Genomic DNA, 122,055 nt, shown 5'->3' on the forward strand with positions numbered 1-122,055 from the left:
CCAAGGAGGGAGGATCTCCACCAGTCCAGGTCTGCACCCAAGTTTAGAGGGCTGAATAACGTGAGGGTTGTTATGGATACGAGCATCTCTTGTCAACACTGTTTGATAATACAGGCAAGGATAGAAAAGCAGCTGTAGGATGCCCTGAATTGTCTTACATATCAGCAGCATGTTCACAGGTGTTTTTATTGACCCTCTGGATGGAAACTCCACCTCAAAGTAGCAGCTCCCTGGTGCCTCTGGCCAGCGCACCATGTTAACAAGGCTTCCCTCTTATAGCTGTTTTTCTAAGTACACAATTTCTTTTAATACCCACTCCACAAGTTGTGCACCGACTGTGCTGTTGCTATAGAGACAGGGGAAAGGACAAACACTTTGCCGCATCTCATTATTTCTCTGAAAGGGAAGGGAAGTTGCCATTAGCAGTGAAGCACTTCAGATGGAGTAATAGGTTCTCCAAGCATCTCAAAGCATACTTTGAAAGGAAGGTTTATGTTCCGTTTTGTAGTGGAATAAATGCTTACACCCTGGCTTTCTATTGTACTCTTGCTATTAGCCCTGCTTCTACCCAGCAACAGTTCCCAATTTCTTGACAACAAACAGGATTTTCAAACGGTGAGCTGTGCATGAATAGCCAGCAGCCTGAATAAATAGCTGTATCAGAGCCTGAGTCTTTAAACTGCGTAGGAAGCTGTCAGTGTCTGGAAAAGTTGCTCCAGTAAAAGATATAACCTCACCCAGCTTGTCTCTGGAAAAAAGAATCCGTTCAGGAGATGTCTGTCCATCTGTCTGTCTTTGCAGACATGAGGCAGAGGCTGTTCCAAGGAAATAAGATAAGGGCAACTCCATCCACCTCTGCCAGGGACTCCAAACACCCCTAAAATCCTCATGGTCAATGGCATCAAAAGCTGCTGTCAGATGTAAAAGCATCAACATGGGCTGTCTCCATCCCCCATTAGCAAGAGATCAGCAACCAAAGCAGGCAGTGATGTCTCAGATCACTCAATACCCAGGCCTGAAAACCTGATTGACTGAAGTCAAGGAACTTTAGCTGAGGTGCAGCCAGGCTCTCGGGAACGGTATCGCCACTGGGCATAGAGGAGGAGGGGGAAGGGGAAGAGAAGTGATTGGGATTCTAGGCCTAGACCAACCTCAGGGTTCAGTGGATGCGAGGATGTGGGACACCCAGCAAGGCAAACACTCGCCGACTGATACCATCCGTTATTTAAAATAAAAAGTGTTTATCTCAGACAGGCAGTGGCAGGGATTTGCTACACTTCTCAGACACAGAAATAGATCGAATTCAGACAGCTGCTCTCCGTGCCAAGCCCCTTCTGAATGCCTCATAAGTTCTAGCCTGCAGCTAGTCCTTAGTCTATCAAAGGAATTAATTTGTCAGCCCTGGGCATCTGTGAGGGGTTTTGCTCACGCTGGAATGCACATATTTGCACGTCACCCATGGCTGCTGTTTGTAGTGCAGAGATGAGATGGGGGCGGGGGCTGTCAAACTGAAGGAGGTTCGCTCTTTAACCAGCCAGAGCAAGGCAGCAGGTATCACCACAAAGAGCACCCCCCTTCCCCCCACCACATGGGCCCCGGAGGATAAGCCTGAAAGAGCAAAGCAATCCATCCATTTCATATTTACTTTTATTCTTTGTGTTATGGTGGCATTGAAAGGTCCCAGCTGAGATGGAGGCCCCTCTGTGCTAAGCACTGTATATACACATGGTAAGAAACAGTCCCTGCTCCAGAGGTTACAAACCCACCAGGCCTGATGCTGCATTTCTCTGCAAGGGAAAGCTAACAAGGGAATAAACTGTACCTAGATTTGAATGTATGGCTCTGTGGAGCCTGGGTTTTCTGAAACTGATACATAGGCCACAAAGCTATCCCCTCTGCAACCTGGCTCTCCAGCTGGCTGCCTGATTCTAGCAGGCCTGACCGTATCACTGCACACTGGCCCTCTCTGATCTTGCTGCAGGCACAATCGTTCCCCTGCAGATGGACTGCTAGCATGCTGGCAGCCCTGCACTGGTGACTGGAGGGTTGGCACCTCCAGAGTAAGTTGATGTCAAGCCAGGACTCCCTTGGTGGCTGATTATTGTGTTGTAGCATCCATGGGATCATCTGTTCCCAACCTCAGTCCGCAGCAGAGGGTGTGAGAAGCAACGTTTGCTATTTCTCTCTTCTCCTTGTGGCTGCAATCCTCACCCCTCCCACCCCGTTGCATTTGCAGGAATTTGATGCATGCTCCAGTTGGCTCCTCTTGCTTCTCCCGCTCCCTACTCCCTCACACAGCAGCGGGAGTTCTGTTGTTCCAGCTAGTTGCTCTTGCTGTGGATCTCTGGGCATATGCTTGACGCCAGGCTGTCAGCTCTGAAGGTCTCCAAGAGCTCCTTATAAAGTCATTATATGGGGCCAGAAATAGCTTATTCTGTTTATAAGTTAAATCCCGGAGAAGAAAACCCTTAGATAAACGTGCACTGAGTTGCCAAATGGAACAAGGACCATGATGGACTCTCAGGGCTGAATCGTGCTCTGTGCTGGGCAGGTGGGAGAGGTGGGAGCCCTCTTCCCTTTTCCCCCTCCACTCTAGTGAAGCAGCAGGGCAGGTGCCATACCTCATCCACAAGAGAGTGCTAGGAAGGGAAGCTGGCTCTCTGGCCCCCTGAAGCACCATGGCCTTGTGAGGGAAGGGGTGGCCTGTTGGCATGGCCAGGCCCTTGGCTGGCCAATGCTCATATTGTAGCTGGCAGCACATTAGCAAGGGAGGCATCCTGCTCCTTTACAAAACAAGTGCAACATGCACTTCTCCTACTCCCTTGCTAGCCTGCCCTGGGCCAGCAGGCTGCATGGGCAGGGCCATTCAGTTATTTTGTGAAAGGCAATGCTGCTGGTCAGGGTAATAAGGCACAGCTAGCCTGCACTGTTCTCTCCTCCCCGTCTCTCATGGTAATCACCTCCCTGAACAAAAGTATGTCCCTGGGAACATTCAAAGACAAAGAAACAAAAACACGCTCCATCTCCTGCCTTATTTTCATTCCATCCCTCCATCCCCCTGGCCTGTCCTCATCCTCTTGCATGAGATTTCTCTGGACACAGTGAGCTGAGCTGTGTGCTGACTCCCTATCTCTGAGCAAGTGGTTCCCTGGCGCCTAGCAGAGATGGGTGAAATGCTTCAGTTTCCCTTACATGGATTTGTACAAATTATTCTCTGTGAGTTTGTTCCACCTGGGTTTGCAGCGGGATTCTCTTTTCCTCCCCCTATGGTCTCATCACCCATCCATGGCTCATGTCCTCTGGAGTTTTACGCTGTGTCACAGACCCAAAAAAATCAATCAAAACTGCCAAGATTCCCCAGGATTCATGTAGCAGCCAGAAATGGGTAGGATGAAGAATTCCACCAGGTTTGGTGGGGATGTGAAACTAGCAATCAACCCCAAACACCAATCTTTGACGAACCCTGCCTGGTCTGTATTAAAATTTATAACCGGACAGGAAATCAGGTGGGGTTCACATAGTTTTATTATAAACATTCCACAGAAACAAAGAGACAATCGGCCCAATAGGCCATCTAGTCAGTAACCTCTCTCTGACAGGGGCCAATGCCAGATGCTTCAGAGGAGGATACAAGAAGCCCCGATAGGGATGTTTATGGAATAACTTGCCCATGTGGGTGAACAGCTCCAGGGCTTAAGCTAAAGAGAAAGGACTGTACACCTGTGACTGAACGACGCTCAGTTCAGTTTGTTTGCAGAGGTCGGTGTTCCAAGAGCTGCTCAGTGTGTGGAAGGAGCCCTGGCTTCCATGTGCTGGCTGATCCCTAGGTTGCTGCTGTGATTGAAAATTCAGGGCACGTCTGCACTACAAAATTAAACAGACCTAAGTTACATCGACGTCCAGCCACTGCAGTAATTACATCACTTTTGCATGTCCACACTGCACTCCTTGTGTCAGCGGTGCACGGCCTCACCGGGAGCGCCTGCATGGATGCAACTGTCAGGGTGGCGCATGGTGGGATGGCCTCTGAAAGGCAGCGACAGTTGATGTAAGCAGCACAGTGTCTGCATTGGCACTGCGTCGACCTAGCTACACCGACCTAAGCGCTGCGCCTCTCGCTGAGGTGCAGTTAGTAAGTCGGTGTCGTGGGCGAGTTACATCGGTGGGAGCGACATTTTAGGGTTGACGCTTACCGAGTTAGGTTGACACAGGCTACCTTATGTCGACCTAACTCTGTAGCATAGACCAGGCCTGAGAAATCAAGATGGCAAATCTCTCTCTCTCCACAGTCTATCTCCTTAGTAAGGATTTTAAACGTTTTAAACAGTGGAGCTCATCACTTGTGCCCAGTTATATAGCTCTGCTGCACTGAGCTGTCTGGCTGGCACAATCAACCCTATTTCCATGCCTACAGGCTCTGCAGCTGGCAGCTTCTTTACCTGCAGCATTTCAGGTGGAACTAGGCGAGGGTCACTTTACAGCTTCAGAGCCCTTCGTTATCTGTCAGGCACTTCTCACCATCACCTTGACTTTGCAAGCCAGAAGGCGTTTCAGAGGCTCTTGGGAACATCCTCACTGGAAGGGCAGGGCATCGGGATACCTCCTCTGTGCAGTGCAGCCTTAAAGCTTTGATTTTTAGCTGAAAGAAAATCAGTACAGTGGCTCAGCTAGTACCTACAGAGAATATGACAGCTGGGCCCAATCCTGCCCTACTCAGACAAAACAGCCCAGTGACTTCAATGAATCAGCACAGTTTAGTGGAGAGAATTTGGCCTCTTGTAAATGGAGGTGTTTGTCCGCAAGGAGCAGCCCTTGCTGTTTTGCTGGCCAGGGCAGAAAATGTTTCTGGCACCCCCCAGTTTCAAAAGTGGCCAAAAACCCCAAAACAAACAAACAAACAAAAAGACTGGGTGGTACAGTGCCCCCTGCCCCTGGAAGTTTCTGTGTGGTACAGTGGCCCCCCTGTTCACCTGCCCCTAGGACCTGTTTGTATGCAAGGTTGCATGTGTTACTGTCGGGGGTAGTGGTGTTTGTGCTTGAATCTGTGTGTGCACCAAGAGCATTGCAGAATAGGGGATTGATTCTCCACTGTCTGGCGCCTTGGGTAAAAAAATCAGAAGCATCTAAGTGACTTAGGTGCCAAAGTCCAACGTTTAAAGGTCACTCAGGCACTGAGCAGCAGATTTTTAAAGGGATTTAGGCACCCAAAGAGGCAGATAGGTGGGGAGTGAGCTTTTCAAAAGCAACCTGAGCAAGTTATGCACCTAACATGTACCTCTCTCTAAGCAGCCGCTATGTGAGTTTTGTTGATACCAGGGCTGGGTAAGTACTGAACAAAGTGTTTCACCTGAAATATGTCAATACCCTTTTTTAGCTTTCTTTCTTTCCTGGGTGTTCTGTTGAGGTTGAGGTTGTTGACAGGCACATGCATGGAAGTAGCAACTCTTATGTGAATACCACAGAACATTCATAGAATACAAATTCCTACTTGCAAGTGTTCCAACTGGAAACCGGATTCTATGAATTATATTAATCAAGTCAGGGAGCAGAGACAGGTCATGTGACCTACTTGTCCAATCATAACATTAATCTGCCAGTGGTAAACAACTACTGGCTGTTAGTCTATTGGTGAATAAATGAAGTACTAGAGCGTGTCAAAAAATGGAATTTTTTGTCCTGTGGGAAATTCCAAGATTTTAAAATTTGGTTTCATCCCAAATTGGGACAAATATCAAAATCTGGAAAAGTTTTGCTAAACAAAATATTCTAAACTGTTTTGGTTCAACCTTATCAAAATGTTTCATTTTGACGTTATCATCTAGAATATTATACTATATTATATTATAGGTGTTTTGATAACTTCCTACCCAAAGTTTCAATGAAATCAATACATTCCCACTAAATGTTTCAGTTTCATCAAATCAGCATTTTCCGACAGGGGGTTGATTTCGGCCAGCTCAATAAAGTATTATACCTTGCTCTGATTTTCTATATTGTCTGCTGCCTATGGAGGGCATTAACTCCATGTTTATTCCCTCATTCCCTTTATTGTCCCCCCTGAGTAAAGAGCTCATTTGCAGAATAAGAATTGTTTGCATTTCAGGTAGACAGAAGAAGTTGGTTGATTTAGACATGCATGTTGGAGGAGAAGGCACTGGCCTGTGGCTGCTGAAGCTCAAATGCAGCTAGAAATTCCGCTAAAGAACTGATTCAATAAAACAAGTAGAGATGGAAACATGGCAGGGAAAAGGCCTTTTCTGTGAGCTTTAGGCATGTTCAGAATCTCTTGCCATGCAGCCCCAAGCCATACAAAGCTCAGAGCCAGAGGCGGGCATTGCCAAAGTTCCCTTGACTCTGCAGGAAGTTGCTGAAAGCCCTGCTTAATGAAGCCATCAGCACCAAACGACACCACCACTGTTCCCAACACTGTCACCTCAAGCCTGGGTGGAACTGTGAGGCTGGGAAGTGACTTTTCCCAAGAAGTTCCAGTCATGGTGATCAGAAGACAAATTCCCAGCCAATTACAGCATCACTAGCCTCGTCAGCTAGGGCAGCCACCAACCAGTTGATCAGACTTTTGGTCTCAAGCAGCTCAAGGTGAAAGGCAAAGTCCCAAGGGTTGTGGCCCATCACTTAGTCCTGCAGGGTCACTGCTCCCTGAAGGATAAGGCTGAGTAAAAGCAAAGGTGAGGAGAGTTGCCCCTGAGATGGCTGGCAACTTAAACCACTTCCTGGCAGAGAGACCTTTCCAAACAGGGACGGGTGGGAGAGGAGGGGCTGGGAGGTGTAGCTGGTTTGGGATAGAGAATTAGTAGCATTTGGGATAAAAGGACTGAAGGCAAGCAAGAAAAAGAAAAAAAGAAAAACCTGCCAGAGGCAATATTGCCACAGGAAATAAGAAGCCCCACGGTAATGTGTACATGGGGTGTGTGCCTCTAGCCAGGGACTAAGTGCTGGATGGAATTGGGTGTGTGGAATAGAAGGTGGCTTCCTCTGGCTATACCTACACGTGGAGGCATGCCCCAGCTAGCTTTGCTCAAGCTAGTTCAGGTGCTGGAGTAGTGAAGCCGTGGCAGTGCATGTTTCAGGCCTTGTCTACGTTACAGGGAAAAGTCGATCTAAGCTACCCAGTTTGAGTTATGTGAGTTATGTGAATAGCATAACTCAAGCCAACGATGGTCACATAAACACCACCCTATACCGGAAGCCTACTGACCACTATGCCTACCTACATGCTTCCAGCTTTCATCCAGACCACACCACACGATCCATTGTCTCCAGCCAAGCTCTACGATACAACCGCATTTGCTCCAACCCCTCAGACAGAGACAAACACCTACAAGATCTCTATCAAGCATTCTTACAACTACAATACCCACCTGCTGAAGTGAAGAAACAGATTGACAGAGCCAGAAAAGTACCCAGAAGTCACCTACTACAGGACAGGCTCAACAAAGAAAATAACAGAACACCACTAGCCATCACCTTCAGCCCCCAACTAAAACCTCTCCAACGCATCATCAAGGATCTACAATCTATCCTGAAGGACGACCCATCATTCTCACAGATCTTGGGAGACAGGCCAGTCCTTGCTTACAGACAGCCCCCCAACCTGAGGCAAATACTCACCAGCAACCACACACCACACAACAGAACCACTAACCCAGGAACCTATCCTTGCAACAAAGCCCGTTGCCAACTGTGTCCACATATCTATTCGGGGACACCATCATAGGGCCTAATAACATCAGCTACACTATCAGAGGCTCGTTCACCTGCACATCTACCAGTGTGATATATGCCATCATGTGCCAGCAATGCCCCTCTGCCATGTACATTGGCCAAACTGGACAGTCTCTACGTAAAAGAATAAATGGACACAAATCAGATGTCAAGAATTATAACATTCAAAAACCAGTCGGAGAACACTTCAATCTCTCTGGTCACTCGATTACAGACCTAAAAGTGGCAATTCTTCAACAAAAAAACTTCAAAGAACAGACTCCAAGGAGAGACTGCTGAATTGGAATGAATTTGCAAACTGAATACAATTAACTTAGGCTTGAATAAAGACTGGGAGTGGATGGGTCATTACACAAAGTAAAACTATTACCCATGTTTATTCCCTCCCCTCCCGGCCCCCACTGTTCCTCAGACCTTCTTGTCAACTGCTGAAATGGCTCACCTTGATTATCACTACAAAAGGCTTTTTTTCTCTCCTGCTAGTAATAGCTCACCTTACCTAATCACTCTCGTTACAGTGTGTATAGTAACACCCATTGTTTCATGTTCTCTGTGTATATAAATCTCCCCACTGTATTTTCCACTGCATGCATCAGATGAAGTGAGCTGTAGCTCACGAAAGCTTCTGCTCAAATAAATTTGTAAGTCTCTAAGGTGCCACAGTACTTCTTTTCTTTTTGTAATATACAAAGTTTTTAAGTTTTCAAGTTTTTAAGCTAATTGTAGTGTAATTTTTGATAAGGGCTGCAGAGTGCTGGGCCCAGGCCAGGAGCAGAGCTCTGGGCTGGCTGCCAGTACTCCAAGCTGGCAGGAGGGGTAAGCAGGGCTGGAGGCCCAGACCACAGCTGGCACGGGGCCGGGCGGCTGGAACCCCAGACCATCAGCGAGGTGAGCGGGGCCAGCGATTGGTATCCCAGGCCGGCAGCAGGCTGAGCGGGGCAGATGGCCGGGACTGAGCTGGGTGGCGGACAGAACCTGGGGGTTCCGCTGGCTCCTGTCAGCCAGGGTCCCGGCCGCTGGCCCCGCTCAGCCCGCTGCCGGCTGGGGGTGCCATTCACTCGGGCTGGCAGCAGGCTGAGCGGGACCAGCGGCCGAGACCCCGGCTGGCAAGGGGCCGGAACTCCAGACCATCAGCGGGCTGAGTGGGGCTGGCGGACAGAACCCCAGACTGGCAGCGGGCTGAGCGGCTCAGCCCCCTGCTGGTCTGGGATTCCGTCTGCCAGCTCCTGCCAGCTGGGGTCCTGACTGCCTGCCCCGCTCAGCCTGCTGCCGGCCCGGGGTTCTGTTCACCCAGGCAGGCAGCAGGCTGAGTGGGGCCAGCGGCCGGGACCCCGGCTGGCAGCAGTGTGCCAGTAAAAATCGGCTCGCATGCCGCAGGTTGCCGACCCCTGAGAGAGGGCCTGAGCCAGCTCCCAGAGAAGTCAATGGGAGTATTTCCATTGGCTTCACTGGGAGCTGGGCCAGGCTCTTCGATAGCCATCTGGACCATATTATCCTGTTCTCCAGAGAACTGGCCTGCAATTCACTGCAGCATGGAAGCCAAGGGGGTTGATTTTTCCCTGCACTAATTCCCGTTTATGCCACTCTAGTGGCAGGCCCGTTCCTTGGAGAAATACCCTCTGCGTAAGGGACCTCTCCCCTGGCACCGAGCTGCCAGAGTAGCCCTACATCAGCCCAGCCCAAGCCCATGGTGTAAGAGGCATTTTGGGGAGGGAGGGGGCAGGTTTAATAAGATAAATAATAAATATTCATTGTTTCCCATGGCCCTTATGCCACAGCTCTACTGACGTGAAGGACCAAGTCTGTCCCAGCTCCATTCCTGTGCTTAGTGGAGGGAGTAAGTGACCGAGACTGAGGGACAAGGAGTGAATATTACTATGTAAGCCGCTCGGTGGATTGGGCCCAAGAGAGACCAGCTGACCTCCGTACGCACTGTCATGACAGCTGAGGTCAGCTGTTGCATTCCCTAGGGTGGCTGCTCAGAGCAGGGCATTCTCAAAGGACAGCAGCTCTGACATTCATCTCACCTGGTCTGAGCCTGAAGCTGTTGACCTTCAGGGGTAATCTGTTTTTCCAGGCTCTCACTTGCTGAACTCCTTGCTCGCCTTCTCTCCGAGGTGGCACAGTGGCACAAAGCAGCATAGGTGAGCTTGCCCTGCAGCCCTCAGCTTCCAGGGCTAGAACCCAGCACTGTTTTCCAGCATGAAAGTCACAATTTTTATTTTTTAATTATGAGTAATTGCATAGCAATTTTTCACTGATTTAGTAGCAAGCCCAGTCCCCGCTCCCCTCCCACCCCCATGCCCTGCCTTGATCATGGGGAACAGGAGCAGCTCCATTCACCAGCATGTGATTTATTAGGTGCCACGCAACTCATATTACTGAGCCCCGCCCCCCAACCCTTCTCACATGGTGTGGATGAATGAGAGGTGCTCTGTTTCTTCAGGGCAAATGCTCCTGAGCAGGAGAGAGAACCAATAGTTTCATGAAGTGTGAATGATTTCCTCTCCTCTCAATCTTAATTAGAACATCCATCCCCCCACCAGACCTCTCCCCCAGTCCCCCCAAGGCTGTCTGAAAGCTGCATGTACACCTCCCTCCCTGCACGAGCTGAGCCTGTGTCCTTAAAGTCACTCTGCATGGTTACTCTGTCTCGACTGGCTGGTATCCGTGTCGAACACTCCAGAAATAGAACATGAATCTGAGGTTCCAGCTACTCTGGATTCCTCCCCTGCTGTTAGCTGATCAGCCCCTGCTGGGCTCAGGAAGGCGGAGCTAAGCATTGCTCTCCTGTCCTCACCCATAAATCTTCCCGCCATCTTCATGTTGATGTCACTGTTGCCTGGAGGGTTAGCAAACAGTTCACAGCCGGGGGGTTGTTTGGCAGATTGGTGTAAAAACCATCTTCCCAAGAGGAACTGATATAGCGGCGGGTGCAGTGCACTGCACGGACTCCCAGATTCATCACTGATTTGGAGATGCCTAGTAAGAGCAACGGTGATATCCTGTTGATTATTAACAGTGCAGATTTGCCACTGGACTGAAGCCAAAACCCCAGGTCCAAATGCTCGGGTCGAGGGTACGAATTCGAGTAGCTCTTCCTGCTGCAGCTCAGTTCCATCTCTGTTTGCGGAGAGAGCCATGTTGGTCCCCTGGGCTCGCAGCACTGCACTCACTCACCCCACCTTTCCCTGCGATTTCACCCAGAGCTTCGTATGCTGCTCCTTGAATCTGTCTGTTCGGTGGCCCCTGGTGTATATGATCAATGTCTGCCAAGCAGGTTGGGGCTGTGTCGAACTGGACTAGGTGGAATACCTTGAGAAGTTGGCATGACCTGGACATACATCACTGAGTTGCATGCCACTGGCTGAGGGTGGAAAAGCAGAAAAAACACTTGGTTGCTAGGACCCAATGCAAGACTGGGCAGGGAAAGGGAAGAAGCAGCTTATCTGCTGCCCCTCCCAGTTGCTGGTAGAATCTAGGCACCGCTACTCAGTGATTAGAGCAGGGACTGGAAATCAGGGTTCCTGGGTTAAATTTCCAGCTTTTCCACTGATTTGGACACCTTACTCTCTCTGTGTCTCAGTTTCCCCATCTGTAAAAGGCCAGGATAAGGCTCAAGGGTGGGCATCTTGCACCCGATGAAACCCCTGTCCTGTGGCTGCTGGGCATGCTATGGCCCTAGGGCAGGTTGTCCTAAATTGAAGACTGTCCTAAATTGTGTCCTGGTTGTCACAGCCTCTGTGGGCCTTAGAGCAGCTCGGGAATTGGTGGGGTGTAGGAATATCCTGCTCAGGCCTCCTCCTGCCCATAATCTGCCCCCAATTCTCCCTCACCCCCAAGCCAGTCCCTGCACAGACATATACCGTGGGACAGAGGTGTGATGCCAGCTCATGCCAAGTCCCCAGGCCTCACTGAACACTGACAAATGCATAGCTGGAACCAGTCTGGCTCACCTGTGGGTTAATATAGTTACAATAGATATTAGTTTTATAAGAATGTGTTCAGACTTTATGAAATGCCTGTAGGTTGCTGCATGTATTAGACCTACTTATAATATTTGTATCCCATGGTACAAGGTAATATTTAAATGTTTGCTCTGTAACTTTAAAAATGTTTGCTAAGACTGTAAATCCCCCACCGTCAGGGGAGAAGCATTTCCAAGCGTGAAATACTAATTTACCACAAGAGGTGTCATCTCCTCCCCAACAAGAGAAGGTCTACAGACATCAGACAAGCCATTGTGGACCTAAGACTTTGTTGATTGCTTCCCCCACATACCTGAAGAGGGTACATGCACAAACCCTCATCCCCTCACAGCCTGAACACTAGGGGGAGAGAATAAAAATGCCTGTTAAGGAGAAATTGTTATTCTTATGCTGCTTGAACTCTCGGGGTGAAGATTTCTAAACGTAAGCAAGGGGTCTCCACCTATTAAGCTTGGGTTAGCCCTGAAGGGCATATATAAAGCTTGCATATTATAGCAGCTACTATCATCTTTTGTTACCTAAGACTATATCTCATTTGAGTGTGTATGTTTACCTGATTTAATCTTGGAGATACCTTATTTCTTTTACCTAGTTAATACATCTTTAGTTAGTTTGTTACAGGACTGGCTGCAAGTGTTGTCTTTGGTTTGAGATCCGCGTACAACTGACCTGGGGTAAGTGACTGGTCACTTGAGACAAGGAGTAACCTGAATATTGTTGTGCTTTTTGGTGTAAGGGACCATCTATCACAGAGACAAGCTTGCCAGGGTGGCAAGATAGACCAAAGTGCCCAAGAACAGTGTCTGTGACTCCATGGTAAGGCTGTTAGCGTGCTTTAGGAGTTCACACTTGATACTTGGTTGGTGAAATCTAATTATAGAACATAAAGCCAGTTTGGGTTTGTGCCCTGTTCCTGGACAGTCTGCCCTGAGGTTGGCACTAGTGCTCCTGAACCACTCCAGACAATGTGACAAGAGGGTGGAGGGGCATCTTACAGCTGCTTTGTGGCTCCTTTGTGCTCACATAGCCTTCACAAAGGTGCCACAGGTCACCAAGGACCCAAGCCGTAGCACTTACTGAGCACTTTACACTTTCTCACAGCACCATACAAATAATCACTAATTCATGTTCACAATCCCCCAGAGAGGTACCACAGTACGATTAATCCCATTTTACAGATGGAAAAACTGATCCTGGAGAGGTGAAGTGACTTGCCCAGGATCACACAGAGAGTCTATGGCTGGGCCAAGAACAGAATTCAGACATTCCCACTACACCTACTGCCTCCCTAGCGTATTTTCAAAGCACGGAGGGATGCTTGCACTACAGACACCCATGCAAAATGGTATTATACATGTGTATTTCTTGGGAAATTTGCTTCACAGCATGTACAGCTAAATGTTCAGGTGGGAACATTTGCTTAATGACTAGAGTGCATGGTGTTTGGGTTGCTAATGCATCCTAAATCCTTGCCGCTAACTTGCTGTTGTTTGTAATTGCCATTGCAGAGGAGGTAATTAAAGCAGTGGGTTCAGATGCTAACGTTTACTCCAATACTTTTAGAATAAATTTGTTGTTTTCTCTCCCTCTCTCTCCTTTGTTCTTTTACATTTCAAAGTCTATCCCCTGCATTTGCTGCTCAGGTTCCCTCTTTCACAAGCTTCCCCAGTGCCCCGCTGTGTGACTACCTGTCTGGGAAAGAGAGAAAGCCAAGCAACCATGAGGAACCCAAACTGCCAGTTTTTTCTTAGTAACAGTTACATGAAACATTCCAACTCTTTCCTCTGCATTTCTGATCTCTTGGATGGTGCCGAGATACCAAGGAGATAGGTACCTTAATACTCTAGACAGAAAGGTTAGGCAGACCATAGATGCAAGTTAATTATCCATGAGAAAGAGGGTGGGTTGGTTTGTACCGGTGCCCTGATTTCCCCTCATTTGAACAATGTCTGTTAAAGCTGAATGAGGAAGAACTTTAGGTACATTTTTAACATAGTGAATAATATTCAAATAATATGCTAACAATATTTTGCCCTTCTACAGCACCTTGATTCAGAGGCTTGCAGACTTAATACTCCCAGCACACGCACTCATTAACTTGAGGCAATTAATGAAATAAATTTCAGAGCTCCCCTGTGAAGTAGGCACGCTTTACACCCATTTTAAAGAGGGGGAAACTGAGTCATGCAGCAGGTAAGGCTCCCATTTTCATAAGTGGCCACTGATTTTGGCACCTCCATTTCTGAGTGGCTAACTTGAGACACCTACAGCCTGATTCTCAGAGGTGCTAAGCACCCGCGGCTGGAATTGGCTTCAATACAAAAATATCATTGCCTGAAATACCTTTCGTGACTAATTGGTGCCTGAAATCTGGCTTTGGTGTCTTTAAGGAAGCACAGCTCCCACCTACTGTGGGGGGCTAATTCCAGGACAGATCATTAGTATGGGAGGGGGCGGGGCCTGTTGTGTGGTGGTAATGTTGACTACCTGAGGAACCAAAAGTAGGTGGCAGTAAAGGGTCGCACTTGGCAAAACAACCTGTTTTCACTTGATGAATACATGCATGGTAAAAATGACCATTTCCCTCCTGGGGAAACTGCCTGCCACTTTCACCAAACCATTCAAAGTAAAAACAAGAAACATTTTGCTTTTATGCAAACGTTTGTCTCACCTAATCAATTCCCTGCCGTTGCAGGAGCACGGTGTTGTTGGCACCTCTGCCTGTGGCACACAACATTTTATTCTCCTCCTGAGGATTAGAAAGCTTTGGTTTAACTGAAGTAATTGGGCCCAACATGGTCTGTGCTCTACAGGTGGTCAGATTAGGTGCTCTAATTGTCCCTTCTGGGGCCTCAAACTCTTGAAACTATGACTCCCCGGAACATTTGATAATAAATGATTATTTCTGTGCAGATCTAGCTAGATGGGCTGGTTGCATGTAATGTGTAATGTACCATCTTACCCTTCAGCCTGGGTGAAAACTCAGAACCTACAGAAAGAACAGCATGAAGGGGAAAGATTATTCAAAAGAATGAGCCTAGAGGGAACCCAAAACACACACACACACAGAGCGTCTTGCATCCCACTAATTTACCACCTGCACACTTGAAAATCTTGCATACAAGAAAAGCAGCAACTAATTGCTGGTCTTAAGTTAGGAGTGTACGTGGTTACTCCTCTTGGTGCACAATGCCTAAGTGCATAACCACGGCACATTCCACTGGCTCCGAACTGCTGTGAAAGTACCAGAGGAGGGGGTGAGAGCATTGGTTTTTTCAGCTGTGCTGGCTGAACACCCCATGCAGAGTGGCAAGAACAGGCCAACATGAACATGAGAGTTTCTGAACAACTGGGGATATCATCCCTCAAAGATTTTTCCAACGGGGTGACTTCTTCATATTGAGCTTGTAAGTCCATCTGCTCATTCCATCGTGTCTGGTATTGATTAATGAAATGCCCTGTGTCACTGCTGGGGTTCTGTCTTGATAAACGTGATTATAGTAGGTTTCAGAGTGGTAGCCATGTTAGTCTGAATCAGCAAAAAGAATGAGGAGTACTTGTGGCACCTTAGAGATTAACAAATTTATTTGAGCATAAGTGGGCTAAAACCCACTTCATCAGATGTATGCAGTGGAAAATACAGTAGGAAGATCTATATATATACAGAGAACACGAAAAAATGGGGGTTGCCATACCAACTCGAATGAGACTTTGTTGCAAGGATAGCTTCCTGGGTTAGTGTTTTTGTTGTGTGGTGTGTGGCTGTCGGTGAGTATTTGCTTCAGGTTGGGGGGCTGTCTGTAAGCAAGGACTGGCCTGTCTCTCAAGATCTCCTGTTGCCAACTTTGTCCACATATCTATTCAAGAGACACCATCATAGGACCTAATCACATCAGCCACACTATCAGGGGCTCGTTCACCTACACATCTACCAATGTAATATATGCCATCATGTGCCAGCAATGCCCCTCTGCCATGTACATTGGCCAAACCGGACAGTCTCTATGCAAAAGAATAAATGGACACAAATCAGACATCAAGAATTATAACATTCAAAAACCAGTCGGAGAACACTTCAACCTCCCTGGACATTCAATTATGGACCTAAAAGTCGCAATTCTTCAACAAAAAAACTTCAAAAACAGACTCCAACTAGAAACTGCAGAACTGGAATTATTTTGCAAACTGGACACCATTAACTTAGGCTTGAATAAAGCCTGGGAGTGGATGGGTCATTACACAAAGTAAAAACTATTTCCCCATGCTAATTTTTTTCTCCCTTACTGTTACTCACACCTTCTTGTCAACTGTTTGAAATGGGCCATCCTGATTATCACTACAAAAGTTTTTTTTCTCCTGCTGATAATAGCCCATCTTTATCGATTAGTCTCGTTTGAGTTGGTATGGCAACCCCCATTTTTTTCATGTTCTCAGTATATATATACATCTTCCTACTGTATTTTCCACTGCATACATCTGATGAAGTGGGTTTTAGCCCAGGAAAGCTTATGCTCAAATAAATTTGTCTCTAAGGTGCCACAAGTACTCCTCATTCTTTTTGATGATTATAATAGAGAAACAAGGTGGGTGAGGGAATATTTTTTATTGAACCAACTTCTGTTGGTGGAAGGCACAAGCTTTTGAGCTTTGCAGAGCTCTCCTTTAGCCCCCCAGACCAGAAGAAGAGCTCCGTGAAGTTTGAAATCTTGTCCCAGCCACCAGTAGAAATTGGTCCAGTAAAAGATATTACCTTGCCTACCTTGTTTCTCTAATAGCCTGGGACCAACATTGAGACAACACCACTGCAAACGGCATGATTATAATAGGTAGATCTGCTTCGATTATACTGATAATTAATTGAGAAGAGTAATAAGCACACAACACTAAATACACCAAGGGCTGGTCTACACTGGAAACTTACACTGACATAGCTACGTCTCTCAGAGGTGTGAAAAATCCACACCCCTGAGAGATGCTATGCCGACATAACCCTCAGTGTAGACAGCATTAAGTCAATGGAATAATTCTTCCATCAACCTGGTTGCCACCCCTTGGGAAGGTGAATTAACTACAGCAATGGGAGACCCCTTCCCATTGCTGTAGTGAGTGTCTTCACTGAAGCTCTACAGTGGTACAGCTGCAGCTGTGCGGTTGTAGCTTTTTCAGTGTAGATGTACCCTGAATTGAACACACCAGCCTTTTGTCTTGTAAAACAGATGACCATGGATTGCAACTTTAGGCCTAGTCAATCTAGCAGATGAGCAGGGGTTTGCCATGAACTGGTCTATTCACCACTGGGAGTGCAGGTGTGGATTCCAATAAGCTCTTTCAGAAAGGCATCTGGATAGTTCATTTTTCTTCTCATTCATTCCCCAGTTGTTTTACGCAATGTTTAATTAGTTCCCTGAGTCATTAGTTTTAAGACAGGGCTATACACCATTTCCAGATGCAATTCAGCAAGGAAGTAGCAGAAAAAATGTTATTAACCCATTGACAGCTCTGGAGTCTCTTCAGTCTGTATGTCACAGAGACTCCCTCCTCTTCCTTTGTAACCTAGGAAACAAAAGGATTCAGTGTATGAATACCCTTTGTGTTGCACACAAGGTCCAGTTTCCCTTTGGTGAACACTCACATTTCCACCAGTACTTTGCAGGTATATAACATATGCTTTTGTGCATTAACATCTGTTTGTGCACCGTAGTCTAATCTTGCAAATGTGCAAGTGTTAGAATTGAAGGGGATGGCTTTGCAGATGCAAGTGCTAATATTTCTGTGTTTGCAGATGCTGGGTTGTAGCTGTTTAGCAACAAGTATGTCTGCATACAAAATTGGGCTGTGATATGGAGTACAGGTAGGGCCCCACTGAAAATCGACCTCTCTGTCTGTCTTTCATATGAGATGCAAGACTGAGGAGCTTTTCATGAAATGAGAGATGTGAGCAAGGCTAAATTCTAACCAGGTAACTACATTCTTTCTTTCTCCCTGATTGAAACTATCAAGGAGATTATTTTCCATTTCCTGTTGTAGCAACAACTGTGTGGTGAATTCTTGCTATATTCCACTCCAGAGGATTGTGAATTTCAATGGTGAGTGAATAGTCCCTATCTATATTTTGTGTAAAGCACGTTGTGATCTTTAGAATGAAAGGTGCTATACAAGAAAATATATAAACTGCTATAATTTTAAATTGCAAGTACTGCAGGTGAAATGCAGCCAGAGCATGTGCTTTCACTAACAAGTCTTGAATTAAATTCTAAACTAATATCAAATCTCTGTTCCTATCTGAGTTTGACCAGTACAGCTGCCTAGTTGGTTGTCAGTACTGTAGGGTATTGACTACATCACAAAGCCCTTAAATCAACCCACAAACTGGCTTTAAGGCAGTTGTTCAGAGAGAGAGAGAAAGAAAATTACTGTGCCACTTTATCTTTTCTCTGTAAATCCAGAGAGATTATAGAGACGAAGGAGTAAGCTGAGAGCCAATGGTAAATTCCAGTGCAATAGAAACCAAAGCACAAAACTGTCTCAGGAAGCCAGGGAGCAAGATACTCAGGAAACTGGTTTATCAGCTTTGGGATTGTTCAGTCCCCGGCTCTGGGGTGCAAAGAGGGATTCCTGCTATATTTAGGGCATTCTTCAGTCACTGTCCCAGAACTATACATACGTGCCTTTGGCCCACATTTATTCCTCCCAATTCAGCAAAGCACTTAAGCATAAGTTTACATCCTATAAAAGCCACTGAGACTTAAGCACATGTATAAGTGGTTTGCTGAATGGAGTCTAGGAGCCCAATAGCGGTGAATATGAGTACCAAGTTTAGATGTCAACTCCCACCCGTTCTGCCAATGGTACCGGCCTTCATTGCCCACTTAAAACATTTTTAAACCGGCTCTTTCATGCTTTCTTGCATGCTTCCCGTCACGTCTCCCTATGAACATGTGCAAAACCACCTCATTGTGCTCACAAAACCCTCCTAAAAGCTCTCCCATGCAGGGATGCCTACAAAAATTTGGTAATGGTTAGACAGCTGGTGTGCGGAGACCACTGCCTTTCTCCTGACCAATATTGTCTGTTTCCTTGTGCTCTCCTGTCTATATGCACCTGATGTCTCTTACTTTATACTTAGACTGTAAGCTCTTTGGGGGCAGGAACCATCATTTTGTTGTGTTTGTACAGTGCCTAGCACAATGGCTCTTTGGTCCATGACTGAGGGTCCTAGGTGCTACCATAATACAAATCCTCTTCTTTCGTCTGTGTCATAAGTCGCTATCTAGACTGATCCAGCAGTCAGATGGCTGAACATCGAGAGTGGCACGAGAGCGCAGTCCACCCGTCTGTCAGGTTCTGCGTGTTCAGAATAGGTACCAACGGTTGAAACTGGATGTAGTATCAGGACTGGGACAAGGGCTGTGCTGAAACTGAGGCCAGGGGACAGGCTGTGGGTCAGAACCAGGGTCACCATCGATAGACAAGCCAAATCAGGATCATAGTTTGGAGTCCAGATGGAGGCCAAAGGTCAAAAACAGGTTGGAGTCAGTCCAAGGGTGTCAGGGTCAAGAGGTGGGTGCCAGGCTGGAGGGGTTCAGGAGCAGGGCTGGAGTGAGTTGGAACAGGGCATGGATAAGGCTGAAGCAGGCTGGAACAAGAGTGAGGCAGGATCAGGGACAGGACTGAGGGCAGGCTGGAAACCTAGGAAGTTTGTAACACCACAAGGCAGCAGGAGGGTTCCTAGCTGAGTGGTGCTGTTGCAGAGACTAACTCATGGCTCTGGTGGTGAGAATGAAACACCTGTGCCTGGGGGGGTCATCTGACCCAGGCCCTGCCCAGGGATAGGCTGCTTCTGCAGCATGTCTGAGGGATGAGCCACTGCAGGCTCTGATGCAGGAGGGGTGAGTCACTGAAGCTGAGTGAGCAGCCCTGGTCTGGCTGCAAGTTTGCCTCACACCTTCCATCTTCTAATCGTACACTTCTCCACCACATGTATGACTGTCTGCATTGCTACCATGCAGTCCACAGGGGTGAATGAGCTTCCGTCGATCAATGTCTGCGCTGTGTCCAGCATTACAAATAATGAATAATAAATTAACAGCTGCAAGTGGCTGCATTAAATAATGAGAGGCTGTGAAGTAACCATCATCTTCTTAGGATGTGGAAAGATCCTAGGGACTGGCAGCACTTGTAATATCCAGATACTTCCAATGAGCCTCTCCCTGGGACACATTCCTCCCAAAGACTCATCAGAGAGACCAAAGAAGGAAGCTAAGGAATGGCCTAATACAGGCACTTCACCAAGCAGGCAGAAGTGACCGAATGGCAACAATTGCAGAATAAAAGGAGACAAACCAACAGGACTCCATCATTACCAAGATTATCTGAACCGTGCCAAAGGCAGTGCATCGGGACTTCACAATATGCAACTGAACGTGTGAGGCCAGTGTGGGAACCTTTTGTAGTGATAATCAAGGTGGGCCATTTCCAGCAGTTGACAAGAAGGTCTGAGGAACAGTGGAGGGTGGGGGAATAAACATGGAGAAATAGTTTTACTTTGTGTAATGACCCATCCACTCCCAGTCTTTATTCAAGCCTAAGTTAATTGTATCCAGTTTGCAAATTAATTCCAATTCTCTCGTTAGAGTCTGTTTTTGAAGTTTTTTTGTTGAAGAATTGCAACTTTTAGGTCCGTAATCAAGTGACCAAAGAGATTGAAGTGTTCTCCGACTGGTTTTTGAATGTTATAATTCTTGACGTTTGATTTATTCTTTTACGTAGAGACTGTCCAGTTTGACCAATGTATTGGGGCATTGCTGGCATGGCTGAAATATTCCTGTTATGATGGAGGAGGGGAAGTGAGAATGACATAGCTGAAGAGAAAGATGTATATGGTAAAGCTGGTGAGAAAAACTTCAAAGGTGCCATCAAAACTAGAATGGTTCATGAAATTGTGTCAATTTAGCTGAAATTTTGTTTTGGAAAAAAAATTGGGGAAAAAAGAGTTCTGAAGGATATTTCAATATTTCATTTTAAAATGACTTTTTGTTTCTTTTTTCATTTTGTACGATACTATATATTATTATAACATTTCAGTTGACCCAAAACAATGTAAAAATAAACCCCTTTTGCTTTGCAGAGAATTTTCAGGTTTTGTTCTGATTTGGAATGAAGCCAAATTTTGAAACGTCAGAATCCTTCATGAGATGGAATTACCATCCTCTGCACAGCTCTAGTACATCTGTATCCAGAATTACAGCAAATGAGTCTGAACCTGGGTGGTTGTGGCTATGCACACACAGCACAATATAATATTTCCACTGTGTATTATTGCTGTCAAATATATATATACACATGTACACAGATTTGTGAGTGTGACACCACACCCCATATTCTTCACAGTGATATTATTATATGATATGATTATGGCATAATTCTGATGTATTTTAAGCAAGATAGGCCATGTGAGATATCATTGGAAAGGTTATGATTTATTGGACATGGATTTGTTTGCATGTATCATTTTTGTATCTGAATTTAGGGAGATTGATTATATAGCTGTATTACAAATGTGTTTACACCTGGGGAATGCCCACTAGGCAAAAGATTCTCTGGTCTTTTCTGCACTGCCACTTACAGCATTGAAACTTTCTTTGCTCAGGGTGTGAAAAACCACCCCCCTGAGCGATGCAAGTTTCAGCGCAGTAAAGTGGCTGTGTAGACAGTGCTACAGCGCTGGTAGCTATTCCCCTCGCGGAGGTGGTTTTATTATAGCTGCAGCAGTGCTTTAACGTCAGCTATGTAGACATACCCTCAATCTAGATGGCTGGCTGGGAAGGGCCCATGCAGGATAATGAGCCATTAGGAAAACAATAGGCCTTAGAAGAAGCTTATCTTTCTGAACCTGGGGAGTCTTCCTGAGGATGCTGCAAACAGCCTCCAACTCATGGCCGCTGTGACACTACCAGATCAACTGGTGCCGGACTCCATCTTGGGACACCAGTGTTTTTCCACTGACTGGCATGGGAACCTAGCTTGAAACAAAAGGTTCTTGCCATATGCAAAAGCTGTATAAGGCAGGGGAGTGACATCATCGAGGTTCTTCACTGACTCCCCACCCAAAGAGACTCTTGAAAACACCTAAGGAACAGAGAGACTGAACTGGGGGAAGTGCTGGACTCAGGCTAAAGGGATTTTTAGCCTGTGAATGGAACACCTGGGGATTTTAAGCTGTAAATTAGTGCAGCTTGCCCCTTAAGAATCAGCAGCCTGCTGCTATCATCACTTAGGGTGAGAATCTGCTATTCATATCCAATCTCTTTAGTATGTTAAACTTAGTTTGCGGGTTTTATTTGCTAGGTAATCTGCGTTGATCAGTTTGCTATCCCTTATAATCACTTAAAATCTATCTTTTGTAGTTAATAAACTTGTTTTTGCTTTGTCTAAAACCAGTGTGTGGGGAAATCATAACTCGGGGCAGAAAGCTGTTGTATATATCCTCTCCACATTGAGGGAGGGGGTGAATTTCATGAGCTCACGCTGTACAGTTCACTGTGCAGTGTAAGATGGTATAATTTTGGGTTTACACTCTAGAGGGGGGTGCGTGCCTGAGTAGCTGGGTGGTTTCTTAGCTGAAGCTTCCCCATGCAGAGCTGATTACAGCATCTATATGTAACTGCAGCTGGGTGTGTCCCTACTTGTATGTGTGCTGGTAAAAGTGCAGGCTGGAGCCTGGGAGAGGGCGTGGCAGGCTGGTCCCAGCAGTACAGTGTAAAGGGAGCCCAGGCTGGTGGGTCAGGGGGGCTAAGTGGTACCCTACTTACGTGTGCAAATCAGCCACATGGGCATGTGGTGGGTGATTAGACCTTTAAACTGTTTGCATTTGCAAGTCGCCTGTGAAAAAAGGCACATGGACCTTGGGTCTCATTTTACATTCATAGTGAAGGAGAGAGAAGGGAAAGAACGGAGGTAAGAGTTAGAATGAGCTTTACAGAAATGCACAGTGGACAAGTAATAAAGTCAATTAACTGTAACAGGGAATGGGATTAATGACCTAATTACAGGCCTGTTTCAGAGCAAAATACCCTGGGTCAAGGGAGAGCTGTAAGTTTACCCAGTCTTGAGGCTATGGTGAGCTCGTCCCAGGGAGGTGTTGCTAAGATTCTGATTCCACCTAGGCATCTGGGTTGGAGAATGTACATACACAGTCACAACTGCTGCTGAGAGCAAGCCACAGGGCAAACATGCTTACTCCTATACGTGAGGGGCTGCTGCCCAGACACCTGTAGGTTAGAATCAGCTGTAAGAAACCGAGGGTCTGTACATTGGAGAGTGCTGTCTGTGCACATCTTGGCTGCAAAACATCCTTTGTGCCACGCTGTGGCAAGGAAGAAGAAGAATCCAGCTTTCAGCCCAACGATTTTAAAAGTCAAGCCGTGAGCCCAGGGTTCGCCCTGAAAGGCTGGAGCCGCCAGCAGCCAGTGTGTGTATGGGACGAAGAGGGGTCACCTTTTCAGGGAGTTAAGGATGGAAGGTCAGCCTCAAAAGTCACCATCCAGTTGCACCGTTAACATTACCCTGTGGTGTCCTGTTTGTGGTTGTATGGGGTGATTTTTCAAAAGGCCTGAAGCCTGACCACCTTCTGTTATGGGGGTGCAATGAATTCACACCCATCTTCTTCTGCCTACAAAATGAATTGTGGGTGCCAATCAGACCACCTGCACTGTACAGTATTTATAGCCTCTTTCGATTTAATTTAAAAGCCTCTAGGCAAGCCCTGGGCATCAGGATAATGCGCAGAATTCCTAGTCCAGTTGGAATGATCACCCAGCAACATAGCAGCCGTCCCACCGAATAAAGCAAATTAATCTCACTGGAAACGATGTTGTGAAAGGAGCAAGTGCCCAGATTTGTTCCTTGACATACAAAAATGTGGGCCCCAATTACACCCACAAGAAGGGAGGCGGGGCATCAGCTCTTCTGAAACTTTGGTCCTACAAATAAGTATCAGAGAAGCTTCTATGTGTGTCTATGTGTGTATGTTAGATATTAAGAGAAACTCCAAGGACAATTCTGCACTGGAATAGGTTACCCAAGGAGGCTGTGGGATCCCTGCCCCTGGAGGATTTTAAGAACAAGTTAGACAAACACCTGTCAGGGATGGACTAGGTTTACTTTATTCTGCCTCAGCATGGCGGGCAGGACTAGAGGACTTCTTGAGATCCCTTCCAGCCCTACAATGCTATGATTCTGTGCAGTGTGTGTGTGTGTGTGACATATTTGCACAATTGTGTGTCTGTACACCCATTGTCTGTATCTCTCAATGCACAGGACAGGTTTGCATGTATGAGTGAATGTCTTGTGCTCACCACTGTAAAGTTGAACTTCATTGCATTTCCACACCACAGTATATGAGTGTTCTAATTATATTTACTGGCTCTATTCTTATTTAGTCACTACTGTATTTCTCATTCTAAATGTAGGAAAATACTGAGCTATATCACATCTCACTGTGTGGCAGTTGTTGGTAAATGCTGACTTCTCAATGGTGACCACTTTATGTGTCACGGCTGTCGAAACATATGCATATGTATGTGGGTGCGTCTCTATGTATGGATGCATAAGACTAGCAACTAGTGGCCAGGATTTGGAGAGCAGATAACTTGTTCTCCCATTGTGCACATTATGTGGATAGCCAGGACTTGTAAGGAATCCAGAAAAGGCAGCAGGAGGGGCTAGTGAAAGCATCTGAGAGAGGCGAGGCACCAGAACCCAGGTATGGAGTCTACCAAGGTGCCAGCTCACAGCCTCTTCCCAGGGCTGCTGCACTATCATCTGTCACCTTGACTAGGCATAGAAGCTGATGGCCAGGTTTTCAAAAGTGTGCAGGTCCCCGTCCCCCATCTGAGAATGGTGGGAGCTGCTGCATACTGAGCGCTGTTCAAAATCTGACTGTAGGGTTTTAATCCCACTCACCCACTCTTTCCAGGATCAGTTCCCATTACTGGTGACCTCACCATTTCCATTAGAATTCTGTATAGCGAAACCACACCCAAAGCCATAGTCACACCCTGCTCTCGTCTCAGTGTACATCCATTGTCTGTGTGTGTTATCGCACTTGAGTCTGTAATGGCATCACTTTTCCAGCAGAGGGTTCTAGAGCCCCAAAAATAAGGGAATAGGGAAGACAACTGCTGCACTTTCTGCCCGGGGGGTTATTTTACAGCCTCTCCATTCTATACTGCAGCTGGTATTTCTGGGCTGGAATCTCTGTGGGGTATTAGGTTTGGAATCTTTCCCTTGCAGTAACATGCATATCGTCTCATAGCTTTCAGATATGCCTTGATGAGGGTGAGAGTCCCCTTTATTTCTCCAAAACTGTCCCCCTCCCAAACCAACAACCCGCGTTAGGCTGAACCAACCCTTCAACTGAGGAAGGCAGCAAGCGTTCTGCAGCCCGGGAATAACACTGCAGGGGAAACTGAGGGGCTTGTGTGGGCCAAAGGGCAGAGTAGGCTGCCTCTGTAGTGCTCCCACGCCATCCACCCCGTCCCCAGCCCTTCGAGTGACATTGCTGTTCTGGACTGTAGTCAAAGTTGCCCACTTTTTGAAACGTTCTTCCTTGAAATTAAAATTGGTTCAGGAAGTAGAATGACTTCGCCTCTACTGTACCTGTAAGTGTTCATAAATTGGTTTCTGTAGGTTGCTCATGAGCACAGATCTGCACACACTAGCTCGTTATTTATTGAAGGGTCTCTTCCCTGAGTGCTGAAATGTTGTACTCTGATTTGTTACAGTGTTGTGGGGTCACTCGTGAACAATGGGCAGCATGCCCTGCTTTGTTATTGTAAGGTCTCCCCCGTAATGCTGAATTGCGTGCACTGATTTGTTACAGTGTTGTAGGATCACTCGTGAGCAGTGGGCAGCATGCATGGTTTTTTATTGTAGGGTTCTAAGAGGGAACTGGGCTGCTGGCATCAAAGTTTTTAAAAACCAGAACTGACACGGGTTTTGAAAAAGCATTCCTTAAAAGAGCTATGAATTTTGCACACAGATGTAAGGGAACAAAGCTAGGTGTTATAAGTCAAATTCTGGGGCACACAATCCTGAGCATTCCTTTAAAAAATGAGGTAAGGATGCCATGTTACCATGTCCTAAACACACCCTCCCCGGCCTTTGACTCTAAAAATACACAATAAATTTGTGAGCAGATAACTGTTTATTATTGCACGTAATCCAGCAGAACTGACTTAAAATTCTGGCCGGTATTACACCGATCATGGACAGTACACATCTTGCAAAACCTGTGAAGAAGGCAGTCCTTGTGAAGAATGAAATGTATCTCTGTCTTTGTAAGACCTGAAAAGTTTATCAAAATATCCTATCCATTTTTGAAGGCATGCAGTTTGAGGTAAATCTGTTACTTTGCATCTAAAGAAACAAAAGCCCTAAGAGGTGATATATATATATATATATATATATATGCATGGAGCCCCTTTAGGGCTTTTGTTTATAAAAGCAAATCTACCGACTTTTCTCAGAACATTACTGGGAACAAAGCACATTACTGAGTGTACATCACATGCATACAAACTGGGAGAGAAATCGCCTTAGCATTTTTTAAAAGATCCGGTTTTGTGCTTAGAGATAAATAAAGATCTCTTCGATCTCTCAATCATATATGTGGTTAAAAAAAGCAACAGGCATATTGAAACTGTACAGCTGGCAACAAAGTGCCAGCAAATGGCTCATAAAATTTCAAAGCAACTGAGCCTGGTGTTTACAATACATTTATATTTAGAAAAAGAAGACAGGTTCAAAAAAGATGAATTGCTAGCACCCTATGCTCTGTGAAAGTTCCTAAGAGATACTTCTCTGCTTTCTCAGGGCTGGAACAGCCACATGGTTTCCAGACAGGGATCAAATTAATTTCTCCTCCCACAATTAATACCATGTAAGTGCTACTGTGGCAACATTCCTGAGCTAAATATAGTCACAAAATAAACCTGGTTGGGGGGGGGGGGGAGAAAAGAACTATCACTCCTGTTTATCTGAATTTTATCTTCAACAACTGATAAATTATACCTAAACTGCACAGAGGATTTACCCCTGTGTTTCAAATCCCTGCACATTTGCCACATTGTATCTGAAATCCTTACAGATTGGCATTTGGAACTGTTTTGTTTTGTTTTTTCCTTTAACCATCAGTTTTCTGCCATTCTTTTCTCTCTCTCATTTTCTCCCAGCTGGTACTGTGCTGTGGGACTTCAGGGTACATGAGGTGCATGATCCACTGTAAATACATTTTTAAAATACCTTAGAAATTGATACAAAATACATATTGATTTTAAAAAGAAAGAACTGTCCAAGCACTCAGTCTCACACTAAACTGTAACTTCATCTGTGCCATCTTTATATACTTGTATTGCTAAGGGTCAGAACATATCGTGAAGGAAGTATCTCATTACAAAAGCACAGCTGGACTGTCAGTTTGAAGTTCTTTGTAAGGATTATTACATATCACTAAGGCCTTTATGTCTAGAACACCAGAACAATGCCTAGAATTATCCCCTCTTTATATTATTGCTGGTTAAAGCCTACGTGCTGTGTCTTTTTCAGCCGAAGGCCCAGGTACACTGGAGTCTGTCTGGATCCCTTATTTTGTTTTCTCACCAAAAAAACCTGACCTCTTTCATTTTAATGCTGCTGCATACGTTTGTTTGAAAAATCCATTCCCTTTTGTTGGACCAACAAGGTCAGAGGGCCATGCCTGCAGCCCAAGGATGAAAGAGAGAAGACACTGGAGATGCGCAATAATGGCGTCTGCCTAGTTTAATAGCAGCTTACATCAGGTTCTGATTGCAACATTTTAACTGTGTGTGTGTGTGTGTGTGTGTGTGTGTTTAAAAAAAAAGGAATTCCGGCCAAATATTTCTTTAAAAATCACAGCTGTGGAGTAATTTGCTGCAAAATGATCCTATCTAACTGCTGGTGACATGGACAACTCTCAGCAACAAGACCCAGTGTGTCGGTGCTGCGTAGTCCTTAAGCGGACATGGTCTCCATCTGCTAGTATTTGCCCATTCAAACGAAACAGCCTCTGATTAGCCATTCTGTCAAGCATATACAATGCAATGCAACCTGCCTACTGGTTCTTCAGCAGCAGCATGTGTGATCCAGCTATCTGGTTTGAGGCTGCTTGCTTGCTTTACACTCTGCCCAATTTCAGTTGCCCCTTAGCAGGAAATTACTACGGGAGCCAGGAGAGGAAATGCTTTTGGTTTCTTCATCTTGGATGATATTAGATTCACTGACTTCCAAGTATGGGTTCCCTCAAGACTATGCCTTGTTAGTAAATAATCTAACTCCATTTCAGTAGTAGCAGGGGAAGCAGCCTAAGGCTTTTGTTAACAGTGGATTGATAATACTCTTGGACTTAGTGGAGTGGTTGAACATCCCCAACTCTGGCTTGGCTAGTATGAGTGTTCCTGGCTAACGTGTGAATTGGATTATCTCATTGTGTTTATTGACATTCTCTGGGAAAATCACTGAAACAGAGTCAGTCAAGGGAGCCAAAGAACACAGGGCACTTAAGTGTACATGCTTCTACAACTACAGATAAATCCCTCTTCCCTGGCACAATCAGTGACTTTGGTGAGAACACTTTAAGGCAACGGCTAGTTCCTACAAAGGAAAGAACGAGGAAGGGTTGCAAAAATCCAGGCTTCTTTTTGTTGGACTGGAGAATCACCCACCGACTGGGAGCAGTGATGCTCACCAGATAATCAGAAAGCTTTATTTTAAGATTCATGTTTGTTGTGCAACTTTAGGTTCTAACATCCTCCTCTTTGATGTTTCCATATGTCCAAGAGTTTAATCCCTGCCAAGGTCCATGGTCTACATCAATGGTAACACCTGTTCTGGGCAAAGATCAATGGAAAGGTTAGTGAAGAGCAATATGTACAACCATTCCTGGGTATGTTGTAGGAGAGCATGAGGAGCTTCTGGTCAGAGGGAGTGTGCAAGGATGGCATCTCCCTTTCTGCCTGGATCCTTTATAATGGAGGAAGCTAGGCTCAGTCCTTGAGACCGAAACACATGCTTCACATTCTGCAAGTTGTCTGTGGGCAGATTTGGAATGAACTTGAATCCCCCACTTTCAAAAACATCTCTCTCCAGTAAACAAAAGGCTCAAGAGCCTTTTACCAAACCTGGCCACTAAGAGCTGCTGTTTATCCTACTGCAAAAGGCAGTAAAGGCTATTAATGTATTTCCCCCCACAGGTTTCATTCACACTGTTGGAATAATGATTAATACATTAAGCTAAATAAAGCAGAGTTTAGCTGAGCTGTTTTAGCTACTGGTCATCCCAACAGAACAGGAGCATGAATCAGGCTTTGAATGGGCATGGGCCTGTGAGCATTAGGTTCAGATTTGAGGCCAAGTCAGGACTAAGGTTAGGATGCAGATTCAATAGTTTTCTTGCACATTTTCAGCCCAAGACGATAGAAAGCTTGTGTGAACTTATGAGAGATTTACTGTTTGGGCCTGTAGCCTCACAGGGACTGTGTGCAAGATTTTAATGCAACCAAGCCTAAGCTAAACCTTCATCCCCATTCAGTGTCCAGACCAGTCTCTGAACCCCAGTTTAACCCTAACCTGAACCAGGCTAGCTCAACTACAGCTGGAAATCTTACTCTGTAAGTCATGCTCATCTAACTGGGGTGGGGGAGGGAGGTTAAAAGTATATCATGTGATTTACTCTTAATCAAAACAGTTCAGATTTGAATGCTGAAAAACGAAGTCCCACCCCCAAGAAAAAACAACTGACCAGGAATTCTTCAACTAATACTTTTGATAATGAATACATTTGAGAATCCCTATCAGTTTGCAAACTAATTGCAAACACAAAAAGAGGCAACACTTACTGAATAAATTATTGGCTGTGAATTATTGGCCCAGCTGGCAAAGTTGGCCATTTAAAAAAAGAAGACGTTGGAGTCTTTCTTTAGGGAAATATTCAAAACAGGAGCAGGGAATTTTCTCCCACTGAACTCATTTCACTGTTTCATTTCCATGCATTTGTCAATCTTACCTTGACTGAGGGGCACATCATGTCAGAAAATGTACAAATAAGATGGCCAGACCAATATTCAATAAGATGACCATGCAGATCATGATTGTGTTAGGTCCCTAAGGGAAAAAAGCCAAAGCAAAGTATTAACCACCATGATTCAAATGCAGACATAGACACAGTTCTCTGAGCTACCACCCAATTCAAAAGACACTTTTAAACCAATTTCTTTCAAAAATGGGTGCTTAAATCTAGACACCTAAATAACTGGCCTGATTTTCAAAAAAGTGCTGAGTATCCAGCAACTCTCACTCTTGTTCTTTGATTAAATCTTCTTCGCTATCTGACCAGGCTGCAAAAACCACGGCAGCCTCTCTGGGCTTGTGCAAACAACTAGTACATTTCATTTCAAGTTGTTCTTAAAATTCCATTGCCTCTGCCAAAAATTGCCCATGTTTGCAATGTTGCTGTTTTTAAGAAGAAAAACTTACTTTATTTTTGTTAGGTTGTCTTAATTTGGGACTAGAAGAGAAAATAGCATGTTGAGAAAAGAAAAGCCATTTTCTTGTGATATTGATTTTTCGACGTTGTTGTTTTATTGTATTATTTGATGTTCCAACACTGCCATGGGGCTGGGAGAAAATTTTAATTTCCTCATAGGTGGAGAGATAGATGAAGCACGGGGTTATTTTACACACCAACATCTGATGTACGAAAACTATTCCAGGAAAAGAGAGCGACAAAGGGACATTTTAAATACAACGTTGGACAAAAATTTTCTGTATGACAATTTATTTTTCATCCAGAGGCAGGACTGGCTGTGAAAGTTACTTTAGGAGAAAAAACAAACAAACCCCTCTTACAAATGGCTATGGGATCCAAAAGGGAACTGGATGCATGTAAATGATTACACTGCACAAAAGCTAGAAGTTGTGGATCAATTTTGGTCCCTTTTGTGTCATGTGTGTGAATTGAATAGCTAGACTGCAGCAGCAGTTGGGGTTACAATGACCGGGGAAAGGAAGGCCATTACCTGAACTGGGGCAGGAGAAATGAGCTGCTAACAAAAGTCTCCAAACTGAATGCATATTACTTTCAGGCTGAAAGTAACTGGATTCCTTCTCAGGGGGCCACTTTTATACAGTAACCTGAGGCTGTAACGATCAGTCACCTTCACATGCTTGTCATCAGGGCTGCCTCAGACTGGATCAGAATAACTTCTAAACAGAATTCTGCTTTCAAGCCATGAGCCCAAACCACAACCCCAGATTCAACTGCCCCCAGGACTTGGGATCCTGATCTGCTGGCCAGCCCCTTCCTCTCTAGTGGGCAAACTTAAACCTGGCATCAGAACACAACCAGGAGCTTCAGGGAACATTCAGATTCCAATTTCAGGGCAGGGGCCTGTCCCACTATCAGGGAGGAATGACAGTCCAGTGGTTAGAGTGGTAGCCTGGGGCACAGGAAACCTGCATTCAATTCCCCACTCTGCCACAGACTTCCTGTGTGACCGTGGCCAAGTCACTTAGGCCAAGATTTTCAAAAGCAACTAATGATGCTGAAAGAAAAGGAGTACTTGTGGCACCTTAGAGACTAACAAATTTATTTGAGCATAAGCTTTCGTGAGCTACAGCTCACTTCATCGGATGCTGAGTGTCTAAAATTTGGGGAGCCTAGCTTGAGAAACCGGAAATAGGCCTGATTTTCAGCTCTTTCTGACAATGAGGGCCCTTTACAGTGTCTCAGGTTGCGGCACCCCAAATTGAAGCACGTGAAATCACCCGTTACTTCTGAAACTCACAATTGGTCTCTCTGTGCCTCAACTCCCCATCTGTAAAAACACAGAGACATTGTGGGGTTCAATATAGTAGAAAGGTTGTGAGGCGCTCAGGTACTATGGCAACGAGGGCCATAAAAGTACCTTAGATAGATTATGTGCACAGGGGCTTTGTGATGTGGGCATCCGTCCACTAGGCCACTATGCTGGCTTTAGACCACTGGTTCGCCTGATACAGGCCACCATCCCTTCTGGTGGTAACAAGGGCTTTTAATTAGGAAGAGGTAAGCCAATGAGGATAAAATAAGAACCCACCTTATCAATCACCCAAACCTTGAGGCAGAAAGTCAAACCCAAACTTCATATGACAGTCAAAACAATTAATATTTGTAACAAAAGATTCCAAGCACCTCTTTCACCTGAGACTGGAAGCAGAACTATCTTTAAATAAGATGAGAAACACCATCTTTGTGGTATTACCGGTCCAGCTTAACCCAGCAGACACTGGGAAAGCCACTTCTTATGAGGATTCCAGCCTAATTTCTTGGCCATAAAGGTTTGAAGAAGCCTCTGAAATTCTAAGTATCTAAACTTTCAGACCCTTTTGAGGTTCACCTATTAATATTTACTGCCCAGTTGTTCCAGATACAAACCAGTGAACTTGAGGTGAAAGGTCAATTCCCAATCTCCTGGAGCTATCCTGTCGCTAGCAGGAAACCCTGCACTAGGCATGGATAAAACTATCCCAGAGATCTTTCATAGTTTCACAGATTTTAAGGCCAGAAGAAACCTTGGAGCATCTGGTCTCACCTAAAGTTATATTAAATTCAAATTACCTTCAATTAACCAAGATACTGGCAAGATGTTTCACTAGAAGCTGAACTCTGAAACAAGCCTTCCAAAGTGCATGTGCAGATTTTGTACCCTTGCACATGCAAATTGGTGAGAGATGTGCAACCACCCCAAGTGAACGCACAATTTCAAAGGCTGCTTTGAAAATGTGGCCACACACACATACAATTCCTATTCTAATAAGGCTATCATGCAACATCACCTCTTCAAATTCATCCACTTCCTGTGTCACTTCTTCAGGCGAAGGCTCCTTCTTAGCTACCACTGTAGGTTCAGGTTTAACCAGAGCCTTGATCTCAGTCTTTTGCTCAGGCTTGGCTTCAGTTGCAGCTTCTGTTTTCACAGCAGCCTTGTGCTCGGCTGTATGGTGTTGCTTCAGCTCTTGTTTATGTTTGGGCTCTGGCGTGGGCTGCTCTGGTTTAGATTCTGTTTTGGGCACTGGTTTCTCTTCAAGTGCTGGTTCCTGCTGAGTGATGGGTGTACCTCCCCTCCTCTGAAGTTCTGCTTTGTGTTCAATAGCCCTCATGTCAGTTTTTGGCTCTGGGGAGACCGACTTGGCAGGTGATTTGGGGACAGGGAATGGTTCTTCCTCGAAGTCCAAGGGGGGAGTTATTGGGGAGGTCCTCACTGCGTAGCTGTGATAGCCTTGGTATAATTCAACATCAGGTTCTTGCACTATCCTCTGAAGGGGCTTGATCTCCATCTGGTCTGCTGAAGTCCTGGTATTGCTGAGCCGAATGGAGTTCTGTGAGGCAGGTCTGCTACTGGCTGCTGCCTTCTCCCCGTGTGCCAACAGTGGATTGGATGGTGTGCTGGGCCTACTTCCTGTGAGGCTCCCGTCTCTGCTGTGATCCCCATTCCAGTTGCCAGGGCTGAGGAAGCCATCCCTCTGTGAACTCTGCTTTGCCCGCTTTGCCTCCGGCGGCGTTCCAGCAGGACTCAGAGATGGCATTCGGGCTGGATTTTCCTTGCAGGGGGCAGAGTCTTTCTCATGGAGCTGAGGGCTTTCTGGAGGGGTTGACGGTGGTGGCGCTTTGGTTGGCGGAGCTACTGCTTCCATGTTCCCCACATTCTCTACATTCTCAATGATCTCCTGGAGCAACTTCCTCTTCTGGTACTCAGGGCCTGGAGGAGAGGAAAGGAAGAGATGTTCAGCATCCTCTGTGAGTAGTTGGTCACCCTCTGCCTGCCTCTTAGTTCTCATGAGCTAAAGGGTCTGAGTGAACACATGCTCAAGGGCCCCTTACGATCCTTGTTACCATGTGAGAACACAGGAACCTACTTTTCTGGTGCCCCATGACCTGACAACTGGTTTTGAGGGTGCAAGTTTGTGGCTGCAAAAAACTGCACCTACATTTTTGTGTCTGCACTTCATTGCAGGTGCAAATACTGCACATCAAATGACTTGATTTGTAGTTACAAGCAGGAAGTTAGACCCTCTCTAGTAATATGCATCCAATGGCGTATTATCGCCTAGGCCGACAAGGCCCTAGGCCTAGGGTGGCAAATTTGCAGGGGCGGCAAATTTATAATAGCAGCGCTTTTGTAATTGCGGCATTTTTGCAGAAGTCCACTGCCTGTCAGATGCCTGTATCATCGTTTATTCCTACTGTAGCTGCGCACCAAACTGCCGTGATTCCACTAACCATAGCACGTACTGAAACCACCAATGACGGCACAACGCCATTTAGTAAACATACTCACGACAATCCTAAACGTTAATAATATGACCGGAAGGAAGAAATTAAGCGGTTCTCAGCTTTAAAAAAATGCTATACAAAAGAAAGAAAGGGGGTGGCAATTATTTCAGGGCCTAAGGGGGGCAAAATCATTAGTCTGCCACCATATGCATCACAGACCCAACTTTGCACCTCCAGAACTAAATATCTGAAAATCAGGAACAAGGTGTTTTCAGAATCATAGACACTATAGATGGGAAAGATCCTGTAGCCTAGTTGGATTGGCCAGGATTGTTCCCTTCAGTTAGAAGCAGGACCTGCTCAGACTGTAATGTCTACATTGTCACTTTGCCAAGATCCTAGCCTAGGATAAGGTAAATGAGAGGGACAAAGTGGGTGAGGTAATATCTTTTATTGGACCAACTGATGTTGGTGGAAGAGACAAGCTTTTGAACTACACAGAGCTCTTCTTCAGGTCAAGGTAACGTAACTCTCTCTGCGTGTGCTTGCTGGTTCCTGTAGGCCTCCTGCCTGAACTCGGTCATGCCAGCTCTGTGCTGTTTCTGACATGGACTCTATATAAAGCACCTGGTTCAAGTAAGTAAGCCTTTACCTTAAAATATACTGAAGCCCACGTATGGGGACTGTCTAATTCCACGGGAGACTGTCTAGGTCAATAGCTTGGATGTGACCCAGCAGGAAGATTGTGTACCACCCATACTATATTTTAAGGACAAGCCCTGATTTTATGGGTTCATCCTGTGCTCTGCAAGGCCAGTCTGATACAAGCACCAGTCGGTGATTCAACACATTCCTATCTGAAACTGGACCCTGCAGAGTTCCACTGAAAAAACAGATAATATGCAGAAAGACAAGAAGGTTCTTCCCACTCCCCGTCACTCCCCACCTCTCTCACTCTCCGGCGTTTGCTCAGCCTGTGCCTTGTCGCCTGCCTCTGAGTGCATTCAAGTTCCTCCCAAACCGGCCTTTTGTTGCATTTCCCAGCAGCTAAACAGTCCTGCTGCATTTCTCTGAGTGACTTAACTAGCTGGGACTTTTGCTGAAGATAACACCCTGGTCCGGGTTAAAGGATACACTGAAAAACCCAAGAGAAGATTCTCTCCCTCTTTGTTAATAAACCTGTCAACTAAAGAAAAATCCTTGCTATTCTAGGGAGCAGGAAATAAAAATTCTCCCATACATCTTTGTAGCTCCTTTCACCCAAGGAGCAGAATATGCTTTACAAACAACCAGTATCACAATCACAGCTCAGTCGAAACACAGCGAGTTAGCTGCTGTTCTCTCCATTACGCAGATGGAGAAGCTGAGGCATAGAGACACAAGGTGGTATTCCCAGGTCACCCAGTCAGTCATGTGAAGAGCTGGAATAGGATCTCGGAGTCCTGACTGTGCAGAGTACATACCCACTGGTTTGTACTTGACACGGCTTAGCTGTGCCTTGACTGCTGTTACTAGCATGATGACAGCAAGTGCGAGTATGTGAACTGGCGCAGGAAAATCAGTGTAGACGTAGCCTCACGCTCACCTTCCTGTCTTTCTCCACATTCCTTCACTCCCCTCCTTCTGAAACAAATGTGAATGTCTCTCACTCTTATATTCTCTGTTCTAGTCACTTGCCCTAGAAATTTGCTTCATGCGTTGATTTCCCTTTGCCTGAAGAAAGGACTTTCTAACCATCTCATGTGAAAAGAGCCAAGTTGGATTTTCCACAGTACATCTAAACTCTTAAAATCACAGTATGTTTTCAGAAGAGATTCACCACACATTGGAAATAGATGCTTATTTCTATCTCTGACACAGCCCTTCAAACAGGCAGCTAAGGGAAAACTGAGACAAGGAGCTATAGGTCAGAATAAAAAGTCACTCCTTGATTGGATTTCCCTGCACCTGTATGGGGAAAGCCAGATGAGTCATCCAGGCAAAAGGGCCTGTTGTGACAGCCAAGTGCGTAGATGAAGCCTGACTATAAGCAGCTCCACAGACCTGTGCAATGTCCAGCTAAGTGACCTCTGGCATGGAGATCCTGTTCAGAACAGCAGAGCAAAGACCCATTCCAATTCCACAAGGTGACTCCAGGATTTAGATTTCACTCTGATGTCTGACCTCATCTGACTTGCTGGTGTCAACACAGCTTAGATTATTGTTTTCCTGTCAGTAAATCTTTGCTTCTCGGTAACCTTGCACAAAGACTGCATGGCAAATCCCCACCAAACAAACCTGCTTACATTTTGAAGTACAGTAGTACAATCTGGCCTCTTTAAAACAATCAACAAAACCCTACCAACCCAACATGCCCTGCACATGCTTCTCCCTGTGGGGAGATGATGAAAAAACAAACAACAAATAGATGTGTGGTCACATCGCTTAAAGTACTGCTGGAAGGAGCAATACCAGGGGGGCGAGTGCAGGAATCAGAACAGAATAGGATAGAGTCATTGGCCTATGCCGGTTGTCAAAGGGCAGTAGGCAAAGGTGAGGATGCAGGGATGGAACTTTGGCCCCTGGTCTATAGAAGGGTGGTTATTGTTATTGATATTACAGTGGTGCCTAGAGGCCACAACTGAGACCAGGGCCACATTGTGCTAGGTGCTGTACATACACATTGTAAGAGATAGCCACTGCCCAAAGCACTTGCAGTCTAAATAGATAAGACAGACAAAGGGTGGGAAAGGTCACAGAGGCACAGAGAGAGGAAGTGATTTGCCCAAGGTCACATAGCATTTTAGTGGCAGAGCCCTAATGCCCTATGTAGAGACCATGTCATGTTCCCACTGGTTGCAGTACAGCTTCCTTCCACTCCACATGGTCCCAAACCAACACCCCTGCTAAGAATCCTTCTGAGAGGTGGTGGAGAAGATGGAGTCTGTTTTGTCTAGTACAATTGCCAAAAAATCCTGCCTACACTAGAGCAAACAACCCAGATTTAAATTAGAGGTGGGTACCTAAGAGAAACATGTCTGTGGCTATTCATTTGAGTAAAAGACTCTATTCAGTCTGAGTTCACGCCCCTTTTGTGGTCACTTTCTGCCAGTATTTCAGCAAACAAGTGTGCTGGCAGAGACAGTGAATTTTTAGGGACTATTCAAGCATATCCTTCACGTAAAGCAAATATTACATTTGTAATCCTGACTATTCAGACCAGAAACCTGATTCCAAAAGCTCTGCTTAGCTGGTCAGGAAACAGAAATACACCAGGTGTCCAGTTTGTGTTTTGAACATTGAATGCAACGTGCTGTCTGTGACTGATCAGCAGAGCAAGAACCACTGGCAGGAGTTACTTGGCGAATCATTTTGAAAAATGAGTTTGTCCAGCAACGAGCACAATGGGGGTCCTAGTCCACAACAGGAGTTCCGCAGGTGCTACAGTAATACAAATGATAAATAATAATTTGAGCCAATCTTAAAGTGCAGTCTGGGAACAGACCGAGGCATCACACATTAAACATTTGCTCTGAATTATGCTTTTGGCTCCTGTTCAAGCCATGCCACCTACAACTGTCTTTGGAAACAGCATCCCCTGTATGGTTCTGCTGAACCTGAGAGCTTCTGGGGAACACAGATGAATGTAGCCGAGTACGTGCTACAAAGGGAACAGGGCCTGTAAGTCTCCCTACAGTGGACTATGTAGCCGTTCAATCTCTTTTTCTCCCCTCCCCCAAGTATTAACTGAGGTTTTGCGCCTGGCCTGGAAGTTGGACTTTGATGATCTACTCCTGCTAAAAAATCAACGGCGTGAGCAGTATGCTGCTAACACTGGCCTGTCTAGGGTGACTCCTACCAAAGGTGGGGGCAGGGGAGAGGTATAGGATTTATTTTAGCCACCCTGCCCTGCCTGCACGCTCCTGTCAATCATGAAGAGACCCATTCAGGGCCATTTATTTCTGGCTGCAACTAGATTATTTGGAGGCCATTTCACCAGTTGTTCAGTCTCCTCAAAATAGCGCCCAGCACCCTCCCCGCCCGCCTTGGGTTCCTTGCCTCTCAGCTGGTGCCGTCTTCTCCCTCTGAATAATTCACACAAGAAAAATCAATCTCACAAACATGCCGTCACTCCCCACCTCTCTCAGTCTCCAGCGTTTGTTCAGCCTGTGCCTTGTCGCCTGCCTCTAAGTGCAACATTTCAGTGAGGCCCTTTCTCTGCAGGATTTTTGCCCCTGTTTGTTACACTGTGATACTGGCTGGGACAGTGTGCAGAATGCTTACTAAAGGGCTGGTGCGATTTGCACTGGCAACGTAGGCACTATTTTTGCACCCGTCTAAATGAACTGCAGGTGCAAATATGAACCCTTGGTATTTCTAACTACTTGAGTGGCAACCACAAAAGAGGGACAGCCCTCCCGGGGTATGTCTTTACTGCACAGTTACCAAGGCCCCTATCTGGGTTTTAGCCCAACCCCCTCCCCTCCAACCGTCCACACAAATAAACCTCTGACCTGCATTTGGAGGTGCTTTAAGTCTGGGCTGGTTGGCCCAGCTGAGCGTGTGGGTTAGAACCTGGGTGCTTCACTCAAACTGGAAACTGCTCACTTTGTAGCGAGGGTGCAGGCAAAACCACCCAAGTAATGACAGTCCTCCAATGCCTTCCCACGATTCCACCCAGGGGATAGACAAGTTCTCACACAGTTGACACAATTAACTGGGAATGACTCCTAGAGCCTCTCAGCACAAAGGAAAAAAGGTTACCTGCCTTTCGTAACAGTTGTTCTTCGAGATGTGTTGCTCATGTCCATTCCATTCTAGGTGTGCGCACCCCCCTACGCATGGGCATCAGAGATTTCTGCCTTAGCGGTACCCGTAAGGCCGGCTGTTGCGCCCTCTAGAGCGCCGCGCTCACGCCGCAGTATATCAGGTGCTGCCGGCCCTGTGCCCTCTCAGTTCCTTCTTGCCGACAACTCCGACCGAGGGGCAGGAGGGCGGGTAATGGAACGGACATGAGCAACACAGCTCAAAGAACAACAGTTACGAAAGGTGGGCGATCGGCTTTTTTCCTTCGAGTGCTTGCTTATGTCAATTCCATGCTAGGTGATTCACAAGCAGGATCAATGGAGGGGGGCTCGGAGTTCACCGTTGTGCAGCTTGCAGTACAGCGCTGCCAAAGCCGGCGGCGTCTTGCGCCTGCTGGGTCAGCGTGTAGTGCGACGCGAACGTATGGACCGACGACCAGGTGGCGGCCCGACAGATCTCCTGGATTGGCACCTGTGCCAGGAAGGCCACCGAAGATGCCTGTGCTCTAGTGGAATGAGCCGTCACAACCGCTGGCGGGGGCACTTTCGCCAGCTCGTAGCACTGGCAGATGCACGCCGTGATCCAAGATTAAATTCTCTGGGCTGACACCAGGCAGCCCTTCATCCTGTCCGCGACAGCAACGAACAACTGCTTTGACTTGTGGAACAGCCGCATTCTATCGATGTAGAAGGCCAGCACCCATCTGACGTCCAGCGTATGCAACCTGCACCCCTCGTCCGACGCGTGAGGCTTTGGACAGAGGACTGGTAAGTAAATGTCCTGGCCCATGTGGATCTGGGAAACAACCTTGGGCAGAAAAGCCGGATGCGGGTGCAGCTGGACCTTGTCCTTGTAGAAGACCGTATAAGGTGGCTCTGATGTGAGCGCCCTGATCTCAGACACCCACCATGCCGACGTTATAGTGACCAAGAAGGACACCTTCCAGGAAAGGAGCAGGAAGCAGCAGGAAGCTCGGGGTTAAAAAGGAGGGCCCATGAGCTTCAAGAGCACCAGATTCAGGTCGCAAGGGGAACCGGGTCTTGGACGTGTGGGTACAGGCGCTCTAGACCTTTCAGGAATTGCGCTGTCATGGGATGGGCGAAGACAGATCTGCCCTGAAGCAGAGGATGGAATGCAGAAATGGCTGTTAGGTGCACCCTGACTGAAGACAGCAACAAGCCCTGGAGCTTTAGATGCAGCAGACAGTCCAGGATGTCCTGCAACAGAGCCTCCTCAGGACAAACGCGCTTGTCCAAGGTCCAACATGCAAAGTGCTTCCACTTGGCCACATAGGCCGCCCTGGTAGAAGGCTTTCTGTTGCCCAGCAGGACCTGTTGGACTGCCACGAAGCACTCTTGCTCGTCCTTGCTTAGCCACAGAGCAGCCACGCCATCAGGTGCAGCCACGCCAGGTTCGGGTGCAGCAGATTGCCGTGGTTCTGGGATCGCAGATCGGACGGAGAGGTAACTGCAGCGGGTTGGCCACCGAAAGACTCAGCAGCATGCTGAACCAGTGCTGGTGAGGCCACTCCGGGGCAATGAGAATGACGCACACTCTGTCTTGCTTCACCTTTAGCAGGACTCTGTGGATAAGCAGCACTGGCAGAAAGGCATACATCCATGCTCCCCACCATGGGATCAGGAAGGTGTCCAACAGGGAACCCTTGTCCCCACCATATAGGAAGCAGAACACATGGCACTTGCTGTTCTGCCTGGACACAAACAGCTCCACCTGGGGAGTACCCCACCATCGGAAGATCAGGTTGACCACCTCCGGATGGGGTGACCACTTGTGGTGAGAGGAGAAGGTCCTGCTGAGGTGATCTGCCAGGATGTTCCTGGTTCCAGATAAGTGAGCGGCCACCAGGTGGATGGCATTCTGCACACAAAGGTCCCAGAGGCTGAGCTCCTCTTGACACAGGGCCGAGGACCTGGCTCCGCCCTGCCTGTTGATGTAATACATCGTGGACGTGTTGTCCGTGAGAACCTGCACCACCTTGCCTTTCAGGTGGGTCAAAAACACCTGAGAGGCCAGGCACACCGCCTTGACCTCCCTGACGTTGATATGAAGAGCTAAGTCATGCTGCATCCAGTGACCCTGGGTGCTGAGCTTGCCCAGGTGGGCTCCCCAGCCCAGATTTGACACGTCTGAGACCAGGATGAGCAACAGTGATGGGGACATAAAGGGAACACCTTCCCCCCCACCCTCCCCCGCAGCACTGATTTGGGGTCTAGCCACCAGTTCAAGAGCGAGAGGGCACAGTCGGGCACAGTGACCGCTCAGTCTAGGGGCTGCCTGCTGGGAACGTAGACCGTTGCTAGCCACGTTTGCAGGGGTCGCGGATGAAGCCAGGCGTGCCTGACCATGTACATGCACACTGCCATGTGGCCCGTCAGACACAGATGTCTCCTCACGTGGGCAATGATATCCACCATGGCCTGAAAGCGTGTTTCCAGAAGGAAGGCCCTGGCTCGCGTGGAATCGAGATCCACTCTGATAAACTCTATGTGCTGGACCAGTGTTAACAAGGACTTTTCTGTTTTTATCAACAGGCCCAGGTTGCTGCAGGTGGAGCGCACCAGATTGAGGCTTCTCTGCACCTGTCCCAGAGACCTGCCCTTGATGAGCCAGTCATCGGGGTACGGAAAGATCTGGTAAGAATGAGGTGACCTGCGACCAGGCCGAGTGGTAGGGAGAAAGGTGGTTGAGGAAAGGATGGGCAGGATCCGGCCAGCTGATTGTGGCGTTGCTCTCGAGCACACCCTCAAAACAATCGCTTTTGGCCCCCCGGGTGCTTAGCAGGTCCGGGCTGGGCTAGCGAGTGAGAGGAGGAAGGGCGGCGATGGCTAAACCCAGTGTCCCTTCTCCTTGCATGCCCAATGAGCGAAGGGTAGCCTTAGTGTCCTTCAACCCATGTAGCCTGGTGTCCATTTGATCAGAGAAGAGCCCAACTCCATCAAAGGGGAGGTCCTGAATTGATGCCTGCATCTCCTGGGAAAGGCCTGCCATTTGGAACCAGGAGCTGCATTGCATACCCACCACCAATGCGACAACCCTTGCTGCCAAGTCTACCGCATCCCATGCCATATGCAGGGAGCATCTGGCTACAGCAGTCCCTTCCTCTACCAGCTACCAAACTCCTGAGCCTGACCCTGAGGAAGGGAGTCCTGGAACTTCTGGAAGCTGTCTCTAATGTTAAAATTGTATCGGCCCGGCAGGCCCTGATGGTTCTCCACCCGGAATTGTAAGCTGTCTGTTGAATAAATTTTTCTGCCAAATAGAAAATCAAGTCTCTTGGCTTCTTTGTTCTTGGGGATAGAGGGGGTGGGGACCTGCTTGTCCTTCTCGTTGGCCACTGACACCACCAGTGAGGCCTGGGGAGGGTGGGTATACAACTACTCTAAATCTTTGGCTGGCACAAAGTACTTTTTCTCAGCCCATTTCGAGGTGGGTGGGATAGAGGATGGGGTCTGCCACAGAGCCTTAGCAAATTCTGTGGCCTGCATTGTGCAGGAGGTCAGACTAGATGATCATAATGGTCCCTTCTGACCTAAATATCTATGAATCTATGAATCTTGAGGACCCCATCATGTACAGATAGGGCAATCCGGGCAGACATAGCAGCTGAGAAGACATTGAAAAGGGTGTCCTCCTGCTCCACCATCTCCTGCACTTCCAGCCCCAAGTTCTCAGCCACCACCTCAGAAAGGCTTGGTGTTGTTTAAAGTCATCTGGGGGCCTGGCCCTGGAAGGTCCCACGACCTCCTCGTCCGGAGAAGACAAGGAGGCCCTGGCCACCGGTGGAGGCACTGAGGGCTCGGCAGCCACTGGAGAGGGAGGTTTGGGGGTGGGTACCGGATCCTCCACCTCCGGCCCCCACCTCCACCAGTGGGCCATCAATCTTTGCTCCACTGATGCGTGCTGTGAAGGGGGCATTGTCATCACCAGAACTCCCCATGCTCCCCAATACGGCCACTATGTTGGCCACTGGCCTTGCTGCCACTGTGGTGCCGGGGATGGCAGAACATTTTCTGGTGCCCAATCCCGTCGCGGAGACCGAGGCAATGGGCTGAACTGGGCCTCCGCACCAGGGGAACCACTCTCCAGTGACCAGGGAGGAGCCGTCAACTCCTGAGTCTGCTTGCTGGTTGTGGCTACCGGTGAGCACTGACCAGGCGTAAGTGACTGATGGCTATACTGGGGAGAACTGGCGTTGGGGAGAACGGTGCTGCGGACACAGGTAACACGAGGGGGAGTGGTCCCATGGTGCCAGTGACCAAGACCAACGTCTAGACACGGATCGGCAAGAGGGTGATCGTGTCAGTCATAATATGGGGAGCCCTGGACTGTGGAAGAATGTCTCGGCACCCGGGGGGGAGAGTTTGGGCGATTGGCGGTGCAGTTACGACCTGCCACGGGATTGCTTGTCCAGTGACCTACGGCGCCTCCCCTGCCCCTGGAGGGGACTTAACAGCTGGCTTGCATTCTCGGGGAGCCTTAGCCTGGTCCTGTGGCACCGGAGATGCCATATGAGCAGGTGGAGACCTGTGCTCTCTCTGTGCCTGGGTTTGGGATGATGACGGTGCCGGCAGGATGGTGGGTCCCATACTGCTCACCAGAGGCAGTGATGGACCCTTAAGAGGGCTAAGAGCCCCAGCCACGGAGGCATGCTTGTGCTGCTCCAGAGAAGGTTGGCAGACAGGCCTGGTCTCTCTACTGGATGACCTCTGGGCCTTCTTGCTTGGCACTGGCGGGCGCTTCCTTGCCTTCTTCTTCGGCACCGGCGACGGTGAACGGTGCTGAGAGGAGCTGGGCGCTGGTGGCGCACTGCACACAGAGGCCAAAGTACTCAGTGTAGCCTGTGCAGAGGGCTCAGAAGCTGGGCAGACAGCGGACTCCATCAGATGAGCGAATGTCCCTCTCCTTCTGGGTGCGAGGTAGAAAGTTCTTACAGATCGGGCAATGCTCCTTGATGTGTGATTCCCCCAAGCACTTAAGGCAGCTGTCGGGGGGCGGGGGGAGGGGAGTCACTCACAGGCATAGGCCTGCCACAGACCGAGCAGGGCTTAAACCTGGGAGCTCAGGGCATGCCCCGCTTGGGGCGAAGTGCCCGCTGGGACCTACTATGCACTTAACAATTACTTAACACTAACTACAATCGAACAAAGACCCGAAGGCATGAAGTCCAATCGGAGAAACCGCTAGCTCTTGACGAGCAAGAGAGGTGCTCCAGCTGACCTCCCTGGGTGGTAAGAAGGAACTGAGAGGGTGCAGGCAGGCAATGCCTGATAACCATGGCATGAGTGTGGCATTCTAGAGGGCACTACAGCCGGTCCTACAGGTACTGCTAAGGCAAAAATCTCCAAAGGCCACAGGCATGGGCATGCACACTCCTAGAATGGAATCGACATGAGCAAGCACCCAAAGAAGAACCACGGGATATGCCCCCAGGGATGCATGGTCAAGTGCAGAACCAGTGAGGATCTACAACCTATCCTAAAGGATGACCCAACACTCTCACAAGTCTTGGGAGACAGGCCAGTCCTTGCCTACAGACAGCCCCGCAACCTGAAGCAAATACTCACCAACAACCACATACCACACAACAGAACCACTAACCCAGGAACTTATCCTTGCAACAAAGCCCGTTGCCAATTGTGCCCACATATCTATTCAGGGGACACCATCACAGGGCCTAATAACATCAGCCACACTATCAGAGGCTCGTTCACCTGCACATCCACCAATGTGATCTATGCCATCATGTGCCAGCAATGCCCCTCTGCCATGTACATTGGTCAAACTGGACAGTCTCTACGTAAAAGAATAAATGGACACAAATCAGATGTCAAGAATTATAACATTCATAAACCAGTCGGAGAACACTTCAATCTCTCTGGTCACGCAATCACAGACATGAAGGTCGCTATCTTAAAACAAAAAAACTTCAAATCCAGACTCCAGCGAGAAACTGCTGAATTGGAATTCATTTGCAAATTGGATACTATTAATTTAGGCTTAAATAGAGACTGGGAGTGGCTAAGTCATTATGCAAGGTAGCCTGTTTCCTCTTGTTTTTTCCTACCCCCCCCCCAGATGTTCTGGTTTAACTTGGATTTAAACCTGGAGAATGGTCAGTTTAGATGAGCTATTACCAGCAGGAGAGTGAGTTTGTGTGTGTATGGGGGTGGGGGGGATGTGAGAAAACCTTGATCTATGCAGGAAATAGCCCGACTTGATTATGTAAAGAGTTGTCACTTTGGATGGGCTAGCACCAGCAGGAGAGTGAATTTGTGTGGGGGGGTGGAGGGTGAGAAAACCTGGATTTGTGCTGGAAATGGCCCACCTGTTGATCACTTTAGATAAGCTATTACCAGCAGGACAGTGGGGTGGGAGGAGGTATTGTTTCATGATTTCTGTGTGTATATAAAGTCTGCTGCAGTTTCCACGGTAAACATCTGATGAAGTGAGCTGTAGCTCACGAAAGCTCATGCTCAAATAAATTGGTTAGTCTCTAAGGTGCCACAAGTCCTCCTTTTCTTTTTAGTGAGGACACAGTAACATAGGTGTAGCTTTGCTGTGGGGATACTAACAGCCAGGCTAGGCTAGTCTGGGTGCTGAGACTTGCGTTCCAGTCCCCCAGGATAACTGTGCAGTGAAGACGTACCCTTGGGAACTTAGCTGTGTAAGTCCAGGACTCCTCTCACAAGAGCTGGGCAAATAATGGATTTTTCAGTTCACCGGCAGTTCCAAAAAATCAGGACAAAAATTGGTTTCAGAGGAACAGCCGTGTTAGTCTGTATTCGCAAAAAGAAAAGGAGTACTTGTGGCACCTTAGAGACTAACCAATTTATTTGAGCATGAGCTTTCGTGAGCTACAGCTCACTTCATCAGATGTTTACCGTGGAAACTGCAGCAGACTTTATATACACACAGAAATCATGAAACAATACCTCCTCCCACCCCACTGTCCTGCTGGTAATAGCTTATCTAAAGTGATCAACAGGTGGGCCATTTCCAGCACAAATCCAGGTTTTCTCACCTGAGTGAATTTGTGTGGGGGGGTGGAGGGTGAGAAAACCTGGATTTGTGCTGGAAATGGCCCACCTGTTGATCACTTTAGATAAGCTATTACCAGCAGGACAGTGGGGTGGGAGGAGGTATTGTTTCATGATTTCTGTGTGTATATAAAGTCTGCTGCAGTTTCCACGGTAAACATCTGATGAAGTGAGCTGTAGCTCACGAAAGCTCATGCTCAAATAAATTGGTTAGTCTCTAAGGTGCCACAAGTACTCCTTTTCTTTTAGGACAAAAATTGTTTCAAGCCTAGCCAAAAATGAAATTTTTGGAGTTTTCAGTGAAGCAAAAAGTAAAAAAAAAAAAAAATCATTTTGACTTGAAAGAAATATTTTGGTTGACCCAAAATGAAACACTTGGTTTCAAATCTGAGCAGTGTTTGTACCTTTTTGCATTTTTTAAAAAATAAGACAGAAATGTTGGAATAAAAAGTCATTTTGACCCTAAAAAATCAAAACATATCATTTTGAAAAAGTTGACATAAAGTGTTACGACTTTATCAGATTTTTTTGCATCTGAACCAAACTGACAAAACCGATATGAATTTGTGAAACTTTTGCTGTTGCCAAAATGTTTCATCCAAAAAATTTTACCCAGCTCTACTTTGCACCCATAACAGAGGGAGAAGGACGCATCTGTGATGAGACATTACGCTGCCAGATGTGTGCAACCAGTCGTGGCCTGAATCTGGAGGAGACAGCACTGTGAATAGAAATGACTGATGTGTCACATGATGAGAAATCATGGGAGTTACTGCCATGGGTTGAAACCATACAAAAGAGAATAAATGACATTTATTTTCTCTTTTGTGTACATGTGATTTCTGGGTCTTTATTTGATCCCCATAAACTCAAGTCTGCAGATAAACGTTGTTGCGGTTATTTAAAAATCACGTACTTAAAATAAAATTCAGTAAAAGAGAGAGGAACATCCTGACATAAGAAAGATTGACATGAAGGAATTCCATTTGTACAACACTTGGTTGGAATTTGATTGCTAGGGGGCCAGATTCTCAGTTACGCTACGTTTACGCCCTTTTAGACTGGCAAAGTGGTATAAAGGGATTTGAGTGTAAATGAAGATTCAGGCCATTACAGTTTTGTTTACAGATGCATGTTTTCCTGGTATTGTTGTATCATTTTGCTTTTCTGTCCTCCACTCTCTCAGTAAAACATAGTTTGCATTAAAAAGAGAGTAAAGGAAGGAAAACAGGAATGCTAACAAAATAGTAGAAGATGCAAGAATCTGATGTGACTCTAAATTCAAAAGGCATTCAGATGATTCAAGCATTTGAGGCTTGAAACAGGAATGACAGGCTGTTTCAGCCTGGGGGGCCATTTTGCAAAGGCTGCACAAATTACGTTATGGAACCACCACAGATGCAAAAAAAATCTAAATATATACTTTAACCCCCCCCCCCCACTGGGAATTCCAATTTCCTCTTACATGCATGCTATAAATACCCTGGTGTGTGCTGGGTGAATTGTGGAACACAAGTGACAGCTGACAGTCTCATGCTGGGATCAAATGAGCTATTGTTAACTGAAGCGTCGTCACATGTTGGCTCACACACATGCCAACATGTGATGGTGCTTCCCAGCTTAAAGCCAGCTCATGCTTTGGGTACCCAGGAAGTCCTCCCACAGAATGATGTATCTCGGCTATTAGAGCCAGGGACAACAGAAGTCTGCAAGGAATTTGGCCAATATCTGTGGGGATTTTTCTCCTTCAACCAGCAGAATTTCTCTCTGTGTTGGAGAGGAGCAATTTTTCTTTCCTACTGTGTGTCCTGTTTTCATATGTTAATACCAGAGATCACTGTAATCCATAACATATTCAAATCAAAAGAGAAGTAAACATCACAGCCTACTGTTTAATGAAGGGGATTGGGCGTCTGGACACTTGGGTTCTATTCCCACCTCTGCTACTGATTTCCTGTATTACCTTAGGCAAATCACCGAGCCTCTTTGTAAATTCAGGCACTGAGAGATGGAGTGACTTGCTTGAGGTAACAAAACAAGTCAGGAGAAAGATGTCAGAGTTAGGACTGCATGTTGTCTGCATTAGCCACTAGATCTGCCCCCCCCCCCCCGCTTGAGAAAGTCAAGTTTACAAAACTTAGAAGAATGCATTTCCAGTGGGCTGTAGTTAGGGAAAGTTTGTGGCATTTATGATCAGCTTCTAGTACTAAACATCACATCTATGAACTCCCTAATGCTGGATCTCAAGAAATAGCCTCCCAAGTATTTTCCTAACAGAATAATCAGCATCCGTGGGAAGAAATTAAATAGTAAATAATAATAATATTTTGCAGTAGTAACTTTCTCACAGCATTTTACAGGCATTAATTAGCTAAACCTGACAAGCCACATGTCCAGTGTGGACACACATAAAACTATGTATTCCTCTGGCAAAGCTGGACCAACAAAAATCAAGGTAAAGCTCTTCAAAAGTGCAGGCCTGCACATGATGATCTGCTACAACCCCAATTCACAAGCAGGGGATCATGGGAACACAACTGGGGCCCAGGCAAATCTGCAGCTGGACCTATAGAAAGGGGGGAATAGAGGAGGGTGGGTGCGAGCGCCAATTTATTTAATTATTTATTTGCTTCTTTTCCTCCAAGTCATTTCTCGCCCTTGCTGACCTGGGGAGCAAAAAGCTTTTGGGAAAGTGCCTTGGGTCAGTATCACTGACTAAACTGGCCAACCCACATTGTACCAATGGACTGCGTTCGACCCACTGGGAACTTGCAAAACACTCCTCTGCCCTTCTCACCCTCTGTTCCTCTTGCACCCTCTTGCTCCCTGCTGATTGGGGCACAGCAGCTGAGGGTTAAGTAGAAGCAGCTCCCACATCTTACCTGGCTGATAGAAGTCTGGAGATAGTTCCCTGGCCATAGTCCTGGCTACACTCGATTCATTGTTAGCTGCCTGAGCTGCTTGCTCAGCTCCATCTGCCTTGGCTTTGGCATGGGAGGTCCTGTGAAGAGAACACCATCATGACATTAAGTACCTTCCGAAGCTATGATCAGCATTGCCCAAGCACATGACATTGGCTACACAGAGAACACTGAAGAATTAAAAATCTGGCGCCTCATTTCCCAATAATCCCTTTGACAAGTGGGCTGAAGGAGCAGTGAAAAGTGTAGCCTATCCACCTGCCAACTAGTAATTTTTCTCGCATGTTTACTGCCACCCCTACTGCCATAGATCTGGGCACCATGACGTAGTTAAAAACAGACATGATTATTGCCATCGACAGGTGGCAAACTAGCACTACACTAAGCTAACCCCACCAGCCAGCAAACAGAAGCCACCCCATGGAAATTAAAATCCACAGCCTATGGACAGCCAAGCAAAAAGGGACAGACTGGCAAATAAGTTAGGTGCACAACTGCTTGAGCATAGTGTGTGTTCACGTGCATAAGAATAGGATAACTGTGCTTGCAAATGTGCCTAATTAGCCAGTAATTATGCTAACAAATGGCTCAGCTCTATTGCATGGCTTCCACACATTCAACCTTGGGGACTTGCAGCAGGAGTGCCCCAGCCAATCACACCTGCTGGAGTGGGACATGGAGGGAAAGGCTCCCTCCAAGATGTGGCATCCTTGCATTTTGTAGGGCAGGATTCCATTTCCATAGCCAGGGAACACCCAGGACCACTCCTTTCCCCCACCTTTTGTCTGTTTGTGTTTAAAATTGTAAGTTCTTGGGGCAGGGACCATGCCCTCATATGTGTCTTGCACAGTTTGGGCATTTATACAATGTACATGACAACAACATTATGGCCTAAGTGCAGCGTCAAAAGTCTCGAGTGTGCTACACAGCCAGCTTCATCTTTCCTGCATAGGAGCGGCCTATGGAACTGCAGATCCCAGTATACAACAGTGGGCAAAGTTTGGCAAGTTCTGTCCTCAGTGCCTCTCAAGTGACCATAAAAGAAACAAGAGTCCAGTTTTCCAGGCAGATTCCCCTATCCATACCAACCTCCAGAGCTGCCCTTGTAATATGAAAGCCACCGGTGGCCTCCTCTTGCATACCTTGGCTTCTTGAGTCCTGTAGAGAAATGTCTCCTGCTTGCTTCATAAGGGTGACTAAGTTATCTGTCTGTGTGTGATATTGCTAGGATACCTAGCATTTTGGTTCCTATGATTTTTACATGAGAAGTTAAGCTAGCTTTGGAACAAAGATCCCTGTGTAGTATGACACTGACTTCAACAGTGAAACTCAACCCTCAAAACAGAAGAGACCAATTCTGTGCACACACAAGCCACCCTGTTCCATCCAAGGCTAAGAATACTTGTTTTCCTAACACTGTCATCATGACCAGATTTTCAGCAGCTTCCAGAATCATGCCAATCCATATTTGTGGATATGTAAATGTGCATATGCAAAACCACACACATTTGTATGCATATGGACAGTTAGATGTATGATTATCGATCTGCACGTGTAAACTCGAATACTATTAATTCAGCCTTGCAATAATCTGTGAGCTAGTTAAGTGACATCCAGTGATCCTTTTCCCCCACACTGATACACAGATCCCTTTGGGGTGAAACACGGATGCTGTATGATGGCACACAATGGTACAGCAACATCTTAGAACTGGAACTGAGGAAAGATACTGTATTCCATAGAGACTGCAAAGGGAATTTTAGATAGAATGTAATGACCCGAGTTTCAAATTTAGCCAGGACACCAGAATGAATTCTCTTGCACCAAATACCCACTTACATATGTGTGAGGGGGGAGGGTGTTGGTGCATGCAAATATTGCAGATGCAATAAAAGAGGCTGCTGAAATTTTTCCCCCAAGTTTCTTTACGGTGAAAAGCGAGAGAAACTTCCATGATTCTTGGTCACAAAGATTATGGAAAAGAATTAAATGGCTAGCAATTTCCCAAATCTTCATGCTCAGCAATGCTGTAAAATACCTGTGAACTGGAAGGGCATTCTGACTCTTAACATGCAAACGACCATAATACACATCCCCCCTGTACTTCAGAATTCCTATATCTGGAATGATCTCCCTTTATGTTGGAAACAGGAGTCAGCCTATTGCTAACATTTACTCATCATCTTCCTTCTTAGCTTGCAAGCTGAGCTGTCTGGGATAGTTTTCTACAATTTTTGTTTTTCTGTCCAATATTGTTAGAGCTCCTGAAACATCCAGAGACACTAGCTGATGAGACAGAAGTCTGCAATTTTAAACCTCGACTGCATGCAGGAGATCACGGGAAGCTGTAAACAGAGAAAGTGTCTCCTTTTTTGGTAGCATATAATCAGTGTGATTAATTCCACTACAATCTGGGGAGGGGCTGGTGGCATATTTATGTGCTTTTTGTGCCTGGGGAATCTCTGTGGATTCCCAGTGCTCAGCACAGAGCCTGAAAGCAGCCTTCACCTTGCCAAGAGGTGTTCCTTTTAACTCTCCAAAGCAATGCTCCAGGAAGGAGTGCAGCTTGACAGACACTGACAGTGCCGCTCTCGCACTTGGATCCCGGAGGGGGCAATCCAGAGAAAGAAGCCCAGGCTTTAGCTACTAAATTAGGGTGGGAATCTCAGAACCTGCCCTACAGTGTCTGAGGACGTTATCTGTCCCACTGATCAAGTGATTGAAGTTGCATGCTTAGGGCTAGAACTGGCCACCCTTGTGTGCGTTGGTGAGCGCTCACTCCCTTGTAGTCCCATTGAAGAGGAAGGGCCAGATCCTCTGTTCCTCCAGCACAGGGACAGAGGGGCTTTAAGCCACCATTGCAACTCCTGCATTTCTGAACTTCTCTTGGCCCTTGTTTTAAGTCAGAGCTGCCTCATGGCCACTTTAACTTATACTCATCATGCTGTGGCCATGTCCCCTTCCTCCCGCAATGCACCCTCTATGCTGGGGGCTGTGAGAGAGGCAGTGTAGAGCCATTCTGACATACTGTGATCCCCAGGGGCCGTCTGCAGGGTTTACTGCTGGTGGAGTGGCATGAAGAGGCTGGAGCAGAGCACAGACTCTGGCCCAGTGGGACCACTTGCAGGAGCACATGCTTGCCATAGCCAGGAAGGGATGCACAGATCCAGCCCTTGTTGTGGTATCTGGCTGCTAAACCAAAGCCCAGGGTTTGTGAAGAATAGGGTATTGGGATGTTCAGTAGCAAAATGTCCAAGGGAGAGACATGATAGAATAAGAAACATTCCCAGACTGGGAGACATTAGGCAGGCACCTTCCTATTTGCAGCCACCTTAACTTGCCATTCTGGGGGCTAAATTGGATGGAGGGTCACCTCCCTATCAGCATCAGCCTGTTTGCTTTTAGTATATTGCAGTTTTGGCTAACATGATAGTGGGGCTTCGCTCTAAGGTGATTAACTTGAATGGACTTTTAGAGAACTAAAACTAGGAACCAACTCTGGATGTATTAGGGCTTGTCTACACATGGACATTGAGGATAATTAATCCAAATTAACTAAAGATCTGAATTTGAAGTGGATTAGTTAAACTGCATTAAAACACTGTGTGAACACCCTCATTTAAAATTAAAGTAGCCTTAATTCAGTTTAGTTTAATTCACTTCCCAAGTGAATTATGCTAAATCGAATTAAGGCCACTTTAATTCTGAATAACTGCATCCACACAGGGATTCAATGCAGTTTAATAAATCCACTTCAAATTCACACTGTTAGTTAAATCAGATTATTTTTCCTGGATGTCCCTGTGTAGACATGACCTCAGTCTCTCCCTGAAGGGCAAAGAGAGGAAGTGATTTGCCATGTGAGGAGATGTTTTCTTATCCCCTTTCTAGAGTCTGCAAATTGACAAGGCCTGAGACACAGTTGCCATCAGTCATGTCACATACTGATTTATGGTGAGGTGTGGAAGGTCAGAGCTTTTGGAACTCCTGTCTCGCTCAGGCTTGGTCAGCACAGACACCCCAAGTGGGGCATTGCATGGCTCAGTTATTACAACAAGCTACTCAAGCAGAGGATGGCGAGGGACTTGGAGCGGGTACATATGGCTCTCTAGTGGACACCTGGTGCCACGCTGATACACAGAAAGTGGGCTTCCCTCCTCACTGGTGCGTGAGGAATGCACACGCTAACATGTTAACAACGGCCGGTACAGATACCCCAGCTCATTCCTTAATGTTCCAGGATGAAACACAGCTTCGGCATGGCCTGGAGGTTACACCAGACAAGACAACTCCTGATTACTCTAATCCCGTGGCAGTCCCGGTTTGGTACACAGAGGCTTCCCTTCCTCCTAAGAGGCTGTTATATCTTGTGCTTATCAGGCTGCTGCATGAGGCTCTAGTGATGGGACAAGCAGGCTGCTTCCTCTGAAGTAATACAGTTCCTACAGGCCCAGACCCAGGCCAGGCAAGAACAGTACAGTAAAGTAAGCGTGAACCACGTGACCTGGGGCAATGATTCTGTCAGTCCTCCCAAGCTAAGCACGGCTGAGTTCTGTGCTTGGATGAGGAAGGCTGCAGGGCCTGATGATGGCGATCCTGACCTAACCCGAGCATAAGTGGGTGCAACTCCTCCGAAGTCAATGGAGCAACTCTGGAGTTACACTGGTGTGAGATCAGAGCCTAGCTCCTTCCTCCCAGGGAACTGCACAGGAGTTCAGGGCTGGAAGAGAAGGAGCGCACACTACCCAACTGAAAGGGCAGCAGTAGGGTGACCAGATGACAAGAACAAAATATGGGGACACATGGGGGGTCAGCCACAGGCTCACCCCCACACCAGGGCCGGCTCTAGGTTTTTTGCCGCCCCAAGCAAAAAAAAAAAAAAAAGAATGCCACTGAAGCAAAAAACAAACAAACAAACAAACTAGAGTGCCACCGAAGCAAAATATCGGGACAAATGGCGTCACGATCATACATCAGTCGAGACACGGGACAAATAACTAAATATCGGGACAGTCCTGATTTTATCGGGACATCTGGTCACCCTAGGCAGCAGGTCTGTAGCAGCCTGTAGTTGCCACACTGGGATGTGGGCGGGGCCAATCCTGACCTCAGTTATTGCAGATGATGGAGTGAGTCTGGATTCTCACCACCATAACTGATGGTGATGTGCCCCCCCCAGGACATAGTTTGAATTTGGGGTCCTCCAGGTGCTGTGTAAATAAGAGATATTGTTATGATGGCAGCTGATTCCCCTCACTTTGTGAGGCTGGCCTTTGCCTCACTCCCACTGATATAGCATTTGCCTGCAATTCTTCTAACACCATGAACTTGGGGCCTACAGCTACAACAGCTGCTGCATGCTCTGGAGCTGCTGCTTAGAAACTGGCACCTTACTCGCATCATGTGTTGGGATCTACCAGGCGCTGAGAGCCTGAGCAGCTGAGTCAGCTCTCAAAGCTGTGCTCTCTTCCCCACGGGCATTTGTCAACCGGTTCAATGTCTGATTGCCCCACACAGACCCTGACTCCCTGGGCTTGTGTGCTACCGTGATTTAGATAATTTATTATAGCACAGGTTCTGTGATTAGTGCCTGTGTTTTGCACACCTTGACGGGCTTTGGAGATAAATATGTTGCATTCAGCTTCCACAGACAGTGTGCTCATGGCCAGGTGTTACTGGGACTGTAGCGGCCAGGAAGGTATGAGTGGAGATTGCCACTGTTCATTACCATCTGAGGGGGACCACTAAGGATTTATTAACATGCTGGATTGGGGTCTGGGGGGGGGGAGATAAGGCACAACTCTACAGCAGAGGAGCTTGTATTCAGCCAGCTGCAGTAGGATAGGAACAGGCATGCAATCATAGTGTTTGTTGGCCAGTCAGATGCTGATTAATGATTCTGAATAATAACAAATCCTAGCTCTCACAGAGCCCTTCTGAAATTATGAATTATTTGTATTACCATAATGCCTAGGAGCCCCAGACATGACCAGACCTCATTGCGCTAGAGGCTGTACAAACACAGAACAAAAAGATGTTCCAGAGAGCTTCCAGTCTAAGACAAAAGGCAACAAGTGGAGAGACAGACAGAGAGACAGGGAAGCACTGGGAAATGACCAGACAATACTGCTCATTCAGCATGACGGGCAATGGACTCAGCACACCAGCCGCCCAACCATCACTCCTTTTTTTGTAGGCATCACAGCCAAGGAGAGTTTTAAGGAGGGATTTGAAGGAGGACAAAGAAGTAGCTTTTCAGCTATAGACCTCGAAGAGCTTAAGAGCCAGCAATTTCCCCCAAGGCTAGAGCTGGTAAAAACAGGAACACTTTTTGCAAAAATTTTTAGAAATTTGAATTTTTTCAGCCAGCTGGTGAGTTTTTGCTACCAGCTTTACGCAAAAATCTAGCACCACACCAAGAAGCAATTCAACAGGCAGACAAGCAGGGCAGAATCTTTGCGTGGGAAGGAAGGTGCTGCAGGGACTGGCGCCTTTGAAAATTCCACTCTAAACTTACTGGTGGCGGAAGTCAATAGCTCTTCTTCAAAACGGAACTACACAATACACAATCCAAATCTCATATGTAACAGTAAATGGAAAGGAAGGAAAAGGCCCCTTAAAAATCATGACAGAACTCTCTACCCCAACTAGGAAGGCAGTGATCTAGCAATGCGCTCCCAGGGACAGCCAGCAGCAACCTACACATTAGGGAGCACAGACTTCAGGTTGTTGCAGTGGAGAAGTTCTCTTCCTAATTTCAGCTCCCCAGTCAGCTCGGTTAAAAATAGGTTGCTTGAATTCTTTGGAAGGGGAGCACTCGTCTAAAGCGGAGGTCAGGAGGAGATGTGCAGATGATGCACACTGCACGCTGCCCATTGCCTCTGGAGTGCATTGCCCTGTGTTTTAGTTCCCCTTTATGGTGCTTTGGGGAGCTGGCGTCCTGCTATTGATCCAGAATCACCCTTTCCCGTATGGTGATGCTTTTTGCTGCTCTTGAGCCACCAGCATGGCTTACGATTTAGCTCGCACTCAATTGGAGAGAGTAGAAAAGCTCTACTGCTGTAATAGTTTTTGTATAAGGGCAGGGATACAGCACCATTCCTCTCTTTTCTGGCTGACTCCCAGTAGTGCTGCTGCCCAATCCATTCCTCTGATTGCTACTAAAATCCTCTGAGGGTATCGGAGCCAAAGTTGGGCCCGCTCACTAACAGGTGAGCCCATAAGCCAAGCCAATAAACCTGTCTTCTTGGACTGTTCTTGTGTTTTGCGCATCCACATTTTGTTGGACTGTAGATAAGATTAGAATGAGCAGAGAATACTGCAAATGCCAGATACAGCCTGAGAGCCACTTACAATCTACAGGTACTGAGTTGACCTTGTAGCTAGAAATAGTGGAATAACTCAGATGCCTGCCCCAACTATTTCACGTTCGGCAGAGAGTGTTATTCTGTGCAGGGTCCAGAAAGTACAGCCCATTCATCACAGCTCTTACCACTCAGTGTTTTGCCTTATCAGACTGAGTCAGAGACCCCCATCAGGAATGACTAACTGAGCCCCTTTTTTCTGATATTCAAATTACCACTGGTTCAAAAATGTTACATGAATTTTCACTAATTAACATGTTAAATGAAAGGCAACTTGGCTTCTCTGATAAACCCTGTTTGTTCTTTTGTTACAGTCTATTCCCGACCCACATCTACCCCGTTTGTTTCATCAGCTTGTTGTGTCCTGTCTCGTGATCAGCCTGGGGCAGGCCTGTCTTCTTAGTTACTAGTTTGTACAGTGCCTAGCACAGTGGGACCCTGGTCCTGTCTGGGATTCCTAAGTGCTACCATAATACAAATAATAATACAATTGCCTGTATATTACATGCTTTAATCTGACAGGTCAGATAGCCCTACATATCATGCATGTAACATGTTTGTTGGCCTTAGATTTTCAGAAAAGTCGTAAATGCAAAATGAAGACAGAATTGCACATCTAACCGAATGCACAATTGCTGCACTTGCAAGTCCAGACTCAATAACTGTGTATACAAATGGCTGATAATGTTCATTTTTGAGTGTGCAAGTACCTGATTTTTCATGTACAATCACTCTAACTTCACCTGCAAAGTGCACATCTAACTCTTCTAAAAGTCCAGGTCTTGATCGCTGCTGTCCATTTAATCAATAAATGCCATACTTGGTACTCTACTCCTGCAACGTATGGAGGGGAGGGGGAAGATATTGTATATTTCAAATATGAAGTATATTGCATTTTGTCCTTCCTGGGAAATTTAAGATATAATAGTTTGGTTCAGTGATAACATTTACAACACTGAAAAAAACAGGGAATATTCCATGCACATTTTTGCCTAAGGGAAAATCAGAACTTTCATTTTGGTACCAGAAAGATGCCAACTCTTGGGGAGGTGCGGGTGGAGGGTCGATATGTGTAAAGTACAGATGCTTTTGACTGCTTCTCCATTTTCAGTTCTATGCTTGGAGCCTTCTCTTCTCATGTGTTAAGCCACCTTCCATCTCTTCAAAGCCTACATCTTTTGCCTTACATCACTGATCACCCATAACTCTACTGTAACATTCTGCTCTATCTCCTCCCTTTTAATCATCTCTTCTCCTCCTTCCCCTGCCCATACTTCTATTCAGATTTGTCCAGGGGTGAAAGTAAGTCGAGTGACTTACAGGTACGCTGGTGCCAGCTCTGGCCCCCCGGAAGGGGCAGGGCCTAGGGCGGAAGGGGGGGGGTCAGAGACAGGGTGGACTGGGGCTGGAAGGTAAGTGCCCCCCTCCTTCTCTTCCTCCCCCAATGGGGTAGCAGCAGCAGCCCAGGGCTCCAGGGGCTATTTAAAGGGCCCGGGGCTCCCCTGCTTCTACTGCCCCGGTCCTTTAATTAGCCACCGGAGCCCTGGGGAAGCGGCGGGGCTCCAGTGGCTATTTAAAGGACCGGGGCAGCAGAGGCAGCTGGAGTCCCAGTCCTTTAAATAGCGCCTGGAGCCCCCGCTACCCCAGGGCTCTGAGGGCTATTCAAAGGGCCCGCGGCTCCCCTGCTTCTACCGCCCCGGCCCTCCAGAGCAGCGGGGCTCTGGAGGCAATTTAAAAGGCCTGGGGCTCCAGCCACTGCTGGGAGCCCCAGGCCCTTTAAATTGCCCCCTGGGAAAGCCGGGCTGCCAGTACGGTGCACTGGCTTTTGCTGGTACGCCATACCGGGGTGTACCGGCTTACTTTCACCTCTGGATCTATCCCATCCATCTCCATCTCCCAACCCTTCACCCCTCTACAAACAGAAGTGACTGCTCTAGAGGCTAGATGGCAGCCTCACTGCCCGCTCCTCCTTTGCATATCAACCTTGTGTGTTTCGTATCCATCCAATCTAGACTGTAAGCTCCTTAGGGCAGGGTTTTTACTGATAGTTGTTAATGCTCATGTACACCAAGGGTGCGGTGTATGTCATAAATACAATACAATACAAACAATCTAGCAACTACTTAATGCAGGAAATGTACTTACTGTTCTACAGCATGTCTCTGTATTTTAAAAAAAAGATAAAACATAATAACCTTGAAATTACTTTCATTTCCAATCTCCTTTCTCAAACAACCCATTTGTGAGATGCACTGGTATTTTCACTCTGTTGTACCGGCACTCAGCTACTGAAGTGATTGGCATTGTGTAAATACCTGTGCTAGCTAGCTAGCAAAACAGTACCTTCTCTCCTTCCTTCTGGCATAAAGGGTAATGCCCAGACCATCTTGTCTTAGAAAAAAGTATCGTTTTTTTAGGGAATGCTTTAGGAGCAAGGAATTGTTGTCAAAGTTCACTGAAACTAACAAGCTCAGTGAGCATTAGTCTTTATGATTACCTGGCGAATTTTTAAAATACTAAAATATTATCCTCAGCCCTAAATAGCTCAAAGCCATTTGTATCCTTCAGTGAATGATACTTCCCCACAGAACAGTTAAAGCGATATTAATCTTACAGCAGACGAATCGGCAGCTATCTTCCTCAAGACATCTACCAAAGGAGCCCCATTCTGAGCAAGGGAAACTGGTTAGCTAAACATTCTGAGGTTTTCTAATTCTCAGTATTGCTTTCTTGCTGCTTCATTAATATACCATGTTCTTTAATACTGCAGCTCTGGCCCCCATTGACCTAGATGAGAGGCCAACACGAGCAACTGGCTGGGAGTCAGCTGCCGTTCTCTTTCTTATGGAGATGCCGCTAATGCACATTGCAGGTCCCAACATGCAGTGCCCAGAGACAGCTCAGGATGGAATGCTGCCTACTGGGACTTGCAGTCTCCATAGGCCGCACCTATCAGAGATAAAGCGGGCTGTATTAAACAACTACATGGGCCTTGTTTGCCCTGCAAGAGTGGAGGGCCTCAGAGATATCAGTGTAAGGAATGTAACAAATGCTTTAACTCTTACTGCTGTCATCTCCTGCTCCAGGAAGAACACAGAGCCCTGGACTAGAGTTTCAGCTGATGAAAAGCTTTTCCATTCACCCTCCAACCTGGCTGGAAAGTATGTCATGACAAAGTCAGTGCAGTTCTCTGCAGACAGAAGGGTAGATTCAGTCTCTCGCTATTAGAGGCTACACTTCCTTTCACCCATTTTTTTGGCCTGCTCCCAGGCTTCTGTCTGCTGCTTTGCCTGTTAGCAGGAGGGTGAGCATGAGTATATAACTTCTTCCAGTCAGAGTGCACAGCCAAGCAGCCCTACAATAACAAATCAGTCTGTGCAGCCCAGTGCCTGCGATCAGCCCCACAGTAATGCACCAAGGCACACTGCCCTCATGCTAGGTTTCAGAGTAACAGCCATGTTAGTCTGTATTCGCAAAAAGAAAAGGAGGACTTGTGGCATCTTAGAGACTAACCAATTTATTTGAGCATGAGCTTTCGTGAGCTACAGCTCACTTCATCGGATGCACCTCATGCAGTGAACAATCACTGCCAATGCTAGTGATTTAGATTTATAAACTATATAAAAACCAGCTCATCTCATGCTCAGGACACCCCTTTTATAATTAACTTTCACAGTAAGGTCAAACTGGATGATGCATTCCACGGACAAATACATTAAAGACAATAACCCCTTTAGCAATCAAGCTCTTCCAATCTTCAGCCCACTCCCTCCCCGTTATGCATTTGGGCCTAACAGCATGCACCTTAGGTTGACAAATGTGGACTATTCCATACCAAGTGCACACATGCATGCATGCATGCGTGTGTGTGTGTGTGTGAAGGGGGGTGGGAGGAAATCAGTTCCAAAGTCAAGGATCCCACATGGAGAACACCCTGCCAGCAGCCTCCTCTTGTTCATTTCAAGTGCAGTGTGGCAAAGGGAGAAAGGTGGGGTCACAGGACTAAATATAGATTCCATGAATGATGAAGGGAGCAAATTTCTCAGTGGCACCAAGATTAAATATGTTGCATTTATTAGTAAAGGTATGTTTTTCTGACTGACAGCCCTGCAAACTACTTGGGCTAAAGAGCTGATCAGTAATGGGTATGTTTCCCTGAGGTAAATGTTGATTTTTCATTAAAAAACAAAACAAAAACTCCACCACATATTGGTCAGTTTTTGGCAACAATAAACCAAAAATATTTTTGGCCTAAAACGGTAAAAAAATGAAAATATTTTCAGTATGGGTTTTTTCTATTTTCCAACAAACAGAAAAAATTGGAAATTTTCAAGGAAAACAAAAAGTTTCGGCGAAAAATGTTCCATTAAAGCAAAAAGCCAATTATTCATTGCAAATAAGCTTTGACACAAAATTTTCCTACCAGCCCTTTTGGCCTCAAGAGTCAAAATTCACAGATTTTAAGTCCAGCAGGGACCATTATGATCGGCTAGTCCAACCTCCTGCATAACACAGACTGTGGAATTTCGTGCAGTTCTGGGTTATCTCCCTCACAGTATCACCACCAGTCAGAAAGGTTGTGCAGTAAATATAGCCCCTCAGTGACACCTCTGCCCCGCATCGTCTTCTGTGGTTTTGCCCAAGAGTCACTGATTGAAACTCAGTACACAATTCTGTTGACAGTGCACGTGAAGGAATAGAATCCAGCTCCCTGTCTTGTGTGTAGAGGCTCGGCAGGGCTAACTGGAATAAAAAAAGAAAAATCTCCTGTTTGTCAGAAGCGCAGTGGCTGTGGCTGTGTACACACACATAGCAGTTCTGTCCATCAAGCAGCTGACATTTTTACAGTCACTTTTCAGAGTGAAGCCACACTTTGATTTCCCTGTATTTTTCCTCTTGAGATGAGGGATCTGGAAAACTGACAGGGCTGTGTGCAAATGCCTTTGGAAGATGAAATCCTTCTCAGTTTAAAAATGTGCTAGGCCAAAAATATATCAACACCTGTGGCTTTGATTCTACAGAAGCAGCGGCTAGTCTGTGTTTTAGATAAAGACTCAGTTCTGGGGAAGATCTGAAAAAGGCAATTTGTATCAAGTGTCTTACATGCATTTCTCTGGTGTTCATGATTATAGAATCTTCTCACGTGTCAAACATTAATGAACGAAGCCTCACACAACCCCTGTATTATCAGCCCCATTTTACACATGGGAAACCTGAGGCACACAGGAACTATGCAGCAGACCTAGCAGTAGACCCAGTTCTCCTGACCCCCAGTCCTGTACCCTAACCCCAAGACCATCTGTCCTTCGGCTCACAGTGTAGGCGCACTGGAAAGCATGGTTAGGTTAACCCAAATTCCACCCTTTTATTCCCAGAATAACTGTCAGTGAAAATAACCAAAGGGAATCTCACTTCTCTGCTAGGTTACCAAAGGAAAAGGAAAACAGGTGAGAGCAGCAAGGACTTTTTGATATTCCATTTCCTTAGAATTAAAAGACAAGTAAAGTCATTCCAGGACGACCTCTATGAGAACCCAGTTGGAGGAGAAGCCCCACTGACATGGTAAACCTGCAGTAGAATACAAGGGATTCAGTGAAAATGGTTCTACAGGCCCTGGGCTACAATAGAACAGAGAAGGGCAGGGATGGGAAGATACGACACTGGGTCTTCCTTTCTGAACGCACCCACCCACGTCAAATGTCTGAAATCAGAGGAGCCTGGAAACCTCAGCTTCCCTCCCAGTCCACCCAGAACATCAAAGCTCTTCTATGAATATTTACTACTGCCACCAAGAGCAATGAAGCCCACACACTGGGAGTCAGGACCGTGCTCATTAGGCACCAGGAAGGCAAAGTCTGGGAGCCCAGGGATGAGCACTCAGAAACTGTTGACACAAATGGAAAGTGTTTTAGCTGCACCGGTGGCAAAATATCACCCAGCCAAACTGCAAGGAACAAAATCCCCTTCAGCTACACTCAGGTGCATAATGTTCGCCCCCTGCCCATGTTAGAGAACCTGCCTAAGGTCAGCTTAAGCTAGTGATGTAAAATAGCAGCAAACACAGCAGTAACCACCCTCACCCCAGGCAACCCTACTTTCTGCACAAACAGTACTAGTGCACCAGGTGAAGCTTATATGAGCCTGCAGAGTCCACAAACGAGGTGAATGTGATTTCCTTAAAGGGGCTGCTCTCCATTCACCAGGCTCCCTGCAGCATCATTTACCACACACCCAGAAGGGAGTTAGCATCATGCAGCCATCCTTCCTTCCAACCCTGAATCAGAGGCATTCTACAGGTGAGACCATAGCTACCTCAACTTTCTGAGAGCAACTGGCACCTTCCAGAAACACTGCAGTCCCTTATGGCCAGACTGTCAAAGGCACTGAAGTGCCTAAAGATACAGACAGGCATCTGGTGGGATTTACAACAGTGCCTAGGTGCCCAACTCCCATTGATTTCAATGGGAATTAGGTACCTAGGTGCTTTAGAAAATCCCACTGGGCACCTATTTACATCTATTGGTGCCTAAATACTTTTAAACTCTTCACTCCTACCAATACAAGCGAGATTCAAAAAGGAGAATAGAAACCCATGATGGTCTCAGTCCCTCCTTACAAAACCTGATTCAAAAGAAAGAAGCAGACGCTACTGTAACCTGACTAAAACATTCTGCCCTTCTTCAGAGCCGCACTGAATAACCCTTCGGTAATGACTAGGAAAGTGCACTCAGTCGAGAAAAAAGGAGGACTTGTGGCACCTTAGAGACTAACCAATTTATTTGAGCATAAGCTTTCGTGAGCTACAGCTCACTTCATCGGACGCATGCCATGAAGTGAGCTGTAGCTCACGAAAGCTTATGCTCAAATAAATTTGTTAGTCTCTAAGGTGCCATAAGTACTCCTTTTCTTTTTGTGGATATAGACTAACACAGCTGCTACTCTGAAACCTGTCAGTTGAGAGAGGAGACAAACACTGCCGACTTCTAATCTCATCTTTGATGCTGAATCCCTCTGACACCTGTGGGCTCAGTCTCCCCAGGGATCCTGACACCTCCTTCACAGTGAGGGGATGAGGAGAGAGCAGTTGAAGTTTACAGAGTGCTTTGACACACGGGGAGCGTTTTATAAGGGCTTGGTATTGGTGTTTGGGAGTGGTACTGCCAAATACCAAAGTATTTCTTGTCATTTTTTCTTTAAGAAATACAACCTTCTTCTGATTTAATTTTCAGCATGTTTGTAGTGACAACTGCCCTGCGCCATCTCTGCAAACACAAGAATTGTTTCCCTGCGGTTCTTGGCTAGGTGGAGGGCCACGCTCTTTGGTTTTAAAAAAAAAGCCCAAACCAGCCCCTATAATTCAGGCTCATGAAGCTCAAGTGACCAGCTGAGTAGCTCCAGGACACAAACTGTGTCATAAGGGCCACTAGATTGCTGATCTGCCACTTTGGGGGAGTAGAACTGGAGTAGGGTGTTCAACAGATCCTAATCGAAATATTCTTCCTTCTCTAGTAATCCCGAATGACGCAGCCAAATCTTAACTCATGATGGCCTTGCAAAGTCTTTTTCCCAGTCGATTTGAGGCAAACTGTGGCCCAAACTCTAGGAGAAATGTCACTTCAGGGAGGGGAGATAGAAAAGTAGACGTGAGAGGAAGCACCAGAGAAAAGCAGCCCAGCAGCATGTACTGCCTAGCATTGCAGCCTGCGCTGTCCCGATGCCAGCAAGGTTGACCTCAGCCGAGAGTGTGACATTCACATCCATTCAGCAACACAACAGTGGGGAAAAACAGAGGCAGGAGCTTTCTGCAGCCATCACATACGAGAGGTAAGGACTACACCCACTCCAGCCAACGCGGCTAATGTCCCAGCAGCACCAGAAAATTTCAGACCACACCATCCGTGTGTGTGTCTGTATTATCGCCCACACTCCCCCCAGAGCTAAGAACTACAGTCCAGTGTGTCTCAGGCAGTGACAGGACAGGCTTCCCCTGCACTCCTCCCCACCGATGCTCTTCATCCCTGGCCTGGAGGAACGACCTGTAAGGCAGGGTGAGAAAGGAGCTGAGTCTCCGTGGCCTATTCAGTGCTTGGCCTCTCTGCTGAACTTTCTAAAGAAAGGGACCAATTACTATAGATAGTTGTCAAGGAAGTGGTGGAAAATGTTTCTTCAATGCACATCAAAGGTTATCAGATCACATTAATCTATGTCAAAACATCCAAGGTGGCCAGGCTACTCCACCCATGACCACCGCAGCCATTCTTGTTTCCCAGCTCTAGTGACAAAACCAGTGAACTGATTCCTCTAGGCATTCCCGTGCTTGGCACCAGGCTCCATCCATGCTAGCAGGCTAATGGACTTTCCTCGTGTTTTGCAGACAGACCCATTTTATGTGCATACATGAGTCAGCCTGGAAAGGAAGTTATGATACGTGAAAATCTGAGTCAAGGAAAGCAAACAGGAGCGTGGAAATGCTCTCTTCCTCCAAAATAGACAGTGTGAACTACAATAACCCACTACGGTTCAGGCAGTAGATTCTGTCAAATCTCTGAGGACTCTCTTGTCAGGTGATTCCGCAGCCAAAGGTTCCCTCAGGGTATATGTTATAGGAGGCTGGTGATGGGTCAATAAGCTCAATGCTGTGGCTGTTGAATAGGGTTGCCAACCCTCTGGGATTGTCCTGGAGTCTGCAGGCATTAAAGTTTAATCTTTAATTAAAGATTATGTCATGTGATGAAACCTCCAGGAATATGTCCAATCAAAATTGGCAGCCTGACTGTTGAAGCCCAAATTTTCAGCAATTCTCCCTTTTGTGCTTGTGCTCCCTCCTTTATATGCATAGAGCTTGAGTTTGCACTGGCAAACAGCACAGATAGGATCACGTGTGCTCAGCAGCCCAGCTCATGCAGACAAATAGCGTCATGCACAGTGCAGGGCTCCACAGATGCAAAAGGAAGAGCATTACTCGTTTTGCTTCATGTGAGAGAAACAAACATTTCTGGGGCTAGTGCAGCTGTAGCATGCCTATAAAAAGCCACAAACCAATGTATTAAGGCCCCAGACTTCAGCTGGTGCTAAAATAACGGCAGGTGGTTTAGGGATCTATGACTTTATGATGAATTAATAGGCTTTATTTAGTGTCACACCCTTTTCAAATACATGGAATTTTAATGGTGTCGGAGCTGTCTCATGGTACATTGATACTTCAAGCTGGAGGTGTAATCTCCAATGTGAGGAGACCTACCTAAAAATAAAGTGTAGCCGTGGACCAGTTAGCTGCCCTGGGTACATACCTAGAGCCTCAGACAGGATCGTCCTTTGGGCAGCTAGCCTCTGCCACCCCTTGTGCTGCTGCAGCCTTGCTGCTATTTTAGCTTGAGCACAATTAGCACAGGTATGTTTCCTCTAGCTCGACGTGTAGACACACACCCACTTGGGAAAGAGAACAAGCAGCTTCCCTTAACCGCTGCATTCATGATCCCAGAGTCCTGGGGAGTAGCACACAGGCTACAGGCCTGTGGGTCACGGGTATGTTCATATCTCCCTGCCCATATGTACAGTAACTCCCCATGTGTTTGTGTCTACTGAGCAGGTGAGATGTTCATTCATATGATTCCAGATCAAAGGACGCGTGGACAGCCTGGCTGATTAGTGAAGGCTGAACATATTGCTGCGCAAGGGATTTGAGTTTGGCTCCACGGTTCAGTCACTTACTCCCCCGCACAGCATGAGCTTGGGGTGCCTTTTGCAGACCTGGAGTGACTCCCCCTCTTACTAATTCATAGACTTCAAAGCCAGAAGCAACCATTATGATTATCGAGTCTGACCTCCCTATGTAACACAGGCCAGGGAATTCCACCAAGTGATTCCTGCATCAAGCCCAATGACTTCGGCTGAGCCAGCTGATATCTTTTAGAAAATGTAAAGCTTCAAGTGATGGATACTCAGGGAAGCTTTAACGGGCTCTAGCGGGGATTGTGCATAACCCAACTTGGCAAGGAGAAGGGTTCTTCAATGGAGCAAAGTAAAGGACCGGGAATGATCTCTCCCTCCTGCCTTCTCAATGTTTCTTTGCTCATACTGTGGAAATGGACTGGAATGAGAATGTGCGCTGTGACATGACCTGTGTCTCCTCTCATGGGAGCAGCGGGGACCGGTGAGCACTGACTGTGGAACTGTAACTGGCAACAGAACTTTATTTTGGTTGACTCTTTCTTTTTTCTTACGGGGTCTGATCACGTTACTATGTAAATGCTGTTCCCAACTATTCTAGCTCCCTTGCAACCCTATCTGGGAGGGGTACTTTAGCAACTCAGCATGGGATTCTGTAGCACTCCGCATGGGATTCTCTCCTTAGTAAGCAGGCTCACTTTAGTTCCTCCATATTGTCTGCTTGTTACATGGATAGACCGCAATTCTATTCATTACACATCCATCATGTGGTACCCAAGCTGGGAGAGAGCATTAATCAGAACAAAAATCAGAACAATGCAGAAGGGCCTGGAGCCTTGTCTAAACTTGGGGAAACCTCCCTAGTACTGATGGGCCTGAACCACACACTATGTGAATACTTAGCTGTCATCAATAATAATCAAAAAGTATGTTTCTACCCCTCATCGTTGTGGAGAAGAGCTTACACCATGACCTGACTGCATGCTAAACACCCACAAACCAGAAGGGAAAGAAAATAAACCCCAAATGTACTGTTATTAAAAATCTCATTATTTTAAAGCCAAATCTCACAATATTGAAGCCCAGCTAGTAAGTTTTGAATGCTTGGGGGCTGGCAATACTGAACCTCCCAGATCCACATGCTCCCCAACTTTGGGGAAGTTTACATACAGGTACAGACTTTGCAGTTATCAGCTGCCTATATCATAGACTGAATTGGAAGTCCATACTCCAGGACTAGGCATCAGTTTGGCTCCAAACGTCACAGGTGGGGGTCCAGCTCTTTCAAAGATATTCTGAACATTATGTATGGAGTTGCTTTGTGAAAGGCTGTGAGCCATTCCTTTTGCTGTTTGATTTCTCTAGTGGCTGGTGTAACCCTTTCAAATACCCCAGGACAGAATGGATGATGGCTCTTGGATGCGGCTTAAGCAAGTCTTGACAGTTCAAGTACTTTATTACTGGAACCCATGCAGCTAAGGTCCACCTGAGTGGGCTCAAGTTTTATTGACTAAGAGTCACAGGCTTTGGCTCTCAGCTGTTGCATTCTCCTGTAGCTCTGATAAACCATTGCTGTGCATTCCCTTATTTAGTCAGGGACTCTCTGCTGACTCCAGTGTTTTCAGTGCGTCATTTACACCATACATCACAGTCCCCTAAGGAGATGCTCATTCCTGCCTAGGTAATGTAAGTCTGAAAGGCTGAGCACAGGGAGATATAAGTAACATTGCTTAAGAATGTGAATGGGCAGAATAGTTCAGAAAAACGATAGGAGAGTTTCAGTTCACGTCTCCGCAGACAAGTGCCTCTGTTTGTCGAAGGGAGAGCTCAGAAGTGCCCCACAGAACACAAAAAGAAAAGGAGTACTCCTTTTCTTTTTGCAAATACAGACTAACACGGCTGTTACTCCGAAACCTGCCACAGAACACAGACAGCAAGGCTATTTAGAATTCAAAACCTTGGAGTAAACCATTTATCTGGCAAGAAGAGAGTCTCACACACAATTTTAATTGAGGCCAGCCTTTGGGAAAGAAAGTCCCAGAGTGTTTTCCTGTACCCGCAACTTCATCCCATTTCTGTTATGCTATTTAGACACTGCCTGGCCTCTCCTTAAATTATTTCAGTGTATTCTTGAGAGTTTTTCCATTATGTATTAAAAGGACAATGTGGAAGCACTTTGAATCTATGTTATAAAGCCGTGGAAAAATGTATGTTCAAATAGCAGATACCCTACTGATTTTAGATGTTGTATAGCCCAACCATAAACCTGTGCTAATTTTGATTTGTGTTTGTCTCCAGTAAAAAATCCTGGTGCTTAGATACCTCCATGTGAGGCGCTATGGATAAATCAGTAAAGGGTGGCAGTGATTTCTTCCTGCTGTCACATACGTGGCTTTCCTGGTGATAATAAATACTATCTGTCACATGACAGATATATTCCAGAGGATATTTGTTAACACAATATACAACTTTCAAGGTGTTCAAAAGACAGGGCCAAAGCTACAGTGTACACATTACAGAACACATGGAAGTGTCCCTTTAAAAAACACTGCTTTCATTCCAGTTGGCTAAGAAGTGCTAGGATTTCATTTGGCACAGATACCAAATTGCAGAGACTTGACGGGGTCACGAAGAGCTGAGCGTGACCCAGAGTGAGAAGGGTTTGCTGAATTTTCATTGTAGATCTGGCCCTTTTAAAAGTCTTCTTAGGCAAAGAAGGAAATTCACTCTCGTTAGCAACTGTAAGGACTCCTTTGTAGCTAATGACTTGAGGGGGTCTCAGGCCTCCAGAAAACCAACCAAGCTGAATCACTCAAGTCTTACCTAGATCCAGGCTCGGGCCCTCAAAAAGCAGCCAGGCTCTGTGCCTCATCTTGGATTTTTATTTTTAAGGAGATGAAAGCTGTCCCTCAGTTGCCTGTTTTCAAAGGGATCACTTACCCTCTGCTTGACAAGTTAGCACATAGCCTGCATTCTAGCACAGATGCCATCAGGTAACCGCACAGACACCAGCCTTCCTAATTGCACAGCTCTCAGTAGCTCTGAGTTGTTTCTGCTGACCAGAAACAACAGGAGCTTCTCAGGGAAGCAGAATGCCAGCCTGACACACAAGCCATGTCAGCAGCTGCTCGATGTCTCGTGTATTTGGGGGCCTCTACTGCACAGACTCAACAAATCTCGGGCTGGCCTAAGGGGAGATTTCCAATCGCAACCTAGCAGCCTGGAGAGCACCTTTGACTAGGGTCACCCCAAACTGAAATACTGGCCTTAGATGCATGTGTAACATAGTTATTTCTCTCGCCTTAGTACTATGCCCCATACAGAGGATCTCACTCTGCCAGTTCACAGGGGAACATACCCACAGAACAAAGAATGGAAAATCAAAGGCCACTCTTTAGAATGAGCAACATTCCCTGGCACTGTGATTCCCACTTGAATGAAACATCCCAGTACAGCTTCTTGTCATGTAGGACCGTGCCTTCTTGGTTGTTATACAACCTGGTCATTTGCCTCTACAAGGTATTTTCTTTTCACTCCCCCTAACATGATGCTTGTCCTATAGCAAACCATTGTACACTGGTAACTGACAAATAACTTCCCATGTGGTATCTCAAGACCTCATTTGTCGTCTTTCCTTAGCCACATTACCTGCACTGCATCATACATTTTCACTTAACGAGCCCCCCAGACTAGAGTAACTGATGAATGACGAAGGTCGGTTTGTGCACAGCAATTAGTGAATTCATACTGTGCCTCACTGCACCAAACATCTGGGTTGCAAGCCAGCTTGACGGGCAATCTAGTTTGCACTTGACACTTTGGCAACATCACAAACACATTAACTGGGCTTAACTGAGAGCCTCTGCTCATTAGACTGGCTGTTGTAGGTCTTGAACGAGATACACTGGCAGAGCTGTGTGGCAGATCCCAGACTGGAACAGCCAGGGTTGCAGGCAGGCGGGAGGGCAGTGTCCTGACAAAGCTGCAAGAGAGAACTCTGCAAACAGCCTGCCCACACTTGGCCAGTACATTCAGGGTTACATGAACATAACCTCTACAATTTTTCACTAAAATCATGAAAAGAAAAATCAAAATTTCTGAATGTGAGGTGACATAACAGGGAATGCTTCTGGATTTCTAATACAGAAAGGTTTCAGAGTAACAGCCGTGTTAGTCTGTATTCGCAAAAAGAAAAGGAGTACTTGTGGCACCTTAGAGACTAACCAATTTATCTGAGCATGAGCTTTCGTGAGCTACAGCTCACTTCATCGGATGCATCCGATGAAGTGAGCTGTAGCTCACGAAAGCTCATGCTCAGATAAATTGATTAGTCTCTAAGGTGCCACAAGTACTCCTTTTCTTAATACAGAAAGAACTATAATGGGACCTGTCAGGGCCAAAACAATATAGTTCTGGAAGGAAAACACACTCAACTGTGCCATATTCTGGCTGGAGATGCTCAGAGACACGAGAAAATCCACAGCCAGCAGGGGGCTGCTCCCAGTTTCTGCTCCCTTTGAAACACTGCACAGATGCTGCTCCATTTCACAGCAAGAGACGTGGAAGAGGTGTGACCCAGGGGTAAAGTGGTCTATTACATGTATGTCCCCTGATCTGTCAATGCTTGTTCCATGTAGATTGTCATGTTCCAAACAAAGGCTTGGGTTTTGGTCAGAATGTGGAAGTACATTTGTACACAGACCGTGAGGCATAGGTTGGGGTTTCTCTTTCTTCACACCTCTGCAGCTTGCCTGAGCCGCCAAAGCTGCAAAGAGCTGGGGTTTGGGCAGGTTTTAGCATTTTGGGTTTATTTCTCACTGGTTTTAGCATGCCTCAAGGAACCTTTTACGGGGCCAAAAAAAAAGTGAGCACTGGTCTTCTTGTGATATTTCCCTTTCTGAATGGTGGAAATGCCGAGAGGAGGCCAGAACTCGATCCTTAAATGGCTCCCTGAGGTATAAAAAGCCAGTGAAAAATCATGATCATGTACAAGTACGCAGATGCTCAGATTTCCTGCAGCATCTGACTGCTTGGCCTGAGAAACCAAACCCTAACAATACCCTCGCATTCCCATATAAAGATGAGCACTATCCTCTAAATGGAGGAGTCATGTAGCCTTACCATGCAGCTAAAGACATTTCCATAGGGACCAAAAAGCCAAGACACTTTTCATCAATTGGAACCAGGGTTTTATGCTGTTAAATTCCGCCCTGGGGTAAGCAAGGCAGTTCCATTGACTTCAATGCACTTTCATATTGTAATTCAAGAGGCTCATTCTGTATTTTGATCCCCCAGCTTCACTACCCTAGAATTTGTGCGTTAAAGAAACTATTTTACCACCCTGAAGCCACCTTCCCATTTCTGCTAAATTCCAATGTCACTTCCTTCGTAGTCCACAAATTTCATCCCTTAATTTGCAGAGCCATATGTTCCCCCTTCATAACATCAGCACATTTACCCAGGCTTCCCTCAGTTTGCCTCACTGGCAAATGCCCTGCCATACACCCAGATGAGGTGGCTGCTGGTGGTTTCTTCCCTATACAGGCAAGGGGCCAACTCCCGTTTCATCACATGCAGCTTTGTTGTCAGTGCAGCTATCCTGTTAGAGTCATGAGAATGTTCTTTTCCCAGGACATGCCAAGGTCTCCTACTTCAGCAGGTGGTCACAGTAGGCATTAGGATGGAGGATTTTGGTCAGGGTGTTATAGGTCACTACTGGCTGTATAGGGAGGTTTCCCCAGGGACCGAGAGTCTCTGGGTAGCTCTGATTGGAGATGAGGGATTGGAAATTCTCTTAATACTGAAAACAATTCCTGTCTCTAGAATGGTTTAGGGATGCACTCCAGGAGGGGATTGTCTAGGTCACCCAAACACTGCGTAAGGTCCCTTCAGTGGTGTGGAGTCACTAGTGGGACACAGAAAGGGAAAGGGAGTTGGGACAGGGCTGTAGCAAGAAGCCAGCACTAGCCCTGGTCCTGACAGGTCTCCAAATGAGGGAGGATAGTCCAGTTGATAGGGAGCTAGCCTAGAACTTGGCAGACCTGCATTCAAGTCCCTGCTCCCACAGACTTCCTGGGTGACTTTGGGCAAGTCACTTAGTCTCTCTGGGCCCCAGTTCCCCGTCTGTAAAATGGGGATCATAGCACTGCCTTGCCTCACAGGAATGCTGTGAAGATAAACACACTAGGAATTATGAGGTGCTCAGCTGCTGTGGTGATGGGGGCCACATAGGCTATGTTTACACTGCAATTAAAAACCCATAGCGGGCCTGTGCCAGGTGACTGGAGCTTGGACTAAGAGGCTGTGTAACTGTAGTGTAGACATTCGGACTCAGGCTCTTGAACCCTGCGAGGTGGGAGGGTGCCAGAGCTCAGGTTGCAACCTGAGCCCACGTTTCTGAATGTCTACATCAGTTAAACAGCCCCTTAGCCCAAGCCCCGCGAACTTGAGTCAGCTAGCATGGGCCAGCCATGGGTGCCAAACTGCAGTGTAGACATACCCATAAATACCTTAGCTAGAGAGATAGCTCCAGCTGCGAGAGTGCCCAGAAGCCCCGTGGCAAAACTGATGAGAGGGAAAACACGCTATGGTTAGAAGAAGGTGAATGATTATCTAGCACTTTATAAATATTAGTCACCTAGTTCTCACGCCCTCAGAAAGATATTAGACTCATTTTACAGGTGGGGAGACTGAGGCAGGGAGCAAGTGGCTTGCCCAATGTCACAGAGAAAGTCAGTGGCAGGGCTAGAGCTCAAGAGTTTCTCCAGTCAACACTCTGAGCATTAGATTTACTCTAGTCCTTAGAGCTGAGATTAAAGGAGGGGGAAGGGACACATTAACAAAAAAGACACTGTGAGTAGGGATGCTAACCCCTTACGAAGCAAAGGCAGCAATTATGGCCCCAAAGGTAAAAATTCACTGAAACTGTGACTTGACTGTGAAATGAACAGAAGACAAAGCTCTGCTCACCCCTTTCCTAAGTCACTACCCGCTCCTCGTCTGCGCCCCCACATCCTGGCTGGATCACCTGCAGGGCCAGTCCTCCCCTTGCAGCTGCTCGAACACAAATTTGCAAACAGAACTCCTTGCAGGCAGGCGTTGGAAGCCAGAGCAGCGCTCTCAGTATCGGGTCAGGCTCCCTGAGCTGACTGTCACAAGGGCAAACCTAGGCACTGCAGGAGTGAGGCTGGCACTGCCTGGCACAGACTACGGCAGCACACGAACCTCGACACACATTTGGTTTTAGGTAGGCACCCAGCTGGAGAACCAGTGAAGCATGCTCAGAGATAACCTATCCACTGTCTCACCATGCACGAGAGAGGAGGACTCATTAAGGAAAAGGGTTGTAATGCCTTATTTCCTCTGACTCAAAAGTTCCCTTAATAGGAAATGGTTTCCAAGCTGTACTAGAGAGGATGCCGGCCCCTGTGAGAGCAGTGGACGCATTCCAACCCCTGATGGAAAACACTACAGAGTCTCCTTTGGATTTGAAGTGTAAATCGTGTCTACTAAAAAGGGCCTTATATAAACTGACCAGTGCTTGGGGATCAGCTTTGCTTCTCTAACAGCATTATTTATGGCCTTGCTGCTCTTTGAATATGCCTTTTCCAGTACATTACAAAGTCACGCAGGAACAAAGAGAGCACCAGGCCCGTCCAGATGATGTAACAGGGAGCGCCTTGTGCCAAGACGAACATGGCCCAGTGCCGCTTGCGAACTCAGGCAGCAGCACGGATCTGTTATTTTGATCATCACTGTCTCCACCAAGACACTCTATTGAAACTTGCCGATATTTTTCTGACAGCCTCTGCACTAACTGAGCTCGCTAAAAGCAGCCAAACTCAACATTCGCTCAGGAGCCTTGGTTCAAAACTTTGAGCTGAAATAGTATCGGGCAAAGTATCTGCCTGGCTTCCAAGGGATTTTGATGGTTTTTAAATGGAGGCACCACGCTGTATTTCACCAGGTGGATGGTATTCCCTGCACCTGCCTGGCAATGAGGCAAAGTCTTCAAAAAATCATCTCCTGAGAAACTGAACAAAGTTAAAAGGGACAAGTCAAGAAAGAACCACAAGCCACATCCAGGCCGAACTCCCATTGACTTCAATAGCCATTTGCCTGGGTAAGGAGTAAGTGCAAATCTAGTGCCAGATCCTGCCACCCACACTCACACTGAATAGTACATTACTCATGCCACTGAAATCAAACTGGTAACATACAAAAGGAACAGCTTGGGTTTTTTAAATATATAAGGCCAAATCCTTTGGTCCTTATTCATGGCTAGATTCCATCACCATCACTCACGCTGAAATCAGAGGGACACCACCAAAGTAAGCTACTACTTAGCATAAGGGTGGCAGAACCTATCCCTCAGTAAAGACCTAAGCACCTGGCCCTGTATATTTTAATAAAAACCTCCTATTCTACATTGCCAATAACTCTTTTGATCATTAAAGCTGAACAAACTTTCAAAAATCTAAATGCACTTTTTCACCACTGCTGCTGGCTCCCTTGCACTTCACTCTGCTTGTCAGGTGAAACTAGATGGGTCAATTCCATCTTCTATTTATAGCCCATTTCACTTTGCATCTCTTCTCTGCTTTTGGTGGCATCCTGTTATGTTTGGGTCTCTAACAGTACAGGAAGAAAGATCAATTAAAAAAACCCCAGTTATTTTAAATGTGTGCCAATATTTCTATTCTCTGAGGTTTTGCAAGCCCCATCTTTTTCTTTTTTAATACAAACCTAAGTTTACGGCCTGAGCTACTAGCCAGTGTTGCTTTAAGCAAAGAGTCAGAAGCATTGACGGACAACCTGCAGCCATTTGACAAAATATTCTTAGTGCATAGGCAAAGCAGAGAGAACCTAACCAAAGTATTTCATATCATTACTTTCCAAAGTATCTTAAAGCGGTCTGAGCTGCGAGAACAGTTTCCAAGCTGTCAGTAGCAGAGTCTAGTTGACTTCTGCCTCATGGCACATGAATCCTAGTAAATCATTCAAAAACCTGAGTGAATGCAAATAGGTCACTGGAGCAGGTCCCCGGCCTCTGGAGTGGTGCACGGACTAGCAGTGAAACTCATTGCACCAATCTGCCATCTCCCACTATTCAGTATGGTTCCCAACTCAGGGACCTGCCTCCTGAGTGGTGAAATCCAGGCAGAACCTGGCTTTAGCCCTTGACTTTGTTTTGCTTGCTAAAATTAGGTTGTGACAACAACCTTGTTCCCCCAAATCACTACATGCCCTGCACCCTTGTGGCACTGTGTGAGGGGAAGGAGTGGAAACCAGGGTACAGCACACACTTCTCAGGAAATGCTGCGATGTTCTGTTTGTAGCCCAATGTGACCAAGATGCGACTATGTGCCCAGCAGATGGAAAGCCCTCATGAGAAGACCACCAGCAGCTGCTGCACTATTGTTCATTATAGACCCCATATCCTGCAATGACGCTACTGTAAGACGGAATGTTTCTGTAGTGGTGGTTTTGTTGTTGGGTTTTTCTCTTAATGAAGGAGGTGTCACCCAGATGCCATACTGTCCCTATGCAGAAGGCTGTCCTGATTTATTGTAGCCAGAACAGACTATTTTTCATTCTGCCCTAGTAATAAAAAATCCACCTGCTCCAATGTGTTTCACTGGGGACTAAAGGTTCCTCCCTACGTTGTTATCTCCAAACATTTCTATAAATGCTTAAGAGTATTGGCATCTATTAAGGTGTTGATGTTTCACACAGTGGACCAGATTCTCAGCTGGCATTGTCTCACTGGATGTCAACAGAGCCATGCGAATTTACACCAGCTAAAGAGCTGGCCCAGCCACCCCATCTTTTCCTGTCCTGTTGAGGTTAGTGTTAGTGGCTTGGTAGCCTTTCCCAATCCCCTAGGTCTGGCCTCTGTTAGATTTGGGGGGTGGGAACAGAGAAACCTGAAAGGCTCATGGGACCTAAGTAACTGAGCTGCGAGATGCTCAGACCATGGCCAATCTTTCTTCCTCGCCCCCCAAGTCTGTCCCATCAGCTGCAAGGGTTTTAACTGATCAGTGCAAGCAACTGTATGCAGCAGAGAAGAAGCATGGTTCAGCGGTTAGAGCATTAGTCCAAGACCCTGGAGTTATGGGTTCAAGTCCCTCCTCTACCACAGACTTTCCTGTGTGACCTTGGGCAAGCCACTTAGTGTCTCAGCTCTTCATCTGTGAAATGGGGATAACAGCGGCCCCCTAACCCACAGGGGTGTAGTGAAGATACCCAGATAGTGAGGTGCTAGATCCTACAGTAATGGGAGCCAAACAGACGCCGAAGATAGCTTGGCTGCATGCTCCAACATATCGCTCAGCTGCAGGGAGCTCTGCTCTGTGAAAAGCAGGATTCCTAGCTACTCTTCTATAAAACTGCAAACAAACAACACAATCAGTAATGAAACCTGGTGTGCCTTTGTTAGAGCTGGAGCTCCTACCTGGAGGCTGCAATCTCAGCCTTCTGCCGGGCGATGGCTGCAGCCCTCTGAGCCCCTTCCATGCTCCTGTCCACTTTTTGCCTGATCTTGGAGCTCTTCAGTGGTATCACCCTCTTCTTCATGCCTTTGATCAGGATGTTCTGCCGGTATTTGCCTTCCTCCTTCTTGCCATCTGGCAGGGTGGTGCAGCCATAGCCATGCCGCACGTTGTCCAGCCACTCGCCCTCGTACTTCAGGCCGCTTGACCTCTCGCTCACCCCGAAGCCCGAGCGCTTGTCGTTCTTCCACTCGCCCATGTAGGACTCCGTGGTGGTGGCGTCGATGTCAGACTCGAAGGGCGGGAACTCCTCCCCTTCCGCCCCTTCGCCCAAGCTGACGGTGGAGGTGGCATCGCTGGCAGCAGAGCTGATGCCGCTCTCGCTCTTGAGGAAGCTGACTCGGCTCTTCTGGCTGGCCAGGGAGGTTTTGGACTCCGATTTCTTTAGCTTCCCCAGCAGAGAGCCCCGTCTGAAGAGGCCCCCTTTCTTCGGCTTTCTGGCTCCAGCATTCGCATACAGACTGAGGGCAAAGCCTCCCCGAGTGATAGTGGGTGACATGAGGATGCTTTCTGGGCTGCCCGCCGGCGAGTCCTGCTGTGGCAAGGTGCCGTTGCTGTGCTCACTACGGAGGGAAGACAGAGAGGTTCGGAGAGGGGAGCGGACCACAGACGCCATGCCGTATGGGACACTCTGACGGACGCCGTATCCATGGCGCATGCCATTGGTGAACTGGCCCTGGTACGTTCCTACAGGCAAGAACAAGGACCTCATTAAGCACGGCACTTATTTTTCAAACCGATGCCTCAATACAAAGAACAAGCACAGCAAATCAAACCACCGCATGACATAACGGCTGCCTCATGCCTGGGGACCAGCTGCTGCCCTCTGCTGGGAGGGAAAGCTCAGAGCTGCACAAGTGATTATCAGTTTGCAAATGTCACAGCCCCTAGAGGCAGGCGGCCTGGAGAACAGATGCAAGCCATATTCCCTGCCCTAACACACAGCGGGTGTTCTCCATTAGCTCACCTAATTCTGCTCTAATTACACCAGTTGTAAACCCAAAATCACTCTAATGCACACACTCTGGATTTACATGAGCGTGACTGGGAACAGAATCTGGCCCCAACATTTCTGGAATTTTAGGTTGTGTGTTCTGCACCTGATGGCTGATTGCCATGGTATTTGTTCTCTGTGTGTGCACAGTCAGCGATGTAAACAGTTCTTCTCTAGCATCATGACAGCCCCTTCCAGTCCACTTCCTTGCTCCGCTCTTGGAGATTCACATTATTGTCCACCACTAATACTGCATATGGTGAAAATGGCTAATGTTGTACACAGTGAACGTGATCTCCCCAGGGACCATCCACACATTGGGCTGCCTAGCAGAGATGGGAAGTTAACTGAAGATTGGGAAGAAGGATGATCTTCTGGCCTATTTTCGGCTCCTCCTGTGAGTCCCTGGGCAAGTCACTCAGCCTGAGTTCCTCATCTGAATAACAGAGATAACGACACCCTCCTACTTCACAGGGGTGTTGAGGGGCTAAATACATTAAAAGATTGTGAGGTGCTCAGATACTAATATGGCTGGGCCCAAAGAAGCATCTAGATAGACCAAAGCTGTCCTCAAAACGCTAGAGAGACTCTAGGAGACAAGTCTAAAAGTGTCTGTCTTGGAGAGCAATTCCTGCAAACTTGAATACGCTGCCCTTCACTGTTCCCAGAACAAAGCCCATAACCTATTGTCTCCGAGCTTTAGGGATAGGTAGAAAAGAGAGGCAGCCACACCTCAGAGGCCCTCCAGCACTGACCCAAGTTTGGGATGTTTGCAGGACACCCTCTCCCTTCCCCTCACCCCTTTGAAGGATTTGCATTACACTAAGCTTCCTTCTGGCTAAGGAGAGCTCAGGGTGACCCCCTCAGCATCCCCATGTGGAAGGGGACAGAACGGGGCTCATCAAAAGTTACACCAAGGGCTGCCTTCCCAGTCAGGAGTGAGCAGGCTGCCTCCCTAGCACTCCCAGCTTCTACTGGCCTGGGAGGCCAGCTTCCCAAAAGCAGCTCTCTGCTTGGCAGTGCCAGGTGATTAGAGGCCTGACCCAAAGCTTATTGAAATCACACTCCCATTAGTTTCAGTGGGCTTTGGATCAAGTTGCTAGGAGCTCTTACTGGACAACCATGGAGGCCCTTACTTGTGGTCCCTTCATTTACAAAGGTCTGGATACATTCAACCCAAAATGATTCCGCTGGGGAGTTAAAATGTCCCTCCTGCCCGCCAGTTTGCCTCCAGCCATTTGAAAAGATGCCCTCTGCTGTGCAGAGTTCAAAAGGCTGCCGTGAGCCACCCATTCAGAGCAGAACTGACTTAGCAATTCATCAGCAGGTGGGTCTGCGGTGGTGGGAACACAGTGTGGACTGCAGCCGCCCCTCACTCATTACCTCAGTGTGGAGTCAAACTGCCCCTTGGGCAAGCTACTGTCATCGAATCATAGGAATGTAGGGCTGGAAGTGATCTCAAGAGATCACTAGTCCATCCCCACACACTGAGGCAGGGTATACCTAGCCCCTCGTTGGCAGGTGTTTGTCTAACCTGTTCTTCAAAACCTCCAGGGTTGGGGATTCCACAGTCTAGGTATCCTGTTCCAGAGCTTACCTATCCTTATAGTTAGAACGTTTTTCTAACGTCCAACCTAAATCACCCTTGCAGCGAACTAAGCCAATTTACTTCTCGGGCTGCCCTCGGCAGATATGAAGAACAACTGATCACCATCCTCTTTGAAAAGACCTTTTCTATATCTGAAGACTGTTACGTCCCCCAGTCAACCTTCTCTTCTCTAGACTTTGGGGAAGTCTCTTCAGCTCCTGTGCCACAGTTCCCCGGGATGTGAGTGAAGTTTAATTTCCTAATGTCAAGATCCACCCTCGGAAGGGCACTAGAGAAGGGTAGCATGGGCTACAGGGAAAACCTTTGCTTTTTGTGTTGGGGCAGGAATATCATTGTGGAGCCTCAATACAGAGCGATCGGAAAGAAGCAGTTTCACTGCTGTGGCTGCTTTGGAGGTTTCCCAAGGGGGAGCCTGTTTCCTGCCCGCTCAATACCCCAGAATGCTAATTCTACTCACACCAGAATCCCTCTCTCCCTGGATTTCCCTTACTCTGTTGATACGGTTGCCTCAGTAACTGGCAAACCACCAAAGACAAAAGCAGCATTCAGCTCTGCCTCCAGCCATTGCTGAGAGTCCGGAATGGGCCATCCCCTTCTGAAATCTGCAGACCACAGCGCAGACCACGGACCCCTGCACCACGCTGCCCTCGGTCAGCCGATGAAAGGTGCTAATGCAGTGCCGATGTTAAATACCATTGCAAAGCATGACCACTCGCCCCTCCTAAGGGCTCAGTTTCTCACGGGCAAATGGCCAGCTGTGCAGGGGACATTTTTATGGGCATCTGTTCTAAATGGGCCGCTTTCTATTAAATTGGGACAAGATACAGTGTCAGTGATTTACTGGCAGGTGGCAGAGTACGGTCACCCTTAGAGAAGCAAACCCTACGCAGAGAAGGACACAGAAAGCATCCTCCCTGCCACAACGTCAGTTACTGCATGATCCTCTGCAGACCATGGAACCAGTGCTTAATTAACTAGCATCAGGTGAGGCTGATGACAGCATGTGTGTCAATTCCATTAACTTTCCCTCCCTCCCCTCTCCAGCTCTCACCCAAAGGGAAGGATCAGCCAAGTTCCAAGAAATTAAATTCCACAATCTAGTCGTCAAACCCAAGATGGTCCTGCCCAGGAGATGGTTTCTGATTCCTTCTTTGGCAATAATGGGAGTGAACATTTTACAGTCTCCCTGGCCAGTTCTGCCAAATAATCTTTACTCTCAAGATGCTGGTTTCATTGAAATCCTCTTTAAATCTGTCAGCAGGGTGTCAACTTACACACTCCAACAGGGAACAGAAGACGTGCCCAGGTGCAGCAGCAGCCACGAATCCCTCCCCACCATGTGCCTCTCTCCAGCTATCTACGTTCTCACATTGTACTCCTCAGCACAGTGCCTGAACACCTCAACCCTGAGCTAGGAGAACTACAGATGGTGGGAAAAGGGGAATCTAATCTTCACTTAGCATTTGCTTTCTCTGTTGAGGCAGCTAAACAAAGGGTTCAGTTAGAACTAAGAGTTGGGGTGTGAAGTGGCCACCTGCCGAATGGAAACAACCTACCATGGCAAAATTCTCTTCATGGTTTGGAGAAACTGCTTTAGAAAAGAGACAGCATGGTCTAGTGGGTACGGCATGGATTGGGAGTCAAGAGACCTGGTTTCCATTCCCTGCTTGGCCACTCACCAGCTGCGGGGCTTGGGCACATAATTTGACCCCTTCTCTGACCCTCTGTAAAATGGTGACAATGATCCTTTATCAAGTTTTATTACTCATCTATAAATAAGTTCACATTCTGTGTATGGATGGCCCTGGAACTCAACTGCTTTGTCTCTGCTTGTGCTGGGGTTGCAGCCTGAAAGCAGAGCTGACACATAATATGGAATGACATTAGAGACCTTTCTGTAGGACATTAGTGACCTTCAGCCTCTTTCAATGCCTTAAGGATAGAAGACTCCATTCAATATTGGTTCAATATTAACTAACTTAAAACTGAATTCTAGCAAGTCTCTGAGGCCCAGAGAGTTTAAGCGACTCACCCAAGGTCACACAGTGAGTCTGTGGCAGAGGCACAACATGAACGCCACTGACGAGATCCCCTGATGTCTACAACTTGCTCTGACCACTAGGCAATGCCACCTCCCAGCCATGTTCTGTAAGCACCTGTGCACACTGGAGGGGCGAGATTTTTAAGCACCCAATTAGGTGCCCATCTCCTACTGACTGTCAATGTGTGCCTAACTCCTATAGGCACTTTTGAAAATCCCACTCTGGGTCTTTAAGTGTGTTCACTGAATCACTTTAGAGCTGGTTTAGAATGGTTCAGCCTGCTCGATTTACATATAGATCAGCCGGCCCGTGATTCTACAGTCAGTTTAAGCTGGTTTTGACACTGACCACTCTTCCCAGCCCACTCTTGTTAAAAATGAATTTGTTTCAAACAGTTAAGCTCACACGGCTAAATGCCCCACGTAGACGGTGCCTGAGCACAAACCCCAGACCGAGCAGGCAGAGAAGATGAGGCACTGAAAGCCCTTGACTGAGCTCACAGCACGTTTCTGGACAAACAGGGATTCCCTGTAAAGTGCCCGGACTCAGCTTTGTGTTTTTCCATGTCACTTCCCAAGCCATGATTTATAGCCTCTCTCAGAGCTTTCACCCTCTTACCCAGCAAAAGCCATAAAACAAACTCCAGGGCCTGGCTGGGCAGCTGCTGAGAGGAGTTAGAAAGCCTGAGGTGGCCACCGCTGTGTAGCACTGAATAATGAAGTCAGTGAGCAGCAGAAAGACAACTTATTCCTGCACCAGCCTGCCTGTCACACAGCAAAGGACAGCATATGGAAACAGTCAAGGAGATAGGGATGCCCCTAGCCCCTTCCTAGCAAGATCCCCGATCAGTGCAAAGGGAGCAAGGAGGGGCAAGGAAAAAGCCAGGGGCGGGAGTGTTGACCAGATGGAATCAATGTTAGTGTCAACCTTTATTCACAGCTCACTAACCTGCTCAGAGACACAATTCTCCTCGCATTTACACTAGTGATTTCATTGTAGTCAATTTTCAGAGTAACAGCCGTGTTAGTCTGTATTCGCAAAAAGAAAAGGAGTACTTGTGGCACCTTAGAGACTAACCAATTTATTTGAGCATGAGCTTTCGCGAGCTACAGCTCACTTCATCGGATGCATCCAATGAAGTGAGCTGTAGCTCACGAAAGCTCATGCTCAAATAAATTGGTTAGTCTCTAAGGTGCCACAAGTACTCCTTTTCTTATTGTAGTCAATGGAATGGTGCATCCGATGAAGTGAGCTGTAGCTCACGAAAGCTCATGCTCTAATAAATTTGTTAGTCTCTAAGGTGCCACAAGTCCTCCTTTTCTATTTAATGGAATTACAGTGGCATAAAAGCAATGTCATAGGAGGAGGATGCCCAGCAGTTAGCCCAGGGCACACAGAAAAGGAGATGCGGTCAACCACGAGTAGGGGTGAAAGGGATACAGCACTGAGTCACCTAGCGACCTTGTTACTTACCTCGCTGTAAATAACCACCTTTGTGTCTGTGAAGACAAAGCCAACATGGACCTACCTAACACCTATGTAAAGGCCAGTCTGGGTATTCGCCAAATGTGTGTTCCAGGCTAACGTTAGGGTCAGCCTATGGTAAAAGCCACAAACACCTGGAGCCTGGCAATCAATTAACAGGGTATAAAACTATAGTGAAGACAAGCCCTAAAAAAGAGGCAATGTCTGAACTAGGGGGGGAAAGTTTGTAATTTGAACCCATGATAACCAGCATGGAAAAATCTTAGTGTAGACAAGATAAGTATAGTTTTAACATATGTTAGTGGGGCTCCTCTTTAGGGTTTAAGCTGACAAGCTAATGTGCCAGAACTACAACTGCCTTGTCAACATTAGGATTTTAACACATATAAGCTACTCTGGGTTAAAAATGCACCCATCTTTTATTTTCCTAGTGTAGACATGTGCAGAGTGTGCAGACAGGGTTTTGTCCTGGTTTAACTAAATTGGTTTAAAAACATACCTTGCACTAAATTGCAGCAAATTTGTACAGAGCCAAGCCCTTAGCTAATTAGTATGCGTAAAGCCTTTTAAATTCCCTGGATAAAAGGAGCTGTAAAATGGAAATGTGTAACTATTTATTCTGCATCATTAATATATGTGGGATTAGAACCAAGTGCAAATCTGCCATCTTCCACTTTGTGAAGATCAAAGCTGGTTGCAGACTTTTTAAAAGTTTAAAAAATTAACTCCAAATATGGGTGGGTTGGAGGTGGGGGTGCGGAAAATGTGTGTACATTTTTTCCTAGATATTTTCCCCCTATTCTGGCCAGCTTTAGTGAACATCCACATTCAGAAATAGCAATATGTCTGCACTCCCCACAGCAACAGCTTTCCTCCGAGGAAATCACAATATGACCCCCCTGCCTGGGCTCAGGCTGAGCCGACCAGGTTAGACATTTTAATGGGAAAACTTCCTCTCCTCTTCCTTCACCTTGCAAAAAAATAATCAAATACACTTTTTTTTTTTATGGTCACAACAACAGGTCCCGGCCTCTGAAATCTCCCAGTTGCTTTCCCCCCAAATCAGAGACAATAGAAGAAAACTGCAGCAGTTTGGAGACCCCTGAAAATGTGACTCTTGTCCCTGATGGGGCAAAAGCCTTGAGTAATCTCATTAAAGTCAGAAGCTTGGTGCTGGTAACCAGGGATTTAGAGCCGGCAACAGCTCAAAAAACCCTAAAAGTCTTCAAAGCAGTTTTGAAAAATTCTGCTTAATGACACAATCTTCTTGGTATGAAAAATTGTCCAGAGTTGGAACAGTAGTTTCTTCAGGGGCAGAGGGGAAAGGAATAGAGACCTGAGCTGGAAATTACATCTGAATAAAGGCTGATGCAGTCAGCCTGGCCTCTTTCCTCAGATCCACAGATTTGTGTGAATGTGGTTTGTCTCATTCCACATCACAGAATGGGCATTCCTCTCTCCACTACTCCCTTGAGAAATACAACTGTTCACAGGACCAAGGGTGGCTGCAGGAGAGGGGCAATTAAAGGAGACACACAGCTGTGTTCTGTCCAGCCTGGCTAAAAACACCCACTCAACACTGAGCTGGAGAGAAAGCAACGGCCCTCTCCTGCCAAGGCCCATCAGGACAAGCCCAATGATGCAAAGCAGGGAAAGGAATGTACAGAGGCAAGTGGGAGTGGGTAAACAGAATCATATTTTCTTTAGTTCTTCTTAACAGCTTGTGAACCTAAATAAGGGTACTGGCCAGAATGAGAGCTGGTGTGGACAGCTACTGAAGTCTCCACCAGCAGAGCTTCACCAATGCATCTTAACCCTGACATACAGTAACTCCTGCTACTCCAGTCGTGAGCCCCACACAGAACCACCCTGACCCACAGCTACCCCAGCTACTGCAGCCCTGGGCCCCAAAATCTCAGCCAACATGCAGTGTGTTTTGTGATGTGGAAAACCCTGTATTTAGGACTAGGATGGACCACAGCCTCGCTTTCCCCCACGACTTAAGTCAAAGCTGGAACACACAGATCGGCAGAGGTGAAAGGCCAAAATGTTAATTTGCAGAGTCACTCAATCGTTAGCAGGGCCAGGGCAGAGGGCTGATAGATGAAGTAACAGGGTGGATGGGGAGATGTGTAGATTGGAAAGAAAAACAACAAAAAGCCAAAAATACCCCTTTATGTCATCATCAGTGGAAAGCTTTGCTGTTTTTTTAATGACAAGAAATCCTATGAAATGCCCACTTCCTCTCTTACCCAAAAGATACCATACCTGGCTCTTAGTAACACCTGTTAGACACATATGGGAGTCTGGCTGGTTTCTGTGTTTTTGCTGTGATTTCTAGAGATTTCTGGATCTGCTCCTAAATGGAGCTGACCCTTTCTATTTATATACACACAAGATGGGAAGGATCAAGTTGCAGAGCAGATTAATCATTGTCTCTAAAGACCTCAGTCTCAATCACTCTGATTCACAAATGGATTGTGTGTGCCCTCTGCTTAGGTCAGATAATATATCACACCTTCCATAAGTAGCTGTGGTCAATTTAATACAGAGACAGGATGATCCACAGGTCATTGAATGGGCTCAAAGGCCAGTGCTGAAATTTGAGTGTCATATAGTGTATCTCACTTCATGAACCAGGGTCCATTCTTCAGGAAACACCACCCTCTTCCCTTTCCACACTGGGCATAAGGTGTAAGTTAAAAAAACTCTCACTGTAGTTTTAAAGAGCTTACTTGCCAGCTTACTGGCAACAGCCAAAATAGTATCCTTAATTCTAACAGTCGTAAAGTTTCATGCACAGATACCATGATGATGGACATATTGGAAGTACTTAGTGTCATGGACAGACAGATTAAATAGATCCACAAGTAAAACAAACTAATGAAAACTTAGTGCTTGCTGTTAGAACAAAAGTCACCTGAGGGAGGTTTGATTTAAGACAGTGCATAACTAAAAAGCATCAATGTTAGGGCCAAATTCAGCGTTGGTAAAGCTCCACTGGAAAGACAACATGGGCTAGTGGACAGGAAATTGGACCCTGAATTGGGAGACTGGAAGTCTGTTCCCACCTCTGCTACTGACTTGCTGCATGACCCTGGGTGAATCACTTATCCTCAGTTAAATGGTGATGCTTTCTTTGTAAAGCACTTTAAGATGTATGGAGCAACTGTACTTTATAAGCCCTGTTATTGTTATTTTGGGGTCAATGAAGTTACACTAGGGCTGAGTTTTGCCCAAACTTCCAAGTCCCTTAGCGGTCTCTGAGGACTGCAGCTCAGAATCAGTAGGAAGTGTGAAGAATTCCATATACATTTGCTATCTGTTGTCTGCACTTGGCAATAGGCAGAACTAGCAGAAAAATCATGGTTACTGCCTCAGCTCCAGCTCTACAGAAATCCTCCTCTAAGCTTCAGTCCCCTCTCAGCTTGATTATTGCTGCTAATTCCCTCTTTGATGGCTTCTGCATGACTCAGGTGCTCAGACTCCAGAATATGCACAGCCCCGCTGCTGCTCACCATCTGGTACACACAAACAAGCATGGCTTCATCACTCCTCTCCTTGGTTCCCTTTCCAGGTTCCAGAAAATTGCCTTCTCTGTTTTTAAAACTCTGCACAGACTCACCTTGGCCAACCCATGGACCTTCTCTCTTTCCTTCTCCAGCCTCCTCCCATCACTTCTCTAAGCGCACTATTTCACCACTGTTGGTGCAAGAACCTTCTTCTCTGTAGCTCCTATCAGCTGCAACAGCCTTTCTGTACCTCTTCACCTCACTTGAGTCTTCAGCTCATTTCACAGCTCACCTGAAACTCGCCTCATTGTTTCTTTTCACCTCTCCCCCTGGTCTTATGACAACTGAATTTAATTGTTTCCCCCTGAGATGAATTTACACCAGTGCTTTCTCCCAGCTCCCCAAAAACAGTCCTGCACTATTTAACACTGTTTTCAGGCCACAGCTTGAACACAAGACATTTTTAAAAGTTATACAATCATTGTATTGCAAAACAGGGATTGAAGACCAGATGTTTACATTACAGCTTTTTCTGTGTGGTTTAGTATGATCAAACAAACACCCAGAGCCCCTCCAGACACCCCCCATGTCTTTCTTGCACAAAAAATGATGGGGCTTGCAAATAAGGTCAAAGACTGAAGCTCAAGCAATCATTTACACAATCCTCTAACGTGCTTACCTCATTCACACACGGGGCATTCCCAATCCTAGATCACCTTCTCCTTTACCTATAATGCACTATTCTCTTAAAGGGCTCCAGTCGCACACTTTATCAACAGAACTATATCATGAGGCTTTGAGTTAACCACATTTAAAAAAACCCAAACATACATGTTCTAATGTGTTACAATACATTAGGTAGCATGGTCCCTAATGAGTCTGGGTTCTGCTTTAATGTTGTACCAGACCCAATGAGTGTAAGTGACACTACGCCTGGGGAAATTCTGTGCTACTGTGCACACACAGAATTCATGTCCCCCGCAGGTCTTTTCACCGCAGAAAATGGATTCTGCTGGGGAGGCACTGCAATTACACCTTTCATTTAGCAGAGGGCAATTGGCTCAGGTCTGGAGCAGCCAGCTACAGAAAGGGAGGGGTCGGAGGCTGTGTGCCTCAAAGCACCCTGCCCATGGGCCCAGGTGAGGAGGCACAGATATGGGGGGAATGGGCAGAATGGGTTGCACAGGGATCCTGGGGAGTCACACAGACTGGGGTTCAGAAGGGTTACTGGGGGGAGACTGGTGTGGGGACACGAGCTAATGGGGTGATAGCATTGACCCCGGGGTTGAATAGGCGTGGGGGTGCAGGACCACATGGGGACAGGGAGGAGGAGGTGGCTGAGTGGGGATGCAGGGATAGGAGCAGATGTGCCTGACTGAATGGGAGACGCTAGGGGGTCAGCCAGGATCTGCATGGGAGAGGCTCCCCACCAACTCCCTAACAATCCCTTTGCCTCCCTCCGCTCCCCAAAAAAACCCTGTTCCACACTTCTCCCACCCACACCCAACAACCCTCCAGGTTCACTCCCAGAATCCTTCCCAGCAATTACTTGCCTCTCCCTCCGCTCCTCCATTACCCCCGACTCCCCCAAGCCTTTGAACTGCTTCTGAGGGGAAATCCATTTCTGTATTGTAGTATACATGAATTATTACTCAAAGATCTGTATTAATATGCCCAGTAAGGGATCTATTTGTCAAAAAACATTTCCTGAATCTTTTTTGTTGTCTGTACTGTTACAGACATACTTGCTGACAGGTATTTTGAAATAAATAACCAAAATAATTGAAACTGGCGTGATTACATTGTGTTATTTTGACAAATAAAATATGCAGAATTTTAAAATATTGTGCTCAGAATTAATTTTTTGGCTCAGAACTCCCCCAGGAGTAAAAGTGAGCACTATTGCCAACAGAGGGGCCACAGTTTAGATGACACACAACATTCAAGTTCTGACTCATGGCAGAGGAAACCACTATAGTGGTGGATTTTTGTTTTGTTTTGGGGGCAGGAGTGGGGAAGAGTTCACCCTGCGGCAGTTAAACTCCAATTTTTGTGCCAATATTTTGCCTGCCCAGATGTCCCTTTTCTGTAGTGCTAATGTGTGCTATTGAATATCTGCACCATCACATCCCAAAGGTAGCTGCATTTTACTGGTGGATGAAGCAACTGCTGCATATGCTTTAAGACAGTTTGACATCCTTCAGAATTAAAGGTGTTATAGAAATGAAAGATATTAGCTGGATAACAGCTGTTTGAGTGTGTCATAACACTAAACATATACATACCTTACAAATGACCTAAAGATCCTCATGTCAATCGTTCCATTCATTACAAACACATAGTTTAGCCCCTATCCTCTATTATCACGGTATAGTAAACTGCTTTGGACTATTTAACAAATCACACAGCCTGAAGATAGAAGAAGAATGAAGTTTAAAGAACTGGACAAATGAAATTGGTCATCTCTAATCTGCAACTTTAACTGCAACTTCATGTGCCATAAGTGTAAGAACCTCAGCACTTGCTTAAAGTTAGGCATGTGCTTAAGTAACTTGCTGAATAAGGGCACATTAAAGCAAAGCCCCGGAAAGCCAATACTGTAGCTTGAACTCTCCTATTATTTGAAGGGGTTCTCACAACAAAATTTTTTTCTCACCAACAAAACTCTTGCTGGTGGCCACTCTGACAAATTTTCCTAAAATGCTTAATTAACTTTAGTAAAAAAACAAATAAATATGCACATTTATGTGTCCAAATAATTGTAATTTATTTATGTAGGGTTTTTTGCAGACTCAATAATAAAAATAATGGACACTTGTCTCTAGTCTTTACTGGACTGAAACAGAATAGGAACTCAAATAAGGTGCTTCGCATGTTTTGCTTTTTGGTTGATTTTTTTTTTTTTTTTAGACTAGCTAGCAAGTAAGTCTGCTACTGTGAAAAGTAATATTTGTAAATAGTATTTTCACAGCAGACTTACTTAGCCCCAGCAAGCTGGGTGACAAATTAAGCCCAGAATGGGAAGGTGGGGAGGGAGACCAGGGGTGATGTGGGGGGTTTAGGTGGCAGCAGGGGTTGGGGCAATGGAGGGCGGGAGTGAGCCCGCTGCATGGCTGGAGACTGGAAGAGGCAGGAGAGGCTAGAGTGACATGTGGGGGGTGAGCCTGGGACCGGATCTCTGGGTCCGGAACCCGAAGCCCTGCGGCTGGGGGCCGGAGTCTTATGCCGCACGACCAGAGACTACCACCCACCACGCCAGGGCTGAAGCTCAACCAGCATCACCCCGGGAAGATGGAGAACTCACACAGGTTACCTGATCCTACAGTGGTTGTGGCTTCAGAAGGGGGCATGGACCAGCACCTGCTGTCGACACTGGGGGAGGGATTGCTGCTTTGCCGCTCCCCCAGTCAACACCCAGGAGGCTGTGGCTGCAGCTGAGAAACGCTGTAAATGTGATATGCTTTTTTATTATGAAGAGATACATTTCTCAAATTATTTTTCTTTGTAAATAATTGGCATTGTGGGTCCTGAATAATAATAAAGTGCAATCCTCAGGAATATATCCGCGAATACTCCCTTCCCCGCAAATCACCCTCTTGATTAGCCATACAAAACATGGCAGCACGCACTGTTACACTATTGAAGAGTTGCAGAATTATTTGCACAGGATTCCTGTGATGTTGCATTACGATTATTTATTAGTTTCAGACGCTTCCCACCTCGTCTAATTAAATTTTTTCTTTACCGTTCAGAGCATTTGCAAAGTGTCTGACAAATACTTGTATACTGAGTGCCTTTGTGCATGAACATGGGCTGAGATTTTTCAAAGAAGTCTAGGGGATTTATACTAGTGGAAGATAGGTGACTCAATTCTCCAGACAGCTTTGATAAACATTCAGGTTGAGTTTTAGTCATACACAAGTTCAGTGCATTCATGCAATTTGGTATTTAGTAAATAGACACAGAGCATTAAAATGCTGTAGATTATACAGTGATGTATAAGGCAAAAACAAGCACAACTTTCTTTGCCCAATGAGAATTAATTCTTGTCACTTTATAATTTGCTGTAGCCATGGGCCCAAAATTCTTCAATCAGACGTCCCATAATATAATCCAGTCTTTCACTAGCCTCACGCTATAGAAAATAAAGTTTGGAGGAAACATCTATAATCAAGACATTTGAGGAGGTTTTTCACATAGAAAGCATAGTCATGCAGAAGCTTTACAATTATTTGAGGTCTCTCTCACTTTTCTGGTGTACGGAAAGGGAAATGTATGTAGATTACTGAATGTTGCAATTTTCCAAGGGGCAGCCAAACTGCAGAAATTAGGACCTAACTGCGAGTAGATAAAAAGGTGTCACACACAAAGCTCGCTCACACACAGAAATGTATAAAACTATATGGTGGAGGTAGAATGTTCGAGTAAAGTGCCTTGATTTCTCTGCCCCAGCTTTTGCTGTTGGTGATCTGAATTGAACTCCGGTTTCAGAGTAACAGCCGTGTTAGTCTGTATTCGCAAAAAGAAAAGGAGTACTTGTGGCACCTTAGAGACTAACCAATTTATTTGAGCATGAGCTTTCGTGAGCTACAGCTCACAATTGAACTCCCTCGCTCCTGGGATGATTTACAGCCTCTGGATTTACAGGTCAAACATCATGTTGCTCACTGACCTGACCCCAACTGGCCCCTCCGGTGTCACCCTTACCTCCATCTGCGTAAGTCTCGGTGCCATAACCATCCTGCAGCCCATTATTCCAGGTGCCTTCATACTTTGCTCCACTGCTCATGCTCTGCCTTGTCCCATACCGTCCTTTAAAGCCATGGGTCCATTCGCCTTTGTAAAGCCACCGTCCTTTAGTCTCGATCCCCAAACCGTGCCTCTTGCCTTGAGACCAGTAGCCTTCATAGGTGTTGCCACTGGGCCACGTGTATATGCCCACCACTTCAAAACCATAGTTCCACGAGCCTGAGTACTCCCCTTGGCCCTTGGGACCAGTGCAGATGCCATGGCCATGGGCTTTCCCCCCTTCCCAGCCCCCACAATATGCTCCTCCATCATCAAAATCAAACCTTCCTCCACTCATGGTGCCATCCAAGCTCAGCAAGCCAGGATCTCCACTTTGCTCCTACGTTCCTCTCTTTCTTTCTCTTTCCTTCCTACTTAGCTGGACTGTTTTTCATAAGCAAAAGTTTGGGGAGTTTAAAATGTTGCCACATTTCCAAATTAAAAATGCTCAAAGCAAGGTGCTGACCCAAGGAGATGATTGCCTTGTGCTGCCCAGCCAGAGGACAGAGGGAGGGAGGGATTTGGGAAGGGATCCTGTCTTGGAGAAGTATTGGGGGTGAGGACACTGCAAATTGCACCGTGAACACCACAGGGACCTCTCTGCAACCCAGCACCCACCTGCCACCTAGGGGACCGGACAATCAAGTAAGGGCCATGCTGTGGGACTGAGGCAGATTGGGAGGGGAGGGATAAAACTCAGTTGCAAGACCTGACTCGTATCTCTGCAGCCTTTGCATTGCCCTGACGGTACATTGGGGAAGCGTCTGGCCCCTTTAAGAGGCTCTCCAGGAAAGGGCGGGGGGGCCCCGGGCTTCTCTGGGGGGGTCCCCCTTTCTTGATCATACCCACCCCCCGGCTCCTGCTGCTGCTCCGGCTGCCTGCAGAGTCCCTCCCTCCTCAGAGTCCCATTATGTGTGTCTCTCTCTCTCCTCTGCTGCCCCTTCCCTCTTCCCTCTCTCCTCCTCCTGCGGTAGAAAGGTCAGCGCTGCCCTAACAAGGCCATCGGATCCCAGGAGCTGCTCCCAAAATAAACCCCCACAGGCCCAGCCCCTGCTCCAGGGGCCTTTTATGAAGGAGGAACGAGACACCCCCCTGCCTGGGCAGGAATCCAGAAAAGACGAGGGGAGGGGAGAAGCTGGGAAAGTAAGTAAGTGCCTGCTTAAAAATAGACCCTGGGAAGCAGCTAGGGGAGGTGTGCATGTGAGGGGGGAGAGCTTCTCCTGCTCAGTTACTTTGGCATTTTTCCTCCATTGCACAGAGATCTGCTCAGTGGCTGGGGCATGTTTCCTGATGGGGGGAGGAGGGGAGGGGAGAGTAGGGGGAACCAGAGGCAGAAAGTGGACAGATGACTGGGGGTCTGCTCTCAGAACACAGTCATTCCACAACAATGGCTAGGACCAGAGGTGGGGAAGCAAAGGGTGAATGGCAAAGGGCCAAGATGTCCCCCCCAAAGTCAGTTCTGAGTTCCCAGCTGCTGCTGTCCTGCTTCCAGCCTTATGAGGAGCAGAAACGACCCAGCCAAGGCAAAAAGCTCATATAAAGCTAATGTTTCTAAGGCAACGCTGTCCCCCCCATGCATCTGCAAACTGCTCCCACGCCTTCCCCGCTCACTGAAGCGAAAGGATAACAGCTTTCTAAGTATCCACTTCCCTCCACTACGTCTTTCCAGCACAGTTAGAGAGCAAGATCAGAGACTCAGACCAGTCCCACAAGCCTTAGGATAGAAGTCAGCCTTACTCGACTTCCGGCTGCCTCTCCTGCTAAGCTGGACACAGTAGGACCTTTACCATCCGCAGGGACGTGGCTCAGGTCTCTGTTACCTGACAATTTCACCCATCCGCAAAATCTTTGTTCCCTAGTAACACCATTCCTTTCACCAAAATTTCTGACCGTTACATGAATGCGGCAGAGGCCACATTGACCAGGCAGTTTAGTGTTTAGGTGACAAAAACTTTTGGGAATAAGATGAAGTATGCTGCATGAAGCACTAAAATTTTAAATTAAAGCCCATTTATTCACTCACAGGCAGTATCAAGGACAGGGGGGCGAAAGGAAGACAAGAATATACACATTAAAGTGAAACCCCAAGAAAGGTTTTGAGTTACAAACATTATTTGAAATCATGCTCATCTCCATCACTCCTGCCAAGAGGAATCAGTTGCCCTGCTGAAAATCCAGGGTCTTGTCACCAATAGTACAGGTGTAATTGAGCACTGCACTTTCCCATTTTCATGCTGTGATGCGTAGTATGAGCCAGGCTTATCTTAAGCCTGGTCTGCATTGAATCAATCTAGTTTATTCAAGCCACTAGTGTAGATGTGTTTAAACCAGTTTTGCTTACATGTGTAATTTACAGAAATAAACTAAACAGATTTAAGCAAAGTTTAAAGCAATTGAGGTGGATCTAGACTGGGAGGATTTGCATATTTTTAGATCAATTTTAAATCGCTTTAGCTAGCCACTACATGTTTCCAATATAGACAAGCCCTCAATGAACAAGCAACTGTAAATGCATGCAAAGCATCCGCTGAAATCCACTTCCCTGGTCAGCTGAGACCAAGTTTGCACAGAAGATGCATTCATCTCCAAAGAGAGGTTGCTGGCAGCTTCAATGTTCCCTGTCTACTTCAGAGGGGCCACAGGACCTACTTTAAAAAAAAATCAAATCTCTGGAGGTATTTCACCTTAGGGTCTGCTTTTATTTATTTATTTTTATAGTCAGTCAACAGGTTTGCTACTCCAAAAGCTTTACAAGCAGTGGCTCTGCCTGGTAGGTGGCGTGAGCACTGCTTATTTGCATTGTGCTTGGAAAAGACAGAACTAAACTACAGAGCCGCATACAGATGCTGTGGTACGGGCACATAACTCCCACCTTCAAATACAAGACTGGTGAGTACACAGGAAAGAGAGGGGGGACGTTACCCCAGCATGTCCCACTGATCCAAATCTTTCCCTCCTTCAACCTGTCCCATACTCTAAGACGACGCTTAGCAAGGCCATAAAAGTATGATGTGCTATTTAGTGACCACCATATTACTAGGAGCAGGTGCTTATCCCAAAGGAAACAATGGCAGCTACGGAGCTAACCTGTGTTACTGCTGGCACATTATGCACCCCTAGTAAGAGGTAAAGTATTGAGATAGGAACTCTGGAGTTCCAAGTCCAGCTCTGCCACTGATTTGTTGTATGGGTCCAGGCACGCTGCAAAATCTTGTCTCATCTGTAAAATTAAGACAACCCATTGCATGGTTGTACAGGGCTTTACAACTGATGCTATCATTAGGGGCTTCAGTTTTTAGAACTGCAAAAGTACATGCTACATGGTGCCTAAATGCAGCTCCACATGCAAATACACCTACCCATTGGGCATGCACGCACAACAAAGTTAAGCCCAACAGTCACTTAGGCTAACCGTGTTCTTCCCTTACCCAGCCACTCAGGTTCTCAGAGAGGTCATTCAAACAAAAAGGGAACTAGCGACAAAATTCTATTCTACAGAGTTTCTTATATTGCACTTATCACCATAGTATCTAAGCATCATATCTGAGGCTCAGAAATGCCAGGTGCAGAACTGTCAACCCCAAGCATTCAAACATCATGAGTTAGACCTCAAGTTATAAGATTGGCTTAAAAAGAAGATTCTAAAATAGTTAAGTGTTGGGATCTTTCACTATCTTCTGGTTTGAGCCCTTAGGGTACAGACAGGTCACATTCTCAACTCACTCTGCTCTGAGGGGTAGATTTTTTTATTTTTATTTTTTAAATGAGAACTGAGAATTTCATGTAGTCACTTTACTCAAGGTGCTGGGACTTTAAAACAAAATATTGCAAGACTTGTGATAAAACTGAAAAGATTAACACTGAAGTGTCTTCAAGTACATCTCATGCTGTTCTAGAAGACAGGAATAATAAACTCTGATCTGGTTTATCATCACCAATGATGTTAATGTCTTAAAAACAGGCCAAGTTCAAGACCATGAAAGTTATTACAAACTGCAGCACTGTTCCACAACAAAACTGTAATGAAAATTATGTTCAAATGTATATTTTAAGCACCACTTGGCTATAGGACTCCTAAATGACTGAATTGATGCACGACTTAGGAAGTTTAAGGTAAGTATCAGTCAGCCAGTGGGTCTATATTGTCAGGGAGTAAAGATGTCACCTTTACATGGAGTAAAGGTGACATCTAGTGGCCAGACATGGATTACCAACTTGTTTGGATGCTTCTCCTTCCCTAACCATCAACAGTACATACCCAAGTATTGTACAATTTTCCTTTAGGGTCCCTACTAGATATTGACTTGTACTCCAGGATTCACTCTCCGTAAAATTCAGAACAAAGTAATTGACTGTACCAAGTCCACCACACTGCACTTCATGTATTGCAAAACAGGGCAAACAAAATATAAATCCTTACCCCTAAGTCTATGGGACTCCCATGAGAAAACAAAATAGTGGAATGGTAACTGGGCCCTCCTCCCTATGAAAGGTATTACTCCCATTCCCCAGATGTAATATCTACTGTATGAATTAGAAGTGAGCAATGCAATGAGTTGGTACTGGCATTATATATATATACACTATACACACATACACATATACACACAGGCATATTATATATATATTAGGAAAAAATCCAAAAGAGTGAGCAATTGGGGATAAAATGAAATTTTCAGAGTTTACAATTCTAGTTCTATTCCTGCAGCAGACAACCACACACAAGGAAATGGAGTTACTTCACATTCAGATACATGTGACTAATCTTATTAAGTTATCTGAATGCAGGGAAATTGAAGGGGAAAATGGACCCAGCACAGCCTGCCTATTTAGGACTTCTGACATTAAGAAATGCTAGGTAGTTTGGGGTCATCAATTCGGTCTTAATTGTGAGGCCACTTCACTAGGATAGATTATAACACTGATAGACAATGACTATCCTGTGCCATTAAGCCATATCAAGCTGCAGATAATGGAGCAGGGATGACATTCTTAATAACCAGAGGTGCTAATGGAATTTAGCATGGAAGGGTTTCTCCTAAATTATTTCTTGTCTCTCACACAAGGCACAAAACTGTAAAAGCATCAGCACATGATAACACTGGTTCATACCCTTCCCCCCAAGGGCTAGTTTCAGTACCTGGCAGTATACTCCCTTGTACCTGTCCACTGCTAAACCTAGAACAGGAGACAGCTGTTGGTGCTGCTTTGATATGATCACATGCAGATTTGAGCTGCAGCTGCTCTTCTGTGCAGGGAGATACGCACTACAGGCAGTGGAGAACCGTACATGGATCCATCAGCACTCTGCCTCACGACAAGACAAGGATCACACTACCAATATTTTTATGTTTTAGTAAATGGATTGCCAGAAGGAAGGGAAAAGGAGAACACATGGATGCAGTAGGAAGGCCCAAGATGTCCCGGCTTGGCAATTGACCAAGCATTAATTAAATTGAGACATAATAGACCTGCAGGCTTAAACTATGTCAAAACTATGTCTCAAACGGCTGGTCTACACTGCCACTTAAGTCGAAGTAAGTTACGTTGCTCAGGGGTGTGTAAAAAAAAAAATCACCCCCAAATGACACAGCTTACATTGACCGAACGTGGTGTCTACACCACACTATGTCGGTGAGAGATGCTCTCCCGCCAACTTACCTTCTGCCTCTTGGAAAGTGGAGTACTGAAGTAGAAAGGAGAGCGCTCTGCCATTGATTTATTGTGTCTTTACCAGATCTGCTAAATGTACACTGCTGCATCAATCACAGCAATGCCTATTTAGCATACCAGTGTAGACAAGCCCTCAGAAATGAGCAATTGCAGGGAGGACAAATTTGGGTATTTTTGTCTAACTACAATCAGGATTACAGTGGGGGAAGGATGTGCAGACAAAAGCACACTGAAGAAGTTGGCAAATGCTGTTTGGTCTTTTGATGTATTTTTATAAAAAACAAACTGCAAAGGAGTCAACTCACCTCATCAACTGTTTTTCCTTTGGCTATTGATGAGGAACAATTACATTCAAGATACAAAGCCATCTATTTCTGCTGCAGCAGACAAAGGTAGAAGATCTGATTACCTGAATTATTTCTCTGATTAGGGAGCCTAATGTGGTAATACCTCTTGCAAGGTTAATACTAGAATCTGATAATATACTAACTTGGAGAATAGGAGAGCTGTGAAGAAAGGAAAAGGGAAGAAAAGGTCAGTCTGAAGAAAAAGTTTATCCTACTAGAAACAAAGCTGCTCTTTAATCATAAACAAGCAACACTGATTGCACCTCCCACCCCCCACAGAAAAGCAAATTCAGGCATCTGGAAATAATTAGAGCAATGGATGTAAAGATAAAGGAAAAAAATGGGGCATGATCCCCACTTTTAAAGTGTTCCCATAATTTGGTGCTATACAGCCCCACTTGACAAGTTTCCAAAGCTAACCCTGAATCCATAACTGCCTGTTTATGAGTTGCAATTGAACATCAAAAAGAGACCTCAGATGAGCTAAGATACAGCATCAGACTTCCCAAATAAAGAGGTCTGATCCCATACAGCGCTTTCTATGGACTGGTCTCTGCAATAACCCAGAACTGCAGGATTTTTTTTTTTAAATAAGATCTTTAATCAATGCAGAATTTCCCAAGTTATTAGTTCCATAAGCAGATATGGGAAGAGACTGTTCTCTAACCAAATCAACCACGATTCTAGGGTTAGAGCTGTCACGTTTCTAAATTAAGGTGTTCTGTCTGGTTTAAATAACAAAAGTTAGCTGAGATGCAATGAAGTGTTTTTATTGCAAGCATGGTGAGCAGGGAGTGGATTGCTTCTCATGTAGAGTACGACTGAGGGCAGATTTCAATCAAACCCTTTCTCTAAAGCCCATTGATGTCAGGTGTACATCATTTCTGCCATGTGAGACATTTTCTTGGGAATATATAAGTAATATTCCATGTATCCTGAAAGGTCTTCAATAGTCACATCATCCACATAGGCCCTTGCTTGCTCAGAGCAAGATCGTGGAGAACTTGAGGGAGTTCTTGATGGCAAAGGCTGGGAGTGGTCCTCAGCAACTGTTCTTTCTGGTGACAATGGGATGGTGTTCTGCAAGCCGGAGAATTTGTACACTTCCATGTCTTGCCACCGCTTACACTGACAGGCCTTGTCCATGCATGCACATGGCTTACTCTTGTTTTGTTTGGACACCGACTGGAAGTCAGAAAGATCTGTTGTCTTTAGACTTGCTTTGGACATCAGAGAAACAGCAACAGAAGAGTTTTCCTGTTTGTTCTCTGGCATTGGCTCTGCAACAGAAGCGCCCGAACACTCAGCAACAACTCCCTTGTGGCCAACGCCATCTAGAACAGGACTGGAACGTTCATTTGCACAGAATTCCTTTGGGACTGGCACCCCTAGCCCGGTGCTGTTGTCTGGAGTGTCAACCTGGCTCTTGTGTACCAGATGGCTGCACACAGAAGGCGTTTTTGAACTGCAGTGGATAAACTTAGGAGGATGAAGGATTGGAGACTTAGAACGCCTCCGACGCTGGGTTCTCACTGCCCCTCTTGAAGGTTTCCTCATAGACCTAGCAGCAGAAGATACACAAGTGAGTGTTTACTCTATAACCAGATGCAAGTAGTATTTTCTTTCTGTGAATCACAGTAGGAAAAGTATTTAAAAAGCAACCTCCTCCACTGTACAGTAGAACCTCCGAGTTACAAAATTCTCAGGAATGAAAGTTGTTTGTAGGGAATGTTCGTAACTCTGAAATGTTTGTAATTCTGAACAAAACGTTATGGTGGCTCTTTCAAAAGTTTACAACTGAACATTGACTTAATACGTCTTTAAAATTTTACTATGCAGAAGAAAAATGCTGCTATTAACCATCTTAATTTGAATGAAAAACAGTTTTCTTACCTTGTCAACTCTTAAAAACTTTCCTTTTTTTTTTTAGTAGTTTATGTTTAATACACTACTGTACTGTATTTGCTTTTTTTGGGTCTCTGCTGCTACCTGATTGTGTACTTCTGGTTCCAAATGAGGTGTGTGGTTGACCGGTCAGTTCATAACTCTGAGGTTCTACTGTATTTATATTACATTTTAATGAGTGCAGTAGCATCCACTGAGCTTTACAGAACAGGTGTACAAGATTGTATGAACTAACTCAGACAGACATGATACCAGTTCTGGTAAACAAAGGTGTGGAGCTAGCACCTGAGAGATCAATGTAAGAGAATGAATAAAGGTGGTTTTAAGGAGGAATCTGAAAGAGGCGAGGCAGGGTACTTAGCACATGGGATGAAAGAACACAGGGGCCACATGAAAATAGTAAAAAGAAAAGGAGGACTTGTGGCACCTTAGAGACTAAACCATTTATTTGAGCATAAGCTTTCGTGAGCTACAGCTGTATAATCCACTAAATGTAAAAATGGATGAGTTTTCTACAGAGAGGTTTTTAGCATGGAGAATCTCAAAGCACTTTACAGATTGGTTGATCCACAATCAACTACCAAGGTGAAATGCAGCAGCTCTCAAATGGCGTACAATACTACTATGCTCAAATAAATTGGTTAGTTTCTAAGGTGCCACAAGTCCTCCTTTTCTTTTTGCGAATACAGACTAACACGGCTGTTCCTCTGAAAATAATTCCAGTTCATTTACATTTAAAAAACCAGGTCAGTCAGTCCCAGGCTGCCCTCTGCTTACCCATGCCAGGCTTCTTTAGATGTGCACACATTCTTAGGTTTGGTTTCATCTGTAGCTGTTCTAACCAGTGCTCTTGGAATTGTACCCTCACCCACAGGAAGAGAAGCAGTGGACCTGAAAGAGGAACATAAATACACTGCAATTAACTGAAGAGAATGCGAAAGATATATATGTCAAAATACTGTGGAGAGGCTATGAATTTTCTTTCCCAAAAAACACTTTAATCGGTCATCAGAAATGCCTTAAGCAAACTGTTTGCAAACAAACAAACAGTCTCCTAAAAGCTTCACTGAAGCACCAAACCAGGAAAGACACACAGTGTGCTAGTTTATAACTGAAGTGTTAAAAATTCAGTGAATTTTCATAGTGAACCACCAATATGTGAACATACATAAATTAAGCAAGCATATGATGTTATTGTAGTAACCTGTGTCCTTCCTCACCCTACTATTTGTTACGCTCATCTGTTATATCACATTATGTTTAATTTTGAAGTCTAAGCTTTGCCGGGCATGGATCATGGTTTTTAATTTGTCCTGTAATGTTCTTACCACACCTTTTGGCACTAAAATTAATAAATATGAAATAAGATAACAGTTCCAGTCAGCCTTATTTACCAAATCATACCTTGTTGCAAGCTGTTAGCCAAAATGATACCTGCAATTACGCATTAACGGGGCAAGAAAACACCAACAAATATGCAATAGGGAATGATGTATATGAGCCAGTAAGTCTTTTCTATAGCTACATTCTATAATGCTCAGATATCACACAGTTATAAAATGGGTTAAGTGTGGGCAAACAGCATTACAACTATGTTCAGGCAGGTTTGAAAACTGTTTTAAAAGCAAATTACTAGCAGTGGAATGGACAGAGGCTTATAGAATCCAGTTTCTGTCTGAAGACTATGTGTTGCTGCTCATTGCTGAAGACCAGAAGGAAGTAAGGTTAGATTTAACCAAAGCATACCTCCCATGACCAATGAATGAATGCTTAAAACCCATGTTTTCTGAATCCACTAAATGTAAAAATGGATGAGTTTTCTACAGAGAGGTTTTTAGTATGGAGAATCTCAAGGCACTTTACAGATAGTTGATTGTGGATCAACCACCAAGGTGAAATGCATCAGCTCTCAAATGGCGTACAACACTACTATACTAGTAGGAGACATGAGAAAGCTTACATCAGTCTGTGAGCTTTTTCTAACTCAAGTCTTCTTCAGCACCATTACTTGCATATTACTAAAATACTCAGGCCCCTAATGCAAGAATGTGAGTTTCTTTAAGCGCAGGGAAAAATCTCTCCACAAAGTAAAATTTGAAGACTCTGTATGATTTGGAATACACCTCTACCCAGATAGAATGTGGTCCTTGGGAGCCAAAAAATCTTACCGTGTTAAATCAAACTTGCTTTGGCCTCGAACATTTCCGTTAATACAGTATTTGACATAAGAAGTTTTATTCTTGGTGTTGTTTTAGAAAAGACACATCTGATGTCGTCCTTCACATCAAGCCCGGGGTCAGGGCTCGCAGCTGCGCAGCTCCACACAGGGGTTGATGCTCGTAGCTATGCATCGCGGTCGGGGTCATAGCCCAGTGCAGTGGTTGGGGCTCGCAACCCCCACATGGTCATGACCCCCCAGTTTGAGAACCAATGTTGTAGATGAGACAGAAAACCATTTTTGCTTTACCGAGTTATATCTGAATTCGTGTTATATTGGATCGCTTTATATCAGGGTAGAGGTGTATATGGAAATAGTAAGTCTACTCCATTACCCTTTCTTGCTGGATGACTTCCACTTGATACTCTACAAAAGCAGAGCCAACTGCTGAAAAAACATATCCAACAGAACTTGATGTAGAGTCCAGAATAGGAAAGCCAAGTGTACTTCAAAAAATTTAAGTATGGAAGTCCAATATGATTGGCAAAAACACCAAACTTAAGATATTTAGAAGCAATAAATCTTTAGTCATTATATGGGAGCAGGGTCCTGGAAAAATAGGACCAATGCACATTTGAACAGCTTTCAATGAAAGTGCCTGCATAGAATATTCAAACTAAAATGGACTGAGAGCAAGTAAAGAACAGGTCCCAGAATAGGCACAACCACCTACAAGTAATACAGACAGAAGATGTCTCAGATATGTCAATTTCAAGAATGCCCTAAAATAGCATTTCTAAGGGCAAGAAACACAGAGGCATGTTCCATAGTACGATAGTGGCTGAAGAAGCATGATTATATCTGAATATAAAAAAATCTGGCTAAACAAGTCCAGGATAGGGATGAGGGGCTGTTTGACTTCTGCCTTATGAACTTGATGGTGTGGGAAGAATGATGAATATAACTGAACTAAATCTTAACAGTTAGAAAAAAATCAACCTGAGTAACAGGGTAGAAAGAAGATTCTGTAACTGAAAGGACAAAAACTGCTGGTGTCAATTACACTTAGGTGAAAATTGGGGTGGGGGAGTGAGGAAAGGATGTTCATGGAGTTTCTCTGAATTTTGATTAAATGCTTAGGAGCATTATATGGATAAAATTTTTAACAAATAATTAGAATGGCAGCTGTTTAAACACTAGCTTTTAAATTAGACCTTCACACTGCAACTCTAAGCTATACACAACAGCCTTAAATGGAATTTTCCCCAGAAAATGCCTCAATTTTTAGAGCCACAAAAAAAACAAAAAAACCCAACACCACCCAAGTCTTAAAGCCAGTCTTTCCTAAATATAAACATTCCTTGGATATAAATAGACTGTTTAACTGGAACACACTAGTCCCGGTGTACAGGAAGAATGTTTGCTACAAGAAACTCTTCTCCTTATTGTAGGTTTGGCCAACAGAGCTGAAAGGTTACAGTACATTACATTTTCAGAGCCTTGGCTTAAATAGAATTTGAAGATTTACTGGGCCCCCCAAGTCCACATTTTGAAAGCTGCCCACAGTCTGTACACAACTACAATTGTGTATGCAGTTACTCAAAGGGCAAGTGAAAATTAGGCTTGAAATTCTGACAGTTTAGGCCCATGTCTATCGACCTTCTGGAAAGTCCTGACAAGACAGGTCAGGAAAGCATACTCCCTCCTCTCCCACTAACTCAAAAGACCCGTGTCATTCACCACTATTGTGTCCTCCAGTTTCCATATATCCAATCCATGGATCATTCATCTTTACTCATAAGGCATTTCGGTGGAAAGTCCAAGTATTATACAGCAACCAGCTCCAAGCAGCAGTATTTATACAAGGATGTTGATATTTTAAGTTTACCAAAGTGGCCTTACTGTAATATCCTTACGTATTTTGGTCCTCTCCCAAACATGGGAAATAAGAATACGAGCTATGTTTTACTGTATTGCACCTGCAAAGAAAACTCTGTGTGGACATGATGTTTGTAAACTATTGTTATAATACTTCACTCCTAAGTGCTTTGAAATAAGGGTAATACCTACATTTGTACAGACAGAAAAACTTGGGTATGGAGAGCTGAAGTGAATCAGATGGGGAATACAGTGAGTGTCACGGTCAGTACTGGAATGCAAGATAAGAATATTTAGATGTGTGACATTTCTCATAGGATTATTTTCAGGCTCTTTAGTCAGTTGCAATGTTTGATCTTTGATATTAGGAATCATTGAATCTAATTAACAAATTAATTAACAATTAACCCAACTTCAGATTTTAAATGCGATAGAACCAAATAGTTAAAAATCAAATCAGAGATCATTGGATTAAATATGTTTGATATGTGCAGGGTGTTCATTTATTTATGATGCTCCTTAACTGTCAAAGTAGGACATCACAAATCCATCCCAAACCCCCATTTTCAGGGAGTTGTAATAGTTCAGAGTATCCTTTCAGGTTGACACTTTGGATTTCAGCCAAACAGGGAATTATTTTGCAACACTTGCACTAAATTGGTTCAGATTGGAGGTGGAGGTTTCCTGTTAAATGAAATTCTGTCCTTATTCCCTGTCCTGGGCTCAGAACAGTTGACATGCAGAAAAGACCAAGATATTAATATTCAGAAAGAAGCTCCTCTTTCTGCTGTAAACACAGACCAATCGACTGGAGACTGAAGGTGGGAAGAGATCATATCAGTTCTTTGAGCTCTCTTTACTGGAAAAGAGTTGAAGCATATTGGAGATAGGGGCATGTGCAGGGAAGGGAGGTGTCACAGATTTCCAGTGAGCCTGGTCAATTGTATTGAAAGACCCTGAATATACTGGGGCTCTGCGAGGCTTCCAGTGGCACCCTAACCAGCTTGAAACTGAGGCCTTGTCTATACTTGGATTGTAAGCACCTGTTCAGTTGCTTTGGTGCAAATAGCTTATACAGGAGTTATTTACATGAGCCCAGTTTACATTGTTTCATAGATATTTAGGTCAGAAGGGACCATTATGATCTAGTCTGACCTCCTGCACAATGCAGGCCACAGAATTTCACCCACCACTCTTGCGAAAAACCTCTCACCTATGTCTGAACTATTGAAGTCCTCAAATCATGGTTTAAAGACTTCAAGGAGCAGAGAATCCTTCAGCAAGTGACCCGTGCCCCATACTACAGAGGAAGGCGAAAAACCTCCAGGGCCTCTTCCAATCTGCCCTGGAGGAAAATTCCTTCCCGATCCCAAATATGGCAATCAGCTAAAACCTGAGCATATGGGCAAGATTCACCAGCCAGATACTACAGAAAATTCTTCTCTGGGTTTTCAAACCAAGGAAGGCTGCATCACTGCAAATCATGCTGCTCTGGTGTAAACTGTACCTACATTAGGAGTTTGCACTGGTGCAGCTACACCAGTGGCTGAAATTCCAATGTAGGCCAGGTTTGAGAGTTGAGACTTGATAATTGTATTGAGTGTTCTTTTATTAAGTAGGAAAGGGTTGCCATTCTGAGTATTAAAAGTGAGATGGACAGATTCTTTGTGCTCTAGTATCGTGGAGCAGTAAGTCAAGTACTGCATATCATGTCTCCCAAGTAAGGAGAAGATATACACAACATCCTCCCTTTCAGTGTTTTTGTTAAAGAAATTGTCATTCCTGGAGACTAGAGTCCAATGGTGGCAATACTGGATTCCTACATGACCTCACCAGTATCTTCAATACTGATGTGGCAAGACCACTTAACTCAAAGGGGTAGGAAGGGAATCCATCTCCCTGGTTCAATTCAGTGGTTGGTCTTGCTGCTGGTATTGCCAGTAAATACTAGTTACATTAGCAGCGTTCTAATAATGTGTACATGTCCTCTGATAACCAGGGCTCAGCCCAAATTCATTTAATATGGGCAGCCAAATGACAGCTATCAAATAGTAACCATTTTTGGTCACTGTTAGCCCAGGTTGGACTTGAACCAGCAATTTAGATAGGAATTGATCTGTATCCCATTTACCAATCCCCACAGCTAAATAGCCCTCTGATTACAAACTTTTTTTTTTTTTTTAAAAAGACTTCAATTTGTTGTGCTACAGTTAAGCCTTCCACTACCTAATCCTTTGGTACCTACCTCAATCGCTTCAGATTTGTAGAGTGGTTCCCTAGCAATTCACTGGTCATATAGTTCCTCAATACATCATTATATGCTTGCTTACCCTGCTGCATCAACTCTTAGCTTTTTGAAAGCTGTCTGAAGACTTTCCTCTTCTCCATCCTTAGCTTCTGTTTTCATCCTTGGCACTGTGGGTGCTGACAGTTACCCTATGGTGTTGAAAGCAGAAAGTGAGTTGTTTGAAAATTAAATGGAGACAACCAGCACTGTGTTCAAAACTTTACTATAATTTCCCATCATCATCATAACTCAAGAAATAAATTCTGAGCAGCAAATTGTAGCATACACATAGCCCTGGTCACTGTATTAAGACACTTCTGGGAGAGGATTCAGAAAGAGGAGCAGAAAGATATGCAAGAATGATAGAGTCATCATCATGTGTAACAGCTTAGGCAAATAAAAACCTTTACAGTAAAATAATTTGGTGTCAATTCTGAGCCAAGTGGGGGCAAGGGATGGGATAGATCTCTTCAATGCAGGAGTTTTCTATAGATTCCTATACTTAGTTCCACTGTAACCAAAACTGCACTCCAGAAGCAGTAGAGCAAACAAGGAGGGCCAGCACCACAACACCAATCAACTTCCTGTAGGTCACTGTTGGTACAGTTTGAGAACCTCTGCCCTACAGTACAGTCTTTGGGGCTTTGTCCTGTTTTATAAAAGTAAAGTGATATGGTTTCCACTATTTCCTTTGAAGACTACTCCACAAACCAGGGGTATGTCTATGTTACAGCAACGAAGCTATGGGGCTACAGCTGTGCCAGTGTAGCACTATAACACAGATGTTTCCTACACCCAATGGAAGGCAGTTTTCCATTTATGTAGTAAATAATCCCGCAGAGACAGTAGCTAGGTTGACGATATAATTTTTCCATTGACCAAGCTGCATCTACACTGGGGGTTAGGTCAACCTAACTACAGTCCCAGGGCACAAAACTTTTCACAGCCCTGTGCAACACAGATAGGTTGATCTAATTTTTAAGTGTAGACCAGGCCTAGATCCCAGCCTCAAAAAGTTCTATCAGGTTTTCAGCCCAAATTTACCCTCTCTTAATTTCAGTTTTTTGACCTTTGTTATATTAAGCATTTCATACGAATTATCTCCTCTTGGATGTTTAAGGCCCCAAAACTATTTCTAGACTTGTGTCCCTTACTGCTCGTGCAACTAGCAGTCAGTTGGCCTAGCTGGACAGCAATCCTTACAGTCTCTCAATTATTTTAACAATCTCTGTTGCTTTTCTCCAGCTCCTCCCAATTTGTCAATATTTTACTGGTAATCAGTTGCCCAAAATCAAATTAGTAGTTGTTCTAGAGTGATTAAAGTACTAGAACAAGTCTTTAACACCCGGTGTTTAAACTGAAGTGGTCTTGATTGGTAAAGGAGTACTAGACCACTATGGTTAAAATGATTCTTTTAATTTGTAAGAACTCCATATACTCCCGCAGGCAAGTCCTCATACACAGACATTGTCTCTCAACTCCTTATGCAGCTGCTCTTTTGATATGACAGATATAAATGGAATATTACTGACTACAGAGTTGAGTTCTCAAGTCACTAGAGAGATAGATGCCTAAGAGCAACAGATATCAACTACCATAATGAAGGCTAATTAATAAGGGCTATTAAATCAAGCTACCAGTACAATACTACTTATATTGGTATTTGAATAATACATTTGCTAAATTAATTTTAACTCTTTGATATGCTGGAAGAGAGAATAAATTTAGATGAAAGAGCTGCAGCTAAATAGTCACACAGATTCTCAAAAGACAAAATGAAACAAGTAAATATGAAGGGTAAATTCTCTACCTGAGAATCTCATTTCTATCTGGCCCCCCTCAGATCTCCCAGCTGGTGTGTCTGCTACTTGCTCTGCAATGACTTCACTCAGATGTATTCCTTAGCCGCTAGCTGGGTGCCATTATGACACATCCAGAAAGATGGATGTGTCATAATGTGTTTGACGCACATACTATGAACTGAAGCAGCAAATAAACACAAGGGGAAGTGGTTGAATACAATACTGGTCACTGTGATGCTCATCTGAGCAGACAAATGAGCAAAGATTAACAAAACAGCCTGGCTTAGGGTACTCTCTTAATTGGGTACTGGTACCACTTTATGTTGATGTTTGGGTGAAAATTTCTATCATAAATCCAGTGTGGGGACTAGCCTCAATAAAATTATTCTTCTCTGCCCCAAAGAAAAGTTATCCTTAAAAACAGCTTATACTTTTTTGCCAATTTTAGACTGATACCAAGTTAAACTTGAAGCTTGATGCCAGAACACTTCCTATCACAGCAGCCTGAAAAGCACAGCAGAAGTTGGCTGTAGCAAGGAAATGGAGCAAAAATGTTTTAAAAATCTTAGTAAAAGATGTTTAACACAGTGACAGTTTTAGTTTGGATGGAATTTTTACATGATATGTGGTCCTGTTACTTTTATTCACTGGCAAAACTAAACTGATTGTGAACTTATGCATTTTATGATAAACTGGTTGGATGAATTTAAATCCTTCTGAGTGATCTTCAATAATCTGGGTAGCTTCTGAAGACTGTAATCATGAGAAGAAAGTTTTGGAGATTTAAAACAAGTTAATGACGGCCGAAATTATGTTCTTATTTTACCTGTCTTCATACTATATAATCTCAATCGATTTCTATTCTATTACCTTCAGAAAGAGACTGTTAAATACTTTTAAGAACCTACTTCTTTTGCAAATAGCAATCACAGGGAACTCCCCACCAGGCAAAAGGCTGGGCTGTATGAACATCACTGTGCAAACACATTCATTCTATTTCAGTGGTTTCTGACCCTTTTTCAGTTGCGGATCCCTACAAAATTTCAAATGGAGCTGCGGGGACCTCTTTGGGAAGCTTCGGCATAGTCTGTGGCCCCCAGGGCCCGCGGACCAGAGGTTGAAAACCACTGTTCTATTTCATGTGGAGACCAGGCTCTGAGAAGCCTTGAGGGGACACTGGAGGCGGAAAGGTAAGGCGCTTGTAAGTGAATAAAACGGAAACGAGACATCAGTTCGTCCGTCCCCGGAGGTACAGAGTCTAGCCCGGCCTGAAGGAGGCTCAGGCACTTAGGAACATCAGCGATACCTATAGGGCCAGGAGCTGCCAAGAGAGTCCAGCGGGAATTTTTAATTTAGCGCTTTTGAAACCGGACTCGTTCACCGCCCTTGGCCGGCAGCACCCGACGGGAGCTCGGTGATTGAGTTCCCAGCCACCCCCCCAGCTCCGGCCTCGCCCTGGGCTCCCAGCCCGGAGCGATGCGTCGCCCCCCGCAGCGGGGACCGGGCTGCCCGGCCGGGGTGACTCAGCACCAAGAGCCGCGGTCACCCGGAGGAAGCCGAGAGCTGGGGCCGGGCGGGGAGGAACCGTGCGAGGGCGGCTCCCGGCTGGCCGGGGACTGGGCTGTCCTGCCGCACGGACACAGCCCGCTGGCCGGGAGTCGCAGCGAGCGCTGGCCCGGGGGAAGGGGCAGAGCAGCCGCCCGAGAAGGGGGCACCCAGGGGGAGGACGGGCCAGACAAAGCTGGGCGGGGGGGGGAGGGTCCGCCCAACACACTTACCGCGCTCAACCCCGCAGGGAAGGAGCCCGCCGCCGCCCCGAGACCCAGCGGCTTCTTCCGGGGCGGGGCGGGAGCGGTCGAGTAACCCGGATGGGAAAACCCTTAGCGCCAGAAAGGGGACGGGTGGCTGGCTGGTTGCACGCATGCGCCTTCCGGGAGCGCTGGGGGCAGAAACGCAAAGGGCGCATGTGCGGCCCCCGCACGATCGTTCTGCAGGGGGGCGCGGTTGCGCGCGCGTCTCGGGAGTCCTGATTTTCGCGTGCGCTGTCGTCAGTTCCTGTTGTTTTTATCCCCTTTCGGAGAGCGAGTCGGAGGCCCTCTGGTGAGTGACGCAGCCGGGTGGGGAGGGCCTGTCTCACTCCCCCCTCCCCCTCCCCGGTCTCCGTGCCCCTTCTCGTGGAAGAAGGATCGGGGCCGCGCGCGGGGGTCTGGGGCGGGCAACCCCAGGAGCCCGGGAGGTGACGCAGCGGGGGCTCGTCCGGGGCATGGGGCCGCGCTGGCTGTGAGGGGAGCCCGCCTGAGCGCCGCCGCCGCTCAGGGTCTCCCAGCCGGCAAGCATCGCACGCGTGAGGGATTGGGGAACGGTGCCCCCTCGGCTGCGGGCGGCAGGGAGCGTCCACAGCTCCTCTGGCCTGCCTGGATTGGGCGAGCCAGGGCCCCCCATGTGCTCGGCGCTGTACGCACACCGCTACACGGCGACCGCCCGCTGCCGCGGAGAGCGGCTCTGCCCTTCGGTTTGCGTAGTGAGCCTGGCAGCAGCAGCGCGCTCTGTGCCCACCCGCGCCCCCTCCCGAGCCAGGTGCCTCTGAGGCCTGTGCGGCTCATTCCTCTCCAGCGCAAGGAGGGACAAATGCAGAGAACAAGGGGAGCGGGGAACTGCTGCTCCTCATGCCGCACCGGGCCAGGAGCGAAGGGTCTGTGCAAGTGAGGCCTGAGCTACACACGGGGGTTTTGCAGCATAACCCTCGGCCAGGGCTCTGGCTTTTCGTGAAAATAGTTATGTGGGTACAAGCCCTAGTGTAGACAACGCTATACCAGTATAATGGTACCTGATACCGGTACAGGTTATTCCCTTTCATATATGTGGCTAAGGTATACCACAAAAAGCACGTTTGTACAGATATAACTGTGTCCGCAGGGAGGATTGTACTACTTCACCTATACTGGCTTTGTTAAAGCGGAACCGCTTTCGTGTGTAGCAAGGCCTGAGTCAAATTTGAAACAAAACTTGTATGTGTAGGTGGGTGGGAAATAAAATCACACTTTTCAGAGAAGGCTGTGTGGAAGAGTCATTGTGGGGCTTGATGTTTGTGTCTCAATGACTCCAAGTCAAGTGTGGCCTTTTGTACTTGTAAACTGAGTGTTGGGGTGGATGTTTCCTACGTGCCAGTGCCAGAAACTCATCCAAGACTGAGTCAAATCAGATTGCAGGTTATGGAGATTAAATTACGCCTTCACAGGCATCAGTGTAGGATCATTACCTTGAGTTGTCTTCCATGGTTTTTACATGCCCTGAGGACAGAAACTGAGCAAGCAATGGGAATGTGGTTAACAATTTGTTGATGCAGAAGCTCCCAGAATAGAATCTCATTTCCCTCCCAGAGCTGTGCAGAACTAACTGAAGTAAACAGAAATAAAAATATGGTTTTGATAGAAAACGACGTGTGACTGAATACACACAGATCTATAGGGTAGGAAAATGGCATTTTATAGAGTTATCGTTTAGAGAAGAATCACACTTCACATTGTGTTATTTTCTTTTTGGCTATGAATATTTTTATCACGCCTTTCTACTTTGCAGATGTCTACATCATGATACAATGGTGCTCAGATACCATGGTGATTAAACTGTAAAAAACCTAGATAGATACAATGGAAACCCAGCAACACAACAGGTGCATGTGCTGAGAACGCTCCCCTTGAATACATTGGGAATGGCATGCTGAAGGACAGCACAGCTGCCCAAAAAGCATGGTCGTTAGCATTGTATGGCATGCAAGGTTTTATTGCATCTGTTAATACATTTACAACTGCTTATTAAATTAAAATAGTTGAGCTTCCACTACAGAAAGTGTCAGGTTGTTGTCACCTACCTTCCTGTTTAGTCCCAGATCTGAAGGTACATTGCACACCTTTATACTTACCCACTTAAATAGCCTTTGGAATGCTGTTGAATCAGAACAGAGAGTGGTAGCACCTTGCTCCAAGACAGGAATTCATAAGCAGAGAGTACAACTAAGGCATTTTTGTCCTGTCTGAGTGACTGATTTTATCTTTCTACTTCCACCCTGATTTGTTGTCTCTCCTTTTTCCTGCATGTCTTGTTGCCACGTGAAGCCAGTTCTGTATGTGCACTATGGATTAGAGAGGGAAATGTACTCAAGTAATTTGGAAGTTTCACTTTGCAGCCTATGATGCACATAGAGCAGCATTTCCCAAATGGTGGGTCCCAACAAAGTTCTAAATGGGTTGTGAACCTGGTGCAGAGGTTGGAAAGTGAACCCACCATGCACTCACCCCAAAGCTGTCCCCCAGGGCTAGGCCCAGGTCCTTGCTCCAGGCGTTGTGACCTGATGTATGGGGTCACATTGCCACTCAGGTGGCTGGGCCAAACCTGAGTGGCACTGGAATCCCATGCACCTAGAGTGGGTAACTGGGCCATGCCCATGGGACTGGAGCAGCTACCAGTATGTGAGTGCAGGGTGCTTGCTCTCCAACCTCCTGTCTCCAGGCCTCCCCTCCACACTAGGCCAAGATTCGAGTTGTGGTGCCAAGGCAGAGGGTGCTGGTGTGGGTGGTTGGTGCCCACCAGCTGGGTGCGGAGGCCTCTCATTTTGCCCCTCCCCCCACCCCCCCCAATATGACCCCTAAGTTGGTTGCAGAAAAAAAAAAAGACCAAAGGTAGTTGCTGGGTCACTTGAGTAAAAAGTTTGGGAACCACTGACATAGTGCATGAAAGAATAGACTATTGGAGAACATTGCTGATGTCTGAGGCCCCAGATCAAGGTGCTGGTCCTTCTGCTGTAGTGGAAGGAAGTGATCCCTTGATATTAGCTCTTAGACCTATGGGAGAGTTCTTCAGTAGCAGTGGGGAAGTATACAGAAGAGAAAATCTACCTAGAACAACAGATAGCAATGAATTCTTAATAGCAAGCATTATGATCAGCCAGTTTCTCAATAGTGAGTACTATGCTCAGCCACTTCTTTAAGATTCAGACAGGAAAATGCTTTCATTTGCTCTATGTAATCTTTGTAGCCAAGGACCAATTGGATACATGTGCACAGAGAACTTTCTTCCAATGTGGGCTTTATTGTCTTCTGCTTCTAGTCCAAGCTAGGTGTGGCAGGGAGGAAAACTGCCTTCAAGTCAGGATCAAATTGCAAGAGCAATATACAGCACTACTAACTGTTTAATGGTAAATATTCTACATTCTGTCCTTCTATATAATTATGCTATTTATGCCCAACACTTCAGTTCCTATTATTAAGGCCCAACTAGTTTCACAGCCGTGAAAAACATGTCACGGACTGTGAAATAAGCCCTTCCCCATGAAATCTGATTTCCCCAAAATAAGCTGGGCTGGGGCTTGTCCTTCCCCTGCATGGCTGTTATCAGAGGGAGGTCAGACCCACCTCCACAGGCAGTGCAGAAGTGAGTACCACCCTCACTTCTGCACTGCAGCAGCCCCAGAGCTGGGCTCCAGGCTTCCACCCCCTGCGGCTCTTTCCGGGGCTCGGGGTGCCCGGACTGAGGGCTGCCGCCCCCCCACGGCTCCTGCCAGTGCTCAGGGTACCCAGGCTGGGGGCTGCTGTCCCCTGCGACTCCTGCCCAGGCTTGAGGTAGCTGAGCTGAGGGCTGCTCTGGGCTGCTGCACCCCCCCGCAGCTCCTGCTGGGGCTGCCCAGGCTCCAGCCAGGGCTCGAGGCTTTGACCCCCTGTGGCTCTTGCCTGGGCTCAGTGACCTGGGCTGGGGGCTGCCACCCCCGGACAGCTCCAGTCCAGCTTAGGGCTGTCCCCCTCTCCATTGCTCCTGCCCAGGCTCTAGGCGCTCAAGCTCGGGGGTGCTATCCCGCCCAGTGGCTCCTGCCGGGGCTGGGGGCACCCAGGCTCCAGCTAGGAATCGGGCTTCCACCCCCTGCGGTTCCAGCCCCTGCAGCTCCTGTCAGGGCTGCCTCCGCTCCCCTTCCCCTGCCTTTCCCCCCACCATGGCTGCTCCCTGGGCTCAGGGACCTGGGATGGGGTCTGCCACCGCTGCGGCTCCAGCTGGGACTTGGAGCTTTTGCCCTCCCAGCTCATGCCTGAGCTCCAGGCTTCAGCCTCCCCACCCGCTGGCTCCTGCCCGGGCTCGGGGCTGTTGCCCTCTCTCCACCCCTCTACCCCCCCGCCCCCAGTGGCTCCGGCTTGGGCTCAGGGTGCCCAGGCTCAAGGCTGCTGCCCCCTCCTAGCTCCTGCCCGGGCTTAGGGCTGCATCACCTGCTGGGGCTCCAGGCTTCCACCCTGTAGCTCCTGCCAGGGCTGGGGCACCCATTTTTCAAATTGTCTGGGGCCCATGCATTAATTCATCAGTAGCCTTGACTAGAAGCACCCGGTTGGGGAGCTCCCAGCAGCACTGTGGAGATCAGACCTACCACCACCTCTGGGAGCCTCCTCCAGCTGCAGGAAACTCCACAGCACAGAAGTGAGAATGGCAATTCTGTAACCCCTCTACAGCAGGTTTGCCCCCCGCCCCATCCCCTTTTGGATCAGGACCCCCAGGGTTACAACACTGAAATTTCAGATGTAAACATCTGAAATCATGAAATTGACCGATTTTAAGACCCTGTGGCTGTGAAATTGACCTAAGTGAGGTGTAAATTTGGTAGGACCCTACCTGTTATTTGTATCTCCTTGTCTAGGCTAGGTGTGGCCTATCTAAAGTAACAGGTTACAAAAGCAGTACAACTCAATTAACTGTTTAATCTCTAAATTCTACACTCCTGTCTGTAGTGTAGCCCTATAGGCTAAAATTAACTCTTCTCTGTATTATTTCAAGCAGATAATATATATACTTTTCATAGGCTTCACTTTTCTTACTCTTTCTCGGTACAGTTCTCTTTACCTTATTGACACAAAAGTTCCACAGTGTGTGTTGGTTCAGTGTGCTGACCAGAAACTACTCAGTAGGGCTGATTGAGGTCAGTGTCCCTTCTGTCAGTGACAAGTGCCTAAGTGAAATTGAAATGCCAGTATTACTGTTCTGTAAACTAATACCAACTGCCAAGTCTGTGTTAAAACAGTGTTAAAGTACATCTTGTGTTAAAACAGTGTGTAGGGACGTGGCAAAACTTAGGTTGTCTTCCTCTGCACTGTGAACAACTCTGAGTACACAGTTCCTGGTGAACAAATAATATTAATGGAATGGTTCCAATCTGAAGGCAATGGGACTGACACTAGAGGAATGAAACACAACATGGTGGCTCATTTCAGTTGTGTGGAGTTTTATTTGGAAACCGGTAAGTCTTCAGTTCCCAATATCAAATCACAATTTGTATATTTTTCAGTGCACACTTCCATGGCACAATCAGTGTTACTCTGACAGCTCATCAATGGACTCAGAAGATAAAGACAGAGAGGAAGAGAGTCTGCAGACAGCTTTCAAAAAGCTAAGAGTAGATGCAGCAGGGTAAGTGAGCTTGTAGAAAAGTAGCTCAGTTTGTCAAGTTTTAATAAAATGAAAAACACTTGAGGCATTACCTAAGCCTCTAATTTCCCCTCAGGTAAGTAAGGGACATAAAGGAGTCATTTGAATGACCACTGCAATGTAGTTACCTCTGGGGTGGAAACACGTTTAATCGCAGGGGTTGTATGTATAGATGGCTCATTAGACTTCTGACTGGCTATTTGCATTTACTGCAGTTGAGAGAGAGAGTTTAGGCAAACAAGGCATTTCTGATAATGCAGTTGTATGCTTGCAATTCTGAAAAACAGGGCCTAGAGTCCTATACAGGAATTGCCTTGCATTTCATTTCTGTCTGAGAGGAATAATCGATGGTAGCCTCTTCACTTCTGTTCCCACATCTCCCTTCCTTCCCACTGGCTCCTTGATCTGCTGCTGTAGACATCCTGTCATCCTGTTTTCAGTGAAACCATAAGTCTCTGGTTAGCAATGAATCTGTGACAACAGAAATTTAACATGGATTTACATTCTAGTACCATTAAAGTAGCCTTCTGAGAGGGGTAGGGCACAACATCAATGTGGAGACACTTTGAAACATATTTTGCAGAACTATCTTAATGTAGCATTTTTCCTCTCACTCAGATCTACCGCATCTCTGTCTGTGGATGAGGGAACAAGTCTGAGAGCACCGATAAGAACAGCTATGGACGGAACCAAACCTCAACCTGTCTGTGCCAAAGAGACTTGGCATGGGTAAAACACATTGTTAACTGAACTGTATATTTATTCCTTGTTAATTAGAGATGATGAAAACATGCATAACATCATTTCAAACAGGGATTGCTTGTTTAATTAAGCAGCTGAGCCACGTTATTTTTCCCCTTTTGTGTTTATAGAAACCTTAACTTAGAGTTCATCTTGATTCTTTTTAATAGCCTTTTAACAAAGCCTTTTGTCTCCCTTCAAGAGATACTAGTATCCATATGTGTCACAGTTACTGGGCTAACTTCACCTCTGATCACTCCTCATGTTTTTGAGTATGTCTTCCTTCAGCTCTCAGGCCACTAGCTGCTACCTGGCTCTGAATGGAACTGTGTGATTCTTCCATTCTCAGACCAGGCTTTGGGTATCAGTCCCCTGGTACTAACTGATTACCTCAGCAGATCTGATTTATTTCCAGACCCTGGAATTCTGTTCCCTCTGGGGCAATGACAGAAGTGAGCAGTGACCAAACAGCCTCCTTAAAGCAAAGTATTAGTTATTTAGCACAAAAGCGTTTAATAGAAAACAATAGGACAGACTGTTTAATAGAAAACAATCTTAAAAACAATTGAACAGACTGTATGTATTTCTAGCTCTGCCCCTTAAGGCTTACCACCTCTTAGATCCGGGAAGGACCAGTTCCTTCATACCCCTCCACGGAGCTTGTCCATGCCAGCCTGTTTCCTTAAACAGCTGCTGACCAGAGACACTCCTTCCCATCTTCACAGGAATCAAAATACTTCCTGTTTGTAGCCCTTTGATCTGGGAGGTTTGAAACTTGATGGAAACAGAGGAGACAGGATCCCTGATCCTAACACCATTGTCTTTCAAGTATGTACCTAGATGTTCTTATCTGGGAAGCCATTGTTTTGCTTCCCTGTTTGTTCTTCCTACAGCCCTTATTGAATCCAAGCATTATGGTGTGCAATAAACATTCCATTATCCCAGTAAAAGTGTATACTCTCTCAATAACTAGGTTACACATCAATACATTCCTGCTCCTACAGTATTTATAACAATATTCCATATCTGCTCCTCTTCTGTCATGATATCAATTACATCCTCCTGAGTATCAGTATCTGTGACAATTGTCATCTCAGTCCTTTCCTCTCCTTTCTTCCACCCAGATCCTGGTGTCCTGGATGATCATTTTGTAATTTAGTATAAATGAAATAAAACTCAGCATCAGTTCCTTTCTCCTGAGTCTGTTGCTACTTCCCTCAACAGCAACTTCAAAACTTCCTCAGTTTGGTGTATTCAATTACAAAAACCATCCTACAGCAGGAAAGCATCCTTCCTTTGGGGTATCAGCTCCCTCACAATCCTTCTTACAATCCTCTCTAGATGCTACTCTCCCACTTTCTTCTGCTTCCAGCATAATCTAGGGTGGAGGAAAGGTCAGTTCTCTCTCCCCATCCCCTTTTATTTAAAGACACGAGTTTAATCACCAACACTGGCATTTATAGCTATTGTGAATGTGCATTCAGAATATCTCTTGTCAATTTTTTTCTGTGACTTGGTCTGCTGAGGGTTTCAGATACCAGTGGAGTGCTGGGATTTTCTATAGCTGTACAGATAATCATTGTTCAGATCTGATACTTGACACTGTCTTGCTTTAAGTGAGGTCCTGTTTTGGAAAGCATTAGGCTCCAGAATTGAGTTCTGAGTAACCTAATTGTTCATTTTTTGTTCACTAACAGGTGTGCGAGGAAGTCCTCCAGGGGGTCATCAAGAACCCAGCGTCGTAGGCGTTCCAAGTCTCCTGTCCTGCATCCTCCCAAGTTTACCTACTGCAGTATGAAAGCATCTTCTGCCCGCAGCCAGTTGAAATACAAAAGCCAGCCAGACACTGCAAAGAGTACTATCAGCTCAGACATTTGTGTTGCAGAAGAACTGTGTACAGGGGACAAGTATGATTCCTGCTTTGATGCCAATGATTGTAGAAGAGCCAGAAATGAACCTTTGGGAGCTTCCACAACTGAACAGCCTTTGGAGAATTCAAGAGAGAATTCTGCTGCTGTTTCGTCGTCCTTTGAACCCAGCCTGGATTCTAGACAGTCTTCAGATTTCCAGTCATTATCTGTGCTTAGCGATAGCAAGCAGTGTCCTTGCGTGGACAAGGAATGCCAGTGCAAACAGTGGCAAGATGTGGAAGTGTACTCTTTTTCTGGCTTGCGGAATGTCCTGTCAGAATGTGAAAAGGCAGTGCTAGAAGTCCATTCCCAGTCTCTGCAGAACAAATCACCCTCTGGTATGGCTTCATCAGGTTCTCCCCGATCTTGTTCTGAGCAAGCTCGAGCCTTCGTGGACGATGTGACAATTGAAGATCTTTCCGGATACATGGAATATTACTTATATATTCCCAAGAAAATGTCCCACATGGCAGAAATGATGTACACTTGACTACAAGGAATCCATGGAGAATCATGGGCTGGAAATTCAGTAGTAATGAGTGGATGAAGTGCTTCCCTCAGAGCCATGAGTGGGAATTTGGCCATTCTCATTGCTGTGTATTTGATCAAATGTTTCTTTGCACCATACAGTGTAGTTTTTTAATAAAGTGAAAAACAGACAGTAGCCTCTGAGCTTAGTGTTTTAAAAGAATGCATTAAACTCTGCAAAGCTCAAAGAATTCATTGTAGATCAAATAAACTCCCTCTGTTCTTTGGTCTGTGCTGTGGACATTTGAGCTGCCTGTACTGCTTTCACTATATGTCTTAGAAGAATAGCCTTTTATGATTGAATCTGGGGATTTGTGGTATTTGGGAGATCCTTTCTCTTTTTAACTGCAAAATATTTAAGACAAAGTAAGGCCCAGTAACTTAAAGAAACAATATGTAGTTAGGGATCTGTCTTAAACCAGCCCACTTGTGTGGGAAGGATAAGTAAATATTCTGTGTTTTGGGCAGGGTGTCTTTCATTGTTGAATCTGAGTATTGCATAGATGGTTCCACTTGAAGCAAATTTTGAAGGTTTCTTCCTCACAGCTATGTTTAGAAGTGCAGACTGTCGTAGAGCATGTTTCTGCACCCTATATAATAATAATATAATATAATATAATAGCTCTTTCATAGCACTGTTCAACTGTACATGTCAAAGTGCTTTGCAAAGGAGGTAAGTATTGTGTATTTTATAGATGGGGAAATTGAGGCAGAGAAAAGTGAAGTGACTTGCTCAAGGTCACAACACAGGCCCATAGCAGAGCTGGCAATAACTCAGATCTGAATCCCAGTCCAGTGCCCCATCCACTAGGCCACACTGCGTTTGTAGGAAAAAATCAGCTCCTTTATACATCAATTTATGGGTTTTTCCTCATTGGTTGTTTCTGGGCCAATGTTGCCATAGGCAGAGAGTCTATATACACATCATACAAGCTAGATGGTATAGGGCAATAACACTGAAGCTGGATGAAAATTTTCTGTCAAAACATTCTGTTGGCAGAAAATGGCACTTTGACTAAACTGAAATTTTCACCAAAAAACACACTTGTAAAAACACACACTGACCCGTCACTTTTCATTTGTCAAAAATCAAAAACTTGGTTTTTTTTTAAATCCCGCCCCCCTTCCATTTTCATTTACTTTTTTTCACATCTGGAGTTCAGGTTGAGTATAGATCAGTAATTTATGGATAAATATATTACAGGGATATTGTAATTATCCCCAAAACAAGCATTACAAATCCAGGAAGTTCAGAGTTAAGCTTTTAAAAGAAATCCAAACATGCTGAAGTCTGGAAACACAGCTAAGGCACCTAAAGAACCATAACTTTCCCTGTAGTACTTTATTTTATTTAGCGTGTGTATAGTCGTCTAGCCAAGCGATGGCATCTTCAGTAGCATGATGCAGTTCTTCTAGGCCACCGCTGAACCTAGTTAGCAGGCATTCATCAACAATGTGCATTGTCGTCTGTGTTGCTCACATCTGTGTTGTGCCGCAGCTCCAAGCGTCAGCTGGAACCGACAGGTTCTACCTCTAATGATGCCATGTAATAACTATATGACTATTATTAATGTGTAATAGTGTTTGTAGTCGCAGATTAGATTAAACTGATTTTTAGACACTTTAATTTTGTTGTCTTTTCTCCCTCATCATGCCGCTAGAAGGCACAGTTAAGGTTATTTGGGTACCTTTCCTGTGCATTCCATACCTTAACACAGTTTGGATTTCTTTTAAGTTTAGCCTTAACTCTGAATCTCTTGGGCTTGTAATGCTTGTTTCTGATAATTACAAAATCCCTATAATGTTGTTACCTTTTAAGTCTAGCTCAATGTTTTTATGTGGGAATTATTAATAAATAGCAATACAAAGGAAGTTTCATACAGGAACACTCAAGAAATGCAAAGAGAATGATACCATGTAATATTTCTAATGGTCTGAAGATATCTAATATCAGCATTAAAAGAAAAAAAGATTTAACGTTTAGGTCCAGAGTCCAGCAGTAGGCTGTCTCTGTTTTTACCCTTCTCTGGAGCAGCACAAACCAGCCAGAGCGTACTGGGCACTTTCACCCAGCTCCTGGCCTCCATGTTCCCCTGTACACTCACCCAAGTTTCCCTCATGTCCCGTGTATTTCTCTGCGCATATTCTCGCCCATTTTCTCACTCTCTCCCTCCCACATCCCCCTATAAGCCAAACTACTCAATTTCCCCTTCCTGTGGCTTTCTCCTAACCACACACACACAGTTCCTGCCCCCTCATACCCTCCCCAATCTGTCCTTTGTTTTCTTCCTTTTGAGTAAATCTGTCACAAGTGGTAGTTTTTTAAAACAGATTTTTAGGATTAATGATTTTTAACCCATTCTTCAAAAAAGAACATTTCTTCTCAGCAGGGGGTCAATGGATAATGTTCATCTGCAGAGAATTCCATGAAGAAATGCCCTCTGCCATTTCCTATTCTCAAGGGGAGTAAGACTACAGCGCTGCCCTTAGCAAAGATACCCTCTTACAAAATGGTGACTGCCTGCTATTGAGAGGGGTGCCCAAGATGTTAACAAATCCATATTATAAAGCATCTGTGTGATGTGTTTTTGCTTCTAGGCTATGCCTGTATTCCATTTGAAACTGGTATTCATTGTCTGTGACCCACAGCAAACATAAAACAAAACCCAACTCTCCATGTACCGGCAGGAGCACTGAAAACTGGACCAGCCATTCCACATTCTCTGAAAATGAGATCTCCATTGTTACTGTGTTTGGTGAAAGGGACTCCCAGGTCACGGTGGGGCAGTGGCTCTTGCTAAGCACTGCAGTGGTGCTTGTATCTTACCAACTACAATTGAGCAATGACCTTGCTGCTGTGAAAGATGTACAGGAAATGGGGGGAGCCTGGGCCAACAGGCTGATATTATGATCATTTGGCATCAAGCTCAAATGTTGTAAATGCATCAGATGGCACCAATCATGTAGCAGATTTCTCAGCACAGAGCATGGATCAAGTCCTCGTGCTATTTGATCCGGGCTGGGGGAGAAATGTAGGAAAGAGTGGAACTCAAACCATTCCAAGAAACACCCTAAAGTACTAGGACCTTCTTGGAATCTCATTTGAACTATGGAACTTAGCTCTGCAAAACAGGTGGAAATAGCACGAAAGCAGGTTCTCCAATGAAGTTTCCAGTGTGCCCTGAGTTAGATGGAAGTGTTCACAGCTTGACTATTTCAGCTTGGCTCACCTCAAGTCCATCCAGAATACTACTGCTAAGATCATCGTCATAGCTTGCCTCTCTGATCACATCAGTCCCTTCATTGGCTCCCTCTTCATCTCAGCCTAAATAATAACTCATGGTGGTGTCAACCGCTGACTTCGATCTGGCTTCCTTACCCAACATTCAACTTTTTCATTAAACACCATCCTGCTTTCTTCCATGCTACCGGAGGAAAACTCTTGGGTAAAATTAATAAGCCTCACCTCAACCGTAGTGCCTACAAACCCATGTTGGTTGGTTGTGGCTAGGCAAGGCAAGTGAGGAGTTCTGACGGCCCCTCTTCCCCTTCTGTCTCTTTTGTGCTCCCTTATTCTCATGAGCTCCTCCATTCCTGCTGCTCCTCACTCTTCCTCTAGCCACAGCTCAAAATCATTACAAAACAAGGAGTTAACAAAGCTGGGCCAATTCTTCACCATGTTCATTTGTTTCATGTTACTTTCACAGAACTTAGAGCGCTGCGAGACAAAGACATCAAATAAGTTAACTCTTGCCAGCCTCAGAAATGGCTCCGTTTGAGTGTGGGGAAGCTAGGTTTACTGAATTATTTTTCTCCTCAAAGGGGCATGGACGAATTCCACTCTCAGAATAGGTTAGATAACATCTGGCAGGTATAGTTAATCCTGTCCTGGCCTGGGGGTCTTGGACTTCACTGGACAACCTCCTGAGCCCTATGTTTATGACTCTATAGGATACATGTTGGCACTCCCTGGCTTCAGGCCAGCTGGAAAAACCAAAGCAGCAGATACTCACCAATTCTTTTTAAGTTGGGCCACGTTTCTGTGTTTCTGAAGTCCTGGATTCAGCCTTTCAGCCACTTTTCAATCTCACTCCTAATCTCCTAGCTAGCAAGCCCACAGTACTTTAACCCTTAGCATGCCTTCAGTTTGATGCTTTCCATATCTCTAGTCAGCAACTTTTAAACACTAACAAATTCACTTCACAATAGCTGGTAGGGGAGATCAGTCTCACCCCCGTTTTTACAGATGGGGAAACTGATGACAGGAGAGGGAGGGAAAAGAACTTTCACAAGGTCACACAATGTTAGCGTCGGAGCCAGGAATAGAACCTAGCAATCCTGCCTCTCAATCCTTTGCTTGGTTTATTAGGTCACACCCTGTCTGACTGCCAGCCAAGTACACACTCCCAAAGGATGTGAATATCTGCAGGATTCAGAAAGATACTGAGACTGTCATTTCTATTCCTGACTGCACAATATATAGTATAAAATCAAATAGTCCACTAGATGGTGCTTGGTGGACAATGATC

At 45.9% G+C, this 122,055-nt stretch overlaps 3 protein-coding genes across 16 annotated transcripts; 1 reads left to right on the forward strand and 2 right to left on the reverse strand.

The window, feature by feature from the left end:
* Positions 1 to 25,919: 25,919 nt before the first annotated feature.
* On the reverse strand, positions 25,920 to 92,752 carry JPH2 (junctophilin 2). Of its 2 annotated transcripts, none has more exons than XM_073309557.2 (6): positions 90,759 to 92,752; positions 76,313 to 77,096; positions 48,788 to 48,906; positions 32,625 to 33,547; positions 29,815 to 29,912; positions 25,920 to 28,634 (listed from the first exon to the last, which is right to left on the reverse strand). In XM_073309557.2, exons 1-5 carry the CDS (start codon positions 91,135 to 91,137, stop codon positions 29,832 to 29,834), a joined length of 2,286 nt encoding a protein of 761 aa, XP_073165658.1. In that variant the 5' UTR covers positions 91,138 to 92,752; the 3' UTR covers positions 25,920 to 28,634; positions 29,815 to 29,831. The 2 variants fall into 2 exon arrangements, with proteins under 2 accessions (XP_073165658.1, XP_073165659.1); XM_073309558.2 differs by having other exon boundaries at positions 25,920 to 28,639.
* Positions 92,753 to 92,832: 80 nt separating this feature from the next.
* Positions 92,833 to 108,806, reverse strand: OSER1 (oxidative stress responsive serine rich 1). Of its 3 annotated transcripts, none has more exons than XM_073309571.2 (4): positions 108,668 to 108,806; positions 105,131 to 105,236; positions 99,542 to 99,655; positions 92,833 to 98,420 (listed from the first exon to the last, which is right to left on the reverse strand). In XM_073309571.2, the coding sequence occupies exons 2-4, from the start codon at positions 105,205 to 105,207 to the stop codon at positions 97,727 to 97,729; spliced, it is 885 nt and encodes a 294-aa protein (XP_073165672.1). In that variant the 5' UTR covers positions 105,208 to 105,236; positions 108,668 to 108,806; the 3' UTR covers positions 92,833 to 97,726. The 3 variants fall into 3 exon arrangements, with proteins under 3 accessions (XP_073165672.1, XP_073165673.1, XP_073165674.1); XM_073309572.2 differs by lacking the exon at positions 108,668 to 108,806 and adding an exon at positions 106,898 to 107,380; XM_073309573.2 differs by lacking the exons at positions 105,131 to 105,236; positions 108,668 to 108,806 and adding exons at positions 102,993 to 103,071; positions 105,046 to 105,096.
* Positions 108,803 to 117,659, forward strand: LOC140897171 (oxidative stress-responsive serine-rich protein 1). 11 transcript variants are annotated; one of them, XM_073309564.2, is made up of 6 exons: positions 108,803 to 108,989; positions 110,469 to 110,506; positions 111,005 to 112,083; positions 114,208 to 114,329; positions 114,966 to 115,076; positions 116,786 to 117,659. In XM_073309564.2, the coding sequence occupies exons 3-6, from the start codon at positions 112,081 to 112,083 to the stop codon at positions 117,486 to 117,488; spliced, it is 939 nt and encodes a 312-aa protein (XP_073165665.2). In that variant the 5' UTR covers positions 108,803 to 108,989; positions 110,469 to 110,506; positions 111,005 to 112,080; the 3' UTR covers positions 117,489 to 117,659. The 11 variants fall into 11 exon arrangements, with proteins under 11 accessions (XP_073165665.2, XP_073165667.2, XP_073165662.2 ...); XM_073309566.2 differs by having other exon boundaries at positions 111,996 to 112,083; XM_073309561.2 differs by having other exon boundaries at positions 110,469 to 112,083.
* Positions 117,660 to 122,055: the final 4,396 nt, after the last annotated feature.

The sequence above is a fragment of the Lepidochelys kempii genome, chromosome 13, assembly GCF_965140285.1.
Source record: "Lepidochelys kempii isolate rLepKem1 chromosome 13, rLepKem1.hap1, whole genome shotgun sequence".
Classification (NCBI taxonomy): domain Eukaryota; kingdom Metazoa; phylum Chordata; order Testudines; family Cheloniidae; genus Lepidochelys; species Lepidochelys kempii.

Coding starts and splice junctions, on each gene's coding strand:
- OSER1 (XM_073309571.2), bottom strand. CDS start 105,207: ATGAAAACAGAAGCTAAGGATGGAGAAGAGGAAAGTCTTCAGACAGCT. Junction 99,656..105,130: donor CTAAGAGTTGATGCAGCAGG/GTAAGCAAGCAT, acceptor TTCCTCTTTCAG/GTCCACTGCTTCTCTTCCTG. Junction 98,421..99,541: donor TCTAAAGAAGCCTGGCATGG/GTAAGCAGAGGG, acceptor TTCTGCTGCTAG/GTCTATGAGGAAACCTTCAA.
- JPH2 (XM_073309557.2), bottom strand. CDS start 91,137: ATGAGTGGAGGAAGGTTTGATTTTGATGATGGAGGAGCATATTGTGGG. Junction 77,097..90,758: donor CGAGACTTACGCAGATGGAG/GTAAGGGTGACA, acceptor TCTTGCCTGTAG/GAACGTACCAGGGCCAGTTC. Junction 29,913..32,624: donor AAGTGGATGAATTTGAAGAG/GTGATGTTGCAT, acceptor TTTTTCCCTTAG/GGACCTAACACAATCATGAT.
- LOC140897171 (XM_073309561.2), top strand. Junction 114,330..114,965: donor CTAAGAGTAGATGCAGCAGG/GTAAGTGAGCTT, acceptor CCTCTCACTCAG/ATCTACCGCATCTCTGTCTG. Junction 115,077..116,785: donor GCCAAAGAGACTTGGCATGG/GTAAAACACATT, acceptor GTTCACTAACAG/GTGTGCGAGGAAGTCCTCCA.